We start from the raw sequence: 128,799 nt of genomic DNA, 5'->3' as shown, positions 1-128,799 counted from the left end.
GAACTAAATGAACAGTTCACTCTCATTGCATGTTGTGTTGTGTGTGTGGGGGGTAGATTGCTACTGTACAAAATAGGTGGTGCTCGCTGGCTCTGGCCCTTTGCTTGGCATGAAAAAGCATTTAAATCACTTTCCAGTCTTGCACATCAAAAAAGGTCTTGGACAGGCCAACCTTCAGATCTCCGCCTGGCTTTGATCTCCATCTTCAAATGTGATGGTGCTACACTTAAAATTTGACAGCTTTATGTCCCTGTGATGTTCAAAAACAGCAAACAGGGTGCCACTGTCAGGTGAGTGACAAACTGAGTGAGAGAGTGAGTGAGTGAGTGGGAAAGTGAGTGAGTGAGTGAGTGAGTGAGTGAGTGAGTGAGTGAGTGAGTGAGTGAGAAAGTAAGTGAATGAGTGAGGTGCAATGTGGTGGGGGGTTGATGGTGTGAGTGAGTGAGTAAGTGAAAATTTGATTAGGTAAAAAAATGAGTGAGTGATTGAGTGAGTATATAAGAGGGTGTGAAGAAGTGAGAGACTTGGGGTTGCCCGTGAATAAATGAGAGTGAATAAGTTGTACTGTTTGGATGAGGTGAACAGGAGGTAAAAGGAGGTGGGGAGAGAGTGAAAAGAGAAGAGAAGAGAAAATAAGAGAAGAGACTGAGAGAGACTGAGATAGACTGAGAGACTGACAGAGATTGACTCTTGAGACCTCTCTGACTAGACCGGCTCTACACAGCCATGTTGTTTTTCCCCCTCATCAGCACACAGTGACCGACACTGCTGCCTCCACCCACTTCACCCCCACCCCCCATCACATCTGATGCCTGCCTCTTCCCCTCTCTCCTCACTTGTGTCAGCACATATCAAAGCTCCTTCAGGCTTCGCCCATCTGCATGCACCGCTCCCCACCGCCACCACCCAGCCTCCTTCAGCCTCCTCCACCCAGCTCCCCGTATAAATAAAGAAATAAGTGGGGCTGGCGGTCCAGTGGAGCTGATGCGAGAAGAGTTTAGTTAAGAGCCATCAGGAGGGGAAAACTCTGAAGAACGCTGAGCACAGCAGCCATAAAATGTGATTACAAATTCAAATGGATGCCTTTGCATCAATGGAAGGCTTTGAAGACCTTTTAATGAGCTGATAGCTGGAGTTAAACATTTAGAACTTGTGGAAGTGCCACCGTTGGAGGAAAGGCAAAAGAGAGAGAGAGGGAGAGACAGAGAGAGGGAGAGAGAGAGAGAGAGAGGATCTTGTCTTTGATGCTGGCAGATTTCTGCAGGGCTAATGCTGGGGTTCTCATCCAGGAGTTTGAAGAAGAAAAAATGCCTTCACAGACTCTTCCACCTCCTCCTCCTCCTCCTCCTCCTCACCTCTGAGGGATGAGTCTGTGCCCAGCTCCTCACTGAGGCGTCGCGTCTCCTTTCCTCTTCTTTTCTCAGACTTTATCATCCTCATGAGACACATAGCGGGAAAGAGAATGATTTATCATTGGTAACAGACAGAGAAAGAGAAGGAGGGAGCGACAGAGAGCTTTATCAACTTCAACAGAGGCATGAGAGAGAGGAAGAAGGAGAGAGAGGTGGAAAGTAGGAAAAAGAGACAGAGAGAGAGAGAGAGAAGACCACAGAGACAATGGAAGTGTTGTGCTTCCATTTTGCTGTGAAGCAGCGGGAGGCTAGTGCCTCTTTGAACTTGCCCCCCATTAGCGGCCAACACAGAGATTTGAGATTTGTTGAAAGGAGCGCCGCATCTTTTTTCTCATATTAATTTGTTTGTGTTGTCGTCTACTTTTTTCTTTTTCTCCTCCCTCTCTTTCTTCTTCTTCTTCATCTCTCTTCTTCGTCTCTTTCTTCTTCTCCAGGCCTTTCAAATCTTTTATATTTACACCCAATTTAACACAGCGGGGTAAAAATGCTTTCTGTCTGCTTTTTGCTTGCGCTCCATCAGTTTATAGCATTCTCTGATGAAGTTCTCTCACTTCTAGCACAACTCTCATGCCTTCCTTTTCCCCCTTTCTCGTCTGTGTGGAGTAATGGTGTTTTTTGCTTGTGTACAATCTTGTACAATTCAGATCACACGTTTCTTTGATTTTTATTTATGGCAAGCAGCATTCAATCTGTAGAAAACCACAAAGAATTTCATCAAAGGGCTTTCAGCATTGAAGCAATGTATGGGTTTAGGGTGTCTGTCATCAACATCGGGAATGTAAACATGTGAGTAATTACATAGGCTGTGCCAAAATTATGCATTACACTATAAGTCTAATGAAATGTGTTTGATCTTGAAGCCTTTGTATGGAGGACCCTTTAAAAAAACAGATGGTGTAGCCATGGAGCCTAAGCAGTAATCTTCGACAGATAATAATAGTCTCTGTTTCATTACGATAATTTACGGCTTCCCCCAAAACATGGCCTGGTTCCTAGAGAAACGTCCCCTAATATGCCTCATTAATGAAGCAAGAGGGCTTGATCTGGTATGATGACTTCACCACGGCAACTGATGATGTTTTCTCACACCCCACCCCACTGACATGCCAATCCCCCGGACAGCTCCCCCTCGACCAACAGGCGTCAGTGCTGCTGTGGTGTCCGTCTGGTCCGGGGGAACCGCGGGAGACGACCCCTGACCTCGAAGGGGTCAGACGCTACTGTGAAGCCGGACTCTGGCACCTCCGTGTCTGCCTCGGCTGGAGGCAGCAGGGGCACGGATGTGGGAAGGCGTGTGTGTGTGTGTGTGTGTGTGTGTGTGTGTGTGTGTGTGTGTGTGTGTGTGTGTGTGTGTGTGTGTGTGTGTGTGTGTGTGTGTGTGTGTGTGTGTGAGAGTGTGTGAGAGAGTGTGTGTGTGTGTGTGTGTGGGTGTGTGTGTGTGAGTGTGTGTGTGTGTGTGTGTGTGTGTGAGAGAGTGTGTGTGTTTGTTTGTGTGTGTGAGTTTGTGTATGTGTGTGTGTGTGTGTGTGTGTCAGCAGCCAGGGCAGTGGTGGTATGAAGAAGGGATGTTGGGACATGTAGAGGAGTCCTGTTCAACTGAAGTATTGTGCCAGTGGGGAAATCAGAGTGAGTGATACCTTCTACTAATTCATTCATACACACACACACAGAAAGAGAGAGAGAGAGAGAGAGAGAGAGAGAGAAATCACACAGCTGGTTCCCTTTCTCCTTTTCTCACACATCGCCACGTTCACATAAGGCCAGACTGCCTGCCAGACGCACATCTATAGCTATTCTCAGCAGATCCATATATTCATGCACAGCAGCACATCTATGGAGGCCTCCAGCTGTGGGTTACTGACCTGGGTGACAGGAGGAGAGGGGTTTGGGGTGATGGCAGTGGGGTTAGGGCAGACTGTGTGTATGTGTGTTTGGAGGTGTGGTGTGGTGGGGGGACGGGGGTGTAACAGCTGGGAGATAGACAGAGTGAGACATAGCGAGTGGGACCGTTCCCATCCCCGCTGTAACTCTCGATCGGAACCAGAAGAGTGGGAGAGCGCCTCTTTTAATCGCAAAAGACATTTGGAACCGCTGTTGGCTGTGGCGGTTTCCCTTTTTAAAGAGCGTATAGCTTCTTAAGCTGGCGAAGCCGCCCCGGCGTCTGCATCTCGGCTCCTCCGCCCAAAATCTTCCCTTTGAACACAGCCCTGTGTTCATCATCTTATTCATCCGCTCAGCGCATATTTTTGTCTTAAAAATGATGTCACTCTCAAGTTTTGGCGCTTATCTCTTTCCTGAGACTTTATTTTCCTTCGCTAATGGCGGTTGAATGGGCAGCCGTTTTAGATTGGGGGGGGGGGGGGGGTGAAAGATGAAAAAAAGTCAGGTTAGCAAAACTGTGCTTATCATAATTTAACTGGGGTGTGCCCATTTGAATGAATCATTAATGCTCTCATGCTTTGATGTTCACTCACTCGGTAAGGAAGCTGAGGATATTGGGGAGGCAGAAAATGTATGCCTCATCCTCTCCACACTGTGCTACTACATTTAGATACCTTAAATGTTTAATCTCATTTTGGAATTTCTTTTATCTACATCAAAAAAAGCTGAAGCACAGTTCTTTGTAGTGCATATTGCATTGTTTATATTGTGGAAAGAGATTAGGCACTACTCAACTAAACTAAAAAAAAAGGCAGATATAACTTCTGTGTTAGAACTGGCACTCTTTTGTATAGTTTGTTCAGAATAGTTTACTGGCCCCATTTTTCATGAAGTATAGTTTCAACATTGATGTTCATCCCATGCAATGCCTTTTCATGCCAGAGGGGGGCGATTTGGGTGAAGTTGACCAAAAAAGTACTGTTGTATTATTTGCTTTCATCATTTTCTGCTGCTAAGTGTCCATGAAAGAGAGCCTAATTAAAAGCATTTTTAAGGGGCTGAAGTGTTGATGAGTAGACCTATGGTGAGCTAACTTGTCAGTCACCTATTCGGTCAGGCCTGAAGAGTGAAACCAAAGTATAACAAATGCGTGGACACAGGGTGTCCAAAAGGATATCATATCATGAGAAGCAGTGGTAAGCTACCACAAAGTTTAGTTAAATGTCATTAAGATGACAGAATACTGTTTTTTATTGTTCACCTAAATCTCACATTCACTTCGAGGTCTATATTTGCACCTGGTGCCTGCAACCTTTTATCATTTTGCCCTGAAATGAACACTCTAACCAGTAGCAGTGAAAGTGATACGCAAGCTACTGTTCTTCAGGCAGAGAATGATACGGATGCACTTAACACTCCCTCAGCATGAAACTGATCTGTGGCGAGAAATGAGGACACTACAGGTTTTAGTTTAGTCTGACGCATGTAAATCTTATGTAAAGGCAAGAGAATGAAGAATGAGTATATTTCTAGGGTGTTACTCCTACCCTCCTGGTAAGGGATCTTTTAGCTATTTTGAAACACATAAATGTAAGATTGAAACGTGTTTATTAAAAGACTATAAATGTTTGTTCTTCATTGGTCTTTGTTGGATCCCATCTGATATTTGTGTTGAGCTCATCTTTTGGAGATGGCTAGGCCATCTCCTCTGTCCTATCTTCAAATGCTTTTACCTGAAAAGAACCTCAGTGGATGTCTAAAAGCAATGCATTTGATGTGGTCATATGCTCCTGATGGCTTTCAAATGTGGAGTTGTTTTGTTGATCAGAGTTGACGAGAAGCAAGCCCAGGCAAAAGGGATGGCACACTGAGAGCTTTGAGACGGAGCCATGGGACGTGGATGGGAGAGAGGGACGGCGGCCATTTTGGATGGCTGTTCCAAGTGGTGGCAGGCAGCTCTTCCTGCATCTCTTTCTCTCTCTCACACACACACACTCTCTCTCTCTCTCTCTCTCTCTCTCTTTCTTTCTCACTCTCTCTCTCTCCCCGTCTCCCTGCTGGCAGACAGGAAGTGACTCCACACCTGCTGTCCTGCCGGCGCTTTGATCAAGTCTTCAGTGAAAATTCCTCTGTTTCCACAAAAAGACTGAGTGGGAAAAAGGGAGATCAAGAGAGAGAGAGAGGGTGAGAGAAAGAGAGAGTGAAAGAGCGAAATGGAGAGATGGGATGGTGGGGGATGAATAAGTGGTCGCCTGAAAGTGAGTTAAACGCTCACATTCGTTATGTGTGCTGCTTCTGTGGCAGTAATTAGGACCAGTATGCATTATTTACTTTGTTTACGTCTCAGCCTCCATTTGACAAGAGTCTCTTTTTTCAGAATCTTCAAACAGGCTGCCTTTCAGATGCCTGTGCTAAAACCATCCCGTGGCGTAATAGATGTCATGGTGAATGTGACAGAATTCACACGCGCTTGTGTCTGTGGCTGAAGGCAGACATGAAGTGCATGTAAAGCTCTCCTCTTGTGAAGGAACACCATGGTATGAAGGGAGGATGGCATATACAACGTCTCTCAGTCAGGAGGAGCAACATAAACAGCTCCCTTATGACAGTCCCTTCCTGTCTCTCTTGTCTTCTTTGGTCCTCTCTCTCCTCCCCCCTCTCTCTGTCTTTCTCAGTCTGTTTCTCATTCTCTAAAGTATATGTTTCTTGGTGTTTTAAGCCCCCAACGTTGTCTTCAAGGCAGCGCTGCCTGGAAGGCGCTAGGGTTAGGCATGGGTTAAGGTCAGGGTTAAGGTTAGGGTTAGGATTCGGTGCCTTTAAGTCGACGGTGGCAGCGCTGCCTGGAAGACAACATTGGGAGCTTAAAACACCATCAAGCTCCCTATTTCTCAGCAGAGCACCGATTCAGTGCCGTCCCAAATACAGCAGTAGCTGGGGGCAGTCTGAAATAACAGCGATCTTGTGATATGGATGGGTGTGCCTGTTTGTCTGCAGGGGTCATGATGCTCTAACTTCCACACATACATTTACAGAACTACAGACAGAATTCATAACTCACAAAGAGTACATAAGCCAAAGCACACAACCAGTACAGTGGACCATGCATGTCTTCCAGTAAAACAAGCCATCTATCTGGCTGTCAGTTGATGTTACGGTATTGTGTGAGGAAGAGAAAGGGAGAGAATGGGCTGGGGAGAACGAGACGAGCATGAAGTACTTACCAGGGGAATGCAGACTTGGGGCCCCACCAGAACAACCTTAATCCTCTGCAGGTGTGTCAGAGGGAGAGAGAGAGAGAGAGAGAGAGAAATATGAGACAGGGACTTTTTGTCTACACTCACATGTACCTACCATGGTCATTTTTATTAATTTCAGAGAAAGACAGTGTAATATGTAGAACACTCAGCATCAAGATGTGTAAAATGAAACTTGGACAAAAAGCATGTACCATCATATGATTTCCTCCGACAAATGAAGAAGAAATTGACAGGGTTTGAGAAGAAAATGGGACAATGATTTCTTTGCTTGGTTGTTGACATTTATTGGAAATGATCTGTAATAGCTACCTGTATCTGTAATAAGTCCACATGTGTTGACAAAAGCATTTACATGGCAGGTGAATATCCCCATTAATTTTCCTTCAATGCCTGGTTGTCTCACACGCATAAGGGGAGGGTATGGCTTCACACAGGTCATCTCATCACACATTGCGTGCGCTGCTCTCCTCTGCAGATCCCTCTTTGGTGTCTATGTGTTTGATGGGGACAGAAAGTTAGCTCTCAACTTTCAGTTACTTCAGGAGCGCCTTGGTCTTCTTTAAAGGACGCTTATTGCCACGCCGCCACTAGCAAGCTCTGGCCTTTTCAACTCCGAGCCTTTCCCCACCGCCGTAATGAGGCTGTTTGGGTGCGTGCGGGGGTCAGCAAAGTGAATCCATGGGCCTCCATTTCAGAAACGGGCTTTGAGGTCCTCAGGGGGCCTGTCCCCCCCCTCCTAGCCATCCAACACCCCCACCCCACCCCATCACGCTGGGTTTCGAGGAACCGGTCGGCAGTGCCGATTCGATGCAAGATTTAATCACCTGATCTGGACTTGTCAATCAAGTGTTGTTTCAAAGACCCCCCGGCAAACGGCAGGACCCCCTGAGTTGAGCACCCCCATTCTCCCTTTCTCTCACTGTTGGTTCCCTCTCGGAGGGGAGCGCTGATTAAAACGCTTTAAGACGCCCGATGCTAAAAAAGTCTCTCATCCGTCTGTCAGATCCCAATTAAGCCTTCAAAGAGCGCGATGTCTTTGATAGCGATAACAGCGCATTGATGTGCGAAAAACTCGCATGTTTGCCAGTGTAAACTCCACTCGCTAAAAGCACACACTTTTTTCATGTCCTAATTTATTCCCAGAATGCGCGTGTTTGTGTTTTGTCATAATAATTTGACTTGACTCCTCATATAACCAGGAACATTTTGATCAGAGAGGGGGAAAGGCTGCACCTCCCTCCACCCCCCCCCCCTCTTAAGTGTGAAATGTTCCCCTCCTCGCTTTTCCTTCTCCTTCTCTTTCTTTTTCTTTGTTTTTCAAACTCACTCTGCCTTTGGGGAGAGTAAGAGAGAGAGAGAGAGAGAGAGAGAGAGAGTTGAATAGCTCCACTGTTTCCTTCTGTCCCCAACCCTAATGTGGCGCAGCCATGCTGTGTACTGTCCCTTCAGCCTCTCCACATCCGCCAGTCAAACTTACCAAGCTACCGCAATCTCCAAAGCTCACAAAGAGCATGTGTGTGTGTGTGTGTGTGTGTGTGTACGTGTGTGTGTGTATGTGTGCGTGTATGAGTATGTACCTCTACGTGCACGTGTGTGTGTGTGCTTGAGTGAGCAGAGGGGGAAAGGTGGAAGGGGTGTATGGCAATACGGAGACCCTGGTTTGTTCCAGCTGCATGTGTCATACTGACAAGTACAGTAGTCTGCAGGTTGGTCAGTCATCCCAAAGCTGACATTTTGCCCCACCCTTTTGGCCCACCAACCTTTGAGGCCAACTGTGCCACTCTGACCCCACCAGCTCCTCCCTCCCCTGCTGTGCAACTAATCAGATCCCCCATTACCAACCTCACTACCTACAACCTCCTCACCCACATTAAAGCAGCACAATGCACTTCTTTTACTTCAAGGTCATTTTAATGCTACAATGATTTATAGAGCGGAGAATAAAGTCTCTGACATTGCCAATGTGTGCCCAGAACACTTAATATTGCATGTTGTTAATGTTGTTGATTGGGTAGGATCATGACCCATTCTTTGATTTTTAACAAACTGGGTACCGTCTTTGCGCTAAATAGCGTTGATAGTTGACACCATAAATGACAACAAATATCAATTCTTCCATGGTGTTGCTTTAAGGACAGTAGCAACAATCCCCCTTCACTTACTCATCAACAACAGCATAAGTGCCCTTATTACCATACCAGACTAATTACCAATGAAATCAGTACCAATACCAGCACAAGTACCAGTGCCAACATCAGCAACACCAGCACCAATAGTGTGAGCACCAAACACCAGTAACACCAGCGATGCCAGAGGTAATAGTATTACTGTGACCCGCCCACCTTTAGCAAATCTTTTGACGCCTGCCTGGTGGAGTCATCAGCTAGTCGTTGGGATGTCTCAGTCTCTGCTTTCCCTTAAAATGGTCTTCTCAGCCCCCTACTATGCATACAGCATGCTGCACTGATCTGCTTTAGAAACTGTGAGTAACTACAACAGTACAAAACACAGAAAAATGAGACATTGTAATTAGATGTGAGTGTTTCTGATGGTTTCCCAAAGCCCGCAGATGAAAGGTGTCCTGCCTGGTTTTAGATGACTGGATAAAAGGCCTGACTGCTCTGAGAACTTTTTTGCGGAAAAAACCCCCCCAATGAGAACTGCTACACACCACAACACCCGCCGCTGTCTAACTAACATCTCTTCGAGTCGACCGCTTTGAAAAAGTTAAAAAATATATAAATAAGATTTTTTTTTTTTTAAAGTGGAGGGAAAAAATCCCCCACCTCTATGGCATGTACAGAGGTCTTTCATATTCGCTCTGGCTGTGCAACTTCAAAAGACTTTCAAAGGCAGCAGGAAAAAGGAGTGCTCCTTCGCAGTGCACCTGATCAGAAGGAGAGAGATTTGGATTATGATATGCAAATGGAGCTTTGTTATCAGTGCTCTGACATTCATTATAAAAGCAAGCAACATGAAAAGCCAAGCAAGCGCTGGCTTCCCACCCCCTGTCTCTCTCTCTCTCTCTCTCTCTCTCTCTCTCTCTCTGTCTCTCTCTCTTACCCCCTCTAGCAGCTATATTTCCTCTTCTTTCTCTCGCTTTGTGCATGGCGTGTCACCCCAACGCTGTGCTCTTGTTTAACATCAAAAGGTTACACACAACAAAGAATGGACTTGTTTTGGGAAGGGAATGGTGTGTGTGTGTGTGTGTGTGTGTGTGTTGGTGGGTGTTGGTGGTGGAGAGAAAAGAAAAGCATGTGCGTTCAAAAGGTCTCATTCAAATGTCTGTGCGTCTGCCGGGTCCATTGAATGGTCATCTGCCCCGGAGCCAGGCAGCAGAAGGCCGGGCATAAAGGAAACACCTGGCGAAGCGAAGGCACCCATGCAGCGTGTGCCTTTTCACTGTGCGTGGTAAACAAAAAACTGTATGAAGTCATCGCCATTTTGATACAATGTTTTGAAGGCTTTGATCTAGCTCTTTCTCTTTCTCCCTCTCTCCCTGTCTGTCATACACAAACACACACACACACACACACTCTCTCTCTCTCTCTCTCACACACACACACAAACACACACACACACACACGCACACACACTGTACTGTGTATCATTCAGTGAGGTGAAATGGGCAACATCCTTTTATAAGACAATCTTTGTTGAACTGTCAGTATCCTCAAATATTTGGATATGACAAGGTATGCTGTCTATGCTATTTTCACTGTCATGTATGATGTCTCGCCTGTCACTGTTCTACACTCAATAACCTCAGTATAACCTCAGTATAACCTCAGTATTTTTTTTACCAAGAATACTAGACTACATGTGAACAAGGGTTGTTTGTGTGAATTATTATTTTGTATAGCAAATTAATTGGATTGATGTGTTGTGAAAAGTACTTATTTTCTTCCTTTGAGCTGTAACTGACCCATCCTTCCAGTATGTCTGTTGCTGCCTTGGATATAACAATGCACTCATAGTAACAGCCCGGCCTTGTATTCAAATGACCACCCATATCAAGTTTAATTTAACAAAAAAGCTGTATCATGTAAGCATGTAAATGACTTACTTAGACATCCTTAGAGGTGACAAATCTCTCTCTCTCTCTCTCTCTCTCTCTCTCTCTCTCTCTCTCTCATGTGACAGGCATTTCAGTCATCCTGAGGACTTTGTTGTCTGGGGAGCTGAAAACAATTCAAATGTAATGCAGCTTGTCATTATGTTATAGAAGACTCAACCCAGCTTAGCAAATAACTGTGTATAACAATGATACATCTTCCAATTTAAAACAGCAATACAACAAATGCTCCTGCTGAAGGACGGCATTTTTAATGTTTAATACAATCAATCAAATATACAGTATGTTGGATGCATAATGCAACAGTTCAAACAGGAGATGAAATTAAATAATTTCCCACTAGATGGCGACATTAGACTTAAAAGCAAAGGAGAGGATGTGGAGCCATAGAAAGCAGGAGGGTGGAGCTGAGGGTGGTGTGGTGGCAGTGCAGTCTGGATGGAGGATGGAGGAGGATGGAGACAGAGGACGCAGAGAGGGTGGGTGGAGAATGACGTAGCAAAGACAAGTGGAAAGTGAAACCGGAGTGGACCATATGAAGAGTTAGAGAGGGTGACAGCAGAAGAAACTGAGGATGGGATGAAAAAGGAAATGATTGGAATGGAAAAAGAGGGATAGAAGAAGATAGACAGTAAGCACAAACTGGAAGGCATGGACTGAAGATTCCAGAAGAGACAATTATTTAAAGTCCCTGTAAACCAAAATGGGAGAAGGGTTTAGAAACTACCCCTAAAATCATGTGTAAAGACTGTAAACTGAGTGGTAGGCCTACTACTGGAATAAACAGCCAAACATAATTTTCAATGTCCAATTTTTGGGCCGGTCGTAAGTAATTGGGTGCAATGATGATGTGGTAATCTCCTCATTTAGCTTAACCCCCTCCTCTTTGAGTGAGCAGGTGGACAAACCCCAAATGTGCTATGCATTTGTTGTGCCTGCCTGTACACATAACACGGGTGATACCGCTAAGCGGCCCATTTCCTGGCTGAGCAGTTCTGCTAGTTAGGATCAGCTGGTTCATTGAATAGTTGAAGCAAATATGTGGTATGAGCTTTCCACCTCTGAGTGAGTTAAGCTACAACAGAGAAGGATCATGTTCAGAGTGGCTGCCTATATCTAGAGTGTTTGCCATGCATTCACATTCTACCTTACCCGAATCCTGTAACCCAACATTTTGGTTTGGAAACATTTTGAATAGCTTAGAAAACTACAAAACATTTTGTGAAAAATATGCATTTCTGCATAGCACAATAGCACAATTTTGGCGTTTTCACTAATTAGCTCATTTATCTGGCTGAAGAATTGCACAAATTATTCTGCTGGTTTAGAGAATGATTGGATCTGTTATAGGACAGTTAACGTGTGGCCTCAGTGCAGTCAGCGGACCTGCACACACTGTTTAAGAGCAAACTATACCAATCATATTTTCATGATATTGAAGCCTAATTTAACATACTTGTCAGTGTCTTTTATTCAATCATATTTTTTCTGAGGGGTTAATGGCACCATTTTCTGTTATGTGACAGACTCAAAAACATTTTCTTCGTTTACAGGGACTTTAAAGGACAGAGAAGGGGCACACACAAAAACATTTCCAAAGACCCCATGAAGCATCTCACTGCAGCAGCTACAGGTCATGTTGGAGTTCACATGTGGCAGATGGAGAGGAACTAAACAATCATCTGCAATTCTGTATAGACTGCAGTATGTCAGTTATTAAAGTTAGCCTATAGATTCTTGACTTTTCTTTCTTCAAGGACACCAAGTGACAAAGATACAGAAAATGGCTCTTTAGTATAATTCCATAAATTCCAATTAGAATCCTCTGAAGAGGGATTTTCTAAATAATCATTTTTTGAACTGAATTCTACCTGTTCACTTTAACTTTAAAAAAACAATTTAATGGTTCATCTTTATGGCAAATTCCTCCAAGTGTAATTTCGTAATTTCCCACATATCCCACATTTTGAAAGACTATTCAATAACACGTTTGATGAAGAGTTTTTACGAAAGAACAAAATGAAACAGTCTTATCTCAACACTCAAACCCTCAAGGTTTATTTGGTGGGGGGGGGGCTCTGGGGCGTTCCTGATGCTGTGACAACATTTATCCCACCACTGGGTGGCTCTAGATGATCAGGTAGGACAAATCCATTTTGCACATTACTTGTGTTCCAACTTTGCATTCTGTTTTTTGTATAATATTTAGTTATAGGCTACATTATACATAGTTACATTTAAAATGTGTATATAACTATTAGTTATAGTTTTGATGCATAACACCGCATTAAATTTAGTCTGAAGTCTAGAAAGCTATGTTTGGGTTCACTGATAGCTTGGTTCCACTGCAGAAAGACAAGTCAAGTCAGCTGGCTTGGTCATTGTGTTTTCCTAGTTAGTGGGGACAACATTACATTGGGCCGAGGGAGGCGTGGTTGGGTTGTCTCCCCCATTCACGAAAATAGGCTACCCCTCTCCCACGCCCCCTCCTGATTAATCAATCCCAGATCGTGTGAATGGAAATACCCAGGCCCTTTTATCCCAACCACTCTGTTTTGATTGTTCTACCCTTTCAAGGTCTGAGTGCGGTTTCCTCTCCCTCCTGTTTTCACTGCTGCTTCCTTGATTTGTCATCTCTGGGCTGACGACTGGCAGGGAGCGATGCTCGTCCACGGGCGCGGACCTCATCTCGCACTTGGGCTCCGCTTTAACCGTGAGCTTCAGATACTGTGATAGCATCCGACCGAATGAGCCCAAGATGAGCTGCAGATCACTCGGTAAGACTCTCACGCCCGTGTACACGTATGGTGTGGTCGGAGGTACTGTATTGTCAAGGACTCAAATCCGCCCAAGTCATTTGATTGTCGCGGCTACCTTGGATGCTGCTTTGCGTGTCTTGATTCTGAAAATACGCGATGGGAGTGACAGTGATGCTGGCACAAGGAAGAGGAGCGGGTTGCAGCTGTCACTGAGAGAAAATTATCAATCTTTAGCTCCAGTCTTTAGTTCTCCATGGTTACACTGTAATGAACAAATTAACATACCTTTTCAAGGCTACCAGTGTTTGCATTGGCTCCTCTGCATTGACGCACGTCTGTAATTTTATGGTATGCGACCCACCATTATTAGCCAAGGAAGGATCCAAGGCAGAATTTTTGTTTTAATGGATAACGTCAATAAATGTTTCGTTATCTAGTCATTGACGTTGTAGTAGCCTACGTAGGTTACAATATAAACTCTGCTTTCGCTTGTATAGAAAGATAGGCCTAGGCTACAATCTTATTTTCGCCTTCTCAAATCGTTTAGGTGGTAGCGTACCCTACGCAAAGTCATACGAAACAGATATCGTTGGTTCGACAACATCATGTTTGTAAAGATGTAGGCTATTTGTGACTTGTGTATATTGCCAGACCTAATTGTGGATGTGTGGAGTGTTACCTGTAATGCTTTCTAATTCAGTATCAGTCGGAGGCGTTGTCTATGATTTCAGTCAGATGTCCCTAATTTCACGTCAAATGGTTCATGTTTCTCCTACGTTTCAGCTTAATCAAAATATAATTGATCATTATTTCTGAAAGTTTGTGTGTATCAGCATAGGATATAGCCTACTTGTCATTGACTCCTCAGTTTGCCTGAGTGTTATGTCAAAACTTTCTAATATAGGCCTATGAAAACCAGGTGGTATATTATTATATTACATTGCTATTTACATGTCATAACATCTGCTTATTGCCATTACTGACCTTACTCGTCTTATTTGTTTTGGTACAGAATCAGCCATAAACCAGCCTTTTAAACAATTGTCAGTCAATTACAGAAGATGCCCTGTGGCCACTGTCATTGAGTAGCCTATGTGTGTTTGTGTGTGTGTATCAGGACATCTGTGTTCAGTCCTTTGTGGTGTTCCTCTACCGTAGGCTACCATAGGCTATTGTGAGCCATGATACATGACACACCTCTGTGGCCCAATGCAGACACAGTTGCAGGCTGGAGATTGACTGCCCCCTGAAGTCTCAAGGTAAGCGCTTTCCGTGTGATTCTGAACTTTTATCGATTGCACACTTGCCACTGGATCTGACCTTCCCATGGAGATGGAAAATTGATCCACTCTAGCCAGTTCTCTGGACTTCTCTCCTCTTCTCTCTTCTCCTCTCATCTAATCTTCTCCTGTCTTTCCCTCTCCTCTCCTCTCCCAACTTCTTACCAGCAAAGTCTTCACATAACAAGTACACTGCTTAGGACACAAAGCCAGATAGTATAATACTCCCAAGGGTTGCGGTGGCTGTTGATGGTGTTATATGACACAGAGCTTGTCAATAGGTCAGCCTGTCATGGCCGTGTAGTGAGATTAACACACACATCACTGGCTGCACTGTAAACACATGTGTGCTCACAGCAGCATTGCAGTACGCCTGACTAAGTCAACCGACAGTCTGTCATAATGTCATAATGAACGTGCCGTTTGGACACTAATGGCCATGAATTGATGTGATTGAGTGTGTCAGCCACAGTGTTCTAGGGCTAAACTCTTATGACAATGCCACTGACTTGTCATGGGGGTCGCGACAAAACATGTGTTTATTAGGCTCATTTGTAATACAACCTTGACAACTCAGAAAATAGGCGTTATTGAGAATGCTAAGTTTTGTTGGCCCTTCCTTCATAGTCATAATCTAGAGATGGTACCAAATGTACCTCTAAGGTTTCTGTAATATGTTCTTTCAGAGGGGCATTGAGGCTGACTAAAGCAGTTGTTAGGTTCACCTGTAGAGATAAAACTGAGGAAAAGTGAAGGCTAGTGTCTAGCTGACTTCTTTTGTGTAAATGGGTAGAAATGTAGTGATCTCTTATTGGTGTAACATGTTGACCTTTGTGTTGCTCTAAAAGAGCACACAGGATCCACGACAAAACAGGCATCAAGTTAAAGGACTAAAATCCAAGTGAGGTCCTCAAAGACTGTCGTGCAGCTTTGAGGTGGTGCATTGGTTTGGGACGTTATTTGATATCAAAGTGTGTGGCCAGAGAACACCTGAGCCAGCCATCCGCCCAGCCTCTGAGTCAGCTTCAGGTCGAGGATGGGTTTAGTGCACACAGGCCTCACACACACACACACACACAAACACAGACACACACACACCGACACACACACACACACACACACACACACACACACACACACACACACACACACACACACTATGGCTACTAGACATACACTGGTTAAATTGGTTCAATGGTATAATGTGGCTTTATGTGGAGTACTAGAACACGGCTGAGTGTAAAGGCTTCTCCTAATGTTCCATATCCCCCAGCATGAAGCACTAAGTAGCTGAGACACTCACATGGGATTTTGTCAAACATGACTCTTCATAGTGTAATAGTTTGAAATGTCAATTTGCATAAAGCTAGTCCCAGACTGTGAGGATTTGGTTGCGTGGGAGAGGCAGACTGCTGGGTATTCAGTGTAAGACTGTTTGTCAGTTGTTTGCCAAGGATGACACATTTGAAGCCTGTTTGTCAGTTTATCTAACAAGCTACCTTTATTACCTCATGAATTCCACTACCCCTTAGGAGGTTTGTTGGAAAGACTACGCGCGCGTGTGTGTTTGTGTGTACATGTTTGTGTGTGTGTGTCTCCAGCTAGCACACACTTGCCTCTGTGAGGCAGTGGGGGGAAAAGTGGGTCGAGCGAAACCGCCCCCTCATCTCTCTCCTCCACCAGGGCTCCGGCTCAGACAGAGAAGTGATGGGAGACCCGCTCCCACTCCGCTTCAGAGTCGCCACTCTCTCAGACTCTCCTCCGACTTCCTCCGATGTCGGCTTGCCTCTCGTCCGCAGGGTCAGACGTGACCCGACATGAACCGGACGTGACCACATTCAATCCTCACCAAGCACAGATGAGATTAAATGTCAAAAATCATGTTGGTGAAATTACCCATGTAGGGTGGACATGTTCAAGTTGTACCAATGTACCAATGCAGACATCCGGGTTTTGTACCACAGAATGAGGCCAAGGTGGCAAAGCAGGGTAGTGGTGTCTGTCTGTTGACCCTCGATGTCATACATTTATCATAACAGCAGGAGCTAATGCATGTGCCACCTCAATACAAGGAGAGCTCTTCTTCAGGAGTGTTGAGCTGAGATGACAAGAGTATTGGGGATTGTGGGTTGACAGTCTGTTTTAGTGCATGCCTAGAGACCCGTGTTAATGGTCTGTTTTAGTGCATGCCTAGAGACCCGTGTTAATGGCAAAGTGAAGAGACACAGACCACAACAGCTACTCCAACTCCAACACACCCCCCTTTGTATTGTATCTTTTTCACAGTGGGAAAATTATGTTTTTTTCCGTCTTAGTGATGTCATAGGTGATTAACTGCTACTTTGAAGCTTATCTCTGTTGACGCGTCTCCTCCAAACAACAGTGATATTTATTTGCTCTTTAAGCAGTACGAGCCAAAATCTTGAGACAAATGTTTGATCTTCACAGTAGGGATCCATCTTAGTATCATTTGGACTGTTTTACACACTCCTCCTCAGACATAATCCTTTCACGCGCCAACCTGCAATGGAGAAAAAATCCATGTTGTTCTTGTGAAGAGTGCATGGTTGTATGCAACATAGCTAAGTACTAGTTTGCTGATCGGTTTTGGCGGGGAAGAGGCAGGGAAAGGAAACTTAGAATATAAATACCCTTAACTTACATCTGAGTAAGTTGTAGCTTGTAGCCTTGTAGCAATCCTCCTTCTATTGGAAGAATAGAGATGGGTGATGTGTGTGAGGGTTTATGGCCTGTCAGAAACATAACTGAATTAAACCATCAGTCAGATTTACAACACTGTGAATGTGTGTGTGGGTGCACATGCATGCATATTGTGAGGAGTGTGTCTGTGTGTAGGTGTAGGTGTGTCTGTGTGTGTGTGTGTGTGTGTGTGTGTGTGTGTGTGTGTGTGTGTGTGTTTGTCTAACAGCAGAGCAGGTTGGGAGTGACATGAGGGAGAGTAGCCTGTGGTGACTCAGACAGCTGCCTGGTTGCCCAGAGATGAGATGCCTCAGACTCACTGTTCTACACGGATGGATGGACCTGGACCTGGCTCAGGCACAGCAGGCGTCTCCATCTGCATTTACACATCTCCAATTACACAGCTAACCAGAATACATATCCTGGGTTCATCAACTCACAGAGGTGGTTACGAAGAGTAGGGCTCCTGTTTTCATTTATAACCATCACTCCCATGGCCTGGAAAAGCCAAACTGGTAACTAGATTGATGAACTGATAGTAGATCACCCATCTGGCACCCACTGATTAAGTGTTGGTTGTGGTTTGGGACATAGAGGTGGTCACCTCCCTCTTTTCTGCTCCCTTAGTGCAGTGCAGTAAAGCTTATTATGAAGCTAGTTGTGTTCACTATAACTTTGTTGTAGGGCCCTGTCAGTTCCTCAGGAGACACCCATAGTCATGAGCAGATGGTCTGCTGCCTGATACATCATGCTATTCTCCCCAGGATACTTGTCTGCTGCTTCTACTCTTTTTCTCTTGTGTATTTTTTCCTTCCTCTCTCTCTCTCTCTCTCTTTCCTTCTCGATCTTTCTCTCTCCCTCATTCCATATGTCCATACCACAGGCGTCAAAAGGTGTCCCTGCTCACCCCTGAGCGTCGCTCTAATCAAGGCGTCCTCGGCATGTTCCCTTCCATGTCCTGGACATCTGGGTCTATTAACCGGGGCCTCAGAGTCCTTCCTCTTTTCATTAGAGTGGCCACTGCTGCAGTTATGGAGGACACCTTGACCTCCCGCGCACACTCCTGCCTGACAGCTCAGTGATTGCAGGCTGCCGTCATGGGGCCCAGGGGTGGTCTGAGGGTGGGTGTCTGGCGGCTGGTGTCTGTGCGCGGGTATTGATCTGGTTTACAGCAGCACTCTCTGTTGGCTGCCCATGACACGGACTGGAGTGTCTTACTGGCCCTAATCCAGTATGTGACACCACCAGTTCATATGTTTTGAAAGATGGTTGTGGCATGTGTGTCTGTATGTTTGTGTTTGTGTCTGTGTCTGTGTGTGTGTGTGTGTGTGTGTGTGTGTGTGTGTGGTAACCACTACAAGAGGATGTTCTCCTAGTTCTGTGTTCTGACAGTCTATCTGACAATGTCATCTTTAGTCACATGATGTAATAGCCGTTGATGATGTAGCCGTTGTTGTGAGGACAGTTAAATGCTGATGTAACATGTGGGCAATTCCATGGAAAATTATGTTTTTTGTAACATCCATAACGCCAATAAAATGTGATGGTATGGTATGATGTGAATGATTACATGAAATTTGAGCATTTGCTATTTTTGGCTGAAGAATGTACATGAGACAAAATGCACAAAAAATGAATGTTCATTCACATCATACAAATGCCAAGGCATTTCACTGGCGTTATGGATGTGACAAAAAGTCAATTTTCTGTGGAATTGCCTATGTGCTTCCTCATTGCGTTGCGTTGTGTTTGTAAATTCTCTAATGCCACAACCAGTCCTGGGTGTTTCTACTGGTATTGTTTGTTCTTTCTTTCTCTCTCTCTCTCTCTCTCTCTTTCTCTCTGCTATGGTACAGTAGCAAAAAGAGATAGCCACCACATAATCATGTAATGAATGAAGTAATTAGCCTCTCATTACACCTGTAACAACTAAAGCAACTTGGGAAACTACCTAAATCCATGAAAATGACAAGAATTATTGTTATTGTTACACTCAAAGGAAACTTATTGCACTATATGTATTCCATGGGTAGATGGCCCTGCTGCATTCTGTGCATACATCTTGGTCTTCCCCTCCAGACACATCTTTCTCTTCCTCTCTGGTCTCCTCTGTGTGGCATATCCCATTTTCAGGCCTGAATGTAGTCAGTGAATTCTAATGCTCTGGACCAGCTACGTAAATCCAGGCTGCTGCTCATGCTGATCATGAGTTCAGGCAGTATTGAGAGCCACTGTTCTGCTCCAATAAAGGGAAGGTACTGCGGTCATGGAGGGCACCTTGCCCTCTAAAGCACTCTGCTCCCTAACCGTGGTGTGATTGGATACGGCTGCTGTGGCCCTGGTGGAGCTGGAGCAGCGTCTGGCTGGCTGGGGTTGGGTCGCCTCGTCTGGTGTCACCGCTCGCTATTTACAGCAGTGGAGCTGGATCAGGCCCAGTGGAGGGCACTTGCCCATGCCTAATGAATCCTGACGTATGCGTGTCTGTGTGTGTGTCTGTGTGTGTGTGTGTGTGTTTGTGTGTGTGTGTGTGAGTGTGTGTGTGTGTGTGTGTGTTCATGTTTGTGTGTGTGTGTGTGTGTGTGTGTGAGCATGTGTATTTGTGACATTTTCATCCCTCTTGTGAGTGAAATGTTAGTGGGCTACCTCCTCCAGCCTAAGCCTGGCTCAGGGCCTGGCTCTTCAGATCCCTCAGGGGCTGGCTCTTCAGATCCCTTACGTACAGGGCTGGTGGATGGAGACTGATCCCAGTTAATACCAGTTGGTCCCAGAGTACCTGATGTGTGCTGTGGGGCTCCAGTAATTGTAAAGTGTTGGGCATGAAGTGGGGTGCCATGGCAATGCTACACTGATTAGAACTCTGGAGATCCATGACCATATGTGTGTGTGTGTGTGTGTGTGTGTGTGTGTGTGTGTGTGTGTGTGTGTGTGTGCGTGTGTGTGTGTGTGTGTGTGTGTGTATGTGGATGGGTGGGTGGGTGGATGTGTGTGGCTGTGTGTGTGGGTGGTGGATGAGTGAGATGATGGTGCACATTTGCTCCAAATAATTGACAATCATGTTATTACATTTTTTACTAGGCATACACACTGAGTTGGACTCCCTAATGAATACCCTCCATGCTAGCACAAGACATGAAGTTTAACTTGAATTCTAAATGTAGTCTAGATGTGTGATTACATTTTGTAAACTGAGGTGTCAATATCACCTGGAAGATAGAACCTTGGTGGAAGTTTGCATTATTTCTGTAGAGTTAAATTATGCATTATTCTCTTCTTTCCTCTCTCTTCTTTGCCGACATCTCATGTTTCAAACACTAACTCATATTCACATAGCTGAAGTTGTAATGGATAATTCTACTATAATTACAGGGTAAAGCAAGAAGAATATAATAGTGAATATGATACATTGAATGTAATATTCCTAGCTTTAATGGAGCCACACATATCTCATCACCACACCACAATACACCACAATTACCATACAGTTCTTTCTTTCTCTCTCTTATACACACACTCTCTCTCTCTCTCTCCTACCCTCACACCATGCCCGTGTCCCCATAGTGATTATGAACGGGACACCACTTCCATTAAAATGATTGCGTTTCCATCCCCAGACTTAGAGCTTTGAGCACTATGTCACAGACTACCGCAGCATATTCCTACTCTGGAGTGGGCTCCATTTAGCCAGGGAGGAGGCTTATCTCAGTAAAATGCTACAAACTATCGATGGATAATTGATAATGATAAATGCCTTATCTTCTATATAAAAGATTTTTTATTTTGTGGGGTTGTTAGCATTGCCCCAGCTACCGCCATCTCTCTCTCTTTCTCTGTGTGTCTGAGTATGTTACAGCATAGTGACAGGCTTTCACGTTAATAAACCCTCAGATTTCACTTCACGATGGAATCCACTGCTAGGGCTCTGTCTGACACCTCTGGCTTCCCCTTTTTCCTGCTCTCGTCACACCTCATTGTTCCTCTGAAACAGACTGCTGAACTGCTGAACAACACCCCCCTCTCCTTCTCCATTGACTCTGCCCTCATCTTTGATGTGTTGTAGTAATGTGTTATACAGTGAGGGAATAAATGTTTGGGAGGTGTGCATATGTGATGTATATGTACACAGTGTGTGTGTGTGCTTAGTGTGTGCTTAATGTGTGTGTGTGTGTATTCAATAATGAATTGAGTTCATAGTGAATTTAAAGAGATTGTGCATGCTTCCCCACAATTTCTGTGCTTCTTTCTCAAGAAGTGTTTGTCCACCATTGCTCACAACCTCGCGCAGGGATTCCTCAGTGCTGTGTTGGCATTATATTTCACAGTGTTATTGCTCTTCTTATTTTGATACTATTTTCCTATATGCTGAAATAGTGTTGTGTTTCTGTAGAGATCTCCTGTGAGAACTGTCATGCATAGTCCTTACAACAGCATTCCGCGGAGGCCTTCAGATGTGTGTGGTAACCAGCAGTGCCGCTGGGTTAGCCTGCCTTTCTGTTTTTTCGAGGACTGTGTCAAGGATGACCTATAAAAACGAGAAAATCAACGCAATGAAGAGTGCCTGAGCCTAGAATCATACATTTTTTTGCAGAAAAAAACGAATTGGGAGTTACCATCATGATATTGAAATCTGTGTTTTACTACCATGTTGAAGTTATTTCTTACATAGACAATACTCAGATTAACCTACAGTAGGCTAGCAGGCTGTGCTGGAGACATGGGTAGGATTTCACATGATCCTATTTGTCACAAGCCCATTGCATATAGCTTCACAACTTAAACATTAAAATATGCTAAAATAAGTAGGATGTATGTATATGTATGCATGTATACATTTGTGGCTGGATACAGAACTTTACAGAGAGATAATCTCATTCCCCGGAGCGATGAGAGATGTGCTAGTGACAGATGCCAGATCCAGGGATGTTAGCATAAATACTAGCAGCTCTGGTCTCCAAGGATGGAGTGGTGGAGACCAGAGTGGAACTGTGTACATGTAGAGTAAACAGCATAGCAAGCAAGCACATTCAAAAAACTACCACCTGTGCTACTCTGACAAGTTGATGTCCATGGATAACGCCCTAACATGAAGTCCCATCAAGGATGCACCTGCCCTGCCCCAGCGACCCCTCAGTTTGCATGCTTCCTTGGGAACCAGAGACCATTGGCCTTTGTTTCTTAGAAGGACTCCTCTGTGGTATCCATGATGAGCATGAGGGAGGAAATTCCCTTGCTGTGTTGAGTCCACTGGGGGCTATTATTCACACGGAGAGAGAGAGAGAGATGAGAGAGAGAGAGAGAGAGCTGTTTACCACACACTGTTCTCAGGAAAGGGAGGTGTCTGGTAAATGTCCCCTTCCTGCTCAAATGTGTGTGTAGTGATTACATTACATGCAGGTCAGAAGGCTCCATCTTTATAACCGAGGGACAGGAATGCTAAGGAGCACAGCTGATGGTGAGGAGGATGTAGAGGAGATGGGCCACTGATGATGAAGGTGATGATGAAGGATGTGAAGATTGTATAGCCACAGCAGATGCAGTCCTCTCTCTCTCTGGTCAGAGGAATGGTGAGGGTTGTCAGACTGCTGTCTGTCGTGGTCCTCATCCACCTGATGTTCGTTTACACTGGTGAGACGAAGACCAAAGAAAACATAAACGTCGTCCCACCCCTCACTTTCAGTCTTTTTTTTATGCCTTTAATGATAGGACAGTGGAGAGTGACAGGAAGTGAATGGGAGAGAGAGCAGGGGTGGGACCCGGAAAGGACCACGGGGCGGGAATCGAACCCGGGTCGCCGGCGTACGGTGCAGCTGCCCCAGCCAGTTGCGCCACAGCTGGGGCCACACTTACAGTCTTGCTTCAGAAATATCTGTTTCTGTTTGATCAAATTCAAGGAGCCCTCTTTTCTTTTTCTGCTTCTCATGTGAATTATTTTACTTCCTCCTTTGCAGTTCCCTTCTCTCTGATGTATCTCTCTGTGTGTGTGTGTGTGTGTCTGTCTGTGTGTGTGTGTGTGTGTGTGTGTGTTTGTCTAACAGCAGAACAGGTTGGGAGTGACATGAGGGAGAGTAGACTGTGGTGTGGTGGTGTGTGTGTGTGTGTATGCAGGGATTCTGTTGGCTGGTTATATTTTTTATAGTATCCTCACATAACCCTGTGTTTTACATAGCCTACATCTGTCAATTGTCTGAGGACCTACATGTATAAGGCTTTGTAAGGGCCTACAAAAACTCTGCTGTCGCATGCAGATTCAGTGGTTGGATTCTGCAGCTCACTGCTAACAAATGGAATTAGAATGCAACTTAATTTCTTAAGGTGAGTAGATTATTTGTTGCAGTGCCAGTTAGAAAGAGGCTCCAAGAGATTACCAATACAGTGTCAGCAACATGTATCCAGCATGGTGTGTTTGCTGAGTGTAGCCATGGACAAACCTTGTTTTCTGTCTCATTACAAAGATACAAAGCTCACCATATCCTGATAAAGGATCGATCCATTAGGGCATATGTTGGTAAGTAATATCCAGTTTGCTGCCTTGGCTTTGCTATCACTCTCTGCACTCATGGGCTGTAATGGTTCCATTTCATACCAATTGAGTTATGGGCGTACAGAGTGAACATTGACCAAAATGACATCGCATGTGATTAGATCAGCCAGAAGGGCTGGGTATAGGCAAAAATGTCAATTTGGATTACAATTCAAAAGCTAGTGATTAGATACAATGTGATATTGATTACTTTACCTTAAACATATGTGCAAAAACATATCAATATGTTGAATGTAATGTCGCCCCCATGACTCCCTCACCTAAGGCTCTGTTAGCTACACTTGAGTTTATTCACAGTCAACTCTCGATAAATGGTAGTGCATGCCTTCAGCCATCAACTAAACCACTCCCATGTACTTGCTGATTGGTAGACCACAGACAGAATGGACTCGCATGCTCTCCTCAGTTGCTCATTTCCAGACTGGACCTGACCTGGGGACAGGGTGTCTGACTGAAGCAGACTTATAGGAAGGCATCTCTCTTTTACCAAGCAGACCTTTGGAAAATCAGGGCAAGAGAGCCTTGCAGAAGCACCCTGGGGACCAGTGTCTGGTCCATCAAGACTTGTTTGCCTCTCTCCCTCCCGACCCTGGCCAAAGCGGAGCTGAGCTCTAGTGGAGCACTGAGATATTTTAATACAGAGAGATACTCAGATGCCTTATCAGAATGCTAAGGAGAGTTCTTCTGCAGGATTTGTCTGATTAACTTTTCAAGAGAAGTAAAATTCCACAATAACAGCATTTTTGTGTGTTTCTGAAACGTTAAAGTGAAAACATTTGCCATGTATTTGTAAGTCTGTATCTTTGCAATTTCGCAACTGGGATAATGCTTCCGAGCTAGTTTGTGATGTTTTAAGCTTCCTCATTTATTTACCTGATGCTTCAAGCTGTGTGCCTGTTTCTTTGGCTAGACTCTAATTGTTTGTTCAGTCATGCTGGCCTGCACACAAAACTGTTGAGGCCGTAAACCTTCCCTAAACCATACTGGGTCATTAAGAGCTCACAAATGGCTTTCAGATAAGGTCACAGCAAACCTTACTGTAAATAAATACTAAAAGTGCTACAGAGGAAAAAAAGGAAATGGATCAGTAGTGTGATATAAGTAAGGGATAATGCCCGACGAGGTGTCCATTATCAGAAATAAATGGACGACGCGGCAGAGGACGGTTGCTTCCGCGAAGTCCATTTATTTCTGATAATGGACGCATCGAAGGGCATTATCCCGTTTATACCATTTTCATATACGAAATAAATAAATATGAAATCAATTATTAATACTAGTTTTTTTCAGCTGTTTATCGCAACGCTGTGGAATGTTGATAAGTCACAGCTGAGCGGACTAACTCAGGCGTTGTCAAGCAACGTCATAATAATTTTATAGGTGTAGTATATCACTTTTTAAACGACACCCTTTTCAACCTAGACCATGGTATAAACAAAATCATCACATAACCCATGGCCTCCCTTTTGGTGATGTTGGTGGTGTGTCGTTTTTACACTTGAGTAACATATGATTGAAGAGGGTCTAATCTCTCCCAGCTCAGCCAACAGCGTCTGGATGCGCTGTGTGTCTGTGAGCTTGGGGCTGTCTCGGGTTAGAGGTCTAAAATGGCCCTCAGTCTTTCGAGTGACAGCTGGAATCCTGGCTACTGCACTTTATAGCTGAATAGTACATATTGGGGGAATATAACTTTGGGTAATACAAATTTGGGTAGTGGATGTTAAATGGAGCAATCTGCCCAAATCAGGCTGGTGTGAACAGATATCAGGTTACACAACACTGAACTCTTTCTTGTTAAATCCCATGGAAACCTTTAGAAAATAAACATAGTGGGTAGAGTGTAGTTGACACAGTATTTGACCCTTGGAGATTTTGTAATATTGTGATGGCTCACTCTGGTTATCTTGTTCAACTACACATAATTCTGAAATGCTGTTTATGCTTTTGTTTTTCTCAGATTAGACCAAAGCCTTATATTATAAACATCATGTTTTTTCCTCTGCTAAGCCTGTGCCTTTAGCCGTAGGTGGAATAGTACTCTATTTTTCTGCTTGATAAAGCGTGCAGTTGGCCAGCATGTACGCTCTGCCTTTTCTCTCTCTCTCTCTCTCTCTCTCTCTCTTTGTGTGTTTGTGTGTGTGAGGTGTTTATATTTAGACCTAAGTCTACCTTCCCTGTGTAGAGACCCGCATGTGTGTGACAGTGGGAGGTTGGGTGGATCAAACAATGGCAGTTGGTATGCAAACCAGTCTGAGTGCTATCCACTGTGTGTGTGTGTGTGTAACTGAGAGAAAGACAAGAAGAGCGAGAGAGAGAAGACAGAGACACAGAGAGGGTGAGAATGCACACACACACACACACACACACACACACACACACACACACACACACACACACACTACACACACATTCTCATATATTTCCACTTGCTCCTCTCCTCCCATGGTCTTAATAGTGGGTTTGTCACATCAAGCGCCTCCTCCCTCCTCCTCCTCCTCGAGTCTCCTCGGCCTGCCTGTGCTCTGGAGAGATGCCCTGGAGGATAGTGCTAACGACTGGGCACTAGCCGCGCTCGAGCGCTAAGTCCAGCCAGCATGAGCCAGGATGCTCCCCTCCTCCCATGACTCATCGGACTCGTCCGACTGCCCGCCATCAGCTTTTAATAGACCCAGTCTGGCCTGACATGGCTCAGCATCCCAGCACAGCACCACCTCTCCTCCTCTGCGGAGACTGCCAGGGTCCCAGGTGTCCAGTGGAGGGCTGGGAGTGTGATGGTGGTCACCTCTCTGGAGATGTGCTTTGTGTAAGGCAGTGTGAATGAGTGACTGCGAGCTGGAGGTCCCAACCCAGTTGCCATGTGGTTGCCGCCGGAAGGATTTGCACCTTCATGGGTCACAGCAGAGCAGCCAATGTGTGTGTTTGTGTGTGTGTGTGTGTGCGTGTGTGTGTGTGCGTGTGTGTGTGCGTGTGTGTGTGTGCGTGTGTGTGTGTGTGTGTGTGTGTGTGTGTGTGCGTGCGTGCGTGTGTGTGTGTGTGTGTGTGTGTGTGTGTGTGTGTGTGTGTGAGCACAGGGGCTGATGTCCTCATTCTGCTTTTGACAGTCATGTCTGGATACTTCACAGTCTGTGTTCAGTCTCTCTGTCTGTTGTTCTCCATTGTTTCAACAGACCTGTATGTGTGTGACGTGTGTGTGTGGGTGTATGTGTGTGTGTGAAACATAAATATGTTTGATGCAGACAACACATGAACAGTCTCAAAAATACTCATGTGCAGTGGAATAACCTCTGAAGGTGGCTGTTGTCCATGTTCTGGTTCACCACGCCCACTCCTCCAATGGTCCTTCTGTGCTTTGTCCCTCCTCTCTCTCTCTCTCTCTCTCTCTCTCTCTCTCTCTCTCTCTCTCTCTCTCTCTCTCTCTCTCTCCCTGTGTGCAAAGGCTCTTGTGTCCGAGCTGGGTCCAGGCTGATTAAATTGGTTCAGGTGGCTGTGATTAATTGGATGAGTGGATCAGTGCCAGACTGCAGTTGCGTAGTTCCCCTCCTTTCTACCTCCTCTCACTTTGGGCTCTACTTTGAAGGTGTAACACGGCACACGGAAATCTGCTAAATGAGCGAGTGAGAGCTAGCTAGCTGACTAGCTGTCTGAATTCCTCAAGATTAGTAATAAGATATAATATAGTAAAGACACAAATGCCATGTTGCTGAGTAGACTAATCACCCTTTTTGTATCTTCTCCTCGGTTTTACACATTTACTTTGTTGCTTTGTGTTTGCTACAGATGACATAGCTTAGCTGATAGACAGTCAAATCTAACATATAGTTTAATAGGGAAATATTCATTAAACATTAGCTAATTATATAGCTTATACCCAGGAATTCAGTGCTCTTGCCTAAGGCTTTGAACTCTTTGAACTCTTTTTCTCGTTTCTCTTTTGCCCCTTTTGAAAAAAGAAGGGAGACAGATGTTTCTTCTTCAAAGGCTGTCCGTATGAAAGTGCCTCAGCTGCCTTTGTCAGCCCCCTGCGGTTCTTCGCCCCTCTCTCCCCTCCAGGGGCTCATCGCCAGACTCTCAACAGTTGGTCCAAAATAACTGCTTTTAGGTTTTGAAAAAATAAGCCGAGAGATGAGGGACTGTATGCAATTGCTAATCGTTAAGTCAGTGCTTTCAGAAAAGCCGGTGAAAAAGAAAAACATACTCTGAAGTGTATGTGATATGTGTGTGTGTGTATGTGTGTGACCTGTGTTCACTCTCTCTCCATGCAGGTGGTGAGCTGAGGGGAGTTCAGTCATGAGCTGGCCAGGCGGCGGAGGCGGAGGTGAGCGCGTCGAGCCGGACCCCACCCCTTCTTCTCCCCCCCGCGCCCCAGCGTCGGGCCCCGGCCCCCGGCTCCAGGTGCAGCGCTCGCTCTCGCGCGACACCATCACCATCCACTTCTCCGCCCAGGGCCGCGAGGACGACGATGACGACGAGGAGCTCTACGGCACGCCGCTGGCCACGGCCCTCGAGGCCAGCGAGGAGTTCAACAGTCACGAGGCGGCCTCCTCCTCCTCGGCCGCTCCGCACGCCCACACCCCCGCTGTGGCCATCCTGCAGTCCTCCCCCTCGGCCTCCTCCTTCTCCTCCATCAGCTCCTCCTGGCCCTCCGACGCCCCTCCCCAGGCCCTCGCTGGGGCCTCCACGCACCCCCTGTCCTCCAGCGCCTCCCCGGTCCGAGTGGCAGCAGCAGCGGCGGCGGCGCCACCAGCTTCGGCTCTGCCGTCCAAGCCCTTCCTCAGCCTGGTCAAGTCCCTCTCCTCGGACGTGGAACCCAGGGAACCCCGGGAACCCCCAGCGGTGCCGGCGGCCGGCGTCACATCTCCCTCGGCCCGCCAATCGCAGCAGCGACGTCACCTGATGAAGACGCTGGTCAAGTCGCTGTCCACCGACACGGCCAAGCCCGCCGACGTGGACTCGCGCTTCAACCGCAACCTGTTCAAGTCCTTCGGCCAGTCGCGCCCGGGGGCCCTGCACTCGGCGGCGCCCGGGGGCTCTCCCTCGGCAGCCATGGGCGACTCCAAGACGGCGCCGTCGTCGCCGCTGGCCTCCCCGCTGGACGGCCGGCCGTCCTCCTCGTTCTTCAATGTGCCCGAGGTGGAGGCGCGCATCGAGGACACGCGCCGGCGTTTCTCGGAGGTCATGAGCGAGCCGCTGCACCTGCTCAGCAAGTTCATGGGCGAAGAGGGTAGCGGAGGCGGCTCCGCCGCCAGCACGCGCACAAGAACCCTCTCGTCCAGCGCCAGCGAGCTGACCAGCCTGGCCGGCCTGAACGGACACCCCGAGAGTGGCAGCTACAGCATCAAGGAGGAGGAGGGCGACATGGAGGACGAGGGCCAGGACAGGAGGGAGGGCAGCAGCTACAGCATCCCCAGGGTCAGTCGGATGGTCTCGTGTCCGGGCCTGGAGATGGGCACCATGGCCTCGGTGCTGCCACCGCCCCCCCGCTCGCCCTCGCTGGCGCTTGACCGCTGCATGTCGGCGCTGGTCAGGCAGGAGGACGAGGAGTTCTGCGAGCTGTACAGCGAGGACTTCGAGCAGGAGTCAGACACGGAGACCGAGGGGTGGCGCGCGGGCGATGGCCAGCGCCGCCACAGCAGCCTGACGGGCGCCTACAGCCAGGGCGACACCGACGACGAGGACGACGATGATGACCAGGAGGATGACCAGGCGCCCGGCGTGCCCCATAACTGCTTGCTGCTTCTCATTTCTGTGGTGTACGGCTACTTTGTGCTGCCACTGCCACCCTACGTGGAGGCGGTGCTGATGGGCATGGCTGCGGGCTTCATGCTGGCCATCCTGGTGGTGTGGCTCTCGGCCCCCCGCCACTCGGCCTTCACCTACTCCTCTTTGCCCAGTAGACGCCGGGGTGACCGGTGGAACCTGACGCCGCTGGACATCAAGGAGCCAGGGGTTTTTAAGGTAGGCCATGGTGGATGTACAAAATGGACTTAGATGTCAGAGCCTGCATAATATTGTTCAAGCACACTAATAAAGCTCTTTTTTAATACTACACTGAAAGTTCTGCAGCTTATCTGTAGCTGAAGGTTTGTTGTGGCTTGCCAACCCCTTGTTAAAATTCTCACTCAGTGATGTAGTCCTGTAACTACGACGGAGTATTAGGGCCACACATGAATATATTTATTTTTTTGCCATGAAGAGATTAAACTCGACATATCAACATTAAACTCGACATTTCGAGAATAAAGTTGAAATGTCATGTCGACTTTAATCTCGACGTGTTGACTTTAAAGTCGACATGCCGACATTAAACTCGAAATAGGCTACAGTTTAAACATAGCCTACAGTTTAAGCTATGTAGCCTACACTAACACACAATATGTGACAATCATGAATAATAGGCCTACTTCAAATAGCCTAGGTGTTATTTCAGATAGATTGCTGCTACGTCTTGTCTGTTAACAACTCATTGCCATCATCGTGAAGCGCGTATCTCGCGGTTATGGAAATAGCCTACCATGCACTATGCCATTTATATAGCTAGAATTACATGTTTCCAATGATATAATGTTTCTATAGTACAAAATGTTATTTCGCTCTGTTTTTACGTGGGTAAGTAGCCCGGGCAGCAAATTACATTTGCTGCCGCTAGGGTGCGTCTAGATTTCTAGGCTAGTGGGTAAGGCCACCGCACATCCAAATAACTGCCCTTCATGACTCACAGGCCGTCACTCTCCATAGGTTAACATGGCAAAACGAATTTTTCTAAAACTGCTTTTCCATGTCTTACCTGCATAAAATATAGTAGGCTATAAACACAGATATGTGTGCATTTACTATGGGGGTTCCCTGTTAGGGAGGACAGCTGCATTCGTCCCTCCATAGACATTCAGCAATAGGCTGTTTGCAACCATTAGCCTATAAACAAACATGCAGTGTGAAAGTCTGGGAATGGGGAGAACACTTAAAGCTGCAGTTGGCAAGTCTGACAGATTGAGGGGACTTTTGAATGTTTACAACTCTCATGCCCCTCCCCCACTACCACTGAGCACCCTCTCATCGAGTTTGTGCTCGTCAGTGCGCACCAGACTGCACCAGACTGTGATTGACAGTCAGATCTCACACAGCTCTGCTCTGATTGGACCAGAAGAACCAGGAGCTGTGGATTTTTGCAAAACAAATAACAGGCTCTAGGTGGAGGTAGAAGTGCGTTTTTTTTTTCTAAAACCAGCTGATTTATGTTGTTCTGTCGGAGCATAGTGTCAGTTTCAGTGAATATGATAAAAAAATCTTGCCAACTGCAGCTTTAATATGCCTAGTCTAGGCTACTGAATAAGCATGAAGTCGAATATTTGGATGAAAAACACTCTTTAATAATACAATAAATAAATAAACCGCTAAGAAGTTTACTTTTGACCATCGCATTTATCGCCTGATAACTCCGTGATAAAAGGACGTAACAGGAAAGAATTTGGCTGAGCAACAGAGGTTAATGTTCTATGTTTTGTCCAAATGATGTCTATCGTTGTTGCACTCATTTTATTTGTCCTCTTTTCAATCGTCCCGTTTGTACCCTACTTTGGAGTGGTCGTTCTCTCTCCAAACTTTATTCTCAAAACGTTGAGATTAAAGTCGACATGATATTTCAACTTTATTCTCGAAATGTCGAGTTTAATGTTTAATCTTGACATGGCAAAAATATTTTTTTTCTTCATGTGTGGCCCTAATACTCCGTCGTACGTATGTAACAGCAGATCATTTGCCAAAATCTTATTAAAGAGCTACAGATTAAAGAGCTTTCGAGGATCTGTGGACATCCTGAATCCTTCAATGTGCCCTGTGGTTATTCATTATTTCTCACTGAATTATAAAATGTGTACTGGAAAACACACGGTTGCCGTTCATTTGGTTGGAATCTGTTATGTTGCACCACCAAAATCTACCAAAATTCTATAAAGTTGTACTTTATGGTTTCTATTATGGTCTCTGTCTGCTATCTGCTGTGGAACTAATGAATATATTTAATGGGGCACTGAAGAGACTCTGCAGCAGCAGTAGCCCAAAGCCATAAATGTATTTTAATGTAGTCTATTCTTGAATATATGTCTAACCATGCCACCATCTTGCTGGAAGCTCAGTGGGTGAACATTTCAAGACATTCATTTTGAAACACATAAGTGCTTGAAACTGTATTGCCCAAATGTAGTTGTGTGTAACTCCATGTGTGCTACTATGCTGCTTAGAGTATACATGAATTTCTACCTAGGCCTGTAAACGAGTGTAAGTTTGTATGTGTGTGTGTGTGTGTGTGTGTGTGTGCGTGTGTGTGTGTGTGTGTGTGTGAGTGAGTGAGTGAGTGAGAGAGAGAGAGAGAGAGAGAGAGAGAGAGAGAGAGAGAGAGAGGTGTGTGTGTGTGTGTGGGGGGGGCACTTACATAAATGGAGGTGAACCTGTGTGGGCTGCATGGAGACATGGAGAGAGAGATGCAGGCCGGGGCCTGAGGCCACAGCATGGCTGGGAGAGGATCCCGAGCCCATGTACTAGGGCAAACGGACCAAGACAAGCCATCTCTCTCACCCCACCCCCACCCCTCTATATCCCTCTATTCCTCTCTCTCTCTCTCTCTTTCTCTCTCTCTCTCTGTCCTTCCGACTCATATAATGATGATGTAACCCTTATCACAGTATTACTGCTTGTCTAAAACTAAAGTGATTGAAGGGGCCGAGATATCTATGGAGACTGAGGAAAGCACACAACCCTCCTTGTATATACAAGGACTGGACTGACATCCATCTCATACAGAATAGCACTAGTGTATAGCAGTAGTGTATACAGTACTTGCACTGTGAAAGACACCTGAATCATGTATGGATGCAGTGATCTATCACAGAGACTTTCTATGAGGAGACACAACACTCAAGAATCTCCCATAGAAGTGTATGGGGTGAGTTCGTAACGCAGTTCGTAACATGGCAGTCGTCTACACATATTTCGCCCCTTCCGCCGCCAAAACTTGACGTGAATACATCTTGCCAATCATGTGGTATGTTGTGAATACATTGTGCCAATCATGTGTTTGTGATCTCGCAGCTGGAGTGAGGTTGGTGTCGTGAAGTCATGTGCACACCCAGTTCTGCCCGATAAGTGCACAAAATGCGTTACAAAATAGCCGCCGAGTGGAGGGACTTGCCTTTGTCTATAAGAACACTTATTTGATATAGGACAGAGTAAAGTAGACAAATTCAACCAAATAAGAACAAAGGTGAAATATCTTTGTGGTTGGCTGTCAGTTGCCCTTTGAGACTGGCATTCCTTTTTATTTCATGTTGACCTCACTGGTCCATAAGGCGGGGATCACATTGGCCACTGACAAGCGGCAGCGGCAAGCGTAACACAACGCTCAGACCATAATAAGTTCTAACTCGTTCCTATGGTAACACAAATGGTTTGCCTTAAGTGACAATTCAATATGCTTGCCTTGCGCTTTGAAAGTTGAACCAAGTTCAACGATCAGCTTGTTCAACGCTAGTGTTACGCCAGTTTTGCCACCGTTCCACTGCCGAACCATAGAGAACAATAGGAAACCTGCCGCTTGGTCAGTGTGTGCCGCTTGGTCAGTGTGATCCCCGCCTAAAGCTGTCATTCAATGTCAACCTCAGGTAGATACATGACAACCGATGTTATGTTGTCATGTTAAATAATGTAAAATATCTAAAAATGAACCTCTACAGGATGAGAAAAACACACAAGTTGTTGTAATAATGTAAATGATGTGACAGCCTTCTGCACGTGTGTGTGTGTGTGTGTGTGTGTGTGTGTTGTTTTTAGGGCTGGATGAATGAGATCCTGAGCTATGACCCAGAGACGTACCACGCCACCCTTACCCACTCGGTCTTTGTGCGGCTGGAGGGCTCCACGCTGCGCCTGTCCAAACCCGGTCGCAACATCCCCCGCCGAGCCTCCTTCAATGAGCCCAAACCCGACGTCACCTACATCAGCCAGAAGATCTATGACCTCACTGACAGCAAGGTGTGTGTGTATCTGTGTGTATTTCACCCTGCTATCCTCAAAGCTGTTTAAAATGTCAGTCACTGAAATGCTACAGCACACTTTGGATAATGTGATGTGAGTGACAGTGGACAGTGCAAGATTGAAAATTTGAATGAGTGCACCTTAACAGAAATGGACATATTTATGTTAATCTTTGATGTTGAGCACTACAATTTGGCCTGTGCCCATTTCTGGAGTACGGGTATACAAGATACAAGAGAAACACTGAGAGAATCCTATAGGAAATATTTCAGGTTTCAAGATTTGGCATGGAATGAGCCTTTTGTATTGGCTTGTCTTGTCTTGGTAATAGTTGTTCTTGTGCTCTTGTTAGTTTTCCCCATGCTTCTCTGAGAGGAACTAAGTTTCGTGTCACGTCTGTGTCTGCAGATCTCTCTGGTGCCTCAGAGCCTGGCTAGAAAGCGTGTGTGGAACAAAAAGTACCCCATCTGCATCGAGCTGGGCCCCCAGGAGGACTTCATGGCCAGGGCCCAGGGAGACCGGCCCGAGGGTGGGGACGAGAGGCCCCCCGCTGGGGCTGAGCGGCCGGAGGGCGGCAGTGCACGGAGCGAGGAGACGCTGGTGCGGAGGTCGTCCGGCGACCTCACGCTCTACCTCTTCGGACGGACTGGACGCGAGAAGGAGGAGTGGTTCCGGAGGATTCTGTTTGCGTCGAGGCTCAAGTCAGAGGCGAGGAGGCCTGCCAGCGTAGCGGGGGGTAAGAGAGCCCATCAGACACCCCTAAACGTTCGTCCCCTCACATCTCTGGCATCCACAGCCCAGGATAGCTTAGCGGAGAGATGCTATCCTAAAGAGATGGCGAGGGCTGATATATGCAGGTGGTAGGTCTCAGCTGAGTAAGCCTCTGTGGCATAGGCACTGAGTATAAAAAGCCAAATATCTTACTACAGCACTTTTTCAGCACGTCAGTAAATTGCTTGGGACTGGCAGGCTTCATTGGGATGTAGGGAGATTTCCTGTGCATTGATGCTGATGCTGTGGGGCTGGACGTTAGGTGCAGAATATAAAATAAAAATAGAACACCTCTGCAGTGCTGAATGGAAGAACCCAATGTAATGGTTATGATTATGGTTATGGTTATGTTTGCTAAGCAGACCTTTTTATCCAAAGAGACTTACAACATAAACAATAATAATATAATAATAGACTAATAATAATAACAATTATAACAGTCCAGCTGCTATGATCACAGTTATTCCCTTCTGTAGTGTAAGGCTATACAATGTCAATGATATTGGTGTTTGAAAGGTTTAGATGTGGCTTTTGTCTATTTAATCCATGATGATAAATGTGCCTTTGCCCCCTCCCTCCCCCGGTCCAGTTTTCCTACCCGCTCACGGGGGCCTGTCTAATAGCCGCAGCAGTAGTCGGGGCAGCCTGGAGGAGGCGCTGCAGCCCCAGCCGCCGCTGCCGCGGCCCAGAGAGCTGCCCGTGGGGCTCAAGCTCAAAGTGCTGGACTACAGCGTGTACATGGCCCAGTATGTGAGCACAGGTGCCACCAGTCGCCCCGCCAGCCCCTTGCCCAGTGCAGCCAGCAGCCCAGGGGCCGGCAAAAAGGTAGCTCCCGCTTAGCTTATTTTAGCTCACCTTTAGTTCATCGGAGCTGTGCTTATGTATAATGGATGCTACTACCAGCTCATTTATAGCAAATGCAGGGTTTAGACATAACTTTAAAAGATTTGATGAGCGATCTAGTATATCATCCTTACATCCATCTTTTCTTTATCATGTCTGCTTTGTTCAAACATGAAAGCAGCATAGACTTGCAAGTTGATTCAATTACTTTCTTTCAGCTACACATGTACTGTATGTCTTTTGCACAGGATAGTTTTGATACATTATGAAATGTTTAATGTTTAATTCAGAGTAATTATGCACTCTTCTCTACTTGTTGTGGTTGATTTCTTTTTAACCTTTCTCTGTATGGCCTTCAGGTGCCTGACAATGAGGAGGAATGCTCTGAGTCTGAGGCCTGGGTGAACGCTCTGCTTGGGAGGATCTTCTGGGACTTTTTAGGGGAGAAGTACTGGGCCGACATGGTGTCCAAGAAGATCCAAATGAAACTGAGCAAGATCCGGGTATGCGTGTGTCTGTCCACTACTTAGTCACCTCTTCCGTATCTACAGGGATGACTTCTGGGATCACCATTACCCTTAATTAGACATTATTCCGATTTTGTTGTCCCTTCCAGCTTGCATATGTCTTTGTGTGTGTCCATTTTGTCCCCCATCTATTGCACTCTCCAGAGGGTCTAGAAAAGAAACTCTGGCTGGCTCCAGAGTGATTTACATGGATAAATAGGGGATTAAAATGGATTAGCTGGGAATAAATGCTGTGAATGAACAACCCTGTGGCCGTCTGACTGTTTCTCTGCTGTTACAGTTGCCATACTTTATGAATGAGCTGACATTGACCGAACTGGACATGGGCATCACCATCCCCAAGATCCTGAAGGCCTCCAGACCCTATGTAGATCATCAAGGTAAAAATGGGCTGGGAGAGAACAGTTTACTGTTTTTGCCCCTCAAGACACTATTATTTTCAAAAGTACGAAAGAAATCAAGAAGACAAACGTTGATTCACTGATGTGTGGATACCTGGTCATTTTTAACATCGTCTTGCACTGGCCCATGGCCTCACTTTGAACTGTGACATATCTGGACATATTGTAGTGAGATACTGTTGGAGACATTGAGCAAACTTAGTAGAAGTGGTAGCGAAAGGAAACCCTGGAGAGAGAGTAGCCTGAGGACAGGGCTGATGTCATGGCGGGACGTGGGAGGGTGCTGTTCCAGCGGTCAGATTAATGAAGTGTCACCACTCCAGCCTGGCCAATTTATGAGCAGCTTACTGAGGCGTCTCCTAGACGAGCCCCATTTGGGAGTCCAATGAGCCATCACTACGTTTAGAGGAAAAGGCTGCAGGTATTGCGTCTGAGTGGGGGATACACACATTTTAATGCTGCCAAATAATGAATTCCGATTAATTTGTGATGTGGCTGACATGAATGTACGTTGTTCAGTCATGAGTACAAGTGTCACGACGGTGGCAGATTTCATGCAAATGTGCCTGTGAATCACTGGTGGAGTTTGTCCATCCGGCGCAGACGTGAGTGGTGCGGGCTGAGTCAGACGTGAAGCGTCCCCGCCTGCCCACCATGCAGCAGCTCACAAACGTTCACGCTCGTTATGTAAAGAGCTCAGCTACAGGGACGACAGGGGGGTAGAAGTTGTGCTATGTTCTTGCTGCCATAGTAATAATAACAGTCAGCCAGAGATGCTCTCCTAACATACTGTAATGATAATGTCCTTTTAAAATAAGATTAAGAAAACAAATGTTTTTTTCATCAGCATGCTGTATAATTGTATGATATTCCCTGTATCACTGACCTGTGTCTCTTCCATGTCTGTTTAAATGGATTATCTACTGTAATAGAGCCTATTTCTATGTCCCTTCCCCTGAAGGCTTGTGGTTTGATCTGGAGATCTCCTATCACGGCTCCTTCCTAATGACGCTGGAGACAAAGATGAACCTGTCCCGGCTGGGGAAGGAGGGAGAGGGGCTCGGTGAACAGGGGAAAGAGGGGTAAGAGCAGCTCTCTCTTCTTTTTCTTAATAAACACTGATCACTTTCAGTGTAACAAAATCTCTCAAAGTAGCAGCGCCTCGTTCTTATGCCGTCACCTCCATATATATATATATATATATATATATCTATGGTCACCTGTCTACTCCTTTGTGCAGCTTTACAAATCTTTTAAAAATCACTTAAAAGCTCTTTGGCCTCATTGCACATTCCTTAACATTCACGACGACTCCGTGCTGTGCTGCTACATGTTGAATTGCATCTAATTTTCTCTGCCATGTTCTCAATCTCTCTGGACGCACCCCCTCTCTGGCCCCATTGATCTGCTGGTGAGTTGAGACACTCACCTCTGATTATGCCGCAAGACAGACAGGTGAAGTCAATGAGGCCTGCGCTTCATAGAAACTAACAAATCTTCCTCTGTGTCTGTGTGTGTGTGTGTGTGTGTGTGTGTGTGTGTGTGTGTGTGTGTGTGTGTGTGTGTATGCGCATGTGCATATCTGTGTCTGTTCATGTGTTTGCGCGCACTAGGCCAAGGCCGAGGACGTACTGCTTGGCTGACAGTGATGAAGAGTCATCTAGTGCTGGATCATCAGATGAAGAGGAGCCGCAGGAAGTTTTCACAGATAAAGCTGTTCCTCCTGGGGCCGAGAGGTATGAGACAAAAATAGATTGCCCATTTGAACGACTGGATTGGCCTCTATAAATGTTGCTGATGTTGTTGTGTGTTATATTTGCAACTTATTATGCTGAGTCCCAGAATGGGATGGTATACCCGTGTCAGGCCTGAGAGAGCAAGAGAGAGGATGAGAGAGAAAGAAAGAGAGAGCAAGAGAGAGGTTGAGAGAGAAAGAAAGAGAGAGCAAGAGAGACAAGGAAAGAGAGCTAGAGAGTGGGAGGCAGACAGATGGGTAATTTGAGGTGAATAATATTCTCTGATTCAAACACTGCAAATGAGCTGAAAGCAAACTGACATGTGAGAGTGAGACAGAGGCCGCTTTATGAATAAGAGATACAGACTGACTCACTTTTCAAGATGCTCCCTGTCTTCTCCTAGTTACGTTGGTGGCCACCGGCCCAGCAAGATCATACGCTTTGTGGACAAGATTGCCAAGTCCAAGTACTTCCAGAAAGCCACTGAAACGGAGTTCATCAAGAAGAAGATGGAGGAGGTGTCCAACACCCCTCTGCTGCTCACCGTAGAAGTGCAGGAGTGCAAAGGGACGCTGGCTGTCAACATCCCTCCACCCCCCACCGACCGAATATGGTACGATCCACCTTGGGTCCACCTCATCGTTCTTACTGACAAACAGTGATTTTGGTGAACTTGCTGTTGGATCCCAATAGATTGACATTGTGAATGGAAAGTGTCTCCTACACAATCATATGTAGTCAAAAGATGCTATCCATGAAATACAGTAGCCATACAGTTTAAACCAACCAATCCTGTCAGACATTTTCCCTATAATGACAAGGTTTAACTAATGACTGCCCTCTGCTGGTTGTATTTGGGACCAGCAATCTGTGAGTCCATATTACAGTTTCGAACAAGCTATGGCAATACATATGTCTGCTTCATAACTATGCAAAAGAAATTTAGGACAGAATGACCATTGGCTTGATTGACACAATGTCATGATTTCAGGTATGGCTTCCGGAGCCCACCGCACGTTGAGCTGAAAGCTCGACCCAAACTGGGAGAAAGAGAGGTTACTTTTGCCCATGTGACCGACTGGATTGAGAAAAAATTGGACCAAGAGTTCCAGGTTAGTGGAGGAGTTTCAACATAGAGAATTTGCTTTCAGTGTGCTTATTGTAGCATTCTAACATCTGCTTAAATAGTCCAGTTTTCATAGGCCTTTGTTGGGTATTAATTGTTATCTCCACATATGGTTGAAGTCTGTTCAAAGTCTGAGGCTATTGAGTTATAGGTTGGTTGCTTGCATTGCCTCAGAGACACCAGCAACGTTTAGGGGACAGTGTTATTAATTTATGGCCACCCACTTGTGTGAGGTTCAAAGAAATGTGCTTGTCGTCACTGTTGCTCAGAGATTGTGTGCTGGAGGGGAAGCTAACAGTTTGCTGATTGTACAACAAAGCAATACAGCAAAAGTGATCTTTGTTTGAGACTCCTAGAACCTATAATTACAATATAAACCTATAGTTATTTATTGTGGGTAGGCATGTTCCATCATGGTGTTCTTCCCTTAAAGTTGTATGCTGCAAGTCAATGGAATGTAAACATGCCAAGTGGGCATGTCTATGCATTAATGTGGAAAAATAGTATTAGGGTCTTTATTTGTTCTGTATGATTATAGGTGTGTAGAAATATGTGGCTGTGTGCTTTAAACTATGTTCAATTATGCCTTTTTCATATTGTAATCAACAGAAAATATTTGTCATGCCAAACATGGATGATGTTTGGCTACCCATCATGCACTCTGCAATGGACCCGCGCTCAAACACGAGTCTGGTAGTGACAACGGACACTTTAAAGGAAAGTGAGCTCTCCTCTGACGCTGAGCTCTCCACTCAGAGTGACATGTGAAAAAAACAGCTCTGTTCAGGGAAAGGGAAGAAACAACATTCATGGAAGAGTGATGTGGTGTTCCCTGGGACGCAGGTCACCAGTGGACATAGAAGGTTAAAGCAGAAGAAACTAATGGCTTCCTCTGGACAAGACTTTTGAAGGAGAGTTGATGAGAGAATGGGGCCATGAATTAAGACATTACAGAGGTGCCCCCTCTATGAACTCCATACAGAACTAAATAGCATGGATACTGGACCTCTCCACAGTGAAGGAACTGGTTGGAATTCCATGATTCATAGGATTTTTTAAAAGGTGAAAGGTTTTTGAACAGTCAATGGTTTGAAGTCCCTCTGTCCACTCTCCCTCTCTGAGGCTGATGAGAAAGGAGAAGTAGGTCTACAGTGGAGGACTTCACCAGGACATTTTTACCATAGCATGTACAATTGCACTGCAAATCCAAGCATTCCAAGTGGAAACAAGTCAACAAGAAAGAGAAGGAAAATAAGACCTGACATGTGAAGCAGCAGCACCAAACCTTTTTTTTTTGGCGGGTGTATGTGTGTGTGTACTTATCTACATGCTAATGTGTATCTGTGGCAGCACACATGCTATTGGGAGAATCTAAGACAAAAGTGACATAAGCATTCAAATTGACAGGAGCAGAGGCACAGGCCACACTCAAACACCTCAAAGCCATCGAGGGTGTGACACTGAGCTATCTGTGAAGCTCAACATGACAATGTATAGGTTTGTGTGTGTGTGTACAGTATGTCCATGTAATGTGATGATTGTCACATGCTTGTGATCCCACACTCACATTAGTCCTGAAAGACAAAAGCCTACCCACCCATCCCTTTGTCCCGTTGCCTCCACCCCTGCGTTGCCTAGGTCATCAAGCGTTGGCATCCGACTTATGCAAATAGATCAACATCACTGTGTTCATGAACAATACCAGCTGATACGCGCCTCCCACCTGACTAAACCTGTCCTGTCAAACGCACTCACACCACGGTGGGCAGAAGAACCAGGTGTCACTGTTTGTTTTGGAAGATGGAAGCTTTAGTGAGTCTGTCTTTTAACAACCTAATCTCTCCTAGAAACTACTTTTCCCAACCAAGTGCTTTGCAGAGTGTAGATGTGGGAGAGGGTGGAGGCAATCTAGTCTTTACAGCCAAAAGCAATGCGTGTCTTAATCTGTCATCAAAGTGGGCTTAATGAATGTAAACAGGAGTGGTCATTTTATATCCGCACTCAGTTCTTAGTGGGAGGATCGGGGGGGATTTGTCCAGACTCTTTGTGCTGTTCTAAGTCACATTATGTATCAGTTCTGGTATTATAAATATTGTTGTCTGGTGACATTATGAAAAAGAATGTTTTTTTTCCTTTTGGCAGAAGTAAGATGTGCAAGCTATATGTGCAAATCCAGGAAAAAGTCAAGTCAATTACAGTGTGTACAAGTGCAGTTTTCTTTTGTATTCATAGAAATGTGAGCTTGTGTGCAACTTAAAACCGCAGTCTCAATATCAACAATAGCATTACTGGTCACAAGCAATCATCTTTTGTACAAATGGAAGGTTGTGTGCATTTCATCAACTCATCAGCTTCTACAGCTTACAGAAAAAGGAATAATTTTGTCACCTGTGCACTTACAAAACTGTCACAAAAGCGGTCTTTCATGGAGGCTTAAGTGCCTTCGATATCAGCATTGCTCATCAGCCATGCAGTAGACTAGCATGTTCTGTATAGCATCCTCATTAAAGTAGTGATTTCTCAATTTTGCTCATTGTAAAAAGTAATGATTTACACCCCCAGTGCCATAATGTGAATACGTGGGGGTGAAAATGTTCTCTATTGTTTTGGCCTGTGTGCTTATTATGCCAAATATTTGTGTTACATTATTTCAAATGTCATGCTGTTGTTTAATTATGGTGTTTGTGTCATGGCAGCTTGGACACACGAGGGATCTATTAAAAATCTTTTGCTTCAGTGATGTATTGGTTAATTTCCAACTTCAACCTTTATTTTCTGTGGGGTTCAGCCATGGCCTGAAGGTTAGACAGTGGGGACTAAAAGGCTTGAGCCTCACAACTAGCAAGACAGAAATGGGGACAGGGGAATCAATCTCCATGGTTTATGAGACAAGTAGTGGATCTCAAAAAATTAGAACATTGTGTTGTAAATCATTATTATAGATTCATTAGATATAAAGTGAAATATTTCAAGCCACTTTTTGTTTCAATCTTGATGATTACAGTTTACAGCTTATTAAATCAGTTTATCAAAATATTAGTTTAAATATGTTATAATACAGAAATGTCAGTTTCCTGAGCCATTAATCTCTTGGTCTGGTTCAGTAAACACAACCACAATCATGAGACTGCAGACTACATAGTTGTCAAAAAGACACTCTTGGCAACCTCCACAAGGTAAGCCACAGAAGATCATTGCTGAAAGGGCAGGGTGTATCACAGCATATTCATGGAAAGTATGGTAAGAAAAGGTGTGCAAGCAGCTAGAATATATGAAAGATTCACTTTTTGAAATAAAAAAAAAAAAGGGGGGGGGGGGGGGTAACTTCCATAATATTCTAATTCTTTGAGACCCACCTATGCTTGGGCTGGTCAAAGGGAGTAATATCATTAAGCCTAGTGTCTTAACACATCTGCTCCAGGACAGAAATGACATACAAATACAATTATGTAGAATCAAGGATGTAACTTGCATTTAAAAGAGCAACTTGGTGAAAGTGCCAAGAGGCCCCAGTTATAACAAGAACATTAATATCGCACTGCAGCTTGGCCTATGAAACCACGGTGAGGGCAACACAGGTTCAAAGGCAGTGCCAGTATTTTAAATAAAAACAAGACACCAGCCATGTTAGGAAAGTGAATTTATTTTTGCTTTAAAAAGCACATCTGAAAATATATCTTCGTGTCTTCATCCTAGTTGGCACCATCATCCATTCTGGGGAAAAGGTAAATCTATCAGGTCAAAGGCATTTAAATAGTTTTACTATTTAGGCTACAAGACTAGTCAAGTCAGTAACAAAAGATTGACTTCATGGTTCATCAGAAGTCTAACGCATTAATGTCATCACTCGTGACCAAAATAAGCTTCACATATCAGTTCTGCCATTCATAGAGAAAGAGGCTGCTTGTGTCGCCATGAGAATACATACCCCTCATTCTGAAGGCCATGGCAAGGTTTTAGGACCGTTTTGATCTTCACCTCTTAGTTTGAAACATAACTATTCCATACTCCCCATTCCTGCAACAAGATCAAAAGGTTTTTAATCAAAGTAGTACCCACCAATAAAATACTCTAGGCCTATCGGTAATTTAATCGTCAGTGAATTTATAAAATATAACTTCATCGTGAGTCAGAAGTCTAACGCAATAAACATCATTCTGAATTTTGAAACGCGGGTAAAGTGGGATATACAATATACTAACCTGGGCGTCCTAACTGCGTTCCTCTGCTGAAGAGACCATGCTGCCGACCACGTGCCAAGGCGAGGCACGCCGGTATGCATGCATGCACCGCAGATCTACAAAGAATACCGTTTGAACACAATTTAGTTTGACAATTTCGATCATATATGCTAACCACTTATCACTCAAAGCATCAGCTTTATCGACCAAAAATACAACTCACCTATTCAAGCGCCTTGCTGGTTAAGCAACGTTGCTTGTAAAGGGAAACATTTAAGAACAGGACCGTTTTCTAGCGGCAGCAGGCCCCGTCAGACATTCTCTGGCCCTGTGGCATTTAGGCTACTGTAGGCCTAGCCACTATGATATAAATTAGTTATTGTAAACAAAAGGATATCGGTCCATCGTCTAAGATCTGAGAAAAACATACTTATATAGGCAGCTAGCTCGCCTCTGATAACTTCGTAGAGCTAAACGTGACCGTCCTAGTCCCTAATTCCTGCGCGAACTGAAGAACGAGTGGTCTCAGGAGTACTGAAGTGCCAAAAGAAATGTCTCGTCCCTTTTAAGGTTACGTACTTCCGGTGTATACTTCATTAAAAAAATGTCTCAAATTCTTAAGTCATCCAGATAATCTACATTCACGGCAAATGGTTCAAATGCATGTATCTTTAATTTATTATTATAATATTTAATATTGGAGAGAAAGTTTATCAGAAAAGTAACTCCTTTGCGTCATATATCTAGTGACGTCACATCCCAGTCGTACGCTAACAGGAAAGGACCAGACGGAGTAGTAACCAGGCGCAAGACAAGCTGGCCAGAAACACAAACAGCATGGAAGAGGACGCAATTTGAAATTTGTGGTTCTAGTCTTCTCTTAGGCAGTATTCGACTTACCAAAGTTTTTGTTGTGTTTATGAACTTGACTTGCTATTTGGAAGATGTGGGGAGTGTGTAGTCGGGCCCTCGTGTGGTGCATTTTCACGTTGATCTCCTGCATTGTGCCACAGACGGTAAGTATGGATTGGGAAATTGCTAGCCTGCTAGCTAAACAGTAACACCGATTAGAGTAAACAAGTAGCAAGCAATAAGTATGTATTTTATTAAACTGAATGTATTTATTCTGAGTGTACGGCTCTTGTGAAGCGCGTGTATCTGTTTTTCACATAAGTAGCTGCTTACATATGGCCAATGTGAGGAAGTGCGTTTGGTAGAAAATAACTCCTCAGTTGAGACTTGAGTGGAACTTGTCCATCGCGTCGAAATATTTGTAATAATCAAAATATTTTCTTAACATAATTTCCTGTTTTGTCATCCTTTTCCCATTATACAACCCCAAAACCTCTATCGACTCTCCAATTTTATAATTCGGGCGGTAATATTGTGTGAATAGATTCAGCATATGGTAACGTTTATTCACTTTTAATTTGCATTTTCATTTGAGGATAGAATAGCTCACCATGTCTTATATTGGCATTTTGTGAAACATTTATTGGTTTTTGGTTACTAGGTAAAATGTCAGCAAATTCACGTCAAATTTACTTTGCTCATGAGGCAATCTTGTTAAGCGATAAGTGGATTACATTAAACCTGTCATTGTGTCAGGGGTCTTCATCTGTCTGTATGTCTTACATGACAATGGTGGTCGGAATGTCTGTAAACAGGGGGGCTGAAGCCTTACACTTAATCATTTGGAACAGAGATGGTTTACACCCTTTTAGGATTTATTTCTTTTTTGTAAGATGTTATACTGAGTTGAACATGAAGGGAAGCGTTTCTATTAATAGTTTGTGGTCCCTTCAGAGCATTTTGTTTGTGTGTGTGGGTTATTATAAATGGATAAGGGAGTAATTAATCACTTTCCTGTAAGAGCAGTGGGCTTTTTTGCCTGGAGCCGCAGGCACATTCTGTGTTCCTCAAATCTAATGGCCCACCAGCACCTCTGTTACTCCCATTTACATGATTATATGCAGAGGCTCCAGTGGAATAAGCAGAGACATGGGGCTGCATGGCAAATGACTCATCTGCACCCGCCTGGGTGACCTGCAGGTGTTGCCGTGGTTTCTGAGCAGATGAGAATTGCAAAGAGGCAACGCGGCGTGGTCCAGAGTGGTCCAGGATCCGTGCGCCGTCTGCAGCTCTTCTCACAAGGACGGCGCATGGCCTCGGCAGGGCTCTGTGTAGCTGCGGCATGCTGTGCACCCTACGCTTCTGTGATTGCAGCCACGTGACGCTCGCCCAGAGCCCAGAGTACTGATGGGTGTATGTCTTTGTTGACATAGGGAGCTCTGACCTAGAAGTATCTGCCTATTGATTGGCAAAGTGTGACATAGCAAGGCCCAGGCAGCCTTGCACTGTGTATGGGATGTTTGGGCTGACATTTTTAAGTTGTCCTTTGTTTATATCAGATTCACAAACATGTTCCCTGCTGTGGCATTCCTTGTCTGCTCTACTGCCCTAAGTGTACAGGCACTAAAAAAAAACAGTGAAACGTTTTAGTAATGTTTGAGTATCCTTTGCTAAACAAAAAAATGCTTTTGCCTGGGGTTGGGACTGGGAGCAGTGTGGGGCAAAACCTTGTATGTACATAGACATACCTTAAAATGACTAAATACAGGCTCAAAATATTATTAAGGTTATTCAATATTTTCTAAATGTCATCTCTTGCACCTAAACCGAAGCTGGCAATATGGGCTGCAGCAAGAATGGTCATTTTGTTGTGGGAATTATGAAGGCTATAGGCTTGTGTCTATGCACCACACAGACTAGACTTGGATTAAAAGTCACATGATTTCTAGAACTAGTGAATAGGTTAGTTCTAGTCTAGAACAGCATTAGGTAACATAACATAGGATGGAGATTTTAGCCTTATTTAGAATTGTTCCTTTGAGATTAGCTGTGAATACAGGCAAGCATACATGCTTTATTATGTTCTTGATAAGTGTTTTCTGCACTCCGTTAAGAAAACTGGCAGTCTCACAGCACAAACACACACATGCACACATTTCAATTTAGAGACTCATTTGTTGTCTCCTAGATGTATATGGTCTGTGTCTGGTTTTGTGTCATTTATCTTGAATTAACCATAACCTCTTACCAAGTGTGACTACAGTGCATTCTGATTTTGACTGACTAAAAACTGTTACTCTAGTATTAAATGTTTTGAGGGTGCTTCATCAGAGGAGTGAGTTTAACTAGCCCACGCTGTTGTCCACATCTTTAGCTTTAGCACATCTGGGCGTACACCATTATGTAATGGACATTACGCAATGTCTGACTGGAGCGATGAGAAAAGACGTTTTGATGTAAAAAGTTACAAAAATAGGGCCCGATGTTCCGCGCTCACTTTTCACAGCGATATATCAGAATGCAGCATTAGAATTTCGCAGCCTACTGGTTCCAAACAGGACTCAACAGATGGGCCACTTTCAGAACATGAAAGCGTTTTTGCTACTGAAAGTGAGAAAAGGAATTTATAGTGCCAGTGAATGAAAGTAGCGCCTTGGTTATCTTCTGTTCCTGTTTTGGACACCCCTTTTCGAGGCTGCTGTAAAGTGGGAAGTTCCAGGTGCTCAGTGTTTGCTCTGGTCTTGCAGTATCCAGGTTGGGGGCAGTCCAGCAGGAGTTCATACAGTTTGGTATTGTTTTGTTCAGGCTTGTTAAACTGCTGTAACTTCACTAGGGTTCTGATTGCTTGTTGAACTGCCTTTCCATTATGCCCCTTGGTGCTTCCCCTTTCTAAAGTATCTGGTGGGAAGGGACCTGTTATACAGCTGCTGTTTAGGGAAATGTGATTGGTTTGCCTTAAGGCCTACAAGCCGGGTTATTTGTCACATCTAACCAAGGTTTTTTTTTTTTTTTTCTTCAGTACTATTCAGATCAGTGATCCACTGGAAATCATAGGGGGTATTTTTCCTTAGGCTAGCTATTTTCTGGAGCTAACTGCTTAGCTTGTTTATGGGCAGAAGCAACGTTGGCCCAGTGCTTGGCTTTTAGCCTGAGGTTGAGAAATAGAGGCTTTCAGTAGTGATATGCACCCCACCCTTCTCTCTCTGGCTGCTGCCAGACTGGTGATCTAAGAGCACTGCTGGATGAGCTGTTCTGCCCCCACACCCAGAAAAGGCCTCTCACCGTCTCGCCCACAAACAGCAGAACATGCAGGTTCTGTCCGCCTCTTACTTTAATAATCTTTCTTTTGTATCTCGCTATATTTTTCTTTTTCTTTGTAACGTTTTTCGATTGGTCATGCTTGGTTTCCTGTGTATTTTCCCAACTCTCTTTCCGCTGCCTAACTACCACCACCACCTCCTCCTCCTCCACCACCACCACCACCACCAACGACAGCCTATTTAGTTTGTGTTGGGCCCTGTCCATATCTCCCCATGGTGATGAGTGTGCCTGAGCCAAGGCCTTGAGGGAGAGCAGAAGATGCACATGTGATATGTGGCCCTCACCCAGTCAGCCCACACTGCACCTGGTCTGTGACAAATACAGCCCAAAGAACAGGGCTCCAGAATAAGAAATGAGGAAGAAAGTAAGCCGCACTGAGAGGTCACCCTGCTGTCCTCCGCATGGCGTGGCGCTGTCGGCAGGATCCCAGTGGAGTCCTGGCCGCGCTCTCCACTTCAGCTGCAGTGTTCTATAGAGCCGGTTCTGGAGTTACAAACTTGTGTCAAGTTTTTGTCTTGGCGGGGCATAGGCAATTGTTTCTTAGTACAGACGATGAGCCTTATTGTTATGGTTTGCTTCAAGAATGTATAATTGTAGACTTAGGTCTTACTGCCTTTGTCATTAATGTTTTGCTTATGATGCATGAGTGTAAGTCAAAGGCAACTTTCCTCAGGTGCAATCTCGTGAAGTTCATTTATAATTAGCAGACATTTAGCCTGCACTTTTCACCAATAACCGATTGTGTTTCTTCGCTTTTTGAAGACGCAAGAGTCCTAATAGTGTTTGACATTGGTGTCATGAATTTATCATATTTCTTATTGTCAGCTTCTTTGCTGTCAGCAAATGTTTTTTGTACACCAGTGTGAATTTAAACATACTTGGCAAAGTATTTGTCCAGGAAATCCAGCCATTTGCAGAGGGTATGGCTCTTAACTATACTGTCACTATGCCTTTTTTTATTGGTGTAGTATCATTAGCATGGCCTAAAATAAGTTGTGCTGCTACTTTTGTAGGCGCTAAAGCTTTTGGCAATAGGTGTGTAACTGCTACAGGAGTCTTCTTACTTCATGATGCATATATATAACCTCTGAGGGTGTTCAGTGGAGAATAGCTTGTCTGGCTGCATGATTTTTCAGAAGTAGTCTTAGATTTGTTGTTCAACGTTACTTGTCTTTCTCGCAGGGTTTCTGTGAAGCCACACTCTCACTGCCAGAGAGTCTCCTGTTTGTGTCCACGCTGGACGGGAACCTCCACGCCGTCAACAAGAGATCGGGTTCCATCCAATGGACACTGAAGGAAGGTAAGCTGAGAAACAGGCTGGTGAGGCTCAGATACACGTTTGGGCTGTTCCCCATAGGCCCAATGCTTTGTGTTCATAATATCCCAGCTACACAAGACCCCACACCCCCCACCTATTGGGATAAAGCCTAGACATCAGGTTAGGCTGATGGGATGTCTATCCATGAGAAACTGCATCCAGCTCACCTATTGTCATTATGAGGATAGATACTGATACTTGGGTATCTGAATAGATACCCAGGGTCATGTTCGTAGATACCCAGGGTCATTTTCTTTCTTTCCTCATTTCTTCGCTTTTTCTTTCCAACAATTTTGTTTATTCTATCAGTCTCTCTTTCACTTAAGTGCACTCTGCCTTGAAAAAGGAGCTATTGTCATTACTGTCAAAAAACACAGAAAAGTGTTTCTTCTTCAGAGTTTCACTACTTCTGCTGTTTGCACCAAACAATAACATCAAACTTGAAAATACATGACTGAAACATGTACTGCCCTTATCCAACTTAGGAGGGTAGGAGTGGCATAGATATGCTATCACTTAACTACATACAGTATCTTCAGCAGAGAGAGTTTATTTTTGGCTTATGTTAGCAAATTTTGTAGAGTATATGCAATGCAGATAATGGGGAGCTTTCTTTTGCAGTGGGGAGGCGTGATGTTGAGATTACCAAGGTCATGCCAGTGCAAAGCGCACCTCCCCTTCTGTAGCCCTCCTCCACGGACTCTAGCAATCATTTACAAGTCCACAGCAAGGGGACAAATAAACGGCCATCAAGTCCAGCAGCAGTGGCTAAGAGCAGTCCCTAGTCAGGCCCCCATTTCTACATCATTCATTGTCCTCATGCTAAAATGCCACTGTGTGACTGTTAATGTCCTGTGCCCTAAATACATAATGTAGCATAATGTGCTCTTTCCGCTCTTCAGCCAGTTTCCAGTATATGTATTTACTACCAACTACCATGGTAACCTGCTGCACCTCCGCTGGTCTTTCAACAGTGGCAGCTGGCCATGCGTGTGGATGGGTTTGGTGTCCGCCACACACTCCATCTGGCTAAGTCGTCCGGTATATAGCTTACCCTTCAGTGGAAGAGACGGATGTCTCTTGTGTTGACATAGCAAAGGTCTTCTAGTGTTTAGGCTATACTTCAAATACTGCTGGTTTGTCATAACTTGATTTAATAAGATTGGACCAGAGATCATTTCTTTTTTTTTCCCCCATGTTGTTTGGTCTGCCAACTTGCTGACTGTAACTTTGCTGTGACCGAGTTGCGCAGGAATTTCACTGGTGGTGCAAAGGCCATGTCAAAGTACTAAAACAAGACCACTAGAAGGCTAGGAGAAAACTAAAGTCTTGCAATAGGTCCTCTTTGCTAATTGTTTAGAAGTTTTTATGAGTAAAATACCTATTGGTTATGGCAAGTCAACATCAACTTAAATATGCTCTTAACTTATAAGCTCTGTTATGGATCAAGAACCTTGGTGACACTTCAAAATTGGCCCTCAAAGCCCCCTCCTCCAAGTACAGCATTTGAACATGTTGATAGACCATCCTAATGGTTGACCTTGTGTGCCTGTGCTATCATCTCACGTTGTTTGTGTAATATTAAGGTGTTATCAGCAGGCCTGTTTAGCGTAGTTGTGTATCCACAGTCTTTCCTGTTTTCACCCCGGGTGCCATTTTCTATCCCTCGTGGGTAAAGGCCCGTGCCTTGGTGATTTGTAAAAAGCCTCTAATGCCAATGCAAATATTTGTGAAGGTGGAGGTCTGCCTCTGGAGTTACAACAGCAAATGCATCAATTTTACGTGTGTCGGATTGCCGTATCGGAGGCATGCCACAAAAAGGCACCAAATAACTTTCTAATGATACCTGCAGGAAGTGCTTGTATTTTTTCTGTGTAGTATTTGGTGCAGAGCCTTGCAGCTGATCCATGACCTCAGTATTTGCATGAGAGTGTGATAATGTGCGGGAATCCTAACTGAAAGCCTATCTGTCATTCTCCTGCAGATCCTGTTCTTCAGGTCCCTACGCATGTGGCCGAGTAAGTATGTTTGAACGTGTGTGTGTGTGTGTGTGTGTGTGTGTGTGTGTGTGTGTGTTCCAGTCTGTAGATATGTGATTGTGAAAGATACCAAACAGGAACTTCACAAGTTGCTGATCGCGCATCTCTTTTCCTGTTCACACTATTAGAGGAGGATCATTTTTGCAAGTCTTCACTGATTAAAAAAAAAACACACAAGTCCTCATTGATGTGCTTCTGCATCCATGTGCAAGAGTACGCTGCAGACGTGTTCTTGCACAACAACAGTGCCCCCTCAGAGGCTGTAACAGCAGGGCCATGATCATGCAAGATGTGTGATTGGATATGGTTGTGTGTGTGAGTGTTTTTCATCACCCAAACTGCCATTATATCTACCATCCAGTGAGGGCCTGTCGTAGACTAATAGATAATGGACCATTTTTAGAAAGTTTAACGTGCGATGACCTTTTCCTGCGACTGGATGGTTCATTCATAGCACATGTAGATGGTCTCGGAACAAGTGCCTTCTCCTAATTATTACATACACGCATCCACAGGCCTTTACATGAACTTTCTTGCACTTAACATCCCAGCCTGCCCTTTGCAATACTCAGACTTACAATTAATATTTATAGTAAAGATAAAGTACTTAGATAGTTTTAGGAATCACAACAGTTTTCAAAGAGCAAGGGAATATAGTGTTTTGGTAGTGTTGTTGTCGTTTTCTCAGGCTTTGTCCGTTTTCTTTTGCAGGCCAGCATTTCTACCAGACCCTAACGATGGCAGCCTGTACTCTCTGAGTGGGAAGAACAACGAGGGTCTGACGGTGAGGCCATACACACTCACGACTCTCTTCCCCTTTTCTTGCTACATAGACACAGCGGCTTCCTCTTTCTCTGGTAACCTGGCCACTCTGTCCGTTCAGCTCACAGTCCTGCTGTGGGAAGACCCCCTTAGTGACTGAGTGTGTTCTAAGAAGGACTATTGGACTGAGTGTGTTCTAAGAAGGACTATTGGACTGAGTGTGTTCTAAGAAGGACTATTGTGGCCACTTCCACTAGCAATATGTTTTCTTCACTGTCCAGTTCTGAGTCTTTATATTTTGTTATTGTGTTGCTAAATCTTGCTATTGTGACCGTGCAGGGCCCAGTAGAAGCCCATCACAGTCATGCCATGCTTTGTGTGTGTATTGATGTGTTGTTGCCTCCTGCTCTTGCAGAAGCTTCCCTTCACCATCCCTGAGCTGGTGCAGGCCTCCCCATGCCGCAGCACGGACGGCCTCCTGTACACAGGTAAGGGTGCCGCCCCTCTCACCGCTCCTTCTCCCGCTCCCGCTGTCTCAAGCAGTCACACCCAAACAGCCGCGTGGCGTCCTCACGCGACCGCAACCAGCTCAGCCGGCTGCCTCTGCCTCTGCCTCGCCCTCCCAGAGCCGAACAATGCAAATCGATTTGAAGATAAAGTCTACCGTTGTTTGTGGAAGTCCTGTGCCTCAATGGCTTCTTTTAAGTGTGCACAGTGGCTTGGCTTAATTTCACCACCACAACCACCACCACCTCCTCCTCCTCCTCCTCCTCCTCCTCCTCCTCCTCATCACTCCTAAAGTCTACTGCTGATTCCTCCCTACTGCCTTCACGTGTGCTTTAGGTCTTATCCATAGTGCTCACTGTAGCCCATAGCATGGCGAGGAGCTCAGGCATTTTTGCAGTGCTTCCACTCGGCAAACAAACGCCCGTTTGCGGAACTGCGGGGGTGCCAAATGGCCGGCCTGGCAGGTGGGCGTCGCAGCGCTGTGGTTTTTTCTCATGCAATTCCACGCTGCCCACACTGACCAGAACAATCCGTCTGCTGCTACCACTCCCCTTAGCCAAGCGAGGAGAGGGAGGAACTGAGAAAGAGAGAGTGCTTTATGTGCGGGTGTGGATGGGTTTTCAAGCCATTGTCAGCCCATTGTGTGGCGTGAGGAGAAGATAATCACCAGCGTCCTGTTTGTCCATGTTAATGAAGTGGTCAGACGTTAGTGGCCCTCAACTGCGGTGCAGCTTCCCACTCTCTGTTTATTAACCTCTGGTAGTAGGAGATGGCCACGCCATCTAACATTCGGACAACGGTCACAAATAGCTGACACACACTCAAGCCACAGTGTCTCAGCTTTGGTTCTGCTACTCAGTGGCTTGTTTTTGTTGTTGTTGTTGTTTTTACAAAGAAAATTGTGATTGTGTATTATCATTTTGTATTGTTTTTTATTTAAGGTGTGGGTGTTTTGTAGGAAGTGATCGCAATGGAGTGACTCATTAAAGTGTTTTTGCGTGTGTGTGCAGGTAAGAAGCAGGATGTGTGGTATGTGGTTGACCTACTAACGGGTGAAAAACAACAAACCCTGACCTCGTCTTTTGCTGAGATGCTTTGCCCCTCATCTTCTCTGCTTTTCCTTGGACGCACAGGTAGGTAGTAAACAAAAAAACGTAAAACGACATAAAAAAACGACTTCAAAAACGGCGTTGGAAAATGAATTGTTTCAGTATTGTTTTCTTTATTTCTGTGTCTCTTGTTTAGAGTACACCATCACCATGTATGACACCAAGAGTCGAGAGCTGCGCTGGAATGCCACCTACTCAGACTACGCCTCCACTCTGCCTGACGACGACACCCTATACAGTACGAGCTTCATCCTCCTCCACCACTTCTCGCCCTCCATCTTAAATAAGGATTCTTGAAGAGAACAGCTTGACTCTCTCTGGAGTTTATCTTGCGCCACTTCACTCTCCAGACGGAGCAGCATAGAAAGTGGTTTATGCTTTCACAGTCGTTATCATTTCACAATACTAGACTGTGTACTTAGCATGACGCAGACATAACAATGTACACAAGGCAGTTGTGGACATAACTGCACTGACTTGCTGTTAGCAGGAAGTCCGGTGATCTATGAAGATGGACAGGATCTTAAGCTAACAAATTTTAGTTTTCAGTTGAAATTTGCTGTCAGAGTAGTTTCAGGGATGGATTTCACAAGAGAATTCCTGTTTTGGGTGCTATTAAGACACTAGTTAAATATGTTGTAACTGACATCCCTCTTAACTCTGAACTCCAAAAGTGAAATGTGTTGCTCGTCTTTGTAAACAGTCCCTTATTCAACACACCCCACCTAATGATTTACTGCAACTCAGCTGGCATGCAACAACTGTATATTATATATTAGAGCTAATAATTCCATCAAATGTATCAATGTAAACATAATTGATTTATGATAAAAAAAAAAATATAATATTAAAAATGAAAAGCTCAATCCTTGAAACCCGTAAAGCAATAGATTACTGAACCTAACATAATCCATTTCCTCTCCCACATTTAATGTGATCTCACCAAGCCCAACCTGCCATGTGATGCGAACCCTAACTGACTCATATTCCAATTCTGCCTATTGTGTCACAGCTCTCTAACACCCACCTCCTCTTGTCTTGTCTGTGTGGCAGAAATGGCCCACTTTGTGTCCAACAGCGACGGGCTGGTGGTGACGGTGGACAGCGAGTCGGGCGACGTCCAGTGGGTGCAGAACTACGAGTCGCCGGTGGTGGCCGTGTACATGTGGCAGCGCGAGGGCCTGCGCAAGTTGCCGCACACCAACATGGCCAAGGACACGCTGCGCTACCTCACCTTCATGTCCGGAGAGGTGGGCCGCATCACGCGCTGGGCGTACCCTTTCCCAGAGGAGAAGAAGCCCAAGGACAAGCTCATGTAAGCCCCTTCCACACAACAGCTTTGCGACGCCTTGGCATTATATGAACATGACCAAAGATGTGGCTTTCAGGAACTGTCATAGGAATTTTCCCAATTTTTATTTTTAACATTATGCCCCTTCCACACAACAGCTTTGCGACGCCTTGGCATTATATGAACATGACCAAAGATGTGGCTTTCAAGAACTGTCATAGGAATTTTCCCAATTTTTATTTTTAACATTATGCGTTTACACGACTTAAGGTATTACGTCTGAAGTCTGGTATCTCTGTAATGATTACAGAATCACATTTTTGGCTACTCCCATGATGTATTTTTGTCTTGTCTCAAATTGTACAAGACTGAAACAGTTGTGTAGACAGTGAGGGTTGCGTTGAAGGCAACTCCAAAGCTCCCTCAGATGTTTAGAGTGAATCATTTTGAAATCTATCTATCTTGTGCAATCCTAAGGGCACTATGAAGGGGTGGAGTGGGGGGTGTGGGCAGAGATGTAAAAGTCCGGCTTCAGAAAGTAAAAGTCCTGCCATGTATTGGTTCTACCTGTGCACTTAACACATGTGATTTTACTAATTAGCTGATCTACCTGGCTTAAGAATTGTGCTAATGAGAAGTGGCTGATTAAGTGAATGGTTGGAACCAAAATGTGGCAGGACTTTACTTTCTGAAGTCAGACACCTCTCTACCTCCCAAAATCTCTGAGATGTTTAACACCCCAAAGACCGGCATTGTGTTCAATGCCTCCAGGCAGTGACTTCCAAGCCAGAGAGGCAAATCCTCTCTGCTCATGTGAAGGGTTGCCTCAGCTGGACAGAGTGTTCAGGCTTGTTTGGCTTGTTTGGCGTGTTTGGCCGGGAACGTTGCACAGGCTGTCCCCTTTGGTTATGATTTCACAAGTTCTAGCACAGTTTGCTCACTGACTCAAAACCCAGCCGTCTCCAAGAGCGTGCAGTGGCTCAGAACGGCTGATGGTTTCATCTTGATATTCTATTTGTAGACACTTTGAATTGTTGTCTGGGTTATTAGGTGGGGAAGAGGGTGCGAAGACTTTACTTTTGTGTAAAGGAGTATTGCTGTCATAATAATAAGCTTTATACCCAAGCCAAAATTTGTCATTGTCAGTGTCATTGCTGTAACTGTTTTTAAATGTATGTTTGCACATTGTTATTACGTTGATGGTTTGGTACCATATTAGTTTTTCTGATAATTGAAAAGTTTGAATGCAATTTTAAAATAAGCTTAACGGCTGCTTTTCCTTTTAGAAACGATGCAGTGTATGTGCTTGATTGGTGGGAGTGATTTTAGATACAGACACTTGCTCCTACTCTATTATTGAGTTAGTTATGTCTTCTCTATTTCATATAGCCTATTTCCCATGTAATATTACACTTGTAACTTTTGTTCTTCAAAAAGTGTATTGGATGAAATGGCAAGCTAATCTGCACTACATTACGTTCCATTAAAAGTAGCAGTCTTTATCATATTAAATGATTTACATATTGCAAGAAAGCTCACAAACCAGGGTATTTTATTACATACTGTAATGTTTTTCTCCATATTTTATGTAAAGGATATTAATTGGTTGTTATTCCTCGACATGCTGTCTATATGAGCAAAAGTTTCAAATAATATTTTTTTTCCCCTCCCTTCCTGCTGAAATGTGTCGTGTTTGTGTGTCGGCAGGGCCACGTTGTATGTGGGTCGCTACTCCACCAGCCTGTACGCCTCGCCCTCTCTCGTTCACGACGGGGTCACAGTCATGGTGAGTGACCTCTTGAGTTTAGGACAGCGTGACCTCCACAGCAGGACCGCAAAAGCACGTGCATCTGGTTTAATTGACTTTAAAAAAAAAAAAAAAAAAAGAGTCGGCCACACTCAGGGCGCTTAGCCAGGAGGGTTATGGTCACCCCAACCCTCAAGTTTGCCTCAAGGTGATGATGCATGGAGCAGCTTTGTTGCTGGGCAACCACATAGCTGACTCCATGTGTTTGGAATGAATGATCATGATGATTTACCTATTGAACGAAAAAATATTAAGTAACATTGCCTAGCAACCCTGCTCAAAAAGCCTTGTATATTATCAGTGTCTCACACGGCCATTTTTGGTCATGCCGCTTCCTGTTCATGTAGGGAGGCAGCTCAGCTCCAGAGGCAGGTGCAGAGCCAGTTTCTACTTCAGCCATTTTGGCTTTCCCATTTACCTTTTTTAGAGTGGGTGGAAAGGCTCTTTACTCTTAACTACGAGGACCCTTGACAAACACTTGTGGAATCCCTGTGTGGAAAATGCCTGCGGCCAGATGCTCGAATAAGAGTAGAGTACACAGTCCACTGGCCTCCACTCACTGGTGGCTACCTCTTCACGTGTGTTCAGAGCAGCCCTGCCAGTCCTGTAAAGAGAAGAGAAGCACCTTCAACGGTTCACTCTCATCCTTTAGACCTGTTATTCCAGTGTGCTATTGTCACTTTACACCTACAGACATGTGCAACGGCTTTACTTCAGGACTAAATGGATGTTTAAGGGGACTGTCCTCTCTGAAAACACTGTTTATTTCACACCTGTGCATAATCCAGGTGTATCTAAGGTGTTCTTAACTGTGTCTCCAGTACTGACGGAGAGATGAAAACTAGTGTTTATGTGGGTGTGTATCTGGGTGAACACTGCAGATGCACTTGCAGTAATGGTCTACAGTTATGTATGCATTTTGTGTTTGTGTCTAATACAAACAACTGACAACTGACATTTTTTGTGAGATAACAGTCAATATGTTTGTCCTGTCACAAAGGTGACTATCATTCAGCACCTGCATCTCCATGAGTGGCTCCTGATGAGGTGTGTGTGTGTGTGTGTGTGTGTGTGTGTGTGTGTGTGTGTGTCCGTGTCCGTGTCCGTGTCCATGTCCGTCCTCAGCCTCGGGGTAGTACCTTTCCCATGCTGGAGGGCCCCAACAGCCAGCAGAGGCGCGTGGACAAGGGGCAGGGCTGCGTCATCACCCCCAGCACAGACATCAACCCAGGCACTGCCCTGGAGGAGCGCAGGCACATCAACTTCATGTGGAACCACCCTCTAATCATAGGTACTGCACTATTGACTCACACACACATACAGGGACAAACAATCACATACAAGTAGTGTCAGAGAATGGGATTTCCTACTGCAGAATTCTGGAAAACGCATAAATGCGGACATCAGTGTGAGAAAATCTTGAAAGTAATTTTGCATGTGCTGCACAGGCTCCTGCACCCAACCGTTCAATTCCCATTGTAACCATCACTAGACTCTGACTAGATATCAGTAGGACAAGCTATTGCATACATATGAGCACACATGTGAACTTGAAACTTGAGGTTATTGATAAGGTGTGCACATATGCACATGCTTCCACACACGTGTCCATACAGCCATGCACTGCATGTGCCAATAACCGTCTGGATTCACACAGTCGGAACGTTCCACAAAAACACTCATAGCATATCAATGTTGTGTTTAAACACCTGCTGCAAACTTGCTGCTGCTCCACCACACACACACACACACACACACACACACACACACACACACTCACAAACAAACATGTGTATGCTCACATGCTGAGGAAAATAAAGAAACAAGCTGCCGTAACTGCACGAGTGCCCATCTGCTGCTGTTCCCACTAGAACACACACCTATTGGTAAAGGCTTTCACACTGGACACACACACACACACACACACACACACTGCAAGATTCACATGCGCCACATGTTGTTGTTGAGACTACTGCACTCTAGTGGTCAAATAAAGTCACTGCACCCTTTCTTGCCCATGAGGTTCAACGTGTCCTATACCATGAGAAATTATGATTGTGAATGTGCTTTTCACCTGAAATTTAACGTCTGCTGAGTCTACTGCCTACCAAAACCTGTCGCTGTTCAGTTGAAGTTAAATGATCAAATATTGTTTAATTTTGTGTCAACTTTCAGAGGGAAGACATGTTCCTTTCTGGCCAAATTTCACAGCTTCTAAGAAAGTCTATCGTCTTCGTTTAAATCGAGTTTTGAACAGAGAAAAAAAGTTAGGCTACCATTAGGCTACATGCAGGTTCTCCCCTAATGTTATCGATGCACCAAATCAGGGCGATTTTAGCGAAATAACGTTCCTGTGACAGGCTATCAAATATTGAACAATGGGATAACGTTTCATCATCACCTTTATTGATGCCTGAAATGTTGACATTGCTGAAAAACAGAGATGTAGCCTACTGAGAGGCAGCTGCAGACAACGATGTTCAATGGGTTCAACTTGTCCCTTGCCTACCAGGTGAATGTAACCAAAGCTATAGAACCTAGAATACGTCTCATGAAAAACGTTAATTGGTGGTTAATTGGTGGTTGGTTGATTTGGTTGATTGATTGATTGATTGATTGATTGATTGATTGGTTGGTTTGTGGTTCTGCCTTTGCCTCCTTCATAGGTCACCATGAGATGCCACCTGATGCCCACAGCTCCCTGTTGGAGCGCTTCCCTGAGAATGTGCCTCGTCCCCCCCATAATGTCATCCCCCCTACCACAGACAAGACCCATGAGGAGGTAACCACCAACGTGTGTGTGTGTGTGTGTGTGTGTGTGTATGTGTGTGAGAGAGAGAGGCCGAGAGACATTAGAGTACTAATATGAGTTTTTATCATGAAATAGTTTGCCCATGCTACTCTATATTGAAAGTCTTATTGTCTGTGTGTGTTATCAGAAGGTGAATGACAGCGGGATGGAGCAGACCAGTGGGCCTCCTCCAGTCACAGACATCCAGGACAAGCCGGGCCGTGTGGTGCGTCCAGAGGCGCCGGTGGACTCCATGCTGAAGGACATGGCCACCATCATCTTCAGCACCTTCCTGCTAGCCGGATGGGTGGCCTTTGTCATCATCTACCCAAAGGTACAGGACGCAGCACTGACTCACCAGCTGGAGCAGAACACCACAAGCTCTGGGTCCATTAATAATGTAATCGCACGTGTGGTCACTGAATTTTTCCTGTTAGTATCTTGACGTTGTCAGTGACGTTAGTTTCAGTTCATTTTGCTGGGGGACAGCAGCTAAGTCATTCTCTCATCCATGCTAATGGTAATTCCCCTTTTTTTTCCTCACTCTTACACATTCTCACTTTGCTCTCTCTTTCTCTCTCCCTCTCTCTCACTTTGCTTTCTCTCTCTGTCTCACTCAATGACTCACATAAACACACACAAAACAAACACGTATGCGCACACACTCCCTCTCTCCATCACACACACACACCCCTGGCCCTGTCCAGAGCGTGCAGAAGCAGCAGCAGCTGCAGCACCAGCAGTTCCAGCGTCAGATGGAGCAGAAGCTGGAGCTGCTGCAGCGGCAGCAGCTGCTCTTCCAGCCGCCGGACGCCCTGCCGCCCGACGCCGACGACTTCCTGCTGCGCGCCGCCGAGAGCTCGGACCACAGCAGCCCCGTCGGCACGCCGCGTGCCTCCAACCACTCCAACCTCTCCGTGTCCGAGCTGGGCAGCTCCGCCAACGAGCACGACGAGATGGGTGAGTGAGAGAGAGGGCGGCCCAGTGACCTGAACCGATGGGCACTGGTGGATGCTGTAGTTTAGTGGGGTTCGCTTGTGGTCTGTGATGCAGTAGGGGACGATGGGAGATTTTCGAGTAAGGTATTATTGCCATTGGTGACGCAATGTAAATTTGACATTTTCATTTTGTTTGCTTGTTTGGTTTCCAGAAGATGAGTCAAATATTGTCAGAGTTGGCAATATCACGTTCAACCCCAAAAACGTGCTGGGCCATGGAGCAGAGGGCACCATTGTGTACAGGTGAGGAGTCTAGAGTGCTGTTGCACAGGTGTTCAATCGCCTGCCCTGGGCCCATTGTGGACAGGTGAGGAGTCTAAAGTGGTGTTGCACAGGTGTTTAATGTGGCAGCCGTGGCCTACTGGTTAGCGCTTCGGACTTGTGACCGGAGGGTTGCCGGTTCGAACCCCGACCAGTAGAAAGCGGCTGAAGTGCCCTTGAGCAAGGCACCTAACCCCTCACTGCTCCCCGAGCGCCGCTGTTGTTGCAGGCAGCTCACTGCGCCGGGATTAGTGTGTGCTTCACCTCACTGTGTGTTCGCTGAGTGTGTTTCACTAATTCACGGATTGGGATAAATGCAGAGACCAGAAAGAGTATATATACTTATATACTTATACTTAATCGCCTGCCCTGGGCCCATTGTGTAGGTGAGGAGTCTAGAGTGGTGTTGCACAGGTGTTTAATCGCCTGCCCGATTGAGTTAAATCACCTGCCCTAGAGTGGTGTTGCACAGGTGTTTAATCGCCTGCCCTAGAGTGGTGTTGCACAGGTCTTTAATCGCCTGCCCTGGGTCCATTGTGTACAGGTGAGAAGTCTAGAGTGGTGTTGCACAGGTGTTTAATCGCCTGCCCTGGGTCCATTGTGTACAGGTGAGAAGTCTAGAGTGGTGTTGGACAGGTGTTTAATCGCCTGGGCCCTTGGACTGGTGCAGTATATCAGTGGTGGCAGTCAGATATGATGGGTGGCCTGTTCCCTTCCAGATTTTACACACAGGTGTTATCAGTGTGTTGGCCATGGCCGTGCTGCACATTTAACTATTTCATGCTCAGTACTCCGCCCTCAAAGAGTAGACCATGTTAGTCTGAATGTTAGGCACTAAAACTTTCTGGAAGGAGCTAATCTTAGGTTCAAGCTCAACTCTTAAGATGCAATCGGGTCTGAGATAGTTCCTGAGCTCCTCTCGGCTCTTCCACAGGGGTCAGTTTGATAACCGCTCGGTGGCAGTGAAGCGGATCCTTCCGGAGTGCTTCAGCTTCGCCGACCGGGAGGTGCAGCTCCTGCGGGAGTCGGACGAGCACCCCAACGTCATCCGCTACTTCTGCACCGAGCGCGACCGCCAGTTCCAGTACATCGCCATCGAGCTGTGTGCGGCCACACTGCAGGAGGTAGGGCACCAGCCCCAACAGAGAGCACTCCCTCTCGCTGTCGCTTACTCAAATCATTAAGCTCCTTCACCTGCTCAATTGTTTAAATCCATTGGATATCGATTTACAGTGACGATCCCTGCTGTCTTTATTTGCTCTCATGTTGTATGTATGGATCAGAGTCTATTAGAGTTTGGGAGCTGGACAGAGGTTATTTGTTTATTGTTTATGGTGATGTCAGTATGGAGTAATTCACTGTTTATGGTGATGTCGGTATGGAGTAATTCACTGTGTGTTTCTGTTGTGACAGTATGTGGAGCGTCCTGATTTTGACCGCCACGGTCTGGAGCCTGTCTCTCTGCTGCAGCAGGCCATGTCCGGCCTGACTCACCTCCACTCACTCAACATAGGTAAGCTCTTACGGAAGTCCAGAGTGACGTCCTGGGGCCTAGGTACTCAATCTAGGCACCTTCATGGCAAGATTTCCATGAACATCCCCTTTAGCCTTCATGTGTCTACTCGATAGTAATTCTGATACAATGTGATAAGTAACCGTTTGAACCAATCATCCTGAGCTTGGCAGAGCTGTTAATGCTATGTATGTTTGCTATTTCCATTAGCGATGGGGCCCCAGTTTCAATGACAGGCACAGTTAGTCTATCATGTGAAATGCATGGACCAAATTAACATAGATCAATGCAACATAGCAAATTATACACTGTATACATTGATCAGATATGTATACAGTGTAAAAATAGCAATATATATATTTTCGAATCAAGGTCCATTTCACTTTGTGAGAATATAATAGAGAAAACAGGGTCCTCATACAGTGGAATGTTAACTGTGACCCTTTAAGGATATCCATGGAACTAAAACTAAGAATCTTTGCCCCCCTCCTCTGCTGTAGTGCACCGGGACCTGAAGCCCCACAACATCCTGGTGTCCATGCCAAACGCCCACGGGCGCGTGCGTGCCATGATCTCGGACTTTGGCCTGTGCAAGAAGCTGGCGGCGGGCCGCCACAGCTTTAGCCGGCGCTCGGGCGTGCCGGGCACCGAGGGCTGGATCGCCCCCGAGGTCCTGAGCGAAGACTGCAAGCACAACCCGGTAGGTAGCAGGACGGTAGGATTGGCATGTAGACGGAGAAGGAGCGATTTATGAATAGTTTAATTCATACACAGAGGATCTGAAGATTTTTACTTTGAAAATCAGTCAGTTAATAACTGATTAGTGTTGATATGGTTCTCTTTTCATATGTTGTCCAGATATAGATATGTAGCTTTTTTATAGTATAATTATGATGCAAATGTGTGTCTCTTGTATTCATTGTAATACCAGACTGTGTAGTGCAGATCTTTAACGTGAGCCTCTCCTCTTCGTGCTGGTCTCCCGTCCTCAGACATGCACAGTGGACATCTTCTCGGCCGGCTGTGTCTTCTACTACGTGGTGTCCTCCGGCAGCCACCCGTTTGGGAAGTCCCTGCAGCGGCAGGCCAACATCCTGCAGGGCACCTACAGCCTGGAGCAGCTGCAGCCGGACAGACACGGTGAGGCCTGGTGCTCGGTCCCTCCAGGCCCTGCTCACAGAGCCCTGGCCTGGCCGTTAGCGTCTCACGCACCATGCCCGGAGTTCAAGCACCAAAAATAGATCTATTGATTACCTCTAATGGGGAAAAATAGCTTTAAAATGTCTGAATCAATTCAGGCACAGAAATTCCCCCTGCTTCAAGCCCTATGGAGCTCTATCTCAGAGCCTATTAAAAATACTTGTGATGAGCGATTATTGGCACAATCAAACAGGCGTTATTTTCTTCTCACACACTTTATCATGTTTTAGCATCTCTGCTGTCTATTTCCTGTTTGCCTACTTTACTTCCTTTAAAAGGCTTTAACACCCATGACCTGATTGCAACTTTGGTCCAGTTTTTTTAATCCCTCCTGCCCATCTTGGCTGATGCTTTAACACATTATTAGGTAATTTACAGTCATCTGCTTTGCCCTGGTGAAGGGGGGGCTAAAGTTATTACAGTTTTTCACAGTTGCTGAAACACTAAACTCCAATCTCTGAACCAAATTCTCAGTTGCCTGAACACATTTCTTGAATCGATCACCCTTTTGGCAAAACCTAAAACAGTTTTCACATATAAAACACAATTTGCTCTAAACACATTCTCATGCAATAAAACTCCTTTTGCATTGTGATGCACTTGTGAAGCATAATGGTAACCACAAGTGGCAAAAGGTGAACACAAAGAAAGCTCAAATGCCGTAGGTTAAACACAACTACTCAAAATTCATCACACTCGTTTCAAATTATGTAACACAACCAATATAAGCTAGTTCAGATAGTGAACAGGTTGCTGAACAGTGCAGGTTCATATCAACAATGGACAGAAACTATCAGTGAGGCTTTAAGAATACATTGTAGGGTGTAGACTGCAATGTGCTTCTTATTTACAGTACTGAAATGACTTGGGAGCTGGACAGAGGTTGACTGTCTTTTCCGGTATACATTTTTTTACAACTGCTTAAAACTTTTTTTTATACCTTCCACCCTTTTCTCAACTGTAAACACAAACCCCCATTCTCAGTACTTTATGTTTACTGGATTTACAGTAAATGTTGAATCCAATGAGTTATGGAATATTTTTGCTTTGTTTTGTTTTTTAGATGCAAAATGCATTTACTGTATTGTAAACAATGAACATTTCTCCTGGAGCTATATGAGCTGCCCTGAACACTGTGTTTTCCTTTTTTTGATGTAGTGTCTAATGACTGCTCAGTAGTGTTCTCATTTTACTGCTTTGTGAGATTATCTGAAGACAGTGTTTGGTTTTGAGCATAGTTACTGTTTTGAGGCGATTGTACAGTTTTGCAGAGGTTGTCAGTTTTTGTAGATGTAGTTTGAGATTTGGGATTTGTGTTTACAGTTTTGAGAAAAAGGGTTGACAGTTTCAAAAAATGTGTTTTAGCAATTGTGAAAAACTGTAAAAAAGGGGGAGTATATGGCTATACTGAGTGTGTGTGTGTGGTCCCCCCAGAGGACATTGTGGCCCGAGAGCTGATCCAGCAGATGCTGAGCATGGAGCCGGAGCAGCGGCCGTCGGCGGAGCGCGTGCTCAAGCACCCCTTCTTCTGGAGCCTGGAGAAGCAGCTGCAGTTCTTCCAGGTCTGAACAGCAGTGCCCACACACACACACACACACACACACACACACACACACACGGCGGCCTTCACACCCAGCCATGCTACACTCCTAATACCACACCCTCCTCCTAAATACCATAATTATTATACAGACCTGCTCACACACCTTGCACCCTGCCCTTCAGACCCAACCTTTGGTCTGGTTCACTATCCAATTCATACACACAAACAAAACACACACAAGAAAATCTACTCTACCAAGTAGAGGAATATTGGAATTTATACCATGTCTTTTAATTTTATTTATAGATTCATGTTATGTTATTTTCCCAAAGCTTTCCTTTGTGTTTTTTTTTATCAGTAGCCCCTCATTCATTGTATGTTACTCTTATTGTGATGCATGTGCCAATACTACGCAACTGCAGCTGCTTACTGTCTGTGTAACTCCCTGATCTCACAGGACGTGAGTGACAGGATCGAGAAAGAGCCGCTGGACGGACCAATCGTACGACAACTGGAGAGAGGAGGGCGGGCCGTGGTGAAGGGAGACTGGAGAGAACACATTACAGTGCCTTTGCAAACAGGTCAGAGACTGGTCTCCAATAGGCACCAGTAGGCACGCCTGCTTTTTCATTGAGGAAGACAATTAGCCTACATACAAGAGAGCTTATCTGCTGGCCAAACAAACAAAAAAAGAAAACCATAAAGATAACATTTGATATGTTGTAAGTTATAGGGAAATCTTTTACATATATTTGTCATTGGGAGATTTTAACAGAGGATTGTCAGAAAAGTAATGATTTTGAAGTTTTTTGGTTAAAGATGGTGTTTTATAAATGTGTCTGTGTGTGTATGTGTATATATATATATATATATATATATATATATATATATATATATATATATATATAAATCTTTTTTTTTTTTCAGATCTCCGTAAGTTCCGCTCATATAAAGGTGGATCTGTAAGGGATCTCATGCGTGCGATGAGGAATAAGGCAAGTATTCAGCTGAATTACACTATGACATTGAGTTGTTAAAGCAACACAATGTGGTTTCTGTACCATAAAATAACTTCTTCAAACCTATTTTGAAGCCACACTGACCTCCAATAAGGGCAGTGGTGTCTCTGACAATGCTGATGCGCACCTGCACTAAATATGCGCATTGCATTATGCAACATTGTTGCCGCGGGTGGGGGCTTGCCCTTTTGGACTGTTTTAGACAAATTTGGTACCCCCTTGGTGTTAAACGGCTACTCGGTACGCAAAACTGACAAAAGGGGGAATTGATTCATCGTGTTGCTTTAAGTTGGTGTAGATGCCTCTAATGTGTTTCCCTTTGGACTGCAGAAGCACCATTACAGGGAGCTGCCCCCAGAGGTGCAGGAGACGCTGGGCTCCGTCCCCGACGAGTTTGTGGCCTACTTCACGTCCCGCTTCCCGTCCCTGCTGACGCACACCTACCAGGCCATGCGTCTGTGCGCCCAGGAGCGGCCCTTCCTGCCCTACTACCACCACACCGAGCTGCCCCCACCCCCGCGGACTACACCCCCCGCCCCCCCCACACTGCCGCCCCCGGCGGGACCCTGTACGGACACTGCCCCCCAGTGCTCGGAGCCGCAGCAAGCAGACAGACCGCAGCCCAGTGCTGCAGTGCTGCAGGCCACAGTCGAGTCCACTGGCTCAGAGCACAGTGTGACGGCTGCATTGTCCACTGGACCTGCGGCTGCTCCAGCAGAACCGCTCACGCAGCAGCAGAGCCCCCCAGAGCCGGCCAGTCCACCTGCAGACCCGACACAGCTTGGCGGGCCAGAGTGAAGTTGGTCTGGGCATAGGGTGAAGGGTCGTTGCCTTGGCAGTGGACACATTCCAGGGGGCTGGCCTGCACTGTCTGCTCTCTCGCTCTGTTTCTGGTGTGGACCAGGCCTGCAGTGCCTGGGCCTTGCCTGTAGGTGGAGCAGTAGCAGCAGCAGCAGCAGTAGCCCCCAAATCCCCCTTACTCACACCCACTGAAGTGCCTTGACTTGGAACCCACAAGAGAGTCTGAGGAGTCAAGAGTTCCCGGCGAGAGCCGCAGGAGTGGCCTTGAGTGCGGTGGAGTTGTGTGATCCACAGGGACGTTCTAAAGAGCCTGTTCTCTTTTGGAGTGCACACATACAGTGCATGTAGCGGAGCATTACATTTGATTCTTTTTTCAGACACTTGACATTTTTTTTATTTCTCTTATCCTTGTGCAATGTTGTTTATATTAGTTAAATGAGTTTTCACTGTCAAATGTTTATTTTTGCATAAATACCAGTGGCTTGATTATGATCATTTTAAGCAGTGAGCAATGAGTGCCTTATGAAACACACACATGTACATACACACACACACACACACACACACAGGACAGACTTAAAATGATTATTGCATTGTTGTGCGTATGTGGTCCGGCTTCAGTGTGGACATGTCTTAATGGGTGAATGGCCTGGTGTCCTTTTCCTGCTGAGTTATCACTGTCCTGAGAAAGTGACCATGCCTGTCTGTCTGATGACGGATGATGGGACACTTTCAGCTGTACAAGTGCACATCTTCCCGTCTCACTACTCTTTGGGTTTTAACTGTACTTTTGTACTTTTGTATTCTTCTTTTTCATCTGATCAGCTTATGCCCAAGAGCATTATGGAAAGTTATCCGATGAGATAAGTCTTGTTGTTTTATCACTACATTTTCAAGTCCTATTTTTCATGAACTTACCAGTACAACCTGATTTTTGCTCTAAAGCCCAAATTGGTGCACAAGTAAGAACTCTTCCCCTATTTATTTGGAGCATTACAGTAATGTTTTTTTTTTTCCAATCTCAGGAAACCGAGATGGACATTTAGAATAATCCGTCCTCTTGATGTTGCCGTTAACATGCCTAATTTAAGTGAAGCCCCCGACTCCTTTGATTTGTGTTAATGGGGACTCTAAAAAAAATGCATTTTTATTTTGTAATGTGGGCCTGTGCCTAATGATGGTTATAAATGCACAGTGTCAGTTCAATTTTATGATGTGGTGTTTAGCAGGCTTTGTTTGTATTGTGGATGCCTGAGTAACGTGCATCTTGTGTCTGTGATTTATTTTATTTTTTAATCAGTCCATGAGTATGCAACGTCTCGTTTCTAATGCAACAGGTTTTCCAGTCGTCTTTGAAGCCAGGCCACTTATCTGTCGAATTCAAGCTGCTATGTGAAATGCCAAATAAATAAGAGTACAAACGACTGCTGTGTGATAACTTTTGTAAGCTTACCACCACACTTTTGCCCTCCCCAAGCACGAAGGAAACAATGGGCAGATTCACCTCTCTAAGTTTCGATTTCCACAAAACATTATTCGAGCCACTTAATGCCCTCCCACTGAGCATAGAGCAGCAAGTCGGAAGCATCCCGAGTTTGATCAGCCTCGGTTTCACTCGGATGGCAATGGCATATTTTACGAGATTATATTTCTGTTTGCGGGCGATATCCTAGACTACATATAATGGTGAGTATCGAAAATCAGATGCGTGGTAATTTGTCGTTTGTTGGCCTTGTATTGGTATTCGTAATACAATGGGGCACATTGTTCTATTTTGTTCTTACAACAGTAACGACAGCGAACAATCAAAAACTCTTTCGTTAGCTAAAACGTAAGCGTTAAGGTTGTATAGGCTAGTTGCAATCCATCGTGAAAGATTGCGCTTTCGGCTACAATTTACGTCCGCACTTGGCTGCCCCAGGCCATTTTAGGCTTGGCATCATTCCTGGCACAGCCTAGGTTGACTTCTGGTGTAAGCATTTGCGGTGCAGACAAAGAGTACAGTAGCCTAGTCTTACTTTAAACGAACTAAAATTAAAAAGAAAACACACAATCGATCAGATGGATTAGAATAATAGCTTCTAGCTGGTAATGAATTACAATATCTTCTTGCGCCTCTGAAAAACGTAAGGCATTATTAATACATTCAATATTTCCTGTCCACCAGATAGCGCCATTGTACTGCACGTCGAAGTGCCGTGAAATTGCGTCATCTAGTGGCCATGAAATGCATCAGGCGTGCCATTGCGCTATCTGGAATATGTAGCCTATTATATTTATTATAGAAGATCGGCCCTCGACAAATCTTGTAATTTATAGCCTACCAGAGAGTTTTTGAGTCACATTGTTGCAAATGTCATATGATGATGCATCATTCCACAAAATGGTTTGTCTTCTCTATTAGAAACTTATTCTAAATATAGCCTATAGCATTAACTCAAAACAGCTGGCTTATGTCATTTTGATCTGTAAAAAATGTCACATGCAGCCATGATTGACTTTACATTTACATTACATTACATTTAAAGGAGAAATCCAGCGATTTTTCACATAGATCTTTCTTTTTCGAGGTCACAGAGTACTCTCTGTATGGGAAAAAAACCTAAAACGACAAGTTCAAGTTGCTGCAGCCAGCAGGTAAAGTAGCCAGGCTGCTACAGCACTACACTCTGGGAGCATGAACCAGGGTTGCCAACTCTCACGCATCTGGCGTGACACTCACGCTTTCAGCACCAATCTCACGCTCTCACGCACACTCAAGAAATGTCACGCCAAATCCATTCTTTTTTTTTTTGCAATCTGTTCATTTTTTGTTGATGACTAGACTAGCCCACAGCATTGTTTCTAAATGACAGGATACGAGTTTAAGGCATACATATGTCTAGACCAACAGCAGGTAGGTCTACAACGTTCTCAGCGCAGTTTTCTCTGGTTGTTGATTCGCTGACTAGAGTATTTTAATCCGGTCCGCGACACCTTCACGGAACACGCTGCTATTTAGACATGAGGCAGACCGACATAAAGTGTGGCCGCCCATTCTTCTCTAGGAACTACTCGCGAAGTAGCCTCACAGACATCACATTAAATAACTTTTTCTCATCTTTTATAAGGTGCTATAGCCGCTATTTGCTGCGATAAACGGTTCGCGAGAAAAATAAATTAACTTTCAAGAAATAATCATATTAGGCTACTATAGCTCTGCGCTCATTTCAATTCCTATAGGAGGGATATCTCACAAACTTTTCGTTCCACACATGACAAACCGTAAACCAGAATAAACAGCAGACCTTACCGAACACAAAGTAATGCAATCCCCTGTACAATAAGCCGTTCCAGAGTAATCCGATTTTGAAATGGTAGCAAATTTCTATATGGTCTCCAATTTTGGGCTTTAAGTGTCTTAAAACTGAGCTGTGCTATACATATGTGTAAATATTAAAATCAGAGGATATATAGCTCATGGCTAAGAGTTTGTCGATGTAGCCATAATGATTTGTTTTCACAAAATGCTAAGCATGCATGTATTTAAGTGTCTTAAAAAAGTGTGCTTATATTGGTCAATGCATAATTTCATAACAGGCCAAATAGAAAATAAATGTTAAATGTTAAATATACTGTAGCCTAGACATAATATTAAAATCAGATGATGTAGGATAGTATAGAGTTAGAAGTTGGATGGCTCCAGAACTCACACCAGTGGATTGGGTCTTAAAGGAGCCACACCACTTTTATGACACTATAGCTGTTCTGTTGACCTTTAGATTTGTTGCTACTGGGCATGAAGGGCAGGCCAATTATGAGTTCTGTCCAACATTGATGGTAGGTTTAGAAGAAAAGTGAGCACATTTTAATCATATTGCAATACCAATAACCGTAATCATTTTGGTCATGATTTTTCATCAAATGTTCATACTGTATCTCTAGTGGCTGGTAGACTTTGGAATCCACCAGCCACAATGGTAGGTGGAAAAAAATATTTTAGGCTATTTCCATCCCTGATGCATTCGTACACTCATACACACATTCATAAGTCTCAATCTGTCCATTTCTTTCCACAAAACTCGCCAGAAGTAATCATTTAAGGGGTTATTTTTCATTTTTTTCTACTGAGCTACTACCTTTTTCAGGTGGGCAGGGGGGCCCTTTTCATGTCTGTGCCCAGGGGCCCAGTGGCTCATAATCCTTCCATGCCACGGGGTTAAAACACTGGTCTTGTTTTCAAGTGCAATCAATAATTTAATTGTACATTTTGAAGAAACTTAAATCAGGGACTATACTGTACATAGCAAAAAAGTCAGGGGACAGACATTTTTAAAATTAGGTTTAGGAAAAAATTTAACGCACACGCACTATGACTTCACAAAATCTCACTCCAGCCAATCACCCAAAGTTGGCAACCCTGTGAACATTGGGGCTCACGAACAGAGATCTACATGAAAAAAAGCACGTCGTAGAAGAGGAAGGTTTGGTATTGATCCACAAAAGATTTCATTCGAGTAATTTGTTAACATTTATTTTAACTAATGACATAGAAAATTAATTGCATCCACATATTCTCATGGACTGCAGTGGAGTATTAGGGCCACACATAAAGAAAAAGATTTTGCCGAGATTAAACTCGACATGTCAATTTTAAAGTTGACTCGACATTAAACTCGAAAAAAAACTATTTTTGCAATTTTCACTTCCACCCACAATTCATTGCAACAAACATTTATAGAACCGCAACTTCCATCACAATCAGGAAATCAGGCATTTTCGGCCGCAACAATCTCAAAGAAGGAAATCCTGGTGGGACTGGGAATATGTTGTGTCATGCTGTGAAATAAACTTGGTTGTTGATTGCCCAGTTTGGGAAATCCACTTTAGCACAAGGAATTGAACACCTTATCTTTGAAAAGTCTGAACATGTATTAGGTTTCAGTTGGTATTATTGGTGGTTATTCTAGGGCGGTGGTAGTGTAGTGGTTAAGGAGCTGGGCTAGTGTGCAGTAGCCTGAAAGTTGTCGGTTCAATTCCCGGCTTCCACCGTTGTGCCCTTGAGCAAGGCACTTAACCCCAAGTTGCTCCGGGGACAATGTGATCCCTTGTAATATAGCTGACATATGTAAGTCACTTTGGCAAAGAAGTGTCTGCTAAATGTAATGTAATGTATTCTGTGATAGCATAATTGCTGAAGGGAACCTTAAAAGGCATGATAAAAAGAAAAATAGAGGTATACCTGTGCAAGGCTACTTGGTTTGCACTACTTTGATCACAATTTGCAATACTGTAACTACAATTCAGTGTAGACATTTTTTCTTTCACAGGTACCTAAACCTGATTAAACAACACCTACTGAAAATAGTCCTCCTATTTGAATGATGGGTAAGTGTAAAGAGCATGCTTTGAAATATAATACTTCTCCATTCATCTCAAATAAATTCATTGATATGTTGTTATTGTTGCAGCAGAATTTGACAACGTTCCTGTTGAAAAATGGACAGAGGCTTTGGTAAGCTCCTGGCTGAGGTCCATCGGCGTAAAAGAACAATATGTGACCAAACTCAATGAAGAGGAGGTAGATGGGCGGATTCTTCTGGAATTAACAGAGGACTATTTGAAAAGAGAAACTAGAATGAAATCTGGACCAGCTCTGTTGATCATCAAGAAGAGGAATGAACTTGTTGAATCTCTTGAAAAAGCACATAAAGTCCCCCAAAATCAAGACAGTTTTAAAAGGGAAGGTGATGATGCAAACAATCATCCAGACACCAAGGACAAGATTTCAAAGGCCAAGGAAAACTCTTCAAACATTGAGACACAGACCTTGCCTGGGTTAACCTCAAAGAAAGACTGTAAGCCTAGACCCTTATGCAAAGATGGTATTGATTTTACTTATGTTAAGCACAATGTCTTAAAACCTGAATCTGGAATTATCGATCTTATCTCTCCCTGTCATGAGTACAAGTCATTTGCTGTTGCAGCAACTTTAGATCGCACAAGACTACAGGCTAAATTTGCCAAAGAGGTCATCAAATTTGGCACTGGTTGCATGAACATACGATCAAATGGCACCATACATTTCGGTGTAATGGACAGTAGAGATGATGCTGGCTATGTGCATGGGGAGATCATTGGTGTGCCTGTGCTAGAAAAAGACATCTATGTCGATGCTCTTGATCATATTGAGAGATCCTTTTCAAGTGTTGACAGAGAGGATGTGAGACAGTGCATACGGCCACCTCAGTTTATTGAGGTGATTGATATGAACAGCTCAGAGAAGAGGTATGTGGTGGAAGTTGACATTGTACCAGCAATAAGCATTGTGAGGAACAGAGTGTACTCGGTTCGCCTTCCTAATTTTAAAGAGAAATCCAACAAGGTTGAGTTTGAGAAGGAAACCATCTATAGCAGGGTAGGCTCAAAAACAGAACCGGTTAATGATCAAAATGAGTTTTACCAAAGGGTGCGTGACAGGGATTCCCGAAGAGAGGAGGCTGAGCAGTCATGTTTTGAAAGCAGCCCAGACTTCAGCCAAGACCTTGGAAGAAAGCTCACAATGCTTGTAACCAGTGGCAAGAAATTCATTGAGAAGGAAAAATGGTACATTCTCATCACAAACAAACTCAAAAAGGAAGATCTGAACAGCATTGACTTTCTGTTGAATATGAAGCTTTTCTGTGTTTTCGACTTTGATGCGGACTCCAAGGTGTCAGGATTGTGCAGTGAGTACTCAAAACACCATGCTGCAAACTTGCATTTCATGCAAAACTACAAAATTCCCAACACAATGAGCATCAGTGAATTTGAGAGTCATCTTCACTTGTTTGAACAAACCAGTTGGATATTTTGCAACGGACGCAATGATTTCAAAGGAAATGAACCTCAGTGTGATGAAATGACATGGATCAAAACCAAAATGACTCTCCTCCGAGAATGTGTGTCAGTGATTTGTAAACAGATATTGCCAAAAGGCACCTTCCTGGTAATATTTCTGCTCACATCCCCTGTTGAAAAGCCTCTACTTCACACTTTCTATGAGTTCTTTACTGACATGGAGGGTCACGAAGACATCATATGCATCTCGGAATCAGAAGACAACTTCCAAAAGTGGCAGAGCTTTGCAGAGGGGTCTTGTGGTGTGGAAACCGTAAACCGCTCAAGCGTTGTTGGAATGAAAATGAGTCATGTCAATGCAACCCTACAGCGCATCCAGCCCGTGACCTCAGGCTCCATAAAACACTTGCCAATCTATGTGAAAGGAGAGTGCAACCTTGAGACTCGTGAAGAGGAAAGGATGTATTCCCTTGAGATCCTAAGTGTCAACCATTGTGATGAAACTAACCCTGACTTTGTTGAAGATCAGAAAGAAATAATTGAAAGGCAGTTTTATCATGGAGGGAATGTTAGTTGGTTGAACTTTTGGCTTGCAGACAAAAAGTTTGTTGGGGAGGTCATTCAGAGGGATGCTTATCAAGAAATTTCAGACCTTATCAATGACAACCTCAGAAGAAATGTTGACCTGCCTGTCAGTTGCCTGAATATATATCATCATCCTGGCAGTGGTGGTAGCACAGTGGCGAGGCAAGTTCTTTGGAACAGTCGAAAAATGTTACGATGTGCTGTGGCGAAATCATCATACTCTGCAGCCATGGTGTCAGAGCACGCATTTCATCTTCGAGAATATGAGGAAAAGGACACCCAAAAATGCCTCCCAGTTCTCTTGCTTTTGGAAGACTGTGACAAAGAATACCTGGACGATTTAAAGAATGAATTAGAGGTAGCAGTCAACACCAAGAAAATACCACGTGGAACACTGTGTTTCATCTTGTTGAGCTGCAGGAGGTCACACAACCCAGAGCGAATGTGTAGAGAGTCACCCTTAGAGAATGTTGCAGTTACTCACAAGCTCTCAGATAAGGAAAAGAGACTTTTTGCAGGAAAACGAAAGACACTTGAGCAACAGTACCAGCCAGAGTTTATCTTGACCTTTGTTTTGATGAGTGAAGAATTCGATCATCAGATGGTTGCTGATTATGTTCAACAGTTTGTCACTCATTTGCTTCAGGGGATTGACCATGCGTCAATGGTCACTCGGCTTATTCGCTATGTGGCACTGCTGAATACCTACGTGCAGAACTCTTTCCTCTCTCAGTCTCACTGTGAAGCCCTGCTTGCCATCTCAATCCACATGGATAGATTTCGTCAGCATACCTTTGAGAGATCACTGAGTGAGCAGGCAAAATTGGTGTTCATACACTTGAGAGATGATAGAACGTACATTCAGTCAGTTAGAATTATTCATCCCTTGGTTGCCAAGGAAATACTGCAACAGCTCTTAGATGATCAGCTGCAAAGCCAACTAGCATTGGATCTACTTCACGAAGATGTGCTGTTTGAGAACAGGTTTGGCAAAGATGATTACATGAAGTTTCTGCGAGCCCTGTTCATGAGGCGCAGCAGAATAAGCAAAGGTGATGAATTTGACAGTTTCTTCTCCCCACTCATCGACTATGTACGAGAGAATGAAAGTCCTGCGCAGGCTATTGAGCTTCTTAAGGAGGCATACATGCGTTTCAACAAAGATGCTTTCTTTGCTCAGCAACTGGCCCGTCTCAATTATCGTTATGATCAATTTGAAGACGCAAAGCACTGGGCAGAAATAGCGGCTTCTAAAATGCCTACCAACTCCTACATATTAGACACACGAGGTCAGGTTTACAGGAGATGGTTCACAGCAAAATGTAAAGCACTTGAAAAAGTTACAAGAACGCCTGAAAACACAGCAGATGCCATTGATACGGCTCTGAAAGCCTTGGAGTGCTTTCAACAGTGTGAAAAGGCAGCAATTGCAGATGTTGAAACCATGAACAACTCAGGCTTTTTTGCTGCAGTAGAAGTGGGATGCAGCTTGTTGAAACTCCTGTTTTCCCTACATATCTTCTCCAACAAGAACTATGGCTATTCAGAGTGCATGAAATACCTGATCACTGACTACATTCCTGAGGCAGTAATAAAACCATGGGAAGATTTTCATTCCAAACTGAAAAACCTTCAATCCTCAATGCGTGAAGCTTTGGAGTGGATATCAGAAGACCTGAGCTACTTTCAGACTGATTTGAGCACTGATGATGAAGAGACCACGGAAAGTTGTGAGGCTAAAATAAACCACCCCAAGAACTGGCTGGTAAATAAGTCTTCTGTGTACGGAAAGTACTTCTGTGATACGTCTCTTGACACCATGAAAAAACAGTGTCAGTCTAACCCAGATAGTTTGACTCCCTTTATGAAACGTATGCTGATATATCGCCTTGGTGGGGGAAATATCACCACAATCTTCTCACTTTTAAGTGACCTGAAGGACAAAGACCAAGTCAAGATACTTGAAGACATCATCTCATTGTACCCAAGGAATCCACTGAAAGCAAAGCTGGATCAGATGGATCTTTCCAACTACATAGCCACTCACATTGCTCTGAGTTGCCTCTCACCTCAGTCCCCAAAACTGGCCACTCTCAAGGATCTTCGGAAGCTAACCCAACAATTTCCCAATGAGAAACGGGACTGCTTGTCAAGTGCTCTCTTCCTTCTTACATTGCTTTACTGGCCAGAAGAGCATGACACTGAGGATGTGAAGGATGAAAAATATGATGTAGTTCTCTCAGCAGTGGAATTCCTCAAACGTAGTTACTGGACAAAAATGAAGGATATCCCACAGAGAAGGAGGAGGATATTCACTCATTTTTTCCTGGGTAACGGAAATGGTTTTGAGAAGTTTGTTCACAAAACTAAAGTGGAAAAGATCACAAAACTCCTGAGCGTTTCAGAGAAGAGGATGAAGTGGTTTCGTGGGGAGGTGTGGAAGATGCCAGAAATTGCAAAGTTGTGCAAGCATGTAGCTGGCTGGACAGAGGATGGGACTGTGTACCTTGAAGGTCCCCGGAGGAGGAAGTTCAACATCCCTGCTCTGAACACAGGTTCTGTGCCTTATGGGAATGAGAACGTCACCTTCTATTTGGGTTTCACCTTTCGAGGCCCAGTGGCCTACAACATTACAGCAAAGTTGTAGTCAAATCCGAGATTATCATGGAATTTCTGTATGCATTTTTACTACCAGAAGTGAATAATTACACATTGCAGAAAACTTCTCTGTGTTACGTTGTTCAAAAAAGTCAGTAGTATTTTGGTTTATCAAGAGGTGTCCCCTCTCCATAGCATCTTTTATCACCTGATTATTTAATGACTGACTGATCTAGGCAAGGTATTCTAGGTTATTGAATTCTGCAACCTTGCTTTCCCACTCTTATTATGTGTGCATTTATTTGCTATATCTTTTCATTCATTCATCACAATTTAACAGCAGAATATCCCTCCACTAGTTGCTCTTTATTTTTGCCATAAATCTGTTGCCCTTGCCCAATATCACATATCTGAGTCATACATGAGGGTCTGGCTCTATGCTGTCTTTGCCGTTTTTATCTCTGTAAAAGAGGACATTTCAAAAGTTTAATGTCAAATGTTGAATGGGAGCAAATTACTTTATATGATAAGAAGTAATCATATATCATATCATATAAAGTAATATCATATAATTACTTTATATGATATACTTTTTATTTTTTATAAGAAAGGGACTTCTTGTTATACATGGCTAGATTTAAAATGTTTTTTTACGATTACTTCAACTATGTGCCTCATATTTCATATATAATTTCACTGTTAGTCTTAATGTTATGAATATTGTTAATCATGTTTAACTGTTTATTATTATTCAAATATATATTAAAAATCGAATATGTCCTTCTCTTGGATTGTAATATTTCTCTTTATTCAGACAAAAGTTTGTCTTTATCAACATGATTCATCAACATTAAAAACATTAGAAGTTAACAATCCTCTTTGGGAATATTTTTACCACAATTGCATGCCACAATTATTAGCACCCCTGCTTTCATCATCTGTCGAAAACCAATACTTCAGGTATTGATTAGTATTGATCATGATGGGCTTAATGGGCATATTCGAATGTTACAAAGTTGCAACTGTGTCTGGTGCTGCTACTCTGCATTGGCAACCATTGCGCTAGAATAACTGTATTGTTTGGCCAAAAAAATATTATTTATACATAAATAATAATATTTAGCATTTATGTGTCTTTATTTAATGAAATCTTGCCACTAACATGTAGCAATCATTTTAGAAAAAAGGAATAAGCTCTGCAAGGGGCTTTAGAGCAGCTTTGTGTCGCGTCACTTCGCGTCATGCCTAAACAACACTTTTCAAACACTTAAAGTGAGGATGACTATGGCTTTAGAACACACACACAATCATATTACACTTGGAGTTCACAAAGAGATGCAAGACTGGATGGAGAGAAGTAGAGAAGCATGCTTTATTTTCTTTGGCTAGTACATGGCTATTATGCTTTTAGCTATTATGCTATTAGCTTAGCTTTGTAACTAATTCAGTCTCACAAGAATAATTATCTATCCAGGAACAGGATGATATTCTAACTATTAAAGCTGGAAATGTGAGAGCTCAATCATAGCAAATTTACTTCAGTAAAATAATGCAGGCTAAACAGTGTTTCTCATATGACTCAGTACACTGTCATAAATGTAATTTAATTAAAAAATAATGTCGTATGTGATGGCATATGCATCGCTATAAACATACAACTTGTGGTCAGAAGGGTTATAGTTGAGGGACTGTATGTTAGTGTGCATCTTCTTAAAGCGGATGCTCAAATTGTAGCTCTCCATGCCACTCTTTGTATCAAAGGAGTAAAAGATCTCCTCTGTCTCCTTGTCAACATACCGTGTGGCGTAGAGAACACCACACACCATGAAGGTGTTGGTGGCCGTGCGCTTGTGAAGGGAGGTCTTCATGGTGCGGCCAAGCGTTGGGACATCACCAGGCTCCACTTCACTGATTATCACATTGCCGTAGTTCTCTGCCGAGGTGTAGGCTACCCACACACCGGACTCATCTGTGACAAAGTCTAAGTCTGTGTAGACGTAGCAAGCCTCCAGGTGGCAGAAGGGGAACTTGTTGTTGATCCCAGAGTTTTGGGGGAGGGACGCCGTGGTGACCGCACGTGATGTCAAGTTGAAACGGCAGACAGAGGGGTTATTGTAGCAGCCGTAGTACAGCGCATCCCCATACATCACCACATTGGGGCCTTGGATGGTGTTGGTGGTGGGGTTGCCAGAAGCGATCGCGACGTCCTTCGGACTTACCCCTGCAATCAGAGCACTGAGGCTGGTGTACTGACGGACATAGTTAGCGAAGACGTTACTGCTCGTCAGTGGTATCAGCCAGTACCAGCTCTCCTTTCCGGCTGTAGGCCGTGGGTCTCGGCCCCAGGATCCATAGGTATAAGAGGTACCATACTGGGTGATTGTGTACGTTCTGGGACCTTCCACCCTCACAGGGCGACCCTGAGGGCAGGTTGCTGCGTATAAAGGGGAATGAATGAATCAGTTACGGGAAAAAAACAAAGCCTGAAATTGAAGTGTTACCTGAGGCAGGTGTAGTCTTACTTGGGGTAGTTGGAGGAGGTGGTGGTGTGGCCAGAAGCTCCTCCTGACACTGGGCCACACTCCTCTTCAGACGTTTATTCTCCTCCATTGTCTGAGCAATTTGCATGTGGTCAAATTTCTCCAGCTGCTTCAGCTCAGTTTGTACCTGAAGCATCTAGATTTTTTTATTAAAAAAGAAAAATTTTCTCAAGAAAAACAAAATGTGTTGGAATGGTTTTCCATAAATACACTTTCAAGGGATATCTAGATAGTAAGAGGTAAAACTGTAATATCTGAAATGTTGTCTGCAGGAATTCACAATTATTATTTTAACATAGGGTCACTGTCAATTTATGTAACAACTACTTAATATCTTGTCAACAACAACAAAACAAATTGCTTGAATGTAAATGGCACCAATTAAATTCCTAAAATATGAATGGAATCCATTGTATGAGCAACACCATTATAGCCTACGTTACTAAGTGACATTTTATATTTAAACCACACCCTTCTATCTTGATACAGTTTGAAACTCACAGTTGCATTGACTTTTCTGCTGAGACTTTGGTGCGTGTTGTGTGTTCTGTTGAGTTTGTTGATGAGCTGCAAGACCTCGGCCAGCTCGAGCTCTAGAATCCGTAGAGACACGGCTCCATACAAGCCACCGTCATCCTCACGCTCCAGTGCGGACACGTCTTCCTGCAGCTGCAGCAGACGCTGGCGCAAGCCCAGACGCAAGGCAGCTTCATCTGACATCTACACATATAGAAATGAAACGGTTCATAGACAGACATGACATGTTTTTACTAGGGCTGTCAAAATAACTGATAATTTTGATTAATTCATTTGAGAAAAAATAACTGATTAAAGAAATAGGGCAGATTAATCAATTCCGTATGACCGTTGACCCCGAGCCGTTCTAGTCAGTAACCACTAGACTGTAAAATGAAGGAGAGAGAAGAAGATGTGCTGCCTAGATCATTGATCATTTACTTTTAAAAAACGGCCTGATAGTGTTGATAAAAATAAAGTGTTGATTGAAATAAAGTCCTCTGCAATGTCTGCAGCAAGGAATTTACATATCACCGGAGTTCGTCAACTCTAAAGTTGCACATCAATGCAAAGAAATAGTGTTGACATTGAGGGGAGTGTTAATTTATTTTCATGGTGTCCCCTAGGTTATATCTGTGGCCTGAAATGCCTTGTATGTGAAAAAAAACTTCTTCCCGAAGCACTTTTGAATTTATTTCCTCAGCATATTAGGTCATATCAAAGATTATTATGGCCATTATTTGAACAGTGAAAATAATAATAAAAGAGTTTTTGAACTCTAATGTCACTAATGCTGATTATTCAATGATTTTTTTCAGATTCCAAAAATAATTCTGTGGAAATGCATTTCCATGGAATTATTTTTGGAATCTGATCCCTTATCTTATCTGTTCATTCGTACTCGTCGCTCGACTTATCGTGACTAAATTCAAGATGGCGGCGAACGGTAAACTTCCTGAAGGTACTGTCTGTATAAATCGTCTTGTAAATAAACTACCAGCGCTTTTTCAAAGTTCTCAATGTCTCGTTTTAAATATCAGGGCCCTCGGAAGTGTGGAGCTACTTTGAGCCTCATAAATGGTGTAAAACAGTGATTTATTTGCATGGCTAGGCCGATGCCCGAGGCACCCCCTTTAAAAACCTGTTGGTAGCATCGGCTAACTAGTGCCAGATTTTGGAGTGCAGGGGACAAGCCGAGATGAGCTATAAGATATACGTTCACACTCGGTATCATGTTTCAACACACTTTAGGTCAATATCACACTGGAATTCTCCTTTAAATATTTAAAATACTTTCACAACAAAAATTATATTTGCGATTAATTTAGATTAATTAATGAGAGTATGTAATTAATTTGATTAGATTTTTAATCAATTGACAGCCCAAGTTTTTACACATTAGTTAGATGGGTAGAGGACAGACAAATGCATAAATTCACACAAATGCAGATGGAAGAAAGAACAGCTATCCTAGTAACTTTACAACAGAAAGAGAGAGCTTGGATTTTAAATGCTTACATATGACAGAGATAGTAGATATCCCAAATACAACTAAGATTTCTCAAGTAAATGAGAAATTGCCAAAATCTATTCTCTAAAACAATTCTGTATATGTATAATATGTACTGTCTTTAGTACTCATCAATAACATTTACTTCTTTGATGACTAGATGACTAATCTATGCTGTTACTCTCTTTGTTCTGAGATTTAATAGATTCAATAATTCTGGGCCCCAGCCCCATAATACTATATAGCCTATTCTATATGGGGGCCCTGTCAGTTGCTGGGTAAGTAGCTTCAACCCGGGGACCCGGGTTTGAATCTCATTGACGGACATTTCCCAATCCTCTCTCACTCACTCCCTTCCTGTCATTCTTAACTGTTCTATTTGAATAAAAGCAAAAATACACAAAAATAAACTTTAAAAAGACAGTGTGTAGGCTACCTTTGCAGACTGGATTTTCTGATTGCATTCCACAGCAGATTTCTCAATATTCATCAGTTTATCTTTAGGGAAGGGTTTCTCAGCATTAGTCAGCTCACAAGAGCAGTCAGTGGCACTCGCTCTCTGCAAAAGCGAAAATACAAAAAGAAAACCCCCCTCAGTATTCAGTCAGTTCTGAAAAGATGGCATTTTATTGTTAACCTTTCACACATACTGAAGAAAACAATATGAATTATGACTGTGAAACACCCAACAACATCAAAGGTCACAGGAAAAGAATATTTGAAATCTAGAATTACTGTTCTTCCTTGTGACTTATTGATTGTTTACTGGTCACGAAGGAGTTGTAACTTGATGTTTGTACTTTTTTCTTTAAAGTATATAGTAATGCATGTAATACCTGCATGAGGAGGATGAATAAAACCCCAACTGTCCTCCACATATAGTCCAGTAAAGACATCGTGTTCCTGATGAGAGATGAAGAGAAGTGGACTAGACCTCTTCAGAACGCAGAACAAACAAACTCCAAGGGGCTGGTCTTTTTTTATGACATGCTGAAATGCAGATTTCTGAATTGGAGAAGTGAAGGTGTTGTGAAATATTAATGGTCAGCAAAGAAGTACAAAGATGGGTCAACTGTCAACCACAAATGTACTTACACATATGAAACTGTCATTGGAAACATTTTCTTTTCCCCTTTCCCTTTTTCCCAACATCCTTTTTACACATATTTTGGGTATTTGTTCTCATTTCATAACCCCAATATGTTGTGTAAGTTCTTTAAGAGGCACACAATGTGGTGTGGTAGTACACGTGGCAAAGTCTCCTTGGCTTCATCTGGGGCATTCCAGTGTGTCTTCAACATCAGGAGGAGTATTAAAATAGTTAGTGCTGTTAAAAAACATTCTTGAAAGAAATGGAGTAAAAAAATACCCATGTGAGATATATAGTGAATGAGCTAGAAGAGCTGTCAGTGAGCACCGACTTCTGACAAGGCGATCTATGCCAGTCAAACTGGAGACATCAGTGTGTAATTGGCTTTTATGTGGACATAAACACTGTTATAATAATAATAATAGAATTTAAATCACCTAGGCAATCAGTTTGATATATGCATAGCATTGTTTTATTAATTACATGGCATGAGTACACTTACACATTATTCCATTAACTCCAAAGGCACTGTTTTGAGTGAGACTGTCCATTATTTCTTTTTTTATTATTATTATTTTTTTAGTCAAGCAGTGAAAAGTGGGAGGCCTATAATGCATGGGATAATGTTGACGTGAATCAGACAAAAGACGGGCCAGTCTCCAGTATTTGTTTAACAACCAGAAAATTAAAAATGTTCTCAGGGAGAAACCCCCAAATTCCTGTTTCAAAGTCCGACTTGATGATTTTAAGGGTCTAGGCCGGGGTGCGTTTATGTGCGCTATCTGGTACCATGCACACCATCTGTTTCAATGCACCCCCCTAACAAATGGTTCCAACTGAGGTTGTTGCCTTATTATTGAATGACGATGAATGAGTTACATTGTCTGTTTTTCGGATTGTCTGTCTGATGTTTGCTTTCACAGCTACCACGTATTTGCAAGGAATAGCTCTGTTGGTTCCCTTGTGGTAAGATCTTTTGATTATTTTGGTTAGCTGACTCACAGCAGTGCTGACTGATGCAATTGATGTCGGCCTGTGCAACTGCAGTCCCAAAGCTATAACGTTAGTTGAGTAGGTTGCAAGGCTGCTATATGAATCAAGATGAATGACAGGCTTATATGAATGAAGGCACGAGGCAAAATAACAGGCCAACAATAATCGTAATTTTTGTAAAATTTGAGTGAATATTTTGAATGTGATAATTTCATTGGTATAATACTGTGAGACTCTTTCATGATAAATGTGTATAGGTCTACATCGTTTGTTTTCCATGGCGACATAGCATTTAAAAAAAAAGTCAGGATCTGGCCTGGACTGATGCCTTTGTGCCACCCTGGGGGCCATTCTGTGTATTGTTCTCTGTCATGTGCTGGCTCTGTCGTGGGAGCTGAACTGGAGTGCACTTCAATATCAGACAAAAGGACCCTGAACAAACTAATCAACATCTTGGACAATGACTGTCATCCACTCCACAGTACTATCATAAAGCAGAAGAGCTTGACCAGTTGGAGACTACGCTTACTGCCATGCACAACTGACAGACTGAGGAAGTAATTTGTCCCCAGGGCCATACAACTCTTCAATGCTTCACTTAAAGGAAGAGGAGAGTTAGACTTCTCTGCATAGTCTATCTGCCTCCACACCTCCCTCTACACTTACACTTCCGTGATCTCTGACTGTACTGACTGTCCACTAGCCCACTGTGCTACTGCTTACACTGTCTACACTGTTTAATGGCTATATTAGCCCATGTACAACCACTTCCTCCATGTCCTAGTCTGGACTGTGGTCTATCATACTTGACCAATGACTGATACCCTATTACTGCAAAACTATCCTTGCACTGCTGCTATAATTCTTATATTACTATGTTTACATTTTTCTCCATTTTGTCCATATAATTATACTATAACTGTTATATTACTATGCTTACATGTTTATATTATATTGTCCATATTTACATACTGGTCTCTTATATTGATATTTATGGTTTATGTTGCACTGTTGGACTTATTTGCACTACCACCATGACACACACCTTACTGAGCACCTTACCACAGCATATTGAATCACAGGGTCAGTCCCTGCCCTGTCACTGCAAGTGCCTCATGCTTATACATTAGGCCTACATTACATTCATCTGGATCATTAATGCTTATACAGTAGCCTACAGTACATGCATATGGATCCTTGTTTTAGTGTCTTTTACTGTTCATTTTAGTCATGTGGATTTGTTTTATCATCCTGTTTGTTGTTGTGTGTTGTGTCAATACATTGAATTTCCCCTTGGAGATCAATAAAGTATCTATCTATATATCTATCATGAGTTAACTCCAAATACCTAACGTCACGTAGCCAGGCTTGTATTCTTATCATAATTTTCTGAGCGGGTAGGCTACCTACGGGCTGACTTCCATACAAATTACCTTTTCATCTTTACCGAAACCTAGCTTTGGTTCTGCGCACACCACGTTATTTTGTCCTTCCTGGCGTACCGTCGACGGTAGTACAACCAGTTGGAGTGGCAAATGAAGTTGCACATAAAAAAAAAACAGTAGGCTTTAATGCTTCTTCACAGATTTCACGTTCTTGAATTGTGTTTTCTTTCTACATAATGAACGCTGCGGATCATGGTGCGTAATGGATTAGTAACTATTGTGATACAAGATTGCGAAAGCTCACCATTTCTAACCACCGTGCGTGACTACCACTCACCATAGAACGTGACTACCACCACTCACCATTGAAAGTTCTTACCAGTCAATACATTTACGAGGCCGTATCGCAAAGACTTTCTTGTCAATGACGCACTTTAATATTTGCTTCACAAAATGTTTCTGGTCATCTCTGTCTGTATTGTTGACATTTTTACTGACCTTATGGAGTTATTTGTCAGATTACCGACCCTTGCATCTAATGACTCATCCACACATCAAGGGAGAATCTGTTGCATTAAAGGTTACACCTGAATATCGACTGTCGCCGAGTCGGCGTCTTCTGGTTGTGGATAATCTTAACAGATCCCGCTCAATTTCGAGAGTCTTACGGGCAGCCAGGAGCCTTTGTGAATACAATGTACCCACAGAAAGTCGTTTCGACTGTGCTCGAGACCGAGCTTTAAGTAGGGCCGAGTGTGAGAACAGAGGCTGCTGTTATGTGCCCCTCCGTACAGACCTGTTTGGTGGACCTCCGTGGTGTTTCTATCCCCCTTCTTACCCTGGCTACAAGATGGGCTCTTTCGTCCCAACTTCGAAGGGCAGGACTGCAAAATTGACCCGCTCCAAACCCTCCTACCTCCCCAGAGACATTCCAACTCTGCAGCTGGAAGTGGCAGAGGAAACAGCCGGTCGGTTGCATCTCACTGTGAGTTAGTGGATACTAGAGAAAAGAAAGTATTGTTATCCATTTAAATCAATTGTTCCTGCATATCATGGAAAAAATCCAATAGCTAGTCTCCTCCAGTCTAATTGACTGAAATGGCTTCAGGGAGATCTTCAGATAAAGAAGTGATGACCCCTGTTGTAGTTATTGTCCATTTTTCTCTCACACAGCTAAAAGACCCCTCTTCTCCTCGGTATGAAGTTCCTTTGCCCCCTCCACCTCCGGAACCATCCTCTGGAATTCAGAACCCATTGTATGCCTTAGAGTTCTACTCTGAGCCTTTTGGGTTTGTGGTGTATCGTAAATCCAATGGTCGAGTTCTGTAAGTCTGCACTACTGTTAACACTTTCCAAACACTGTAAACCTTTGTTTTCATAATATAAAATTGACTTCAAATCACTTTGGAATCAAATAATGGAGTAATAGTACTTGCTCTTTCAGCAAACATGATCCTTAGCATCTCTCTCTATCAATTTGTGTGTTGGGGATGGGGCACTGGATATTCCTGGATAGTCTGAACACCACGGTTGCCCCGCTCCTCTTCGCTGACCAGTACTTGCAGATGTCCACCTCCCTGCCCTCCCGCCTCATCTCTGGGCTTGGGGAGCACTACACCCCCCTCACGCTTGACCTCAACTGGACCTCGGTCACCCTGTGGAACAGAGACATGGCTCCACATGTGAGTCCTGCAGACTGTGACCTCACACTAGCACTGTATATTCACCTGCCTGTCCTCACCTTCAATATGCTTTTAATGTGTTTTCATAATGCCTCTTCACTTGAAGCAATTTTACTGTTGAATGATTGAAGGCATTGACATATGTGCATTGGTGCTTAATGCTTATCTGTACATTCACATAAATTAAATCCAAATGATTCCCGGATACATCAGACTTTATCTCATACATTATAATATGAGTGGTTGCCATGAAAAAACAAGTGTCTGTGTCATGTCATAGCTCTGCTTCTGGATAATGTATTTGGTACTCAGTGTGCACAAAGTCATTTGAAATGGCCTGTATATCCGTCTTTTTCCATCAGAGCAATGCCAATCTGTATGGCTCCCACCCTTTTTACCTGGTCCAGGAGAGTGATGGTCTGGCCCATGGAGTTTTTCTACTCAACAGCAATGCCATGGGTAGGCCTGGGGTTGTCTCCGTCTAATGAGCATGACAGGCTGGTACTGTAGTTGTTTTTAAGTTAAAGGGACACCAGGCAACGTTTTCGTGTTAATTAATCATCTTCGTAAGTCGGTATATGGTTAAATGACTCATTACAGTGCAAATGAAGAATCTCTCGCCCGCCCTACTGCCTGTAGGAAGAATATCCAGCTTGCAAGTTCGGTGTATCCGACCCGCCGACCTTCAGTCTCAAAAAGTCTCGGACATCGCAAGAAGCAGGATCAGTTTACATCTTGCATCCCCAGCACAGAGGCAGGATAACGAAACGCTAGCGTAAAAAGAAGCAGCGAAAACCCTTGACGGAAGATGCAAAGAAAAGGAAAAGAGCTTCAGACCGAGTGAGGGCTCGCACACGTATCGACACGTACAGACGCAAGGGAAGCTTCGTAGAGAAAAAGCATCAGGCTTGCCTGGTGTCCCTTTAAGCTAAAATAGTATCACTTTCCTTTTTCATCAGCACTGCATTTTATTCAGCTTGTTGATCTTCTCATTAGAGTACCGTTAGAGACTGTTATCGTACCTGTAACCATAACCATGCCAGTTGTTCTCTGTGGGGGTAGAGGTGGTGCTGCAGCCCATGCCTGCACTCACATGGGTGTCAGTTGGAGGAATTCTGGACTTTTACATATTTCTTGGGCCAGACCCACAGAGTGTGGTCCGCCAGTTCCAGGAGGTTATTGGTGAGTCATGGTCTCACTCCCGGACTGATAAATCATGTTGGCGTGAAGCCAAGTTTCCACTGGTAATCAGAAATAAATGTTGCTTTCACACAGCTTGCTGTTTCTTTACAGAAGTAGTTCCCCAACTGACTGTGACCTTCCATGTACGCTTCTGTCCCACAGGATGTGCAGTGGAATGACCTGGATTATGCAGACAAGCGCCGGGTCTTCACCTTTGACCCAGTGAGGTTTGGAGACCTGCCAGAGATGGTGCAGGAGTTCCATCAGGAAGGCATGAGATATATCCTCATTTTGGCAAGTGATGAGCCATGTCTGGCTTTGTTCTGTTATTATTGTAATAACAAAGAAAGTAAGAAACAAAGGACTGTCCTTCAGACAGTGTCTCAAGTGGCTGTTCAGCTCTTCAGCTTGCCAAAAATGATTGTCAACCTTCAAAATGCAGACTACTACCCCAGTGTTGCAACACAGACTCAGACCACATGAGGGCAGTAACTTGTTGCTGAGATATGGCCTTGGTCCCGTACCTTGGTTTCCTCTCCATACACTGTTATTGAAAGTCAAAAGGATTAAACATAGTATGGTCTATGGACAGGACAGCTCAGTATGAAAGGACATCAGTGCTACCCCTTATATGAAAGCATATATGAAAGAAGTTGAATCAAGACAAATGCACTAAGAATCCAGTTGAAAGATGTTTCTGTAGGACCAGTTTAAAGGTGTCTACCCCCACAGGACCCAGGGATTAGCAGCACAAGCCAGCCAGAATCTTACTGGCCATACGATGAAGGGTTGCGCCGGGGGGTCTTCATCAGGAACTCCACAGGACAAACACTAATCGGAAAGGCAAGAGTTCTGATTCACCTCAGTTCACCTAAAAACAAACACAACTACCGGTAATCTGGTTTAGCTAATAGCCTGCATCTACTCACAGTGTGTGTGCGTGCGTGTGTGTGCGTGTGTGCGTGTGTGTGTGTGTGTGTGTGTGTTTGTGTGTGTGAAGGTCTGGCCTGGTCCAACTGCTTTCCCTGACTTCACCAACCCAGAGACAGTGCGATGGTGGGAGGAATGCATCCGAGACTTCCATGCAGGAGTGCCTGTGGATGGCTTGTGGATTGTGAGTTCACATGTACAGTACTATGCAAAAGTTTTAGGCACCAATTAGATTTGTTATGATGACTATATATATTGATTTGTCATTGTCTTTATTAGAATTTAACCAAACGAATATAAAAACAAAAAAATTTGCATTTCTGGTTCAGGTTCTAGTCTTCTGCATCCATTCGATTGGTTGTTTTTGCAGTGTTATAATGACCAGTTTCGCAAGGGGGAAGCTGAAGCTGACTGGTACTGTTTCTGGCGCTGACACTACAAACTGACACTGTATTCCCACCTGGGAATATAATGAAGAGGGTCACCGAAGATGTACAGTATATTTCAGGTGGCTCCTCCACTTTGTGCCATGCCAGAATGCTATTGATATGGCGGCGTCAGTTTTAGGGTGAGCCACGGTCAAGTCAGCAGCTGATCTTGAGACCCCCACCATAGCTGGGTCTACCAACAACTTCTGGCAGGCCAGGCATGCCCGTCAGTGGCCTGGGTGGGAAACAACCGCCGTCAAGAGCTTTCTTGGGTGTCATATAACACTGCTAAAACAACAAATCCAATGGCAGCTTGAGACTGAAATTGGACTGGTATAAGAACAAAAACTACATTTTATGTGTATTTAAATACTGTGTACATATTTCCTGTGTTCTCTGTTCATTAAGAGTGAGAGTGAGAAATAAATAATATGGTCCTCATGGCATTACTGAAGCAAAACATGTAAGGTGTCTAAGACTTTTGCACAGTACTGTATAATCTGTTTTTGTAAATTACACTGTTACAACCACCATACCAGTCTCAAAAAACGAATCACCATTTTTAAGGGCATATGCTGTTCGTGTCTAGAATTTTCCCGTCATAGAGGACTGCATGAATGGGATGATCATAATGATGTATAAAGTCTGTGAAGTTATGTAAGTACATAATAGATTCAGTTATAGTGACTCACTGCTTTTTTCAAGGACATGAATGAACCAGCAAGTTTTATCCATGGCTCTGTGGATGGGTGTCCAGACACTGATTTAGAAAAGCCACCATACGTCCCAAGTGAGTACATGCCTTCCTTCTCCCTTCTACTTCCCAGCTATATATTTCTCTAATTCTGAATTATTCTGAATAATTCTGTTGTTTCTGCAGATATGATAGGCGGTCAGCTTAATTTTGGCACCCTATGCATGTCTGGCCAGCAGAATTTGTCCACCCATTATAACCTGCACAACCTGTATGGTCTCACTGAGGCCATGGCCACCTACAGGTGTGTCAGACTAATTACTAAAGTCTCATCAAAGACTTCTGTTTCGGTGTTAGAACACTGTGTATTTTTGGATGTACTTCTTTCAGTACATTGTGGTTGTATCTGAATGTTTTGCTGTGCCCTTACCAGTGCCCTCCTGAAGGTCAGGAGGTCACGACCCTTTGTGCTGTCCCGCTCGTCCTTCCCTGGGTTGGGTCGTTTCTCTGGACACTGGACAGGAGATGTCAGGAGTGACTGGGAACAACTGCGTTACTCTGTCCCTGGTGAGACCCAGGGCTCATTCATTATCTTTACTGTATCTGCCCAGACATGGGGTCAGCCTCCTGTACATTGGATTAAGCCCAGTCCTAGAGTTAAAGTTTTTATCAATGAAGATTTCAATTGAAGTTCTTTTAGTCTAGGACTAGGCTTAGTCCATATCTGGGAAAACAACCCATTGTGTTTTCCCACTGTGGAGGTTATACATTTCTTTGCAGCATCCTAAGCCAAATGACATTTTGTGGAGCCAAGTGACCTCCTTAAAGCTTTTAGAAAATCAGCCTCTAAACTCTTTTGCCCCAGCTATTCTGCTCTTTGGCATGTTCGGGGTACCACTGGTGGGAGCAGATGTGTGTGGCTTCGGAGGGAACACCAACGAGGAACTGTGTGTGCGGTGGATGCAGCTCGGGGCCTTCTATCCTTTCATGAGGAATCACAACGACAGGCCTAATGCGGTAAGAGGTTCCCCTTGGCCGCAGTGTCATGCAGTCACAGTGTATTTTACTTCAGCACTAATAGCTGAACCTTCTGTGTTTCTGCATTGATTAATCTCAAAGTTGCAGCTTCCCAAATACTGAAGCTGTAAAAATGAAGCAAGTGTACACATTTTCTAATCACAATGTTTTATTAAAACGTCAAAACATGTTTAATTAGTTTCCAACATTAAATTCACCAGATTCAGTTCATTATTGTATTGTGAGAAAGCTTAAAAAGTTGTGTTAGATGTTTGTTGACTCGGAGAGTCAGCGTGACCACGGGCATGTCACTGTTTGATTGAGGGTCAAGCAAAGACACTCAAAGCTGTTATGGCTCCTGCTTCATCCAGACCCATTACCTCTCTGAGCAGGAGCTTCAGACTGGGTACCTTAGGGACACCTGGGGACTAAAGAGCTTGAAAGAGCACACCTGCCTGAGCTGCCTGATTTCAGATGAGACTCAAGTGTGAAGGGTCTTCTCTGACACAGGTTTTGATGTTGCAACACCTTTTGTTTGCATACTTCCTGTAAACTTCACTGAGGACAATTTGAGTTCCAGAGACCGCAAGTGCCACAACCACAACCTTCGCTCTTTTCATTTGATTGCATCTCTGTATATCTTTTCTATCTGCTTCACTTCTCCTGTCCTTGGTGATTGGACCAGGCCAGACCTTCTCACACACACAAACAAACTTCTTCTGTCCTTGGTCGTTCAGAATGAATTCATCTCATCTTAGTCCTCCTTAGCTCACAGTTCTGCCACTCATTTTTGAGAGACTGTCCTATTATTCTGTGAAATGAACACACTCCTTGTCATACACAAACACTTGTGAACTTAGGAAATGTGTTGAAGGTGCCTGTTTTTGTTGTTGAATGAATGTCATAGTAACAGAGCACCGGTGAGCTCTTTCTAATGAATTATACATGAGAGAAATTCTATCTGGAACATTAACCCTGTGTGTGTGTGTGTGTGTGTGTGTGTGTGTGTGTGTGTGTGTGTGTGTGTGTAGCCTCAAGAGCCGTTTGTGTTCGGTGAGGAGGCGCAGGCAGCCATGCGGAGCGCCCTGTTGCTCAGGTACTCACTGCTGCCACTGCTCTACACGCTCTTCCACCGGGCACACACCTCCGCTGACACCGTCGCCCGACCGCTGTTCTTTGAGTAAGCCTCCAAACACTCATACCAATACAATATCACACACACACACACACCTACTCACATACAAGTAGACAGACTAGATTACCATGCAGCCTACATAAATCATGAACACTGAATATACACATTCAAGTTATATTCCCATTGTTCTCTGTGACAGTGATGTCCTGCAATATATCTTCCCTTCATGGGAAACATGTTTAATTTCTGAAACCTTCTGCTCGACTGTGAAATTCAAAACCCAAACTGATCTTTAGCCCCCAAACTTGAGACGTGTGAAGTAGAGAACAAGAGGTCAAGTTTCACCCTCTGGGGAACCACAAGAGAAAGCATGGAGCCGACTGTAACATTTCACTGCATTGTATGTATGTGACAAATAAAATCTGAATCTGAATTTTAAAAAAAAGGAGAAACAAGAAATTGAAAGAAAAGATTATGCAAAGAGAAAGTTTAAAGTGTGTGAAAGAGTGGAGATGATGAGAGAGGTGACAGACAGAATGTGAGAAAATGAGATCAAACAGGGTAGTATGTGTTTGTGGTGTGTGGTGGGGGTGTGTGTGGAACATACTGTAGACTAAGAGATAGGATATATCATGATCTCTGGAATGGAGCATGGCTGAGGCTCAACATGTAAATACTTGTGTTATTACTTGCCCAGAAAGTACCGAGGGAGCATCTTTCTACACTTTAGAACAAATCTATAAAACACTATCAAAACAAAAGTGCAGTCAAAAAGGCATCTTGACAAAAGCTCCAGAATAGGCGATGTCTTCAGCAAAATGAGAATGTAGTAGGAATCAGATTAAAATATACATAGACTCATTCTAATCCCTCAATCCTCAGGTTTCCCACTGATATCAACAGCCAGACCATTGACTGTCAGTTCCTGTGGGGGAGTTCTCTTCTCATCAGTCCTGTTCTAGAGCAGGGGGCTGTGGAGCTATCTGCCTACCTCCCCCCTGGGACATGGTACCGCCTGCATGATGTAAAGATTTTGATTTTTTAAATGTTTTCATCAATGTAGCTGGTGCTCTTGTCCTCACAGTACATCTCCAATCAATGTCAAAGTTTTTTGAAGATGTAGTTGTTCCTGTGGCTCCACATCTAATGAATATGAGCGGGAAATTGTGCAAGTTTTGTATTTTGTCCATGACCATCAATGGCTGTCTAGGACTGCCATTGATGCACTGCAAGTGCTTTGCATAAACTAATGGACCTTCTACATGTCTAGTATATCATCAGTATGCTGGCATGTGTTAATTCCATTGTTGTGATGGTGAAGCGTGCTGCCTTCTTTATGTCTCTTAGGGTCAGCCCTATCGGAGTAAGGGCCAGTACTTTCCACTCTCAGCACCTCTCAACACGATAAATGTCCATGTGAGAGGGGGCCACATCATTCCTCAGCAGGTAGATCTGCTCTGATGCTTTTTGTAGGTATTTGGGGCTGTTTTAAAACTTTAAACCCACAATTACTAATTCAACTCTACAGTTGATTTCAAGTTTGTTAAACTGTCATTAAGGACTAGTTGTAAAGGCATATTTCATGTGCCAGTTCTGCAGCATGAATACTAATAAATATAGTTTCATAAAAATGTTTTATGACTTTTAATGGCTTGACTGTGGTCCCTGTGCATTATTGAAAGGAGCCTGCCCTGACCACCACTGCAGCACGTAGTAACCCTTTCCACCTGACAGTGGCGCTGTCTGCTGAGGGCTGGGCCAGGGGTGAGCTGTACTGGGATGATGGTGACAGCTTGGACACGTACGAGAGGGGAGACTACTCCCATATCCTCTTCATGGCAGGAGAGGTAGGACTTGGCCACACTTTTTAGTGTCCTAGCGCTACACATTTCTACACACATCATCCACAGCTCAGGGCTTACAGTGAGAGAGGCTACTTATGATGCACACCTGGACCCAGACTGTTGATTTCTTAAAAATGCTTTATTCTAGTAAATATTGCTTCTGAAATCCTTGCATATGAAAAGCAAAGGGCAGGTGAATCGTTTCTAAAGCAAACAAAGAACAATGTGAGTCATTCTTTCACTAAAACGCTGCATGTGATCTTACTCATTTTCTGTGGAACACATTCATCAACAAGGTCACGTCAAGACAAGTTGGTCTTGTTTCCTGGTCATGCATGCTCTGTCACCTGACACGTGTATGTTGACTGTTCTATGGTTGGGTAATTGCTTTTTCACTCTTGTGTTTCACACATGGTATGCAGTCTCAGTTGGTGAGTGATCCTTTACGGATGAACGGGGCCCTGGATGGCCTTATCCTTGGTCAAGTGCGGGTGTTTGGAGTTCCCTCTTCCCCCAAAGCGGTGAAGGCCAACGGGGAAATCGTGACAGATTTCACATACAGTTCTGACACCATGGTAAGCTATAGACCCTTTCAACAATAAAAACAAAAACAATGCTTGAACATTCTATTTGGTTCCCAATCTACTTCCTCTGCATTAAGATAACATATGGAATGTTAAAATGGAGGCCTTGTGGGGCCAACTATGATGCTGATAATGGAACTCTCTTGAAAGGGTCTATACATGAGTCTCAAAAAAGGAAATTCAAATAGTCTAACTGTGGTCTTCAGTGGCATGATGTGTTACTTACTAACGAAAATAAAACTAGATTATGTTACAAGCATCATGCATTTGTGTTACTAATAATAACTGCATGGGACTATTATAATTCAAGAAAATATATTGCTAGTGTCCTGGCCTACCACTGACCATATTTGTATGCAGTACAGGTGATGGTTTTTGAAGCTCATTTCATTATGGGCATTGTAGGCTATTGCTCCTTCACCCATTCTATATTCCCACACAGAGCCTGACAGTGCTGTCCTTATCCCTGCCCATGACTGAGGAGTTCACTCTGCAGTGGATGCTGTGATATAATGGACCCTTTTGTCTAATGGACTCTGTGATCAGGCACGTTTGGAATGGAATGTGTGTAACAGCACGGTGATTTCATACCATTTGCAGGGCTATTTTTAACTTGAAGTGTAACTCATGTTCAGCACTAAATATACAGTAAGGCAGGTATTCAGGTGTGGCTGCACTGGCTGCATTACAACTGTGCTGCCTGCTGCCCTGCAGGGAGGTCAACATTATGTCTTATTTAATATGAAATGCTGATAAAGGTTTTAATGAGGTTGTCATTGACCTCTTGTAAACTATGGATGTTTTTCACTGGTCAGACATGGTCCATGGCAGGTTGAGGCACTGTACTCTGTGGAAAATGTAAACTGTGGAAATGTCAGTTTCCCCTTTCAAAGCCTCAGCATGCCAAAAGACTGCAAAACATCGCAAGAACAGCTTCCCAATGACTCAGCAGAGCAAGTATTAGCTCACACCTGCATTCTACAGGGAATACATGAACCTGATATAATTCTGTAGAATCTAGTTTGCGAACTGTTCCAAAGATTTTTGTGGTTTTGTCTTATATTAGATGGTCAGAACAAATGCCGGAGATATTTTCTTAACCACATCAAAATAAAAGCCTGCCCTTTGTGTTTTTTCCATATATTTGCTCTCAATTTCCATAGAGTGTGTTGTGTCTGTTGCATAAAAGCAGTGTTGGTGTATCATACGATTGACAACAGTTCCATTTGTATTCATTCATAACTTTATATGAAGGTCAATGCATTTGAGCTTCAGTGCAACCTAGTTCACATCTAGTCTAACATGGTACTTAGATGATTTATGAGCCTAAAAGGAAATTTGAAAATAATAATTATTTACCAATGACTGCAACTGAAATGTGTCAATAGGGTGCTGCTACTGATTTGACCAATTAGAGTGGTTATTAACTCAAAATTAACCTAACTAAATATAGTATATTATACTATAGACCTAGGCACTGTAAAATGTGCCAGTTTACTGTTCCCTGTTATTTATGTAAAGGTTTACTTGAAAGGATGTGAAATTGAATTTCCCCTTATGGCTTCTGAATGAAATAGCCTAATGACTGTTCCATCAAAACAGTATACCTACGTTAAAAAAAAGACTGTTCCATTTTTGCAGTATACCTACGTTAATCCTGTCTACTTCGTCATGATTTCGTTTTTTATAACGATCATGATGATGCTCAGTGACGATTTAACAAATACCAGCTGTGTCGGAGGACCAGCCAACCAACCGAAAAGCTCTCTAGCTTGACCTCTAAAACGTCATAGGATGTCAATAAGAACATATTTTCTCTTCCCCTTCATTGTAACATTGAATGATCGCTGGACACTGACATTGTCTTATACTTTGTAGTTCAAAGGTAGGCCTAGCTCATCGTTTGCGTCTGTATTCCGTTAAATTAAGAAGCTGTGAAGAAAGAGGGTTTTCATCCCCGGAAGCAACGGTATTGGTGGGGGGTTGGGTTATAAGCCATCAGCAACAACGTGCCATGTAGTGTGAGTAGCTCGGATAAACATAGTACTCGGTAAATAAAAGAAGCGAAACTATTCCTGTGTCGGCCTGACATAAGACCACTGCCAGCTGGATGGAAGCGCAGCTCGAACTGTAATCCTCGGCGGAGCTGAGGGTGAGGCGTACCTACCTTTTTGTGTAGCCTTCATTATGACTTCTTGTCCTGCTCCGTTGTGCCGCTGTCCTGCATGGGGCAACTTTTACAATTACAATGTTGCATTTCGTCAAATAGTCTCACGATGCAATATCGATACTTGAACGTTGTAGTTCTGCAAATCCTTGAAATTAGGATAGTGGTAATAGATATGCAGTCATGGAACGGCTTTGCATAAGTAAAATATTTATGAATATTTTATAGCCGTTGCTGCCATGGCCAGATTGAGAGATGGTCTGGAACCTACCTTACCCGGTGTGTTGAATAATGATTGTGTGAAGTATCCAAAGTTTAATTGACGATGCATGGTTAGCATGTAGCATCAGGAAAACTGCAGATAGCCTATCATAAAACGCGAACGCGAACGTTATTGCTAGCCTACTACGACAGGCGGCTGTCATGGAGAGGACAAGACGTTGGTGATGCATCACCTCTAAGTCAGACAACATTTTCCTGTTCAATGACATGTCAGTGGTCACTAGAGGGAATCGGGTTATTTTTTAATCGAATGTGGTATTGGATATTGGCCACCTATGTGTTTTATAGAAATTATAAGATCTTGTAAATAGGATACGGATATTTTGACTCAAGGGATTTCAGTTTAACAGTCATGATAGGTTTCTTCAGACTTTATCATACGTGTCACATTCCTTTCGACTTCCCCTGGGTGTTGAGGTCAGCATAGTGTTTTGCCATGAGCTCTAGGCTAGCATGTTCTACAACCTTAGAGTGTTGACAGACAGGCTAAAGAGGGGAGGCAGGGAACTACGGTATCTATTTGTATCATTTGGACAGAGATTGTGCAGTCACATGCAAACACTGGAGCAGAACCAGTTCACCCCACAAGATCCCCCAGTTGCATGAGGGACACTACTGTACACAATCAGTTGCTTCCTTTTCCTTGTTTCCTGTAGGAATTCATGTTCATTAGTGGCATCTTGCTCACGTCTTTCCCACAGTTTCTTAGAGACTGTTGGTAGCTGCTTGACCTAGCTTATTTCACTGCTCATTTGCAATGTGCGGACTGGACGTGTGCCATTTGCTCCTCTGCCCTCGTTAAACATTGCCACGGGCCATCCATCAGTGCTCCTGACGTTCCACAACACATCCTGAAATGAGACTGCACACACATGATATTCCCTCAGGGCCTGGTTTGTAAGCCAAACTGTTTGATGGGCTCCTCTCCTGCTATTTAACAGTCTCTCCTGTCTGCCAATATATAATTGTTTTCTCAAGTGAGGAAGAGAAGAAAGGACTTGTGTGTCAGAAGGAAGTGTTAGGACATTGCAATGGTGCAGGGAAGTTATCAGGGGAAAGGGAAGTGGACCACATTCCAAAGCGGCTAGAGTGAAGGAGTGTTCCTCTTGGGAGCGCTGGGCATTCCCATCAGTCCTTGGTCAGCCACTTGTATTCACAGCTGGTAGTTGGCAAGATAGAGTGGGTATGGTAATTTTTATTCATAATCTTCTCAGTGTCAAGTTCTCAGTTGCCCATGTAAAGTAAAGATGCCATTGATATAGCCGTGTAAATTTGAGATCCAAATAGCTGGACATGAAGGAGCCCTTATCATACACAAGTCTCAACCTTAGTCCTGATGTTGCCTTGGAAACCTAATCATCTTGTTTTTTTCTCATCGGGAGGAAAACCAGAAGCTTTTAAGACATGTTGACTCTTGTCTAATGTGTGTAATTATATAAGTATGTGTTAATGTCCGGTCAGGGGAACAGCTGTTCACCGGCTCACATATTAGGCTCTGGCTCCTGGATGGGTCATTTGTTTGTGTGTGCGCACTCGCTGCCACTGTTTGCGTAAGGAGGGACCGCACCTGGGTTGACTCACAGATAGAATGTGTATACTAGCAAGATAAGAGTAGGCCTAAATGTGTATGTGTGTAGGCTGACCACGTGGCAACAGATGCTGACGCAAGCAGTGAAAAATGGACACTCAAAACGGCACACAGACTGCAAATTACTCCCGCGAATCCACATCATCACATTTTCTGTGAATTGCTCAGATTTTAATACTCTACAGTGTATTTGAAGTGAAGTTCCCAGTTCTCACTCAGAGAGAGAGAGAGAGAGAGTCATCCATATAGGTTGAGTTCATTATTTATTGATTTAGACTTTTTTCCCTCTGGTTGCATGAAGCACTGGGGATACTCATGTATAACACATGCTACTGCTAGGCCATGGAAGTGGACATGCACTGGAAGTTTTACTGCATAGCATCAGCAGACTCAGGCGCCCCAGAGGAGTGTTGTGGTGTGGTCCGTCACTTGGTTTGCTGGCTCAGACTAAAGGTCTTATCAGCAGCTGGGGGCTGGCCGTCAGTCTCCTCCCCTTCTGTCTTCATGTGGTGCTGTAGCGACAGACCTTCCATAGAGAGGAATGTTATATGCTTCTGCACACAATATAAGGAAGGATTCATATAAAATAGAATAGAATGCTTTTAATATTATATGCACAGTTGTACAATGAAATTTAGAGCATCTCCCTGAGTGGTACATACCGTGAAGAGACAACAAATAGAATCTTCAGATTCAATACCTATTGTACATATGCACTGTTAGAGTACACATACAATATAAAAAAATATAAAAAATATGATTTGAAGAGCCATGTGGATGTACAGGTTAGTATGTTGGTGGTTCTATTGTGTAGATGGCTGTCTGATTTGGTGACTCTCTGAAGAGCCTTCTTGACAGCCTCAGAGTAGCTGGCATACCACATCAAGATTATGTAAGTGAGTATGCTGGGATAGAAGGACACTAGTAGCTGATTGGACAGGTTGGCTTCCATAGTGTCCTGAAGAGGTAGAGCTGCTTTGGTGCTTTCTTCAATAAAGAGGTGTTGTTGGCAGTCCATGTGAGGTCCTAGGAGATGTGTGTGCGAAGAAATTTGAAGTTAGACACTCTCCACCATATCTCACCACCATGTTCCTCTCTCTGTCTCCTGAAGAAGATGATAAGCTCCTTTTTTTTGGAGATGTTGAGTGCCAGGTTGTTGATGGAGCACCATTCAGACAGTTTGGAGACTTTGTCCCTGTTGGCAGAACCATCCCCATTGTGCAAGTTTGATGATTGTATTGGTGCTGTGTTTTAGTGTGCTGTAGAGGGAGTAGAGAAGAGGGATCAGCACACAGCCCTGCGGAGCTCTGGGGCCGAGTGCCAGAGTAGGGGAATGATGGGTCCTCATCCTGACAAGCTGTGATCAGTTTGTTAAAAAGTCCTTGATCCATCTGCATATGTGCTGACTGACACCCTAGTTTAGCAACCTAGTCACCACCAGTCTTCCTGGGGATGATTATGTTGAACTCAGAGCTGAAGTCCACAAACAGTATCCTCACAGGTCCCTTGATCCTACAGGTGAGTCAGTGCAGTGTGGAGAGGAGTGTTAATGGTGTCTTTTATTGACCTGTTGGCTCTTGTAGGCAAACTGGTGTTGGTCCAGGGTGGGTTGAAGTGAAGATTTTATGAGCCTTAGGACCAGCCTTTCGAAGCACTTCAGTCCTGTGGCTCTCAGCCCCTCCATGATGAAGTCGTTGTGTTTTTTCTTTGGAACAGGCACACGAGTTGTAGACTTAGTAGACAGGCGTTTCATCTCTGCGAGGTACTTAAATTGGTCTTGTTTATCCTAAATGGCAACATGTCCTGTTCAGAATTATTGGCCTGCTCAGCTGTTCTGTGATAATAAGCTTGTGCTAAATTTGTCACTGTTCACTGAATTTGTTCACTTTGTCCCCCTCTCTAAACAACTTTCCTCTTCTTTCTCTCTCTCTCTCTCCCCCCCTTCCTTTTCTCGCTCACTTTTTGTCTCTCTCTTCCCCCTCAGAGGATGGGAGGAGTGTCCCCGTGCTGGAGGACATGTCATTCGGTCGACTCCTGCGCCGCGCTTCCACTAAAGCCTCTGACCTCCTGACCTTCAACTCGGCGGGGTCGCGCGGAGCCCTGGACGGGGAGATCATCTTCTCCAAGAACAATGTGTGCGTGCACCCAGCAGAGCCCCTGCCCGGCCTGCCAGAGCACCACCCAGGTACCCCCCCCCCACACACACACACACAAACACAAACACACCTCCTTTCAACCCAGTGGTCACCTGGCGCTTCAGGACAGTGTGCCCCACTTTCATGAGCCTCAGGTTGGTCCCTGTACCCTCCCTGACTTGTGAAACGTGAAAGTGACCAATAAGGAGGATACTTGAGATGACGTATGTCCTTGTTGTAGATATGTCAAAATGGTGTTTAGCAAATGAGGACAATTAAGGCAGAGGTCAAACCTGTGGATGTCCTCTGTGCAAATAATATTTCAAAGTAGGGTTGGGAATTTGTCACAGAGGTGACTATATGATATTATTTACAGTAAACTTGAGCCATGATATGATTCTGATTCTTTATTTTATGATGCAGTGAGTATTGCGATTTTGTTTCTGTTATGTAATATGATAAGGGTGAGAATCAGAGGGTGTAAGTGACAATTTTTGGCGAAATCATAAGAAAGCTCTTGATCAGCTGTTTCTACTGTCAAAAGGACACAATCATTTTAAAAGTAATTTTAGAGTTCTTAGTGGAAAACCAAAGGACTTAACACTGAGCACACTGAACCAATTGATGCTGTTTTGGCCCTCCTGTAAAGTTGGTGAAATGTCACTTATGCCCCTCTGGTTCTAAGCCCTAGTCTCTGCAGCCATCTTGGCACAGTCAATTTGTTATTGACTAATTTTCCAAATTCACAATGACGCTACAAAACTAGCTGTTGCGCCATATTGTTGACTTCCGAAGTAATGTTATCAGATTACACATGGGCCAAAATAAAATTGTATAGTGATGTGCTTGGTGCCACAAATATCCCGTGCCAAAAAATATTTTTTTGCAATACTTCACTGCATTGTTTTTTCCTCCACCTCTATTCCAACACATTTTTAAGCAATTGCTCTCATGGTTCATACAGTGGTATATGTGTTGAGCTTATACTGACGCCTTCACTCAGTCATGAGATGTCATCTGTATCAGATGACCGAATACTGTCCGGTCATGCTCTTTGGTCAGGGGTAGATATTTGTCATATGCAGACTGAGGAGTCCAAAGGTCCAGAGGCGATTCTAGAGTCTGTGGGGGCCCTGAGCAAAAATTCCAAGGGGGCCCTACCGACAAGTTTTATAACCATTATGTTATATCACAATTAGGTTTTTATGTTAAATAATAAAAATACAAAAAACGTATTATAAAAATTCTTATATTTTGAAATGTATCTCACAAAATATAATTATCAACATGGTGTATGCACTCATAATGATTCTCTACATCTTTTTACTGCATTGCCATAAACAAAGTAGAAGCAAAAAAGGGGTTTCTTTGTTGAACAAATTGGGATGCAATGTCAGCCTTGAATTGGATGCCATGCAGGAATTTGCTAGGATTTCAAAACCGGATTATGAACATGCTTTGCCATAAAGAAACACATGATAGCGTTGGATTATAAACATGCTTTGCCACAAAAACAGACAAAAATTCGTAAACGTGGGGTAAGTCCAGCTATATGAAGTTATTATTTTGCTGTCACTTTGTCTGTTTTATAGGATGTACTTGATATCAAATGATAGCTCTGTGTCTCCTCTTTCATCTGACGTGCGTGGCATATCTATCCGATCACGGGTCCACGAGTAATTCAAACGAGAGTAATGGGTGTGCAGCGTTGGTTTGTGTACATGACGTTATTATTTTGCAGTTATTTCGTCTGTTTTTATAAGCCAAAAAGATCTATATTCATGGTACCAATGGATAGCCCTGTGTCTCCTCTTTCATCTGATATGCTTGCCATATCTATGCGATCACGGGTTTGCGAGTAATTCAAACGAGAGTAATGGGTGAGCAGGTGAACGCAGAGAAGTATAGACTGTAATATGATGCAATTTGATTTAATTTCATGATTTTCTTTTATTTTCATACTTGATCGTACAGACAAGTGCGTAGTCTCGTTGGAAAGCCGCATTTCTGCTCTGTCACGCAATAACAGTTTTATCTCGCTGCAATGAACAGTTCCGGAGCAATGTAACAAAGAAGAAAGGGTCTATTTTTTGACTCACTTTGCGTCAATCGGGTTCTAACAAATTAACGCTTGGTCCTTACTGCATCGCGATTAACATGTTATGGCTGACAGCCCTAATACAAACATAAAGTTAACCATCTCCTTGCTTAACTAGTTGTAACTGCCGCTAGCTAGCTGAAGTTTACTGTCGTATAGATGTAGCAAACCATGTTCAATCTTTCTGCCAATTAACATTAGCCTACTATAACTTCATTGAGTAGGTTAAATGCCAAAATCCGATGTTGATCCATCATCACTGCACCCTCGATTGACGTTTACCACAGTTGCCTAAATATGTGCAGATTCTTTGAACTTTTTTGAACACAGATCCGCTGTTCATAAGGCCATAGCATAGGGCCTACATATGCACGTACTGTTTGTACAACAGGGCAGGAGCACGCAAAATACATCATTCAATCTCTCGAAATTCTCGCTTGACCCACAGGCAAACGCGCTGAGACCAGGTCGGGGGCCCCCTAGCGGCTCGGGGCTCCAAGCAGTTGCTTGGTTTGCCTGTTGACAAGGTGCGCCTCTGCAAAGGTCTGATAGGTGGCAAGCCTTCTAATGTTGGGTCTGTTTGTTATAGCGATAGATAGATAGATAGATAGATAGATAGATAGATAGATAGATCCTTCCTTCCTTCAAGGAAATTTTAGAACAGACATAGCTACTGAAAAAGGCTGCCACTCTCGTCGGCACCTGCGCATATCAATGCTTTATGATGCAGCGAGTATTGCAATATACTAATGACTGTAGCTTGAGGTTGTGGAAATCGTAGACGTGGTCATTTATATGTGATATAGTGATACAAAACAGTTTTAAACTGTCTAAATACTAAGTGTATCTGTTTGGATAGGATGGTAACAGTGGATGGTATCATCAGAATTAAAGAAACAATGTGCAGACCTAGTTGATGCTGTCAAAAATGTCTAAACCATTCAGCAATAGTACAATTCTAAAGGCTGGATCAATAATGTACTTCTAGTTTCATTTTTTGAGTCATTTAAAATCTCTCTTGGACTGACAGTTCATCATGCAAGTGCATTACACTACTAGATTTGTTTAGTGTTTTGAACCTCTCCTCCCCAGGCTACCTCTGTGTGCACATGGAGAAGGACGAGGCCCTGGGCTCCACGCTCATCCTGACCTGGGTGCCCAACTCACGCATCCAGCGCCAGGACGAGGAGGCCCTGCGCTACATCACCCCTGAGAGCTCCCCCGTGCGCCGGCACCCCCGCCGCAGGCCTCGCCGGCCCCAGAGACCCCAGCCGGCCCCCGAGGAGGAGGACGAGGACGAGGCCGAGGCCCGGGAAGCGGAGCCTGCCCTGGCCCCCTCCCAGAACCACCAGCAGGGGCAAGGGCAGTTACAGGGGGGGCATGAGGAGGGGGACGAGGGCTCGTGTGAGCTTTCAGCGGACGAGGTGAGCCGCGACAGCACACTGGGCTCCGACTCGGACACCTTCTCCTCACCCTTCTGCCTCTCACCCGTCAGTGAGGCGCTCGGGGAGAGCGCTGGGCCGGTGTTCCTGGACAGCGAGGGCAGGTGAGTGGGGGGAGCAGTGGAATGGTCAAGGTCCAAAAACATAGCTTGTCTCTGTGTCTTAGGTCAAATTAGGACTGTGCCAAATCAAATGTGAGCTAAATTATTTCTGCCAACTTCAAGCAGATTTGGGGCAGTATGTTGTTACATTTTGTCAACCTCTACCTCCAAAAGTAACCATACATTTTGGCAAAGATAGCAAAGGCTAAATGTTGCATTTTTGATATTTCTATGTTATTTACTTACTCAAAGTATGTCTTCATTTAAGAGTTTTTTTTTTTTTTAGCCCGGGACACTGAAAAACCGGGTTGCACATAGTGCCACCTACAGTTAGGAACAAAATTATTCATACCCCTGACAAATATTAATTTAATGACCAATATGTTTGTTCTGACTGAAAATGACACTGCCACATGGCTGAAGGTTGTAAGACAATGTGGTAAAAACATGGACTCAGAAAAGAAGGATTTTTTTTTTTAATGTTTTACAATTTTTTGAAAATTGAAAAATGGCATGTCCAAAATTATTCACCCTTTTTAAAAGTATAAGTATATATACTCTTTTGATCCCGTGAGGGAAATTTGGTCTCTGCATTTATCCCAATCTGTGAATTAGTGAAACACACTCAGCAGTGCACGCACAGTGAGGTGAAGCACACACTAATCCCGGCGCAGTGAGCTGCACAGCGGCGCTCGGGGAGCAGTGAGGGGTTAGGTGCCTTGCTCAAGGGCACTTCAGCCGTGCCTACTGGTCGGGGCCACGGCTGCCCCCAAAGCAATCTGCTTTTTTTTAGCAGCAATCTGGGTTTTGAGACAGGAACGATTATTTGCCATCCGTCAGTTTATCACAATATGTTTTGTTTTTGTCTTCCTCTCTCCTCGCTGATTGGCCTGACATTTTTCTTGTCTGAGGGAAACGGTTATGAACTATGGTGTTCCAGACTAGATTTCCCTGAAAGAAGATCTAGGTGGGCGGGGCCAGACTAATTAAATGGCTCTTGATAGTCCAAAACCAGAGATGTAATTTCATTATAAAAGTCATAATTTCTCTGACATGTTATTGGTCAATTATTACTCAAGTCTAATGACCTTTTAGGCATGATGGAAGGTGGAACCGTTTACCCCTCTACCATGATAATGTAACTGAGCTTTTGGCATGGAGTTTGTGTAGTCTATGTTGGTTTGTACACCAAATGGTGTCCTCTGTTAATTTAGTCAGTGGCTTTTATTTGTGTGTGCGTGTATGAAACAGTTACTTGTGCAGATTCAATAAGATTTAGAAAACATTTTACAAAATGAATGCAAAGACCCCACACTCATTATACTTTTCTGCAAAACTGCATATACAGTCTATAGATCTTTTTTGAAACTGGGTTTCAGAGTGGGGGTTTTTGCAGCTGGTTAACTTTTGCCTTGTGGACAGCAAAGCTGGCATTTTTTCGATAATGACATAGCCCCACCCCTTGAACCCAGCCTCCGCACTTGACCTGACACTGCTTGTCAGAACAAACCAAACCATTTGTTTTTCATATTATAATGTTTTTCTTTTCCCATCATGATTGCTGTGCACGTGGTATCAGCCTTTTGTGACTAAGTTAGAAGCACACCGTTAGCTTAACTTAGTTAAACATTAGCTTACTACAACCTTGACTAACATGTTAATTTCTCCAGTGTAACTTGCTCTATTCAAGACCTAATGCAAAACGTAAAAGCATTTCCACATATATAGCAGTCACATACCCTGAAAATGAACTTTATTAGTTTTATAGTTGAATTGAAAACTGAATTTTCCGTAGTCTACATATCTCACGTGACTGCTTTTGGAATGATTTGTCTCTTTTTCGTTAATGAAGTCCAAACACACAACATGCCCGCTCCCCACACACACACAGGTACACCCCTCTCCCCTACACACCCCATTACCCCCTTCCCTCTCACACACACACACCAACGCCCCCCATAATTCCTTTTATGAGTACATGACAATAAACTACTTCTACTTGAATTAATGTGAAGCCTCTACACAGTCACAGCACCATCTACTGGCCTGGCATACTGTATACAGTACAGTGCTTTCTGGCCGTTTCACCTCTTCTTCTGGACGTAGCTTTGGATACGTTTAGCGATTGATTGGCCCTTAGTACTTGCACTGTTAGCCATTTGGGCTGTAAGCGCTAAAGCCAGTCAAACTCAGTACTCCTTTGATCAACATAATCTAGCTCTCGAGAGGGTTTGTTTGTTTGTTTGTTTGTTTATTTATTTAGCACACATTAACATCAAATGGTGCAAGGAGGGAACGAAGCCCAATGGGCTTGTACAGAGCTCCACCCCTTTCAATAATCACACTTAAACATGTGAGGAGGTAGAGAGGAGATAAAGTACAAATATAATCAATGACAATAAGGGAAAAGAAAACACAGAAAACAGAAAAATCATCCAAAATGGATGGAAGAAGATGTGGCAGATCTATGGATTTTGAAAGATGCATTAGAAATATTAGATAGTATAATAACAAGAATTGAAGCAAGCAGGAATTAAGTAGATGATTCATGACAGGAGAAGATGTTTTTTAAGCTGTTTTTTAAAGAGAGAGTGGGAAGCTATGGCTCTTAATGGGGGAGGTAATACATTCCATAGTATGGGGCCTCTGTATGGCATATTAAATTGGTAAATACTTAAAATCATTATGAGTTGCTATAAGATTAGTATCATCTGCAAATAATACAGGAAGAAGCTGTTCACAGGTCATGGCTAGGTCATTTATATAGGGTGTTCAACTCGTCATGGTGAAAAAGACCCTGGGTTCAAATTACTCCGGAATTACACTTAAATAGTAATGTTGGCATATTTTACATATGAAGTATTATAAAATACATGCCACTTACCAAACTGAGGATTATGGCAGGCCACTGTCCTCCTCCTCCCCCCAGTCACTCAGCAGCTCAGCAAATAAAAAATAAAATCACAAAACTACAGACACACATGAAGAGGAACTCAAAATAGCATGACTTGAAAATGTATTTTCACACCTTACACAAGGGTTTAGCTAACTCTAAATCTGATTGCCTGACTGGCATCAAGAAAAAGACAGATTACATCACCTACTAACTGATGAAATACAATAAAGACATCTCTGACCGAATGTTTTACCTAAGGGGTACAAAATGGGATTGGGCCTGACTTTAGATAGACACCCCGAACAATCGAATGATTGTGCTGGCTGAAATGCCTTCCAGGAAGTGTCTGGCATATAGGCAATTGATAGCATCTTGGTATTGATTGTAAATGGTAGTGGTACGCTGCTAACAAAGTTAACTGTTGATACTGCTAAAGAACCCTTACCATACGATTTTGAAGCGATTTCATGGTCAGACATAAGTCTCAAATCAAAAGTCATGTCTCAGGGACCACTGGTAAATATACTCTTCATGTCCCCAGTAAAGAAAACGTATATGAATGATTTATCATTTGTGAAGGGATTTTCAGCAAGTCCTCATTCTGCTAAAAATGTCTGTATGCACACTGAAAACTGGCTGCAACCTCACCCTTCTGCTGCACCTTACATTGTTGGCTGCAACCTCACATTAGACATTACAAAACAACCACTTAGGAAATCAATTCTCTCTCATTCCTGATAGCAAAACTGTCACACATGAAACTAATCAGAGGATCATTTGCGCTTGTCTGTTCTTGGCAAATTAAGTCTGTTTGAAAAGCCTATTAAATAACAACGTATATGCATATTTAAACATGCCTAAATGATGGTCAGTGTGATTTAGTCTGAATTGATGAGCCAAATGAGAGTTGGGCCATATCTGTGTCACAAGTCCTTGCAATAGCGGAGTTCTATTGTTCCCAGTGTAGACTTTTCTCTCATGGCTGAATCCACCAGGGCCTTATGTAGACGGGAAATAACCGTAGTGACTGCAGTGGTGCTCAGAGGGTTTAACTAATTGCAGTTAACATCAGTTATAAAACTTCTTTGTGCTGTAGGTAAGGGATTTCACACAGTGGCCAGTCAACAACTAGGCGTATTTGCCATCAAAAATAAAGTCACTAACAAAGCAACCTTTGTGGGCAAGTAACAGTAAGATAAGCTGCTTCTCAGTTTCACTAATTGTATATTTGATCAGAGTTATGAATTTCCTCTCCCCAGGATATCGGTTTGTTTGAGACTGAATAAATCACTGATGCCACACACCTGGAAACATTCCTATTATTTTAAGCATCATATTCCCATGGAAACAGTTCTCTAAAAGAGAAATGAAACAAAATATATTGTCAACTATATACATATAGTTGTGGAAAGGAGAGGAAATGAGATTAGTTTTGTAAAGGTGAGGTAGGCAATTGTTTAATATGTAATGTCAGCATTCAGCCACAAGAGGGAGTTGAAAAATAGAGCTAATGAGAGCTCAGTGCTGAGTAGAGACTAAGAGGAAAATGCTTTCTGAAAGGGTTTCTGCATCCCTGTTGGCAGCCCTCCTAAAGTTTAATGTCCTATCCGGTCTCTCTCTCTCTCTCTCGTTACATTTGGGCACTTCTTTCTCCCTCTCCGACAAAACCCCCTCCGCTACTTAGCTGTAAACTTTAGACCGCTGAGCTTTGGGGCCCATAATCTGGGAACTAAACTGCAGTGATTTGCGCGTTGTCAGGTTCTGTAGCAGATGCAAGTACAGCCAAAGGGTGTTTGGGTGGAGCAGTTGGAGCCGAATTCTCAACCTGTTTCCAGAACCTCTACAGAGCCATCCTTCCTCCGAATGTCTCATTTCATTCATTATGACTTCAACATTCTTTGGGACATAGTTATCCAGTCTTTCATTTCACAACCTTTCCTCATGTGTCTCTTTTTGTTATTTTTGTTTCCATTGTGTTGTCTTTGATGACCAGATGTTTGTGGCTTTTGGGGAATGGCCGCTCTCAGAGCTAGAGTGAGTTTGGGGAAGCAAGGGATGTCCGGCGAGTAGCCAAACACATCTGAGACATTGCTAATGTTTAATTGACAACATGAGAAGTCAGAACTGTTGGCATGTCACGAATAAACCTCATACTGTCTCTCTGTGTGTGTGTGTGTGTGTGTGTGTGTGTGTGTGTGTGTGTGTGTGTGTGTGTGTGTGTGTGTGTGTGTGTGTGTGTGTGTGTGTGTGTGTGTGTGTGTGTGTGTGTGTGTGTGTGTGTGTGTGTGTGTGTGTGTGTGTGTGTGTGTGTGTGTGTGTGTGTTCGTGTTCACTCAGACACACACATATGCATATCTAAAAGAGACGGTGAGTTAGAAAGTAACAACACAAATAAGGTTAAGAGGTCAGGAAGGTTGAAGAAACCGGTCAATCTCCTTTCGTAGTCCTTTTTCCCCTCATCTAACTTGACGGCGTATTCAAATATTTAAGCGATATTATTACTGTAATTAGTGACTAACTTTTATTGGACGCAGTGTACGGGCAAAGTCATTTGGATAAGCCGGGTGTATTTCAAGAGAACTTAAACATCATTGCTATGACCTTTTACTGGAAAAGCCTTTGGCACAACCTTCACACTGTTGGCATGCAATTCAAAACTTGATTTGCAACGAGAACATAAAACAGTCTGGTTCAAATTTGTAATAAAATCAGGCTCATATGTTTTAGGGATTCAGATGATTCAGTCTTCAGATAAATAGCTGGAAATGCATTTGATTGGAAATGGGGTGTCCTCAGTAATGCATGACACAATGTTAAATTATTTATGCCATCATAGTCTCTGTTAATAATAATAATAACAATAACAACACACACACACACACACAAGAGCAGCAATGAATTGATGAATAAAAAGTAAGTCATAATGGTACAAGCATCAAAGACAAGAGCAATAGTGAAATGAGGAATGAGTAATAATGGTACAGACATCCAGGACAAGACATGAGCAATAACAGTCACAATGGGGGTCCAGTTGAGGGGGAGGGTGGCGGGGTAGGGGCAGGGGGTGACTGGGTATGAGGAGGGGAGAGGGCAAGGGTGGGGATGGTTATGGTTGTGGGTAGAGGAGGTCGTAGGCTTGTGAGAAGTATGTTTTTTAAACGGGATTTGAATGTGGAAAGTGAGGGGGAGTCACGGACAGGTTGGGGGAGTGAGTTCCAGAGTCGGGGTGCTGCTAAGGAGAAGGCTCTCTCACTGAAGGTTTTGAGTCTTGATGGTTTGGTGATCAGAGTGAGTGTTGAGGAGGATCGGAGGGCTCGGGAGGGTCGATTGGGGGTGAGGAGATCGGACAGGTAGGACGGGGCCAGGTGATGGAGGGCTTTAAAAGTCAGGAGGAGTATTTTGAAGGTGATGCGTTGTTTGATGGGGAGCCAGTGGAGAGCGAAGAGGACAGGAGTGATGTGTTCACGGGACCGGGTGTGCGTGAGGAGGCGAGCAGCAGAGTTTTGAACCATTTGGAGGGAGTGAGAGGTGATGCCAGAGAGAATGGAGTTGCAATAGTCCAGACGTGAGGAGATGAAGGCATGGATGAGGGATTCGGCAGCAGAGGGAGAGAGGCAGTGTCGGATCTTGGCGATGCGGCGGAGGCGGAGGTCTTGATGATGGAGCTGACATGGGGATCAAAGGAGAGGGTGGGGATCAAAGGAGAGGGTGGGGATCAAAGGAGAGGGTGGGGTCCAGGGTGACTCCAAGGTTGCGTGCCAGTGGGGAGGGGGGTGATGGTCGAGGTGCCGATGGTGAGTGAGATGGGACCAGTTTTATTGAGGGTGGATTTGGTGCCTATGAGGAGGAGTTCTGTTGAGTTGGAGGAAGTTGTGGGTCAGCCATGATTTTATTGTGGAGATGCAGGTTTCAATGTGGCTGAGGGGAGGGTTTTGGGTGGGTATGGTGCTGATGTAAATCTGGGTGTCGTCTGCATAACAGTGGAAGTCAAGGTTGAGTTTGCAGATGATGTGACCAAGGGGGAAAAGGTAGCAGATGAAGAGCAGGGGACCAAGGACTGAACCCTGAACTCTGTTGCAAAGTTTCAATGGAAATCTTCTGAAAGAGTGAGGTAGTCTCTCCTGTGGCACTTGTGACTACTTGTGAGGTAGTCTCTCCTGTGGCACGTGATCAGGGATGTAGTGGAGGCTAAACGCAAGTAAACGCACACGCAAGTTTACCCTCCTGAAATTTCAGAAATAGAGTTTTTCCACCTCTCATTGGTGTTTATCCACCTCTCAAAAGAGTTTATTCACCAATTGCAACTTGTATCATTTAAAAATCACACTGTTTTAACCACTTTCACAATATGTACACTCATCAACACTAGGAACCATTTAATACCACTGGTATTGTTGGACAATAACCTCCACCATCATCAAACATGTTCTGAATGCCTAAAAAAAAAAAATCCAATACCGCATGCCGCAGTCCACCTGATCACAGAGTTCAGTTTACCCACCTCTTATTTTACCACTACACCACTGCTTGTGATATGAGAATATGCCCCTGGACAGCCTTTTACTCAGCGTGAGTGAGTGGACAGATGAGGGGAGGTTTTTGTTGTCTACACCATAACAGGGAAATATGTGCTCGCTCAGGTTCTTTGGAGACGAAGGAGTGCAATATTTACTCAAAAAAATGAATGCAAAACATGCCCACGGCGACCCAGGTTCGAGTCTAACATGGACCATTGGATCATTTCCCAACCCCCTTCATCTCTCTCTCCCACTGGCTTCCTGTCACTCTCTCCACTGTCCTATCAGATTTAAGGCAAAATGGCCCGTGTTGAACTATCGGAAAATATTACATGCATATTGTTGTGGATATTTATTTACACTCAATGCTCTTTATTGTGTGCCCAGCATCCATCCAGCCTGCTACTTGAGTGGGCGTCTGGCTAGCTGGCTGGGCTGTGTGTTTGCTGTAAGCCCTGTTCCTGGCATCATGTGACCCCCCCTCAGCCTCTCCCCAGACCCATCCAGTGTGTTCTGGAGGCGTGGAGTAATCAGGGTCATGGTGAACATAGCTGTGCACTGGAACATGGGGGGTTTCCATTACATTCAGTTCAGACGAAATATTCAAATATATTCAATTGTACCAGTAAGAGTGGGCAGCACATTGTGTATGCTTATTTTATTCCTCAGGCACAGCATACTGAAGCAATGATTGGTTCATATGGTTGATATTGGTGAATCGGATGATTGTTGGATATGTGTACAACTAATATTGTACTGGTGGTGGTGGTGATTACTTTATAAGTGGCTGACCCGAGGCACTTTGGATAAAAGGACCTGTTAGAGATACCTTCTACTTTTGTGTGTGTGTTGGAGTGTATTTGGATCCCATTGTTTTTGTTCCTTCACTGTGCTTTGCATCGCTCTACTCTTGTTCTTCCAGGGAGATGTGTGATGAATCTATGACCCACTCGGCCAGCTCGGCCTCCAGCTTAGACAGCCACGCCCCGTCCGAAAGCAGCCAATCGCAGGGGGTGAGGTGGGAGGAGCAACAGAAGGTTCTGGCCCTAGAACAGCTGTGTGGGGTGTTTCGGGTGGACCTGGGCCACATGAGGTCCCTGCGACTGTTCTTCAGGTCAGAAACCACTCCAGCCAGGCCCAGATCCGTCTGCTGTACCCACTGTTCCTCACCTGTACCCACTGTTCCTCACCTGTAGAATTTTTAAGTTGAATAAAGATTCACTGTAGTAATTAAATCATAGCTAGGCTGAAGTTATTCTCTTTTGTTTAGAATGCATAATGCCAGCCCATATAAAACTTTCAATTCTGTAGCATATGGAGGGATATTTAGTCATTTATTTTAGTCAATAAGAAAAGCAGCTGGATTGCAAGCACTGAAGGTGACTCTTGGAGCAGTTGTATGTTGTATTGAGGTCCTGTCTGGTGTGTGTGTTTTCCAGTGATGAGGCCTGCACCAGTGGTCAGCTGGTCATCGCCAGTCGGGAGAGTCAGTACAAGATCCTGCACTTCCACCATGCTGGCCTGGACAAGCTGGCCGAGGTCTTCCAGCAGTGGAAGTGTTGTCGGGAAACCCAGCTCAAAGACCAGGTAGGAGTTGCCAACAAAAACTGTATTTTATAGGCAGTGAGATGGGCCATAGGGTTGGTTGGCTAACCTTGTATGTTGCTCTAGAATGATTAGCATTCTCATTCAAGCACAGGGTATTGTTGGCTCAGATTATGGATGCTATCCCTACCTTTTCTCAGGATGTTTCTACATGTGAGTAAATCATGACCAGGATTTCATTAAAAATGCAGTGAGAGATTTAACTAGGAATAGAAACTTCACTGTAACACCCCCCTACACACACACACACACACACACACACACACACACACACACCCACACACACATTTTTTCATAAACACACTCATACTTACAAAAGATAAGACACATTGCATGACTCCAAACACTATTTATCTCTTCTCATGTCTCTCACTGAGTCATCTGTGTGAATGTGTAAATGGAAGTTTGGAAGGCTTTTTTTTACTGCACAGTTTATTTCATTCCTGTAGTTTCTCCAGTCCCTTGGGCTTCCCCTCAAGTAATCTCTTTCTCTTTTTTTCTCTCTCTCTCTCTTTCTTTCTCTCTCTCTCTCTCTCTCTCTCTCTCTCAGGTGTCAGATGAGAAGTCCTGCATGCAGTTCTCCATCCGCAGGCCTACGCTGCCCTCGGCCGAGACCCACCCGGAGGAGCGCCTGTACCGGCGGCTGGACGTGGCCTCCTGGTTGCGCCACCTCAACCACAGTGGCCAGTTGGAGGAGGAGTACAAGCTCCGCAAGGTGAGGAGAGTGAGGGGCGGAGCAGGCTTGAGCCTCTACACCTCACACAGAAATCACAAGGTTGGAGGTGGTGGAGAGATGTAAATGTAAAAGTAAATGTATTTATATAGCACATTATTACCGGTATACACAATGGTCATTCAATGTGCTTTACATGTTATGACACAAGATTAATATATATAATATAAATAAAAAAGCAATTTAAACAGCACTACAAAGACAAAAATATATATATATAAATATATTTGAAATATGCAAATCTTCTCTAACATCATCAGAAGTACAAATAACACCTGTGTACTATTCTCAACCATTGAGAAGAATCCCCCCTCACAATTAGCACCTGAACTTCTCTCAAATAATATATATGAAATGAGTTTGTATCTTTTTTCAAAGGTAAAATTGACAAAATCAGACTCAACAAATCTTCTCAATTGTTAACTCAACATCCAGAACTTCCAGCTACAAAGGGAGGGAAACTTAACTTCATGTCAGAGTTCAGCTTGATAGACTGCGGAACTCTTGAAAAATGGTACAGAATCTCAGCTCTGCCACATGTCGCTTCAGGGGCGGACTGGGACCAAAAATCGGCCCTGGCATATTTGGCCCAAGCGGCCCTCAAATCGGTCGGGCACACCTAATTAAATACAAAATCTTTGCATTACCCTTAAATATGCATATATTTTCAACTGCACTGAAAGTGATGTAGGCCTCATTGGCTATCACTCTGATCAGAGGTAGCCATGGAGCACATGATCTCCATATTCAAGTAGGCTATACAAGCAATTATTAAAGAGTTTCTGCTTGAATTCACATCATTTCAAATTATTCAATAGGCTAAATTTAAACTATACAATGCTCAACTGACAGCAGCACCAAACAGTTACTGAAGCCTATGTGTAAGGAGCTAAATTTCCTAGATTGTCGTAGACATTAATCACTGTAGGATAACTGAAATAAACAGGGCTGTTGCTGGAAATATTTTATTCCTTTAGGCTATATACCTACCTACATTGCTGGTACATTTTGGAACAGTATTTCTACATTAACTAATTATCTTTAATGTCTTCCAGTAGCCTATCGTATAGGTCACTGTATATATAGCTTAGTTGGCTTGTGCATGAATATGACTTGATGTTTTGTAGCCTACATTTCCGTCAGTCTACAGTCTTTTAGCCCATCTTTACCATGATAACCCTTTCAAGAAAGAACCCTTTCGATGCTCTACTTTGAGAGACCAACCATGCCATCGATGTTGAATTTTGGGCGTCTGACGGAAACTGATCAATCTGACCAACAATTAACATCGAGTTGACACTCTTTTGCTGTCCGGGTTTGCAAATCATTCATTTAGAACATTTAAGTTGCGCTATTTGTTATTATAATCACAGCACGGGCTTACTATGTTATCATTACCATTACATTATCGCAATTAATAAGTCATCATAATCATCATCGTCAGCATCTCATGTCACACTTAGCCTTCCTGCTCCACCACTGAGTTCTTATCATGTAGCCTCAACTAGGCTCCACCACTTGCTCACTGTCCCTCTGCTCTGTATGCTTGCTTACATCCTCGTTCAAACTCAACGAACTTCAACATGTTGCTGACATATGCTAGCCTACTTGCAATATTGTATCTTTGAAACTTCTACATTGGTGTTACTTTTGCACTATTGTCACTACCGGCACCTGCCACAATTTTGTGTAGGCAACTTCGATTAACTTTTGATGCGCTCACAGAATCCTGGCTCTGAGCCAAAATGCGAGGGGTGGGGCCTGACGTGAGCTGTTATTGGATCAGTCAAGTGTCAATATGGAAATGTAACCAATGGGCCGCTGATTGTCCTTCCTTTGGGCCGATCGTTGGCCAAAATTATTTAATTATATATAGCCTATTCTATCGGCCCAAAAGGTGCGCCGGCCCACTGGGAAAATGCCCGGTATGCCAGATGGCCAGTCCGCCCATGTGTCGCTTAGACACTCTGCCTACCAATTTTTTCAAAACTGTTTTTCACCTTCATAGCGGTTAGCGGCAGATAAATGTATCATTGCTGTCTGGCACTTTTCCTAAGTCCCTTAAAACAGCTGTTGTAAAGCCCCTTCTCAAGAAGAATAACCTGGATGCATCCATGCTAAACAATTACAGGCCCAGTCTTCCTTTATTGGAAAAGTCTTTAATCAACTAACTACCCTCCGGACATCAAATGGGTATTTTGATTACTTTCAGTCTGGTTTTCGGGCAAATTACAGCACTAAAACAGCTCTTATTAAGGTTTTAAATGACATACAACAACATTCTGCGCTGACTCTGGTTCCTGCGCCATTTTAGTTTTATTAGATCTTAGTGATTCATTTGACACCACTGACCATAATATCTTGCTGCGCAGGCTAGAACATAGAGTTGGTCTGCAGGGCACTGTACTAACCCGGTTCACCTCAAAGACAGGACTTTTTCAGTTTAATTGGGAAATCATTCATCTTCATCTGCTACTATGAAATTTGGGGTCCCCCAAGGTTCAATCCTTGGCCCCCTCCTCTTCTCTCTATGCATGTTGCCCCTCAGTTCCATCTTTGATAAATATGGCATCCAATACCACTGTTACACTGATGATACCCAGATACCCAGATCTATCTCCCAGTTGGTCCTCAGACCTCATGTTTATCAAACAAACTGCAGAGCTGCCTCAATGACATTAAATCTTGGATGACCTGCAATTTCTTACAACTCAACGACAGCAAAACCGAAGTAATTATATTCGGCCCCCCTCCCCCTCCTCTGTCACCAACAGTACTCTTGGTCTGCTCTCAAATAATGTGCACTCCGTGGTTAGATATCTTGGTGTTATAATAAACAAATCAATAGTGTGCTCAGAAGTGGGTTTTATTAACTTAGAGTAATAGCTAATCTTAAGTCCTTTTTATCCCAGAACGATCTTGAAATTCTTATACATGCTTTTATTACCTCCAGACTCGATTATTGCAATATTTTATACACAGGTCTAACCCAATCCAACATTCATAAGTTACAGATGGTCCAGAATGCAGCAGCCAGATTGCTTACTGGTACTAAAAAGAGAGAGCACATCACACCAGTCCTGGCTTAGCTGCACTGGCTTCCTGTTAAATTCAGAATTGATTTTAAGATTTTGTTTTTAAAGCTTTTAATGGCTTAGCACCCCCCTATATTGCTGAAATGCTTTCCCCACACTCCACCACTAGGTCGACCCGGTCATTTTCAAAACAGCTCTTATCTGTCCCCCGCACACGTCTCAAACCAAAGGTGACCGGGCATTCTCTGTTGCTGGCCCAAATTTATAGAATCCCCTTTCACCCCACATTAAGTCCTCTACCACCCTTGCCAGTTTTAAGTCTAATTTAAAAACTTACCTTTTCTCTCTTGCTTTTAACAACCCTTAATACCGCCCCCTGTGTTTGTGTGTGTGTGTCCTCCATTCCCCACTGCTGAAATGGCTCATTCTATTTTTTTACCTGTTTTTACTTTATTATATCTACCACTTACTTTATTTATTTTTATTTTACTTATTTATTGCTTTTAAATTTGTTTGAATTTTTATTTTCGTGTTTACTCTATTTTACCTGTTTTACTCCATTTTATTTTATTTTCCTATTTTATATCATATTTATATTTAATTCTATCTATTTTACTGATCTAATCTTTGTTGAAAATGTACTACTTCTTAATTCTACTCATGTGATATTGTGTTTCTTTTTACTTCTCTTATACATTACTTTAGTCAGACCTGTGTATCCCTGGGCCCCTTTCTATGTTTTAACTGTTTTGCGCAACCTCTCTTTTGCTATGTAAAGCACTTTGGGTCAGCTCCTGTTGTTTTTTAAATGTGCTATAAATAAAAATTATTTCACTTGACTTGGCATATGCCTCAATACAGATACAGGCAAAACATCAGTCCTAGTGCTACTGGATCTTAGTGCAGTATGTCCCTCTCTCCCCCAATATTGAAGACACAGTAACGCCCCTGGCAATAATCATCCCTGCAGGATATGAAGCATGGACGAGTTTCTCTAAATCCTTCCAAAATGCTGATTTAGTTATTGTTTTGATGTGCTCATTGAAACTAATATCTCCATCCATTATTATACCAAGGTTTTTGACACAAGGCACTGAGTTTCAATCTTCCCTCTTTGTTCCCAAACAGAGCTATCTCAATCTTGTCTTTATTTAATTGTAAGAAATTAAAGTTGCATTCCAATCATTCACTTTTTCAAGACATAGACAAAATGACTCAATGGGACCAACATCATTTGGTGAGAGAGCAAGGTAGATCTGGGTGTTATCTGCATAGCTATGATAAGCCACCTTGTACTCTTGAAAGATTTGGCCAAGAGGGAGCATGTACAGATTAAACTAAAGGGGCCCAAGAATAGATCCCTGTGGAACCTCATGGCATGGTGGTTTTCTCTGATACATAGGTGCTGATAGAAACAAAGTAATTCCTATCTTCTAGGTAGGACTTGAACCATTGCTGGACACTTCCTGAGAGTCCAACACAGTTTTCTAATTTGTCAAGCAGTATTTTATGATCAGCTGTGTCAAAATCTGCACTAATATCTAGCAGCACCAGGATAGTTATGAGTTGAGAGGGGGGGGAAGTGTAAATGTGATGAGGGAAGGTGTGAAAGTGCAGCTGCAAAACAATAATAATTTAGCCTTGACACACACACACACACACACACACACACACACACACACAAAATAGCAAGGCATGCCCACAGTGAACTGAAACTCTAAATTCAGCCCAATTTAGTCTCAGATGCCAAAGCAGATTAAAAGTGAATCTTGTCAGACCAGATCTTGTCCTCAGACACACACACACAAACACACACACCTGTGTGTGTGTGTGTGTGTGTGTGTGTTCTCGGGACAGGTGTGAAGCTAAGGAGTTGTTTTTTGCATTCAGATGAGCCACAGCAGCTAGGGAGGTGTGAAAGGCAGGCAAGCAGGCAGGCGTGGTTGAAACCACCAGCATGGCTCTGTGCGGGAACACCCCTGCTGTGAACATCATGCTGCAGAAAAGGTCAACACGACCCAGATGAGCCCAGCGGCGGTGGAAAATAAACCTCCCCAAAGCAGGCCGCCACGCTGAAATCCCCCTCCGTGTTATGATTGTGTGGCTTTTGGTGCTTTAGATATTCATGAAATCATGGGAGCAGCTGTAATCGAACAGAAAAAATTATTCACTGCAAATTTATGGATCATAATGAAGTTGGCTGTGTGCAGAATTTCAAGGGGCACTAGGCATGCTTATTTTGTATGTCCTGTTTTGAACGATAAGTTACAGTCTGTAGCTCTTACAAATGCCTTAGCACTCATCCATGACTCATTAGATGCTGCTTTTCCTGCACCACAACAGGTAGAGCAAGGTGTTCACAACAGCAAAGTTATGGGTTCGAGTCCCACAGATCATGGACTCTGGCTGCTCTCTGGACATGAGCATTAATGTACTGTTTGGATAAAAAGAATATAGAATGAATGTGTGAGTGTGTGTCCTCAGGCGATCTTCTTTGGCGGGATTGACCCGTCCATCCGGGGTGAGGTGTGGCCCTTCCTTCTGCGCTACTACAGCTGGGACTCCACCTCTGAGGAACGCGAGGCCTGGAGGCTGCAGAAGAGGACTGAGTACCAGGAGATCCAGCAGCGCAGGTGTGTGTCTGTGTGTGTGTGCGTGTGTGTGTGTGTGTGTGTGTATGTGCGTGCTTATTTTTCAGTGGTAAGGGGGGAGGGTGTGTAGATAGGCAATAGGTAGCCAACTATTGTGAGATACCGGGAAGATGGAGGTTTCATGAATGTGTATGTTTGTGTATGTATGAGAAAGTAAAGGGAATTGTGATGGGGATGTGGAATAAGACATCTATCCTATGTCATGTTAAGCGTACTATATACTCGACGCACCCGACCGGTAGCGCGACAATGTGACGTCAAAATTGCGTCATTTGCTCTGTCGCACGAGAAATTTCAGCCTCGCAAAGATATTTCCTTTCAACCAAAGGATATCTAAGACCTGAAAAAAATCTCTTTCCACCTCAGGAAATTACACAAACTCATTTCTCAGCACCAGCCAGCTAGCTTACTTGCTAAAATTTCTATCTATCTAGCTGCACACACCTTGGAAACTAGATGGTAATGATGGTAGTTGTGAATAGCAGCAACCGAAGTCTGAAGTATCATCACAGAGGGTAGTTTTTACTGCCATTGAGGCCAAAGCCAATTCAGGAGAATATTGCAACTAGTGTCGCGACGAGTATAAATGGTTACGGCGCTCCCGTGACGTCACATTGTCACGCTACCGGTCGGGAGTGGCGAGTATGTAGGACGCTTTAGGCTTGAAATGTTAAGGATTCTGAACAACAATGAGAGAACAAGATCATAGAAACAATAACAATGGTATAAGCCTATTATTAGCAAGACTGCTGGTTTAAAATAGCCTTTTGTAATGTTTTATGATGACATCAATTTAGTTGAAAGGTCACACACCACATGATAAACAACCTTTAGAGGACTGGGTGTAAGCAGGGCAGGCTGAAAAAACAAGACAAGCGCTGTATTAAAGATGGAAATGAATATGTGATCATAACAAGGGTAGGAGAGGACACCATATGATTATGATAATAATCAGAAAGGAGGTCATCAGCCAGACTTCCTCTCAGTAACTTGGTCGTCTTTAATTCTGGATGAACCGATGCCGAAGTCTCTCAGAGAGGGTGGTTTAGCTGAACCAGTGCTGCCTATTCAAAACTCACAGGAAGGCATGAAGAATTTGATTTTGCATTCTTAGCGTGTGCATGTTGAGGTGTGGTGGGGTTATTTACGTGGCAGTTATTTACGTCGAGTTCTCAGTTGGCTGATGTTGCCACAGCTTTAGAATGCTCGAAGATTAGCGATCAGTAGAGAGTAGTGTGCAGAGATAAGTGCTGTGGACCGCAGTGGAAAAGAAGAGTGCCAAGCCCAATCACCTCAGGCAGGGCATGTTGCCATTAGATAATGAGGCATGCAGTGACTGTTAATGTAGGTGCTCATCCTATAGATGGATTTGTTTTGTGGTTGGACTGAAATTAGGTATCTCCTCAAGCATGTGTGAGTATTTGAATGTGACACAACGGTATTAATGAAAGACAATCATGACCAGCCAGTGAAATGACCGTTCTTGTCAGCACAATTCTCATGGGCTTTGTCACCAAGGACCACAATTCCCATTTGTTTGTCACAACTCGAGGACATCTTAGTCCCCCTTCAGCACCAAACAGCTCAGCGCAGCTCCTGCGATCAACACTTCAGTGTCTCCACTGCGCACGGCAATTGTCTATAAACAGATACGCCCTCCTGCACTGACAAACAGATCACAAACGCATGTCAGACGCTTTCACCCCGTGTGTCTGTGTGTACGGATGCGGTTATACGGAGGCTGCCTCTGAGACGCTCGCGTCAGCCATTGTTATTTCACACCCATGCGGTGTTTGTGCAGAGGGCTGTCAGGCCGATGGGACTGGACTCTGTGTGGTCCAGGGGCTAAAGTAGGCTCCAGACCAGTGCTGGGGGGGGGGGGGGGGGGCGTTGTCCCGGGAGAGTGTGGTAGAGGGTGAGGTGGTGGTGGACTGTTGGGAACGCTCACACAAACACGGGCGCTCGGAAACTGTTGCGCAGAGTTGCATCAGGCGCCGTGCGGCTTGGTCCCGGCTGCCCTCGTGGAAAAACAAACAGTGTTAATTAAATCCCACCTGTGCCAGGAGAACTCCTGCTCCTCCAGCAAGGACTGGAGAGGTGCACCTGATCTGGGGTCTGTCGAGGAGTTCCCTCCATTTTCATCTCTCACATGTTCTTCAGTGCATTTTACCAGCTCTACACATGATATCCATTCTCTAATATTTCTCTATTTTGTCCATTTTCTTTCTCTACCCTCTTTCTCATTACTATGCATTGTTTTCTATAATAATTCAGTCATCTCTTGACCTCTACCCCCTCCCCCCCCTGCGTCCCTCCTCTTGTCCAGGCTGTGCATGAGTCCAGAGGAGCACAGTGAGTTCTGGAGGAAGGTTCAGTTCACTGTGGATAAGGACGTGGTTCGCACAGACCGGAGCAACGCCTACTTCAAGGGAGAGAACAACCCTAATGTGGAGATCATGAGGTCAGAGTTCCAGCGACCCCTCCCCCCAATCACATTTAACTAAACTGAATCTAATCTGAGGTTAGCCTCATATTTAGTTAATTCAGTGACTCAGGCAGGCACACAGTTTGTATGAAAATAAAAAACCTATTCAGTTAGCAGTGCGCCAGTGAATTTAGTCTTTTTCTCTGTCCTGAATGAATCTTCCTGGGGGTGAATCTCATGCCATCTTCTGCCCCCTGTTGGTGCCCGCAGGCGCATCCTGCTCAACTACGCCGTGTTCAACCCCGAGATGGGCTACTGCCAGGGCATGTCCGACCTGGTGGCCCCGCTGCTGTCCGAGGTGCAGGACGAGAGTGACACATTCTGGTGCTTTGTGGGCCTGATGGAGAACACCATCTTCATCAGCTCGCCCCGTGACGAGGACATGGAGAGACAGCTGGTGAGGCTTGTGTGTGTGTGTGTGTGTGTGTGTGTGTGTGTGTGTGTGTGTGTGTGTGTGTGGCGGTGTGGCAGTGATGATGTCTTGAGCATACACAGCACAAAGGATGGGCAGTGCAGGAGGCTACACACACAGACAGACTTTGTCCGAAAGCGCAAATATCCTACCTTCTAAGATAGCATTCGGTGGCAGTGTGGCAACAAGGCATGTCCCGATCAAATGTTTGAATACAATTTTGCTTCCTAAGATATTTTCGTTTTGCTGAATACCTGCTACGGTAAGTGACTCGTTAGACAGTTGAAGGCAGCTGCCTTCCATTTAGGACAGACCTACAGGCATCTGCGCTGCAGACCTGGAGCAGATGCAGCAGACTCTGAGCCTGTAGTGCAGACTCAACACTCGAAAAGGGACAGCAGATCCATAATATATTTATAATAATATATGGAAATAATATATACGTGTATGCATTTACAATGTGTGGGCTAATATATGCTTATTATATGAGATGAAAACAGGCACACATGCATATAATGTATGCATATAATTTGTGTGTGTGTGTGTGTGTGTGTGTGCGCGCGTGCGTGCGTGTGTGTGTAGATGTACCTGCGTGAGCTGCTGCGCCTGATGCTGCCGCGGTTCCACCAGCACCTGCTGCGTCTGGGTGAGGACGGCCTGCAGCTGCTCTTCTGCCACCGCTGGGTGCTGCTCTGCTTCAAGCGCGAGTTCCCCGACGCAGAGGCCCTGCGCATGTGGGAGGCCTGCTGGGCACACTACCAGGTGGACACACACACACACACACACGCACAGTTAGTAGTACAATTATTGAAAATGCCATATTTTAAGGCGACCTTTATGATCATCTCTGTCTGAGTGGGCCCCCACAGTATCCACACCAAAGAATAATTAATGAGGACTAACATTACCATCTGCAAATATTCTGAAAACATGCTTATTTTACACTTCTTTTTTTTCCAAAACACACAAACAACAATTTGAGATGAATAAGCCAGATAAAGACAGCTTTTTTATCAAAATAGTTTTCAAATAAATTCAAATTCAAATTTAATCAAAATAATTACAGAGTACAGAGTATTGTCGGATCTGCTACATGATGCTGTTACTGTGTAAGAATGGAAACATGGCTACTTCAGTGCACTCTGTTCTCATGGGTATAATGCCAGCCAGTGGCAGTTGTTTCTCTTTGGTAACCCTTGGTAACTGTTGCCCCCGGCAGACGGACTACTTTCACCTGTTCTTGTGTGTGGCCATCATCGTGCTGTACGGAGAGGACGTTACAGAGCTGCAGCTGGCCACTGACCAGATGCTGCTCCACTTCAGCAACCTGTCCATGCACATGAACGGAGAACTGGTGCTGCGCAAGGTACAAACATTTGCGGGTACACACACTAACAAAATGTACACAGACAAACTGATAAGAAGTTGCCAGAAGAACCACCCACGAACGTTCAGTATCATGAATGGGCAGTTATTCCTAAATACACTCACACCCACAAACCCATACACCAGACTAATTTCCCGTAGATGTCTGTTTTATGGTGCCAACTTCCCCTTTGTTCCAGGCACGCAGTCTGCTGTACCAGTTTCGCCTGTTACCCAGGATCCCTTGCAGTCTGCATGACCTGTGCAAGCTGTGCGGGCCAGGCATGTGGGACAGCCGCTACATCCCGACAGTGGAATGTTCCGGAGAGCACCAGGACTCTCAGAGCTGCCCATACGGGGGCACCGTCGACCCCCAGCCGCCCCCGTCCCCGCGCCCCAACACCACCCCGCCCCCACCTGAGGGCAAGAGGAGCTCCAAGACACGGGACATCTTCAGCTTCCGCAAGCAGTCCTGAACGTAGCGTGGGATGGGTCGTGGATGCATGTCACTTCCTTTTGGGGGCACGGGCGGTGGGTGCCCTGATCCCGGGCACTCCAGCTCTCGTAGCCCTGGATACACTCATGGGTGCAGGCACTGAGTTCAAGTGGATCTTCATCCACATGCCTCACTCTCGAGCTTATTTCCAGACATTTGTTTGTTTGTTTATTTGCTTGCTTGTTTATTATTTTTGATTAGATTGTAAGGGAAATCGTGTGTGTGTGTGTGTGTGGGCTGGTGTCACAGTGGGAGAAACACTCCGTCATCATCTGTCCAAATGGAATATGCACCTTCTATATTCCAGTGGATTCCATATTTCTGGAAGAACAGAGGTGTCTCTGTAAAGCAATATAGTGACCTCATCAACAGAACAGTGGATAAAGATACAGCCCAAGTGGTTGTGAATGCCCAATAGGACATCATCTCAGATGAGAAACCACAATAGATGTCATGTATTCTTCAGTTACTTTACAGATTTACTCTGGTTATGTGTCTTTTTTTGCATTGCTTTTCTGTAACGGTGATCATGGCAAAACCATCGGTGCTAACGTATGATAATGGCATGTTTATTAGGCTAGTGAGATGGGGGAGGGGGGGTGCGATAATAATCTGGTGGTCATTTTAAGACAAAAAAGTCTGAACCAAACCAAGCAATATGCTTTCTCAAATAACAGTTCAAGGCCAAAGACGAAAAGGTTGCGAGAGCTGATTTCACAAGTCATCTCAAAGTAAACAGGCCCTTGCTATTCCATGTGATCCTGGGTTCTCCGTAGAGAGAGACGCCCTGTCCTGCTCGGCGGGACTGGGTCCAGTTACGCTCCTGAGGCCGGGAAAGAATCTCAGCGATAAGAAAAAGAAAACAGTACTCGGTCTCGGTTTAACTCGGATGAATATTTTATAAGCGGCTAATATATGGGGGGAAAAGCAAAGACATCAGAGTATCTGAATCTGAGCTGGGGAATTCCCTTCTCTCTCTTTTTTTCTTTATGGGTAAAGAACTGCAGGAGACTGTTCTGCTGTTTCAAATCCTACAGAAAGGGAGGATAATTGCATTCATATCAATTACACTAGAGCTATATGAAAGAAAAGGTCTTTAGTAATTAAATTTAAATCTCTTATTCCACACTAGCCACCCATGGTGTTTTATACGTTGAGCATTAAATCACAATGTAAGGAAACATCAAAAGCTAGCGTAAACATTATATTTGCACTTTCTTTAACTATTTGTTTTCAAAAACGTAGTTCTCCACTTTTTTGTGTTCATCCAAATGTCTTTTACCAGAATTTGTCTTATTTCCAGCTTTTCATTATGACTGTTTATCCTATGTTTATACACCCATCAGGAAAGCTTTCTCAAAGCAGTATGATTTCTTGCAAAGAAAAAAAGATCTATGAAACCTTTAGAGTGTGTTTTAATGACTTCATTTGTCAGAACGAGAATGATTGTTTTAAGATGCAAACTCCTCTCCTTTCCCTCTCTCCTTGCCAGTGTGTCAGCCATAGTTCTGGAGACAGTGTTAGAGCCAGCCTCATGTTGGGTAAGAGTTCCCTAAGGGGCAACTGCCGCTTGGTCCGATGGGGAAATACATCTCCAAATTGGTGCTAAAAGGTGGTATTAGTATCTTGGAGCAGCCTTTCCCTCTTTCCTCGACGGCCTCCTAAGTGACATGCATTACTGGCCCTCTATGGCCATTAGTCCCCCGCACCCCCGAGCCACACATGGACAAGGGAGACAAGGGAGGGCTCAATGGCAATCACATGAATAGAATATAATATAATCACATAAAAGCGTGCGTGTGTGTGCGTGTGTGAGATTTCAGAGATTGGCATGTGGATATATATGTAGTTGTGGAGTGGGTGTGTGTCAGTCAGAACAACAGCTGGATGCCACTTGACAGGCATGTCGTGTGTGTGTGTGTGTGTGTCTAATGAGAATACCATTTGGATTTTGGAGAATGAGGAAGCTGCTGCCAATCGACCAAATTCTTTAAATCTCTGCAGTGTAGATAACAGGAAGGCCATTTTAGTTTTTGTAGAGCGGTGTTGTCCTGGAGGAGCAGCTCTGTTCTGTTCAGAGATGGTCATGAAAGATTAAACTCAAGTTCAGAGAGCTCAAGTGCATAGCTGACCACTGTCTATTCTCAACAGCCTTATATGTTATAAATCAGTCCTAGTCTTGAGTTGTTAAGTCCAGATTTAGACCGGTCCTCTGGAGTCTGTTATAGAATGCAGGTCTGATGTTGGTGTTGAAACCTGCCGTATGATCATGATTGGTTCAAGTAAATGAAGGATGATTCACCTGTCAGTTCTGTGCCCATCCATCTCTTCAGAGTAGTATGACTGCCCAGTGTAGATTTCTCACGGTTAAAAAAGTACTGGAAGACCTCCTCCTCCTTCTAGCACATGATTTTAGGAAATGATAAACAATGTTTATCTGTTTACTAACCGGTTTCTCATGTGAGTTTCTTATCTCCACCTTGGATGACATTTTGTGTATTGCTATTGACCGTTTATTTTCATTTATATGCACTGTTTTCCAGTGATTTCCTTACAATACCAGCACCCAGTTTAAACGTTTCATATATAAGTATATAATCTACAAATCACTTTGACAACACTGTGACTTAACAGTGATTTCACTGATTGGAAAGATTTCACAGTTTGAAATGTTGTGTTTGGCACAACATTTTGGGAAGTAGTGTGGTGGTGTGAAACCTTGAACTTTGTTGTGTTGTTTCATTAAACACAACATCGAGCCTAAGACAAATGATGTTTCATTTGAACAGTAAGCTGCTCTTTTAGTTGTCCAACCGTTTCGTAATACAGCGTTTGTCTGTTGAAGGCAATGATAGCAGAGCAATCTTCCTACTCCTTCCTCTCTAACTCCTACGTTTGTGGTCTAACTGTAAGACGCCTATCTCCGACCATCTCAAGAGCGGCTTCCTTGAGAGGAAGAGAGAGAGACTAATCAGAAACCCGACAGATGGTTTTTTACCCAATACCTTGTTATAGGCTAGTGTTGTGGGAGTAGGGTGAGGTGAAGATGGGGATGAGCAACAGGATTTGTGTGTGTGTGTGTGTGTGTGGCTGTGTGTGCGTGCGAGAACTTCGATACCCATTGCTGTCGCCCTTTCCTTATAGGTTTTTATGTACCAACATGCTGCCGTACTTTGTGTGTGTATGCGTGTGTGTTATACATTCCTAGCCTTAGCCTTTGTTTGACAAGGCCCTCTAATTATCAATTAGGGGGGCCGCTCTCCACACCTGGAGCAAGGGGAGGTGATAATGAGCCGGGGTCATTTGGAGAGAGCGGGGGTCCTGAGGGGGGCGGGGCTGCTTGGACCTCTGCTTGGAGGTGCTAATAAGAGGCTTGCTCCACACAGCCGGCCCCCATTAACATGCTGCTGAAGGACAGAGCAGGTGGATGGCACAGTGAAGGCCGTGGGTTTGCCTTGCCCTCTAAACACAGCATGTGGTGGCTGTTCTGTTATCTCATGCTTTGTTTTCTCATCTTTCTGTCAAGATGCTCCTCCTGGCTTGTCTTGGATTAATTTGTTTATTGGCAAAACTTACATTGTTTTTTGTTGTTATTGTTTTTTAGTTGTTTAGTTGTTATTGTTGTTTATGTGTTATATGTCATCTATATCACATATCACACCAACACACGTCACCAACACAGTAGCTTCCATTTATTCAACTCACTCAAATACCTCACAGTAAGTCAAACACAGGCCTATTTAGACATGGCTGTTGGGTTGTTGTCCTTGGTTGCTCAAGCATCATTTGGTGGAAACTCCAGTAGTCAAAAGGACAGCAAAACCCATTGACCCATTTCATCTCACATGACCTCCCTTTCACTAACTCTTTACAGCACCCTTCCTTCTTTGATGAAACATGGTAAATCGTGCTGTCAATTGTGGGGTTTTACTGGGCACGTGCCATTTATGGCCTTTTACCACCCTGGTTGTTTGGTTAATTACAGACAACAATGAAGTCCCATAAACAGAGAAAAGGTGTATTTTTATCACTTCTGTTGTTAGGTAATTATCCTTTTTAATGTTCATGTTAGTTTTTCTCCCAACATTCAATGACCGCAATACCGTTGACTTTGCTGAATGTATTCACATAACACAAATAGTCTTAGAGGAGGATATGACCGTAAACAACACCATACTGTCGTGAAAACAAACATGCACTTTGTAAACTTTGCTGTTTGGAAAGACTGGGAGTGATGATCTTTGGCCAATATGAATGTGACTAGATGATTATATTGCATCAGAACATCTAAACTTAAATGCCATGGAACACTCCATATGAATGTGATACAATGTACACCTTCTCTCAGTTATATTGAATATCTTATGGCTGAGACCGCAATTGCTTCTACAACAAAATGTGTGCTAGAATACGTAATGTTATAGTCAGCACATCCGTATGTTACATTTGCTGGAAATATACCAAAAGAACCCCCCCCCCCCCAAAAAAAAAAAAAGCAATCATTTAGCTCCTCATTGTTGCTTGCTTTTATGCTAGCCTTGGTTACTTAATAGGCCTGATGTAATATTTGTCACAAATGTCCTACATCCACTTCACTTTACACTGATAATCTTC

General features: G+C 43.9%; 6 protein-coding genes, 1 long non-coding RNA gene and 1 other non-coding gene across 12 annotated transcripts; 5 read left to right on the top strand and 3 right to left on the bottom strand.

The window, feature by feature from the left end:
• The first annotated feature begins 13,287 nt into the window (after positions 1-13,287).
• tex2 (testis expressed 2) lies at positions 13,288-42,049 on the top strand. Its single transcript, XM_076265230.1, has 13 exons — positions 13,288-13,402; positions 14,543-14,643; positions 28,165-29,857; positions 33,725-33,925; positions 34,337-34,664; positions 35,289-35,524; positions 35,902-36,045; positions 36,350-36,449; positions 37,432-37,552; positions 38,084-38,206; positions 38,610-38,819; positions 39,198-39,318; positions 39,942-42,049. Exons 3-13 carry the CDS (start codon positions 28,190-28,192, stop codon positions 40,098-40,100), a joined length of 3,411 nt encoding a protein of 1,136 aa, XP_076121345.1. The 5' UTR covers positions 13,288-13,402; positions 14,543-14,643; positions 28,165-28,189; the 3' UTR covers positions 40,101-42,049.
• Positions 42,050-42,791: 742 nt separating this feature from the next.
• On the bottom strand, positions 42,792-42,927 carry LOC143103386 (small nucleolar RNA SNORA50). The gene has a single exon (XR_012982803.1). It is a non-coding gene; the product is annotated as a small nucleolar RNA SNORA50 (small nucleolar RNA).
• A 32-nt stretch (positions 42,928-42,959) lies between these two features.
• LOC143101952 (uncharacterized) lies at positions 42,960-44,044 on the bottom strand. Its single transcript, XR_012982538.1, has 4 exons — positions 43,737-44,044; positions 43,535-43,629; positions 43,261-43,349; positions 42,960-43,046 (listed from the first exon to the last, which is right to left on the bottom strand). It is a non-coding gene; the product is annotated as an uncharacterized LOC143101952 (long non-coding RNA).
• A 261-nt stretch (positions 44,045-44,305) lies between these two features.
• Positions 44,306-68,069, top strand: ern1 (endoplasmic reticulum to nucleus signaling 1). Its single transcript, XM_076265231.1, has 22 exons — positions 44,306-44,529; positions 48,869-48,986; positions 50,989-51,022; positions 51,755-51,827; positions 52,221-52,293; positions 53,323-53,445; positions 53,558-53,659; positions 54,475-54,736; positions 56,420-56,498; positions 57,645-57,810; positions 59,186-59,301; positions 59,459-59,644; positions 60,018-60,270; positions 60,461-60,551; positions 61,504-61,693; positions 61,983-62,082; positions 62,583-62,782; positions 63,075-63,222; positions 64,717-64,844; positions 65,283-65,406; positions 65,753-65,820; positions 66,175-68,069. The coding sequence occupies exons 1-22, from the start codon at positions 44,458-44,460 to the stop codon at positions 66,640-66,642; spliced, it is 3,174 nt and encodes a 1,057-aa protein (XP_076121346.1). The 5' UTR covers positions 44,306-44,457; the 3' UTR covers positions 66,643-68,069.
• A 137-nt stretch (positions 68,070-68,206) lies between these two features.
• samd9l (sterile alpha motif domain containing 9 like) lies at positions 68,207-77,881 on the top strand. Of its 4 annotated transcripts, none has more exons than XM_076265229.1 (4): positions 68,207-68,331; positions 69,223-69,282; positions 71,955-72,012; positions 72,099-77,881. In XM_076265229.1, exons 3-4 carry the CDS (start codon positions 72,006-72,008, stop codon positions 76,694-76,696), a joined length of 4,605 nt encoding a protein of 1,534 aa, XP_076121344.1. In that variant the 5' UTR covers positions 68,207-68,331; positions 69,223-69,282; positions 71,955-72,005; the 3' UTR covers positions 76,697-77,881. The 4 variants fall into 4 exon arrangements, with proteins under 4 accessions (XP_076121344.1, XP_076121341.1, XP_076121343.1 ...); XM_076265226.1 differs by having other exon boundaries at positions 72,096-77,881; XM_076265228.1 differs by lacking the exon at positions 69,223-69,282.
• Positions 77,882-77,991: 110 nt separating this feature from the next.
• Positions 77,992-82,173, bottom strand: LOC143101939 (olfactomedin-4-like). 2 transcript variants are annotated; one of them, XM_076265244.1, is made up of 5 exons: positions 82,050-82,173; positions 81,650-81,772; positions 79,689-79,907; positions 79,170-79,323; positions 77,992-79,081 (listed from the first exon to the last, which is right to left on the bottom strand). In XM_076265244.1, exons 1-5 carry the CDS (start codon positions 82,107-82,109, stop codon positions 78,255-78,257), a joined length of 1,383 nt encoding a protein of 460 aa, XP_076121359.1. In that variant the 5' UTR covers positions 82,110-82,173; the 3' UTR covers positions 77,992-78,254. The 2 variants fall into 2 exon arrangements, with proteins under 2 accessions (XP_076121359.1, XP_076121360.1); XM_076265245.1 differs by having other exon boundaries at positions 79,170-79,314.
• A 2,651-nt stretch (positions 82,174-84,824) lies between these two features.
• gaa (alpha glucosidase) lies at positions 84,825-95,316 on the top strand. Its single transcript, XM_076265257.1, has 18 exons — positions 84,825-85,666; positions 85,855-86,006; positions 86,198-86,363; positions 86,726-86,822; positions 87,426-87,607; positions 87,708-87,839; positions 88,278-88,388; positions 88,546-88,659; positions 89,609-89,693; positions 89,784-89,901; positions 90,031-90,164; positions 90,463-90,614; positions 91,646-91,794; positions 92,632-92,773; positions 93,097-93,195; positions 93,432-93,596; positions 94,016-94,168; positions 94,620-95,316. The coding sequence occupies exons 1-18, from the start codon at positions 85,106-85,108 to the stop codon at positions 94,683-94,685; spliced, it is 2,778 nt and encodes a 925-aa protein (XP_076121372.1). The 5' UTR covers positions 84,825-85,105; the 3' UTR covers positions 94,686-95,316.
• A 691-nt stretch (positions 95,317-96,007) lies between these two features.
• tbc1d16 (TBC1 domain family, member 16) lies at positions 96,008-127,509 on the top strand. The gene is made up of 12 exons (XM_076265237.1): positions 96,008-96,329; positions 100,199-100,399; positions 103,540-103,993; positions 112,326-112,517; positions 112,843-112,990; positions 113,559-113,723; positions 119,261-119,409; positions 121,754-121,888; positions 122,123-122,309; positions 122,907-123,086; positions 123,544-123,690; positions 123,890-127,509. Exons 2-12 carry the CDS (start codon positions 100,231-100,233, stop codon positions 124,163-124,165), a joined length of 2,202 nt encoding a protein of 733 aa, XP_076121352.1. The 5' UTR covers positions 96,008-96,329; positions 100,199-100,230; the 3' UTR covers positions 124,166-127,509.
• Positions 127,510-128,799: the final 1,290 nt, after the last annotated feature.

Source organism: Alosa pseudoharengus, unplaced genomic scaffold, assembly GCF_046254945.1.
Source record: "Alosa pseudoharengus isolate Yale_2024_CS ecotype anadromous, Long Island Sound unplaced genomic scaffold, YU_APseudo_1.1 YU_APseudo_1.1_scf_4, whole genome shotgun sequence".
Taxonomy (NCBI): Eukaryota; Metazoa; Chordata; class Actinopteri; order Clupeiformes; family Clupeidae; genus Alosa; species Alosa pseudoharengus.
This window is presented reverse-complemented; position numbering and strand designations above follow the sequence as displayed.

Excerpts from the sequence above, each read along its gene's own strand:
- gaa (XM_076265257.1), top strand. The coding sequence starts at position 85,106 with ATGACGCACTTTAATATTTGCTTCACAAAATGTTTCTGGTCATCTCTG. Across the intron at positions 88,389-88,545 it reads GACAAACACTAATCGGAAAG|GTCTGGCCTGGTCCAACTGC; the intron begins GCAAGAGTTCTG and ends GTGTGTGTGAAG. Across the intron at positions 93,597-94,015 it reads TCCTCTTCATGGCAGGAGAG|TCTCAGTTGGTGAGTGATCC; the intron begins GTAGGACTTGGC and ends CATGGTATGCAG.
- ern1 (XM_076265231.1), top strand. The coding sequence starts at position 44,458 with ATGTGGGGAGTGTGTAGTCGGGCCCTCGTGTGGTGCATTTTCACGTTG. Across the intron at positions 61,694-61,982 it reads GTGCGGCCACACTGCAGGAG|TATGTGGAGCGTCCTGATTT; the intron begins GTAGGGCACCAG and ends CTGTTGTGACAG. Across the intron at positions 65,407-65,752 it reads TACAGTGCCTTTGCAAACAG|ATCTCCGTAAGTTCCGCTCA; the intron begins GTCAGAGACTGG and ends TTTTTTTTTCAG.
- LOC143101939 (XM_076265244.1), bottom strand. The coding sequence starts at position 82,109 with ATGTCTTTACTGGACTATATGTGGAGGACAGTTGGGGTTTTATTCATC. Across the intron at positions 79,908-81,649 it reads AGAAAATCCAGTCTGCAAAG|ATGTCAGATGAAGCTGCCTT; the intron begins GTAGCCTACACA and ends CTATATGTGTAG. Across the intron at positions 79,324-79,688 it reads GCAGAAAAGTCAATGCAACT|ATGCTTCAGGTACAAACTGA; the intron begins GTGAGTTTCAAA and ends AAAAAAATCTAG.
- tbc1d16 (XM_076265237.1), top strand. The coding sequence starts at position 100,231 with ATGTCATTCGGTCGACTCCTGCGCCGCGCTTCCACTAAAGCCTCTGAC. Across the intron at positions 113,724-119,260 it reads AGGAGTACAAGCTCCGCAAG|GCGATCTTCTTTGGCGGGAT; the intron begins GTGAGGAGAGTG and ends GTGTGTCCTCAG. Across the intron at positions 123,691-123,889 it reads GAGAACTGGTGCTGCGCAAG|GCACGCAGTCTGCTGTACCA; the intron begins GTACAAACATTT and ends CCTTTGTTCCAG.
- tex2 (XM_076265230.1), top strand. The coding sequence starts at position 28,190 with ATGAGCTGGCCAGGCGGCGGAGGCGGAGGTGAGCGCGTCGAGCCGGAC. Across the intron at positions 34,665-35,288 it reads GCCTGCCAGCGTAGCGGGGG|TTTTCCTACCCGCTCACGGG; the intron begins GTAAGAGAGCCC and ends CCCCCGGTCCAG. Across the intron at positions 35,525-35,901 it reads GCCCAGGGGCCGGCAAAAAG|GTGCCTGACAATGAGGAGGA; the intron begins GTAGCTCCCGCT and ends TATGGCCTTCAG.